The 113,722-nt window shown below is 35.4% G+C and overlaps 13 protein-coding genes and 5 pseudogenes across 28 annotated transcripts in view; 8 read left to right on the top strand and 10 right to left on the bottom strand.

The window, feature by feature from the left end:
* The first annotated feature begins 3,008 nt into the window (after positions 1-3,008).
* On the top strand, positions 3,009-4,821 carry LOC125218333 (protein transport protein Sec61 subunit beta pseudogene; annotated as a pseudogene). The gene is made up of 2 exons (XR_016136719.1): positions 3,009-3,162; positions 4,341-4,821. The product of XR_016136719.1 is annotated as a protein transport protein Sec61 subunit beta pseudogene (transcript).
* Positions 4,822-5,047: 226 nt separating this feature from the next.
* On the top strand, positions 5,048-6,601 carry LOC148933579 (uncharacterized). The gene is made up of 2 exons (XM_089060637.1): positions 5,048-6,068; positions 6,144-6,601. Exons 1-2 carry the CDS (start codon positions 5,287-5,289, stop codon positions 6,520-6,522), a joined length of 1,161 nt encoding a protein of 386 aa, XP_088916763.1. The 5' UTR covers positions 5,048-5,286; the 3' UTR covers positions 6,523-6,601.
* A 4,855-nt stretch (positions 6,602-11,456) lies between these two features.
* LOC125220018 (transcription factor UNE10-like) lies at positions 11,457-13,684 on the bottom strand. 2 transcript variants are annotated; one of them, XM_048122128.2, is made up of 6 exons: positions 13,447-13,684; positions 12,928-13,363; positions 12,589-12,690; positions 12,328-12,393; positions 11,770-12,081; positions 11,457-11,678 (listed from the first exon to the last, which is right to left on the bottom strand). In XM_048122128.2, the coding sequence occupies exons 1-6, from the start codon at positions 13,500-13,502 to the stop codon at positions 11,592-11,594; spliced, it is 1,059 nt and encodes a 352-aa protein (XP_047978085.1). In that variant the 5' UTR covers positions 13,503-13,684; the 3' UTR covers positions 11,457-11,591. The 2 variants fall into 2 exon arrangements, with proteins under 2 accessions (XP_047978085.1, XP_047978084.1); XM_048122127.2 differs by having other exon boundaries at positions 11,457-11,681; positions 13,447-13,682.
* A 4,258-nt stretch (positions 13,685-17,942) lies between these two features.
* LOC148933578 (uncharacterized) lies at positions 17,943-20,337 on the top strand (annotated as a pseudogene). Its single transcript, XR_016132920.1, has 2 exons — positions 17,943-19,511; positions 20,051-20,337. The product of XR_016132920.1 is annotated as an uncharacterized LOC148933578 (transcript).
* Positions 20,338-23,596: 3,259 nt separating this feature from the next.
* Positions 23,597-25,769, top strand: LOC125217918 (cytochrome P450 family protein). The gene is made up of 2 exons (XM_048119493.2): positions 23,597-23,751; positions 24,578-25,769. Exon 2 carries the CDS (start codon positions 24,634-24,636, stop codon positions 25,627-25,629), a length of 996 nt encoding a protein of 331 aa, XP_047975450.1. The 5' UTR covers positions 23,597-23,751; positions 24,578-24,633; the 3' UTR covers positions 25,630-25,769.
* A 3,510-nt stretch (positions 25,770-29,279) lies between these two features.
* Positions 29,280-31,839, top strand: LOC125222353 (vesicle-associated protein 1-1-like). Its single transcript, XM_048124895.2, has 8 exons — positions 29,280-29,513; positions 29,715-29,785; positions 29,946-30,027; positions 30,216-30,331; positions 30,447-30,614; positions 30,713-30,754; positions 31,025-31,102; positions 31,554-31,839. Exons 1-8 carry the CDS (start codon positions 29,462-29,464, stop codon positions 31,662-31,664), a joined length of 720 nt encoding a protein of 239 aa, XP_047980852.1. The 5' UTR covers positions 29,280-29,461; the 3' UTR covers positions 31,665-31,839.
* Positions 31,840-31,981: 142 nt separating this feature from the next.
* Positions 31,982-35,009, bottom strand: LOC125222352 (uncharacterized). Of its 4 annotated transcripts, none has more exons than XM_048124893.2 (7): positions 34,543-35,008; positions 33,237-33,323; positions 32,969-33,100; positions 32,810-32,873; positions 32,438-32,562; positions 32,236-32,308; positions 31,982-32,127 (listed from the first exon to the last, which is right to left on the bottom strand). In XM_048124893.2, the coding sequence occupies exons 1-7, from the start codon at positions 34,912-34,914 to the stop codon at positions 32,123-32,125; spliced, it is 858 nt and encodes a 285-aa protein (XP_047980850.1). In that variant the 5' UTR covers positions 34,915-35,008; the 3' UTR covers positions 31,982-32,122. The 4 variants fall into 4 exon arrangements, with proteins under 4 accessions (XP_047980850.1, XP_047980851.1, XP_088918807.1 ...); XM_048124894.2 differs by having other exon boundaries at positions 32,810-32,870; positions 34,543-35,006; XM_089062681.1 differs by lacking the exon at positions 31,982-32,127 and having other exon boundaries at positions 32,231-32,308; positions 34,543-35,009.
* Positions 35,010-39,715: 4,706 nt separating this feature from the next.
* Positions 39,716-43,507, bottom strand: LOC148933577 (PLATZ transcription factor family protein). The gene is made up of 5 exons (XM_089060627.1): positions 43,502-43,507; positions 43,164-43,241; positions 40,414-40,644; positions 40,205-40,345; positions 39,716-40,106 (listed from the first exon to the last, which is right to left on the bottom strand). Exons 1-5 carry the CDS (start codon positions 43,505-43,507, stop codon positions 39,870-39,872), a joined length of 693 nt encoding a protein of 230 aa, XP_088916753.1. The 3' UTR covers positions 39,716-39,869.
* Positions 42,630-49,184, bottom strand: LOC125218169 (Pentatricopeptide repeat (PPR-like) superfamily protein). Of its 5 annotated transcripts, none has more exons than XM_048119789.2 (6): positions 48,922-49,184; positions 45,852-47,692; positions 45,158-45,275; positions 43,502-43,679; positions 43,164-43,321; positions 42,630-42,935 (listed from the first exon to the last, which is right to left on the bottom strand). In XM_048119789.2, the coding sequence occupies exons 1-2, from the start codon at positions 49,148-49,150 to the stop codon at positions 45,921-45,923; spliced, it is 2,001 nt and encodes a 666-aa protein (XP_047975746.1). In that variant the 5' UTR covers positions 49,151-49,184; the 3' UTR covers positions 42,630-42,935; positions 43,164-43,321; positions 43,502-43,679; positions 45,158-45,275; positions 45,852-45,920. The 5 variants fall into 5 exon arrangements, with proteins under 5 accessions (XP_047975746.1, XP_047975745.1, XP_047975743.1 ...); XM_048119788.2 differs by having other exon boundaries at positions 45,158-45,234; XM_048119786.2 differs by having other exon boundaries at positions 45,158-45,216.
* Positions 49,185-54,251: 5,067 nt separating this feature from the next.
* Positions 54,252-56,121, bottom strand: LOC125218969 (axial regulator YABBY 1-like). Of its 2 annotated transcripts, none has more exons than XM_089063198.1 (7): positions 55,941-56,121; positions 55,718-55,867; positions 55,527-55,635; positions 55,122-55,170; positions 54,885-54,960; positions 54,699-54,773; positions 54,252-54,620 (listed from the first exon to the last, which is right to left on the bottom strand). In XM_089063198.1, the coding sequence occupies exons 1-7, from the start codon at positions 56,037-56,039 to the stop codon at positions 54,612-54,614; spliced, it is 567 nt and encodes a 188-aa protein (XP_088919324.1). In that variant the 5' UTR covers positions 56,040-56,121; the 3' UTR covers positions 54,252-54,611. The 2 variants fall into 2 exon arrangements, with proteins under 2 accessions (XP_088919324.1, XP_047976754.1); XM_048120797.2 differs by having other exon boundaries at positions 54,252-54,591; positions 55,941-56,120.
* An 8,639-nt stretch (positions 56,122-64,760) lies between these two features.
* Positions 64,761-68,718, bottom strand: LOC125219745 (Golgi SNAP receptor complex member 1-2). The gene is made up of 6 exons (XM_048121790.2): positions 68,399-68,718; positions 67,135-67,331; positions 65,947-66,036; positions 65,805-65,876; positions 65,146-65,275; positions 64,761-65,059 (listed from the first exon to the last, which is right to left on the bottom strand). Exons 1-6 carry the CDS (start codon positions 68,517-68,519, stop codon positions 64,962-64,964), a joined length of 708 nt encoding a protein of 235 aa, XP_047977747.1. The 5' UTR covers positions 68,520-68,718; the 3' UTR covers positions 64,761-64,961.
* Positions 68,719-76,306: 7,588 nt separating this feature from the next.
* On the top strand, positions 76,307-76,923 carry LOC125219811 (auxin-responsive protein SAUR36 pseudogene; annotated as a pseudogene).
* A 1,809-nt stretch (positions 76,924-78,732) lies between these two features.
* On the bottom strand, positions 78,733-89,632 carry TTN1 (ARM repeat superfamily protein). Of its 2 annotated transcripts, none has more exons than XM_048125398.2 (18): positions 89,364-89,632; positions 88,069-88,616; positions 87,769-87,871; positions 87,404-87,580; positions 86,549-86,740; positions 85,971-86,087; positions 85,414-85,518; positions 84,595-84,765; positions 84,292-84,507; positions 83,681-83,879; positions 82,270-82,475; positions 81,955-82,179; positions 81,278-81,829; positions 80,938-81,201; positions 80,056-80,100; positions 79,488-79,673; positions 79,103-79,408; positions 78,733-79,019 (listed from the first exon to the last, which is right to left on the bottom strand). In XM_048125398.2, exons 1-17 carry the CDS (start codon positions 89,553-89,555, stop codon positions 79,115-79,117), a joined length of 3,792 nt encoding a protein of 1,263 aa, XP_047981355.1. In that variant the 5' UTR covers positions 89,556-89,632; the 3' UTR covers positions 78,733-79,019; positions 79,103-79,114. The 2 variants fall into 2 exon arrangements, with proteins under 2 accessions (XP_047981355.1, XP_088918794.1); XM_089062668.1 differs by lacking the exon at positions 89,364-89,632 and adding an exon at positions 89,014-89,342.
* A 173-nt stretch (positions 89,633-89,805) lies between these two features.
* LOC125222668 (uncharacterized) lies at positions 89,806-93,589 on the top strand. Of its 4 annotated transcripts, none has more exons than XM_048125408.2 (9): positions 89,806-90,029; positions 90,713-90,796; positions 90,962-91,069; positions 91,609-91,756; positions 91,925-92,014; positions 92,598-92,652; positions 92,739-92,861; positions 93,107-93,163; positions 93,253-93,589. In XM_048125408.2, the coding sequence occupies exons 2-9, from the start codon at positions 90,732-90,734 to the stop codon at positions 93,375-93,377; spliced, it is 771 nt and encodes a 256-aa protein (XP_047981365.1). In that variant the 5' UTR covers positions 89,806-90,029; positions 90,713-90,731; the 3' UTR covers positions 93,378-93,589. The 4 variants fall into 4 exon arrangements, with proteins under 4 accessions (XP_047981365.1, XP_047981362.1, XP_047981360.1 ...); XM_048125405.2 differs by having other exon boundaries at positions 90,959-91,069; XM_048125403.2 differs by having other exon boundaries at positions 90,624-90,796.
* Positions 93,590-94,791: 1,202 nt separating this feature from the next.
* LOC125222666 (UDP-glucuronate 4-epimerase 3 pseudogene) lies at positions 94,792-96,873 on the bottom strand (annotated as a pseudogene).
* Positions 96,874-100,393: 3,520 nt separating this feature from the next.
* LOC125222444 (transketolase, chloroplastic-like) lies at positions 100,394-103,955 on the bottom strand. Its single transcript, XM_048125065.2, has 7 exons — positions 103,404-103,955; positions 102,910-103,000; positions 102,689-102,794; positions 102,316-102,598; positions 102,041-102,189; positions 101,782-101,935; positions 100,394-101,537 (listed from the first exon to the last, which is right to left on the bottom strand). Exons 1-7 carry the CDS (start codon positions 103,872-103,874, stop codon positions 100,578-100,580), a joined length of 2,214 nt encoding a protein of 737 aa, XP_047981022.1. The 5' UTR covers positions 103,875-103,955; the 3' UTR covers positions 100,394-100,577.
* A 944-nt stretch (positions 103,956-104,899) lies between these two features.
* Positions 104,900-105,625, bottom strand: LOC148933576 (secreted RxLR effector protein 161 pseudogene; annotated as a pseudogene).
* Positions 105,626-111,634: 6,009 nt separating this feature from the next.
* LOC125219284 (protein GRAVITROPIC IN THE LIGHT 1-like) overlaps positions 111,635-113,722 on the top strand; it is a 2,411-nt gene continuing 323 nt past the window's right edge. Inside the window, exons 1-2 of the mRNA XM_048121222.2 lie at positions 111,635-111,805; positions 112,542-113,722. The exon at positions 112,542-113,722 is cut by the window's right edge and continues 323 nt beyond it. Of these exons, the coding sequence (XP_047977179.1) occupies positions 112,553-113,722 (1,170 nt within the window). The 5' untranslated portion in view covers positions 111,635-111,805; positions 112,542-112,552. The remainder of the gene's footprint in view (positions 111,806-112,541) is intronic.

The following is a 113,722-nucleotide window of genomic DNA, read 5'->3' as shown; positions in this document are numbered from 1 at the left end:
TTCTATTGCATTGTGAGGAGTGGAGTAGGGGGAGTGGATAAGGAGATCCTTTGAATCTCTTTCGAGTCCCATTTTCCACCCGTATTGAAATTTCTATCTGAATTTCTATACTTACCACTTCGTGATTGTTTTTATCAAAACTTTGAAAGTTTGCTATTCGCCCCCAAATGCTTGTTTGTGGGCTTATAGCTTATTTCTTCCGACTCCAATAAGGTTACTAATATTGTGATTGGACTAGGGATGTCAATGTAGCCCGCAATCCATGGGCTGGCCCGAATAGTCCGCCAAATTTATAGGGTTAGGGCCGGAAATTTCTAGCCAGATAAAATTAAAACCCGATTAGCCCGCACCCGATTAACCCGCGACCCGTTAGGGCCAGACCCGAAAATCCGATGGGCTGGCCCGAAAACCCGATAAATTTTTTATTGTTTTATTTCTTACTCCTAATTCGACACTTCATTGATTTATTTTATAATATAGATTGCTAAAAAAATTAACTTTCAATTTTATATTAAATATAAATTTATATATTAATTTTTTATTAATATAATAATTGATAAATAAATTAAAAACTTCAAATTCACTTAAAAAATATTTAAATTTATAAAACATGCATTAAAATTTCACGAAATATCTCAAATATTAGTATTTGATCATGGTTATGATTGAGTTTAAGCATATATCTCAAATTTATTATAATTAAATATTTTAATTTTATGAATATAACTAATCTTCATAATTATTTATTAGATTGATTGCAATTTTATTTTATCGGTAGCAACCTGATGGGCTAGCCCGAAACCCGAGCTTTTAGGGTTAAAAAATTCACAACCCGACTAGCCCGCACCCGATTGACCCGCAACTCGAGTAGGGCTAGTCCGAAACCTGATGGGCCAGCCCGATTGACATCCCTAGATTGGACTTACGATTCATTCCCAAACTTTGTTTTGGGCTCTCCCATAAGTGCCACCACCATTTGAACAATCAGGAGACGTTTTGAACGAAATGTTGATCTCATTTTTATAAATTAGTTTTATAATAAAATATAAAAAAAATAGAGTAAACTATAAAAATAGTCTCTGGACTATGCGTTTATCTTGCAATTGAACCCTGAACTTTAAAAATATCCCCAGATAACCCCGGACTAAGCGTTTATTTCAAAATTGATCATTTTTCACTGTTTCGTGACGAAAATACCCTTTTAGAGAGTTTTGAGGGGTTTGGACAATTTGGTCTTTTTACACTTTAAATCTGATATTGTTTCAGTGATGTACTAAATCTGATATTATTTCAAGTTTCAACATTATCATTCTTCTTTCCTTTTGTCATCCTTCACTTTGTTTCTTTATTTCAATATAAGATTTAATTTTATAAAATTAAATTTTAAATCTCAAATTTTAAATATCAATAAATTTTTTTAATTAAAACTATTAATTCATGGACACTATAATTATTGAAATTATTAAATTTTGTTATTTAATATAATATTCACCTGAATTGAAGAAGTACAGATTAATCATGATGGAAAAATAAGAGCTATTCTATTTAGCCTTCGTTCGGTTGTTATAATTACTTGTGATTAAAAATTATGAAGTTGACTAAAAATTTGATACTACTAAAAATTTGATATAGGAGAATTTTTGTTGAAATTTTCTAGTTAAATTTAATTTTTTGTTCAAATTAATAAATGAAAATTATATTAGTCTTACATTAGATGCATATTTATCTTAGAATAAATCGTGTTATATGATCTATTTATGATTAAAACTATTAAATATTGATTAAAACTAAGCCGTCGTCGTACCTTATTGATTAAATATTAGACACTATCAAATATTGATTAAAACTATTAATTTGTTATTTAATAGTAATTTTAATAATTAATAAAAAATTATTGATATTTAAAAATTGAAATTGAAAATTTAATTTTATAAAATTAAATCTATTATTGAAATAAAGAAACAAAGTGAAGGATGGAAAAAGGGAAGGAGAATGATAATTTTAAAATAATATCAGATCAAGTACATCACTGAAATAATATCAGATTTAAAGTGTAAAAAGACCAAATTGCTCAAACCCCCCAAAACACCTTAAAAGGGTATTTTTGTCATGAAACAGTGAAAAATGACCAATTTTGAAATAAACGCCTAATCCAAAGTTGTCTGGGGATATTTTTAAAGTTCATGGTTCAATTGCGAGATAAATGCATAATCCAGAGTCTATTTTTGTAGTTCACTCAAAAAAAATATTAATTTTATAATAAAATATAAATAAAATGTCTTAATGATATTATAAAATTTACTAATATTTTGTAATTGTACTAAAAATGAAATGAGACGAACAATTAAAATGACAAAAATGAATCTTGTTTGATGGAGGCAGTACAATTTTTTGTGTACATTTTGTACCTATATTTATACGGCAAATGGCCAAAAATTCCTAAAGTTCAGTTAAGTTTTGGTCAAACTCCATACTGTAAAAATAGCGGATTATAATCATAATTTTTATCATATTACAAAAAAATTCATCATGCTAAGTATTAAAAATGAATACATAATTGACTAAAGTATTAAATGATATTGTTTAAATAGTCGCATGTTTTGTTTAGGGTTTAGTTCGCATGCAAGTTTCGTTGCCGAAAGTATACATAATTTATCCCAAACCATAGATTATGAGACAATTAATACAAATATCAAAGTAGTAATATTACAATAAATAACTATTTTTGAAAATTGCAGGATAGACGTGAATTAATCCAAACTTTATAATTTTTTTTTGCCATTTACCCATATTTATATTAGTCAATTTTGCGACTAAGTGTACTTTTGAATATATATTCGCGTAGTATTAATTTAGCAGTAAGAATATAGTATTTCAACATTCCAATTTTTAAGATCGTAAATTTATCTTATTTCCTTTTCTCTTCATTTGACTTTAAATAAGATTTAATTTTAAAATTCACTCTTATTTTATTGAAAATATATTATATAGTTACTACTTTCTTATAAAAATTCGGATTCGGATAATAATCAACATTAATTAAGGTCGTTTATATAAAGCAGTTGAATACAAAAATAACACAGGACAATTTCCGATCCGAAATTTGAGAACCCTAGAGAGAAGCCCCAATTCGACCATTACTTCGTCTTCAACTTGTGAAAGGTAGATCTTAAGAATTGCATGCGCAGATCTTGTTTTCTCTAAGAACATATTCGTTCAAATATTTCCGTGAGCTGAATTTAATTTTTTGACTGGATACAATTCAGCAATTCATCTATCTGTTTTCTTTCCGGATGATATATTTATGTTATACGGATTTTTAGTTTGAAGATTATTGCATTGTATCGATCTATATGATTTGTTTCGTATCTCAATTCTGAAGTCGGGGTTCTGGAAGCTTATGGTAAATTCGTGTCGGATCTGTTGCCTTTCCCTTTCTCCTTTATTTGATGATTTGATTCGTTATGCAGAGCTTTTGTTTTTCATGGCAAAGAGTTGAAAATTGGTTTTCCTGTTGTGTTGTTTTGAAGGGGGAACCAATCCTTTGAGTTCATCTCAGAATATGAATAAAACTTTTTAGGCCACCGTTCATCGAGATGAGACTTATCTCCACGCTTTGACTTAGGATAATTCATCTCAGTCTCAAACAAGATAACTTGATTGAATTTTTACTTTGCAGTATCATTGCCATTCTATAAATGTGTTGTTCAAATTAGTAATAGGATTGCTGAAAATTGAACCATGAATTATTTGAAAAAAATCTTTAATGGCAGAGTTGAAGCAGAGTTACTCTAGTACATACTGATAATCTCAGCTTGATCTGGGGAATTATCAGACATTGAGCTGTTTTTAATTTAGAGCTTTTTTTATTCATTGTGGTAAATTCTCACTTATGGGTTTAGTGAGAATTTATAAGCAGGCACAACAACTTAGCAACCTGAACAACAGACGGAATTTCCCATATTGCATTTGGTGTCATACTTAATTTAATTCTTGGGTTTTCAATAGGTTTTTGAAGATATGCAATTGCTTTTATGAGTTTATCTATAGTGATATAGTAACTTAATGGTTTTTGGTATGCACCATCTTATTGGGCTATATCCGAGGAAGTGCCCACGAATACCATCAAATGCATCTGCTTGGAGTCTGTCTATAGTCCAAAATATAGAAGTTGGATGCTAAAATATGCCTTGGGTGCATCCTTGCTTTTCATTTTATAATTTTTTATTTCTTTTCATTTATCTTATTAACTTGCTCTAATTTCTGTGCTTCATGGCATCTATTCTTGAATGGTCTTCTCTGTTTTAGTTTGAACTTTTGGCTGTGGTTTGGTTTTGAAGGTTGAGATTTGGGTGAAGAAATGGCAACCGGTGGAGCTGCACCAGAACGAGGAAGTGCAGCTGCAGCTGCAGCTAATCTTCGTAGGAGAAGAACAGGTGGAGGTGGAGGTGGTGCGGCTGGTGGAACTAGTGGAACCATGCTTCAGTTTTATACAGATGATGCCCCAGGGCTTAAAATTTCTCCAAACGTCGTTCTTGTGATGAGCATTGGTTTCATAGCTTTTGTTGCTGTACTTCATGTTGTGGGCAAGCTCTACTTAGTCCGCAAAGACTAGAATGTGCTGTTCGTCTACATACTGAATTCGGGACATGGAAAAACTACTTTATGTTTATTTTATTTTTATGTTGGGTGAACTTTGAGATCAGTCCGTAGGAAAAGCGAAGTTTTTGAGCTGTAGCTTTGTCGAAAAGCATGTCTGAATAATTTCAAATCTTCTTGGTTGATTCGTGATATTAAAGTAGCAAATGAGATTGATTGCCACTTGCCATGTGTTTGTCACAATTTCATAATTTCATGGCTGCTTGAATCGATCAATTATTTCCTTGTAGGGAATAACTGAATGAGTATGATTGTACTGAATGAATCATCCCAATTCGACTAAAGTCAAGCCTGACATATGTACGGATCACTTATCCTCTACAAAATATCCAAAGACATCATAGGAAAATTTACTTAGGCATTAGTCTCGCATCGGTCTTCATTGCGGAGGGAGGGCGATTCTCCCTCGCCTCCGCCTCCCCACCGATAAATCGCCCCAGCCAATAGCCATGGGCTCCGCATCGGCCCTGCGATGGGCCTCCATTGCAGAGGCAGGGCCGATGTCGGAGCCGATTTTGCATTTTTTATTTTATTTTATTACTTTCTAAATATACCACATTCCTCCATTTCACACATTCACTCTCATCATTTTAACCCATTTCATTTCACACATTCATCTCTAGCAAAATGAATCCCAGTGATGACAATAATTCCGGCGAAAACCAGTTTACTGGCCAAGGAGGTGGGTTTTTGAACCTACTAGCGGGAGAAAACCTGTTCAGGTTGGGAACCCAATCATCACAGTTTCTGATGGGTTCATTTCAGATCACGTCTCAAGAAGGTCTACCTCTTTTCCACGGCACCCAATACGCCGGCTTCTCCCAAGGCGGCTACGTCGGTGTTGGTAGACCGACGAACACATCGAGTTTCGGCAATGATGTCTACCGCCCAACGATGAGCCCAAGCGCGTTTGGTACTCCCGGGATTGACGAATCCACTGTTCCGTTAAGCAACTTTAACTTTAGCACCGACGAGTATGGGGTGTCCGATATGGAGTCATCTCCTCCTAGGACGAAGGCGGCGGCGAAGGCGAAGGGGAAGAGGAAGGAGAAAGTGGAAGCCAAGTCTTCTGAAGGTGGGCAGGGTGGGTGCACAAGGAGTACCTCGATTGCTCTTGCTCGTTGTTGGGCAGATATCTCTGAGGACCCAATTGTAGCCAACAATCAGGGTGAGGACGGTTTCTGGGGACGTATCACGCAACGATACGAACAAGTCAAGCCCGATGGAGCCCTGACACACAAGCCCGGCGATCTACGCAAGCATTGGAAATGCATGGTGTTCGAGTGCACTAAATTTCACGGTATCTACGATGGCCACTTGCGGAAAATGCGTAGCGGAGAGAGCGAACTCTCCGTCAGAGATTTGTCGCTGAAGGAATTTAGGGCCACTATCAACTCAAAAGGATTCAAGTACTGAGATACATATTAGCATCTGAAGGATTTTCCCAAATTCAAAACTGGTATGTCGGAGGCGTTGTAGACGAGATCGGTGCGGACACGCCTGACTCTATCCGGGAGCTATAACAGCTGCGGAGCGGAGCCAATAGACTTGTCAGAGGACCAATCGCCCATTGAGCCTCCTCCTCAGCGCCCTATAGGCGTGAAAGCAGCGAAGGCGCTAGCAAGGAAGGGGAAGGAGAAGGGGAAGACAGAGTCCAGTGGAACGGATGGTCAATCCGCACCAGTCCAGGCTGACAATGCATTGGGTCATGCCGCCTTCGCACAATCGATGGTGGGCCTCTACAACAACATGCACATGAAATCCAAGAGCCGATCTGTGAAGAAGTCCATCTGGAACACCATCCAAGGGTTGAAGAAGAAGATGGGTCTTGACGAGGATGACGAGCCGAAACCCGATGATTGATGTGTGTTTGTTGTTTTTATCTATCTATTTTTTTTACGTAGTATGCTTTTTTTTAATGAAGTATTTTTTTTAATGTAGTACTCCCTCTGTCCCATGTTACTCGCACTTTTCATTTTAGGCCGTAAATTTGGGATTGATTTTATAGTATAATTAAATTAGAATTTTAAGTGTAATGAGTCATCACTTAATAAAAGACCTCTTAACTTAATCTAAAATATTAATTAAATGCATTAATTCTAACTTAAACTATAAATAGTGTAAAGAGTTTGTGACGAGCCGAAAAACAATAGTGCAAGTAACATGAGACGGAGGCAGTATGTTTTTTTTAATGAAGTATGTTTTTTTTTAATGAAGTATTTTTAAAAAATAAAATGAAATGAGATAAGCTCTGAGATAGACTCTGTGATGGGCCTACTAATGTGGCAGGAAAAAATGAAGATAGGCTTTGAGATGGGCTCCGGAGAAGAGCTCTTATTGCTAATGCCCTTATGAATTAGAACGACAGGTGCAACAAAGGAAAGAGGTAAAAACTAAAAACCACATCTTTGTTGACTTAAGGCTATCAAAACCATTTACAAAATCTATTCTACTGGTACGTCGAAATTATAAAAATGTGTATTTTGAAACAATGATAAAATAAATAGATGTTACAAAATCAAAAAATTACAAAAACTATATCATTATATACTTTATTAATGATCAAAACATGAGTTAAATGCTCCCTCCATCCATTAAGTATATCATTTTATGCTCAACACAAATTTTAATAGTTAATATAAAAAATAAATCCAAAATTAAAATATATTGAAATTGAATAAAAAATGGCAAAAAACTGAAAAAAATTGATAGTATGGCAATAATAAAATTGCGATAGTTGAAGTGCTTATTGGAATTGGATGTCGCACTACTAATTCAATAACTATACAACTATTATAATACTACTAATATTTATTTTAAAATAAAAATTATTGTATAGAATCTTAATTAATATTTGAAAATCATATACCATAAACTTGGAAGTTTAGAATAATGGGTCATATTCTAATGCTTATAGCACCTTAATCAAAAATCAAGACCAAATCTCCATCCTTAGATTTTAAAATGAGTGGATGAGATTAAATTTTACGAATCTCAATAAATAGTAGACCAAATATCAACAAAAGGGTAATATCGTCATTATGTTATCATATGATAATTTTCGTGAATGTTTTTTTTATATCAACATAGTGTATTACAAATATCAACAATATGAAATAAGAATATCAACACTAGTACAAGAAAATATCAACACATATTTATTGAGACTTTTACGTGGTTTTATTGAGATTTTTACATGGTTTTATTGAGATTTTTTGATGTATTTGTTGATAAAAATCTGGTTATCAACATTTACGAAAACTAAAATAAAAAATATCAAATTTCATCATCCGAACATCGTCGGAACATATGCAATTGAAATCTCGTTGGAATCCTTATAAAATTATCTTTAATCTGTATATTTTTTGCGAAAAAATAATTTAAATCGAGAGAGTTACGTAAATTTAAAGTTTTATGATTTTAATGAGAGAAAATTGACATTAATACTCTCTAATTTTATTTATTAATTTTCTTAATTAAAAATATAATTCATGTGGTATTATTTCAACCATTAGATCTTCTATTGTAATAGTTAAGATTTAGTCTTAGTTTAGAATTGCTAATTAGTTAGCAATTGATCACTCCCCTAAAATAACGTACCCAAATAGTTATTCTTAACTAATGCAAAAAAAAGTATGGACAATTAAAATTGGGTGGATCATAGAAACCCACGACAAGACTCTCCGCGAATCATAGAAAAATAATTTGAGTTGAAAATGACAATAAATTTTGTGTTTGCCTTTAAACAAACATTCCATGTTAATTGGATATGTTGTAGTTGAGTCGTCAGATCGAATAGGCATACTCATCGTATAGTAGTTGATTAGTTTTGCACAATAATCATTGGCTCATTGATATGATGATAATCAGTGCAAATATTCTATATTTTAAATTAATAGTTGCATTTACTGTGACACTTCAAATTTATGTGTACGGTGAAAAAAAAAATCAAACATAGGTCTTACAACTAAATTCATCATCCTCCTTGTACAAAAATATGATCACCCAGTTATCTATACAATATATAAAAGGGAAGTTTTGAGAGGTTTTGAATAATCAATTTATGCTTGGGGACGTAAATGCAATTAATATAAAATTAAGAAATTAAATTCTACCCCCTCCGTCCCCGATTAAGAGTCACACTTTGACCGGGCACGAGTTTTAAAAAATATAAAGAAAAATTGGTTGAAAAAGTTAGTGGAATGTGAGACCCACTTTTTTTATATTGATTTTATAATAAAATGTGAGTGAAGTGAGTTAGTGGAATGTGAGATCTACTTACTATTTATTTATGGTAAAAATGAAGTGTGACTCTTAATTGGGGACGGACCGAAATGGAAAAGTGTGACTCTTAATCGGGAACGGAAGGAGTAATAAGTTGTTGGAGATTTAGGGATTACAATAGATAAACTAGCCGGGCGTAATACAACCCAAGAAGAAATACAAATGGAAACTGAAACGAAATTACAGTGGAAAACTCGAAACAAATAGATCGTAAAGGAATTAGCCGAGTCGAGGAGGCCTCTTTCCGCAAGACGAGATACGCCCCAGTAGTGCTCTTCGGATTGGCGTTTCGTCCCCAAAGATAAAACGGCTACGTCTCTAATGAAGCAGCACCGCAATCAACAGAGCTCCGGCGAACTGGATGGAGGAGAGTGCAGAGCTTCGACAGAAGAACTATGCAGAGGGAGGAGAGAGTGTATGGATGCAGAGTGTGGATTCTAGTTTCTGATGTGGAGAATGCTAGAATGGCTAGCCTATTTATAGGCTCAGTCCACTGTAGGGGTCAACGCAGCCTTGATGGCTGTCATCAATGCCAGACCGTAACGGTCGTCGGTTACGAGCTGTAACGTTCGGGCGTTACGAGCCGTTACACGCTCAGAGCTAGAGAGGCTGAGTCTAGAAGCTTCTAGATTCGTTCACGACGTGGACTATCACGTGTCAGCCACGTTGGCTTACCGCGTCATACTGACGAGGTGGCATCCCGCTTGGCTCGCTGACGTGGAAACGGTGGTGGTCTACAAAGAACTAGACCCACTAGACTTGGGCCAAGCCCGCAACTAGGCCCAAAGAACACATCGGTGTTGTCCAAGTCCAAGTCCAAGGGCACGGGCTCGCGGCGGGGCGGGCGGCGCGCGCGTGTGGGCTCTTACAGCCCATCTTAGTCCACTATAATTATTACATGTAATAATCCTTCTTATTAAATACTAGTTTAATAAGGTTGTAACTTACAATGTGGGATAATTAACTCTCTTAATTATTCCCTAAGCTTCTCTCATAGCTCATTAAGTTTGCAATTTTGTACAACTTTAATCTATTATTTCTCACTCACCAGGAATCGGATTTGAGAAAATAAATATACCACGGTCATCTACTCCGAACGTAGATCGACACTATATTATTTAAATTCACAAAATTAAATATCTCGTTGAAATTATAATTAGTCAAAGTTCATTGACCGGGCATAGATTCCAATATAAATATATAATATAATCCTAATATATAGGTTTCACACGTTTCTCTTAGTGGTGTAGATTAGTTTTCTATATTTCATATATACATGAGTGGGTGTAGATTAGTTTTCTATATTTCATGTATACATGAGTGAGTGGAAGGTTATCAAAAATATTTTGATTCAATTAGCGCTGATTCAACCGTCTGGTTTAGCCTAAGCTGGAATTACATATTAAAATGTGGCAATAATTCCCAAATGCCCATGACAGCAATATCTTCCATAGGAAACAAGGTATCCAAGCCTTGCTGCGACATCATCAACCTAAAGGTATTATAATAGATTATTTATTTGAGTGAAGCAAAACGAGTAATTTCATTTCTTATCCTCCAACACCCGTGAAACGAACAGAAAAAGGGGAAAGCTTTCTTAAAGAATTCATGAAACGAGACGCGAAAACAACTTTCATTGACATTATCGTGGCTATTCTTCTTCCTCTATTCTAATTAATATTTATCTTTCTAATTAATATTATTTTCTTTAATTTGATAGTATACGATTACTACTATATTTATATTTGATTTTGGTGAAATTAAAAGGTTGAGTTTTGGATTTGCTTGTTATTGACGCTTTGGTTACATTCATGGAATCATTTATGCTATATATATTAACACCCGATAGACATATTTACCTTCATCTCTCATTCTCAGGTAAATAAATATTTTTATTCTTTATTTGTCATTTTGATTGATGTTAATTTGTAGTCAATATATCTTTATCTTCTTGATTTGGATGGCTAGGGAAGCCTCCACAAAATTATGTGGTGTGAATTGTTCGATTGTGTACTTTCATGGGTCTCATGCATTGCTTTGCTCTATGGATAATCGTTTTAATACATATTAATTATTGATTTTGTGCATTGCAAATTGATTTTTGTTCCTTATTTCATTGTAGTTTTAGGTGAGGCAGACGACTTTACCTACGAATTCTGTTGAATAGTGATGAATTGTGAAAAATTGAAGGTTTTAGTTTATAATGATGAGATTTTATAGTTAATGTAGTGTGTAAAGAAGTTTTAAAAATGATGAGTAATTATTCATTGTGTTTAATTTTTTTATTGTGATAGATTTTTATCTTCCTACTCCATGATTTAATGTTTAAACTTATATTATGTGATTTGTTTCAAATTTACTTATATTATTTGTATATATTTTTTATTTCATATAACTAAAATTGTTACTTATATTGTTCATTGTTAATATTGATTCTAATTTATTTAATTAATTTAAAATTAAAATTAATATTTTTAAAATATATTAATCTGAGCATAGAATACTAGTATATATAAACAACAAGAAGTCAACAACCCTTATCAAATGGACGTAGAACAAACACGTTTTCAATAATATAAAACAAGCCAAAAAAAAAAAGAGTTACATTCATAATTATTACAACTCCACTATTTTACATATTTTTGAAATCATTTTTTTGAGGCAGTCATCGCAGACGTTTGTTGCAACTGCTGATACATAGCTGCCAATCTGGTGTAGCCATCGACCGTCATTGGCTGCTGCAATCACAATTATTTGTCTCTTTAATCTTAATCTTAATCTTTATCATATAAATATTTGATCTTCCACTGGAATAGTAGTACTTACTTGCGGTTGAGTGGCAAAGAAGTTGGATAAAAAGTCGGGCGTGGGCGGTGGAGGCTGGATGTCCCATGGCATGAATCCAGTGGACGAGGGCATCATGGGCAACATTCCAGTGGCGCGACCGATGTCCATGACTCCCATGGGCATAGGCATGGCCATGGTTGGAGTCATCATAGACATCTGAAGGTGTTGTTGCATGGACAATGGCATCATCATATTCATGGATGGCATACTCATCCTACTCATCATCTGCACTTGTGCTTGCAATTGTTTCATGTAATCTATTACTTCATCCAACATTGACGCCTTATCCGTCTGCAACCATTAAACCAAATTAAATTAACACACCTAAATTGAGGCTTAATTTGGTTGGTACTAACAAATAATTTAACTTAGATTTTCTCTCCTTCTGATGGGGAACGTTGTCGTTGCCAACTAAGTAAGAATTGTCGGTATGCAGTTGTCCATATACATGATAACATGAAGACTTTCACACATTTTTTTTTCCTAATTTATTTTGATAGTATATGTTTGAGTTTAAAAGTCCAACCACCTTCATACCTTGCTGGAATTGGGGACCAACTTCTGCAATGTCTTCATTCTTTCATTAATTTTGTCCCTTCTTCTCTGGACACATTAATGAATTCCATAAGTATGCATATACATCATTTATTTATAGTACTAGTACTATTTTAATTTTATTAGCATACAGCCTAATAAAGGAAAATGCATAGGAATTCAAATTTTAGAAATAAGCAACAAATATTAAACACATGGAACTTAGAATACGGAAATTAATAGAAAAGTGGAAGAAAAGCTTACTCTCTCAGACTGGTTATGGATGGCAGCTGCCCTAACTTTAGCTGAAATAATTGATGATTTTCCAATTCCCAATTTTCTGTTGCTTTTTTTCCCTGCCTGCCTCTGCAATAAAAAAAAACAACAATTTAAGATATAGTAATCATATTTATATTTTGTCGAAATAAAGAGAAAAATAAAAATATTGTTTCTTGATCTTCAACAGATTCACATGAATAATTTTTAAAATCATCGCACGTTTATACGATATATAAATAAAGTTTTGCAGAATTTTATTTGATTCGAATATTACAGGAAATTTAGAATGGATAAGATATGTAGAAAAAGAGAAGCGGAACATGCCTGTGATCCGCCGTAGCAAACGGTTTCGTGGTCCTCGGCAGAGGTCTTGGTGCAATCTTCGCCGGAGCTGGTGTTTTCCGGCGACCATAGGGAGGCTGCGAATTCTCTGTCGCAAGAATCAAGCAGGCTGTCTCTCCCGTCGCTCGTGTAACTCGCACGTGCCAAGCCGCTGCACGATCCCACCGTGTTCTCATGCTTTTCGTTGTTGCACGGCACCAGGGCGTCCATGCTCGCGGCGGCGGCGCCGGCGCCGTGGTCGAGCCAAGGAACCAAGGCGGCAGATTTGGCGTGGGGGAGGCTGAAGGTGGCTTGGTCTACTATGGACTCTAGCGTGTCGGCGCCGGCGCCCTTGTTGTTGAGAGCGCGCGGCGCGCCCAGGCCGTACATGGCCAGCTGCCCGTTCTCCCATGCTAGCTCCGCCACTTCGTACTCCAATCTGTGTTCATTAATTAAGCGTCACTAAATAATTTTTTATAAAAAAACACTATATAAATTATTGCGGCATGAAATGGGAATTACGAGGGGGCATCTGTGGCGAAGGAATTGGATGATTTAGAGCGGGAGGAGTGATTCATTTCGACAAAATTGGTTTTTTCTAGAATGGTTATGCAGTTTCATCATAGTATATCGTATATATATCAAGTTGTGATATTATTGAGTTATGTAATAATATATGTGGTGTGGATTGGAGGGCATATTTATGATTCATAAGATAAGAAACAGCATAATTTGAAAGAGATGCTCATTGGTCACCAATACAGAGTTTGTCACTGCAATTCTGCGTCTGTCTATATGTGCATCAGAGATAAATTATGTGTACATGGGTGGGGTACGTATTAAGCTGCATTAAATTTCTAATTATTGTTTATTAGGCTATTTCTATATTAATCTAGTCCCTAAAGTTTACACCTTTTTATTTTAGGAAACTTTATACCCCCTCCGTCCGATCCCAGATAGCATACGCATATGTATAGAATAGAGAGGAAGTATCATGGAGTGTAATCAAATACTTTGTCCTATTTTTCTATTTCTATCCGTTTCACAAAATATGTCTCTTTTTTTTTAGTGGATTCTATATTACACTAACTCATTCATACTCACATTTTGTTATAAAGCTAATATATAAAAGTAGGACTCACATTCCACTAATTTTTTCAATCATTTTTTATTATATTTCCTAAAACATGTGTCGGATCAAAATAAAAAAATATTTGGGGGATGTAAGGAGTAATAACATATCAATACAAATTTTTATTGATAAGCTCACAATAAATGTTTATATTTTTAATATAATATATTGATTTAGTCAGCAAGTATGAGCATTAAATTAAAATTAGATATTACACTAACACCAAGTACCCATGTATAGTGGCGGATCTAGGGGGTAGGAGGGGGCGATCGCCCCCTTCGTGCGACTATTTTTTTCTTTATCGGGAGGTAAAATTACCATATCCGCCCCCTTTGTTTGCCTTTAGCGTCGTTCTGAACAACGAAAAAAATAGTCATGTCCGCACTAAATGAAGCTACTACTATATATTCTGCCTCCTCCGTTTTCGGATCCTGAATCCGCCACTATCCATGTAGATGGAGTATACACAAGAATGCACGACCACGATATGTGAACTATGTTTGCTTACTTTTGACTTTTCCGAGTTTTAATTTCATTGTTACTATACGCAAAATCATCTATTCATCATAAATGTTGGTGGGGCTTTTTTTTTTATTGGAGTGTCCCATTGGCCGACTTCCGTTTTGGAAAACAATTAGACTTAAACGATTGCTTCCAGATTATATTCATCTTACGATCATGGTCTAATTTAATCTAGGATAAAATTTATTATCATACTCATCACTATGATTTATTATACCTAATTGGACAAAAACTCTATGTTGTGATTAGAAATTTTACATTGATTCTATTTTTCATATAAAAAATATAAAAAAATATAAAAATAAAAATAGTCCTATTAATTATCATATGATTATCTAAATTGTGAAATTTGATAGATGCATTTTAACGAGTGAGAATTGACCATCTTAGATCATGTAATAATTAAATAAAAGAAGATAAGATTCGTATGGCCAAACCCTAAATTCTTTGACAACATCACCACCATCACTATTAGTCGGTGACTGTGGATAAATTCTTTAGGGCATTTACGAAAATTCTCCGTTTTGAACGATGCTATGTTAGGAAATTGAAATTATATATTATAAAAATATAATAATCTCATACTAGTGTTTATGAAAAAACTGAAATCATTATATAAGTTTTATGAGTTTTTATCATTAATTGGGATTTTAGAATGACACCCATGCATTTCTATCATGGTATCAGAGTAGATAAATAATTGATATTTGGGCTTAAAACTAGGGCCAGCCAGTTATCCAAACTAATCAGGAAAAAATTAGGTAAGTGGTCCAACCGATCATAAAAGGTTTACCTTGAAACTAAATATTCTCTCTGTCACAAGGTAGTTGAGTCGTATTCCTTTTTGGATTGTCCCAAGATAGTTTAGTCATTTCCTTTTTCAACAAAAAATCTATCTTCTCTCATACTTTATTCTATCTTCATCTCTTTTACTTTACTCTCGTTGTAACCTTTACCAACTCAATTTCTTAAATCTCATGCCTAAAAGAAATGTCTCAACTACCTTGAGACGGAGAGAGTAAAAAAATACTCCATTCGTCCCACAAAAGATGCACATTTGTGGGACGACACGGAATTTTTGGAGATTTTGTTTTGTGTGTTAGGTGGAAAGAGAATATATAATATTTATATCATTATGATCGAGAACTTTTTCTAAAAATGAAAATGTGACATCTTTAGTGGAACAAACTAAAAAGGAAAGTGAGATATCTTTTATGAGAGGGAGTATAAAGTATTGCAAAAAGCCTTTACATCGATACGGGTATTATGACCTCAAACTAAGCAGATGTACGCTAGAAGATAATAAAGGTAATGAATAAGTGTTGTCTAGTGGATGACCTAAGTAGAAAGAGTGATTTAGTCTAAAAAATATGTCATTTATAACGAGGCGTATGAAGTAGTATTAAATTTTCATATCATTACATAATGTATACAAGTATACCATCTATTCTGTGAACAAAAACATTTTTAGATGGTCACAAAAATTCCCATATTTCACGTGAAGTTTGATCCCCACTATGTTGCTTTAAACTCCAACACACTTTTAGCGGGTCGGACGGCACGTGAAGTTGCAACCCTACTCACATCCTAATCCAAAAAGAAAAATGCGATTTCACATTAAATGGGGCTTCAAAGAAAAATTCAAAAAAAATAAAATATGGGATTTTAAATGATTGATGAATAATGGAAACGCTTGTACACTTAACAAGCCACACTTTCCCCCCAAAATATCGCTATATTTTTAGTCTTGGCTTTTCATTTTTTTTGTTCAAAATTGATTATGACTTATGAGACTTATTTAGTACTCCTACTATTTTAACTTTTCGGCCTGTTTAATTGTGTTAGCCTCTTTACCTGGTTTATGGAGTATTTATTAGTCTATATATAGACGTTGATTTTACATGAGACCTTCAAAATCTAATTCCCAATCTTCAAATTCTTTCACAAGATTGAAATACTTCATTCGAACTCAAAAGAGAGAAATAGAAAAAATCCACCACTTAATTAAAAACACAAATTATTTTCGCACCCCAAAATGATTTTCATCTAACATAACACAAACATGAAATTCATCGTTGCTATATGTTATAAACTCAATCATCTATACATAACAATAAGGTGGTGATCGGTTGCCAAGATAAAGTAATACCAAGATATAATCTAGGATTGAGTTGTGAGATTATTTCTTTTAGTCATAGGGGGTTAGCTAAGACTAATTATCCCATGGTTATCCATGAGTTGTGAGATTGTCTCATGAACCAAACACCCTACAAATTTAATCCCGGATACAATCTTGCATACCGAACACCCCCTAACATGTGTAAAGGTGAATTGCACCAATTATCTAACATCTCTTGGCAGCAAAGAGAGGCCTACAACTTGTTTTCCTTCCTTTCTCCCTTCCAGGATATGGCTTCTGCAACGCTGATTAAACTACGTGAAGCATTCGCGTGCATGAATCTTACAGCCTGCAGGCAGAAAGCCGTGTTGAAATTGTTCGTAAAATGTAGCTAGCTCAAGGCCAGGGCACTTGTTTGCAGTAGATGTTGGTCAAATGCAGGAGGCAACTCTTTTGATAGACCTCCAGCTGCTTATATAATCAGAGAGTGCATAGTAGATAAATGGCCATCAATTACAGATGAAGAAATGGACATTATGGCTTCTGCATCATTACCAAGTGAGTATCTCTACCTAATATTCTGAAACAAGTATACCAAGGTTGTACAGGAGAACCTAAAAACAGCACATTGACATGCACATGCTTAATTTTAATATACCTTGCTTCGCTCCACTCCATAGGTGTCAGCAAGTCCTTCTATATTTGCTTCTTACTAATTCTCAATTCTAACAGATTCAATAAGGCTCCCGGGCCATGGAATTTTTGTTCGGTATCACAAAAATAATTAGATTTGCAAATATATAGAGAAAAATCCGTAGCTCCACACAAATAGCAAGATGTGAGTAATCTTATGAAAAAATAAAGGGTGACCAGCTGCCCATACTTATCCCAATCAATATGCCTTGACCTGAGTGTTGTGAGACGAAAATTCCAAATTTGAGACTTTAGCACTTCATCTTTAATAAGATTGTCATAAATTTGAAGAACAGATCCTTTTTTTGTCAAAGACACTAAACTCCACTCCAGCTTGGAAAAGTTAAATTTATGAGGCTTCTCTGATCACGCCTTTCTACTCAGATGGTAATTTGCTATTCTCTAAAAACAAATATGAGCCCCCGGATGCTTTACAGCTCTTTCTAGTATGAAATATCACAATTTCATGATTAAGAATGTAAACCGTGGTAATGATGCCATTTGTTCTTGATATCAGTCATCAGACCACCGAGTAAAATCCACAACATTATCTTGTAAATACTCTGTTCCTGTGGTCGAAAATGAACATGTTTCTTCATCAAATTTTACATCTAGGGAAGAAACACCGTTTCCATTAATTAGTTGCAAATGTTGGAAAGAAATCACAGAATTAAGATGATTCATTCTAAATTGATTGTATACCATAACTAGAATAGGATCTCCTATGATTTAGTTTTCCATATGTAAAATATCTCATGGCTATAAAGGGTGTAACCCTAGCACATATTGTAATCAAGCAATAATAATACATCTTTTCCGATCCCTATTTATTTCTTCATGGCATCAAGAGCAGGAAGAATTCTAGCTCAGAGAATTCTCATCATAGCCGTGTAATACCCAATTCTCGGCCTTTACCTTAAACCAGAAACATAACCCAAACTTTCACCTACAAAATGTCAGACTCTGAAGAGGAGAAACCAGCAGTAGAATCCTCAAAATTGAGGACAAACAAGAACGTTACCGTAGCGTTCAAATTAAACGGGAGAACTACCCGTTATGGTCGCGCTTGATGAAAGTTGCGATAGGAAGCAGGAGGGGATATTCACATATCCAAGACGACCTGCCGGAACCAAGCAGCAAAGGATATCGGGATTGGGAAGAAACCGATCTGGTAGTCTTCTCTTGGATCGTCGATAACATCGAAAATGATATTATCGCCGATTTCGCTCACCACCAAACATCCAAAGCTTTGTGGGATAATCTTGCAATCACGTTCGAAAGCAAGGCGGATCCATATATGATTTACGACCTGGAAGATAAAATAATCTATTTGAGACAGGGAAGTCTTGATCTTGAGACGTATTACCGTCGAATCCACGGATTGTGGGTGAACATTGATCGAACTCAAAAGCAACCCGTAACGTGTTGTGATAAGGGGATCGGGCAGTATCGGCAGCACGAGTGAGAAGCGACTCATCAAGTTTCTCACTGGATTGAATCAAGAGTACGACCACATCCGTCGGGAGATCCTTAAGCAACAGCCATACCCCTCAGTCGAAGAAGCCTATGGGTGGGTGAAGAAGGAGGCGGCTCGACAGAAGATTATGCCACCGGCATCCGCTCCACCCACCGGAGACTCCACTGGTGTGGGAAGCGCTGATGCATCATCGGGGGAAATAGGCTATGGATACGGAGCACAGAGGGATCGACCGAACAACCGTGGAGGCCAGCAACGACCGCCACCTGCCGGAGCCACACACCAGACCACCGGATGAAGGCCGGACAAAAGTAAATTGTGGTGCTCCCACTGTGGGAAGAACAAGCATACTAGGGAGACCTGCTTTTTCCGGGTGGGATAGCCGGAGTGGTGGGATGAGAAACAGAAGGCGCGAGCCCAAGGCAAGCTCGCCGCCGTCGGAATCGTCGATGTCGGCCAGCGACGGGAAACCCCAAATCAAAACAGAGAAGGGGTGAATGGAGGAGGAAACCAGCCAAACAACCTTCTCCAGCCAGAAATCGGCGGTGATGGTGGCGGCGGAAGCGGAATCCGGGTCGAAAACTTTGTGGAACGGGCCGGTGCGATGGAAGATCAGAATTGGGGGAGCGGCGCGATGACATGCGGTAAAGGGTTTGATTTTCAATCAAACCCTAAAAACTCCTTTTTATTAAATTGCCAACCCCAGAACTATGCTAAATATCAAAATATACCCCATTGCCTTAAATCTGAATCCCATGATTTATCTTATTGTGATAATTTGCCCAGAAACTTCAAAAATTCCGAAGTGCACCCAAAAGTTGTCCAAATTTACACCCAGAACCGTTTTGCACCTTTGATGAATATTTCCGCTGCATTTAACGTGCAAAATAGTAATAGAATAGATACAAGGGGGTGGATTTTTTATTGTGGGGCTATAGATACTATGACTCCAGAAAGAAGGGATTTTAGTGACTTTAGTGAGGTTACTAAAACTTATATTCGAACTGCGAATGGGAAACTAATTAAAGTAGCAGGGGCTGGAACTATAGAAATTTCTCCAAGTCTTCGTTTATCAAATTGTTTATTTGTGCCAAGCTTATCTCAAAGATTAATGTCAGTAAGCCATGTCACAAGAGAGCTTAATTGCACACTTCTGATGCACCCGAATTGTTGTATTTTACAGGATATTCGGACGAGGAAGATCGTTGGGCGTGGCACTGAGAGACAAGGACTCTACTACGTGGACGGGGTAGCTCAACATGGCAGTGCAATGCTGGCTCACGGATCCACGAGAGAAGAGGTTTGGCTGTGGCACAGAAGACTAGGACACCCTTCCCATGGTTATTTTCAGCTTTTGTTTCCAAATTTTATAATTCCTAAAGACTTTTCCTGTGAGACATGTGTTTTGGCCAAGAGCCACAGACAATCTTTCAAACCTTTGAATACTCGTATGAAATTTATGTTTGAGCTTGTGCATGCTGATGTTTGGGGCCCTGCACCTGTTATTGGGGGAAAGGGTTTTAGATATTTTGTTACATTTATTGATGATTGCACTAGGATGACTTAGATTTATTTCTTGAAACACAAATCTGAAGTGGTCAAAAAATTTATCCTTTTCTTTCATATGGTCCAAACCCAGTTCCAAACCACCATAAGAATCCTACGTTCTGATAATGGGAGGGAATTCGTTAATAGTGACATGTCTGAATTTTTTAAAACAAAGGGCCTTGTTCATCAATGATGAAGTGCCTATACACCTGAGCAAAATGGGGTAGCTGAAAGAAAAAATAGAACGATTCTAGAAGTCACTCGTGCTCTATTGCTTGAATCTTAAGTCCCAACCTTTCTTTGGCCCGAAGCCGTGGCAACCTCAATTTACCTCATAAACCGACTCCCCACCAAAATCCTCAACAAAAAAACCCCTCTTGATATCCTCTCTCAACAAGCCAAAATACCTGAAGCCCTTAGTATGCCACCTAAAGTCTTTGGTTGCACTGTCTATGCCCATAGTCTCAAACATGAAAGAACCAAATTTTCACCTTGTGCTACCAAATGTGTTTTTGTGGGATACGGGGTAAACCAAAAAGGTTACCGATGCTTTGACCCGAATACTAAAAAAATCATCACCACTATAAACTGCAATTTCCTGGAAACCGAGTTCTTTTACCCACACCACCTTAGCAGTCAGGGGGAGCAAAATCCTGAAACTAATCATGGGGACTGTCTAAGTTGGTTTGTGTCACCTCCAAGCCCTTTAATTGAGGAACCAATAGAGACCATTGCGGTCATTGTCGCCGAGCACGCCTCTCCACCAGAGTCTACTCAACCACCTCCCGATCAACCTCAACCGGTATCCCAGGTATGCCCCGTACCGATTTCTGAAGAACATGTTGTAGTTGATACTAACACTGCAGAAGAAGAAGACAACACTGTCGATAGTGACACTGGGAAGTATGCTCTCCCATATCGGAGTACTAGGGGTATTCCTCCAAAACGGTATTCTCCTGAGAAAATTGGAGCAAAGAGCAGATATGGAGTTGCAAATTTTGTACAAGGGAATTTGAGTAAAATGGCACGTGCATTTGAAGCGGCACTCTATGAGGAAGAAGAGATTCCACAGACTGCTGAGGAAGCAATGAAGCACAAACACTGGAGAGAGGCAATGTTTACAGAGATGAAAGCATTGATGAAGAACAATACTTGGGTGAAGGGGAAGCTGCCAGGAGGGGTCAAAGCCGTAGGATGTAGATGGATGTTCACTATCAAACGGAGACCAGATGGCTCTGTTGAGAGATATAAGGCACGACTTGTCGCAAAGGGATACACTCAGACTTACGGGGTTGACTATGCAGAGACCTTTTCCCCAGTAGCAAAAATCAACACGGTGAGAGTCTTGTTCTCAGTCGCCGCAAACAAGGATTGGCCACTCCACCAGTTCGACGTGACCAATGCCTTTTTACATGGAGAACTACCTAAGCCCATTTATATGGCTCCCCCACCTGGTTTTTTAGATGAGTTTCAACCCGGAGAGGTGTGCAAACTCCAGAAGACGTTGTATGGACTAAAGCAGTCCCAGGGCTTGGTTCAGCCGATTCACTGAAGTGATGAAGAAGTATGACTACAGACAGAGCAACTCAGATCACACATTGTTCCTCAAGAAAAAGAATGGGAAAATCACATGCCTGATTTTCTATGTCGACGATATGATCATCACAGGGGATGATGAAGAAGAAATTGGCGAATTGAGAAAGAACTTGTTCAAAGAATTTGAAATGAAGGACCTAGGTCTTCTCAAATATTTTTTGGGAATTGAGGCTTTTAGATCAGATAGAGGGATCTTCATCAATCAGAGGAAGTATATCCTGGATCTTCTAGCAGAAGTGGGCATGATAGACTGCAAGCCAGCAGATACTCCAATGATACAAAATCATGGGCTACAGATAGTCGAAGGGGCGAAGCTCACAGACAGGGGGAGATATCAAAGACTGGTGGGCAAGCTCATCTATCTTTCTCATACTAGACCCGACATTGCATATGCTGTGGGAATAGTGAGTCAGTTTATGCACTCACCACAGGAGGATCATTGGGAAGCCGTATTACATATTGTATGGTATTTGAGGGGCACTGCGGAGCATGGGGTATTGTTTGAGAAACATGAGCACTTGGAGATTAATGGTTTTACCGATGCAGACTGGGCAGGAAACCCAAATGACCGAAAATCCACGGCAGGGTACTTCACAATGGTAGGGGGAAATCTTGTTACTTGGAGGAGCAAGAAGCAGAAGGTGGTGGCACTTTCAAGTGCTGAAGCAGAGTTCCGTGGAATCAAAAGTGGCCTCACTGAAATATTGTGGTTGAAGAGGCTTATGACAGAACTTGATCTTTATGTATCGAAACCGTGCATACTGTTCTGTGATAACAAAGCTGCGATCAGTATCTCTGAAAACCCGATCTAGCACGATAGAACTAAACATGTGGAAGTCAACAGACACTTTATCAAGGAGAAACTTGAAGCCAAGATTGTTCAATTCCCATATATGAAGTCGGAGGATCAACTGGCAGATATTCTAACCAAAGCCGTGAATGCGAAGTCTTATAGAGAAGTACTAAGCAAGTTAAGTATCGGGAATCCGTTACTTAACTTGAGGGGGAGTGTTGGAAAAAAAATCACATAATTAAGATGATTGATTCTAAATTGATTGTATACCATAACTAGAATAAGATCTCCTATGATTTAGTTTTCCATATGTAAAATATCTCATGGCTATAAAGGGTGTAACCCTAGCGCATATTGTAATCAAGCAATAATGGAGTACATCTTTTCTGATCTCTAATTATATCTGCAGCAAACACCACTTTTGGAGACGCAAGTTAAGCCATGATATGAGCTTTCAGACTCAATCACTCACTAAACACCACTGCCTGTCTGGCTCCATATGCAAACTTTGTTTTCTTTGTTAAATAAAGATCCAACCATATTAATAATTAAAGTAAAAGAAAAAATTATAGTAAAATAATCTAATAAAATAAAATAAAATGACTAATATAAGAATATAATGAGATAGTAAAAATTTGTACACGGATGGATGTAATGATAAAAGAAATACTCATATTAGTATTTTAACATAAATCACGTTAAGCATATATGAATATATAGATGGTAGTAGTTGGTTTTATTTTTCTGATTTCAGGTATCAAATGTAAAATACCATCCACTAATAATAATATTAACTACCGAAAAGGTGGAGGGTTAATCCATTTAAAAATCTGTCCAGAAAAAATAATTTCCTACCACTCCTCAAAATTTACGAAATCCCACTGATTTAGGTAGCGGCTGATTCTACACATTTTATCTCAAATCCCATTGCACTTTGCCGTTCCAAGGTACTCCTACTACTCTCAGTTCAATTGTTTTTGTGTTTAACCCTAAATTAAAGAAGACTAATCAGGGTTTACACATTCCGGTGCTTGTTATCCTATCTGAACCGATCATCGGCCCCTCCTTCGTGTTTATCGAATTGAATAAGAAATTATTCTTCTCTGAGTTTTTTGCGTCTTCGGAATTTTATGTTCTATGATGTTACTGCTTTCTTCATGCTTAATTTAATCTCTGGTTTAAGAAGAGAAATATGTCAGTCTCTTGTTGCTTTGAAAATAGTACGGTACTCCATGATTTGTATGTGTGTCAGTGTGTAAAGTGTAAACAAACTGTCTTTCTGGTGATTTTGGTGTGTCACAGCAGTAGATTCTGATTAGTGAAAGGTTAATCGAGTTTAGTCTTGTATTAATAAGGTTTTATTAGCATGAGGTTTGATCGCTCTTATTCATTGAAACTCCTGTATCAAGATCAGGGAAGGGGCTTGTTGTGGAGAATAGTGTCTTCTTAGCTGTAAATAAGCTACCACTAGATTTTGGCATATGCATATGACATGGTTATGGATGTTGAGGGGTTGCTTCACCTGTGCTGTTGTAAATAAGAATAGCTTTAGTTTAGTTGAGTTCGTACGAAGCGTCATGTCGTTTAGAATGTGTAGGTATAGTTCTTGGACACAATTGGCGCACGACACTAAGCATGTGAGCTTGAACAAACTTACAGATTTTGAATATTCACATTTATGATTCTTGTATCATGCTGTCGGTTGTCCATGGGTGTTCGTTTGTTTTGAAGATCTCGCTTATTCTCTAAAATGCTTCTTTTTCTTCTACTTAGGTAACTGGAAGCCGAATTCCAAGCTTTGTCTGTAAGATTCATTTGTGAACCTCATCATGTCATTGTTTACCCAGTCTCCATCCAGTAATCCAGTACATTCTGTTTCCCAATTGCATCATAGAACCCCTAAATTATATAAATCTCAGAGTCTGTTTGGCAGATGTAACTTGCCATATGTTAGCAGCGGTCTTCGGATCATTTGTTGTGCTAACACATCTCGATGGGAACCACCTCCAGTAACATATGTTCCGGAGAAAGAAGGTCCACTGCTCAAAGAGACTAGCAATATCTTTGAAACCATCACTTCTTCTAGTGAGGCAGCTGAAGCTTCAATAACTAAGACGGAGCATCAACATGTGGATGCAAATAAGCAGCCTGTTATGCAGTTCCACTACCTTAGGCAGCCTCTATGGCTTCTTGGCCCCTTGCTTCTCTTGGTGACCGGCGTTGTGCCCACCTTGTGGCTGCCAATATCATCTATTTTCCTTGGCCCCAACATAGCCAGCCTTCTATCCCTTACCGGACTGGACTGCATTTTCAATCTTGGCGCGACCCTGTTTCTCCTTATGGCAGACTCCACCGCTCGTCCAAACAAGGAGAGTGAAGGTTGCAGCAGCAAGCCTCCTTCAAGTTACAGTTTCTGGAACATCATTGCAAATGTAGCTGGATTCATCATTCCCTCGGTGATGTTCATTGCTTCCCAGAAAGGATTGCTTCAGCCTCAGCTGCCTTTGATCTCATGGGGAGTGCTCTTAGGCCCTTACTTCCTGCTTCTGTTGGTGCAACTGCTGACGGAGATGCTGACTTGGCACTGGCAGTCACCGGTGTGGTTGGTGACACCGGTTGTTTATGAGTCGTATCGACTGTTGCAGCTGATGAGAGGGCTGAAGCTGGGGGCAGAGGTCGGGGCACCATCGTGGACGGTGCACACGCTTAGGGGATTGGTGTGCTGTTGGGTGCTGGTTCTTGGGGTGCAACTCATGAGGGTTGCTTGGTATGCTGGTTTTACTGCTCGTGCTTATCAACAACAGTCTGCTGAGGTTGGATCATGAACTGGTATTTATGTGGCAGAAACCACATTGTATAATAGTCCCTTAGTTGTTTCATCAATTATGTATTAGGTTCAATATTGCAAACCAAACTCATATCATGACTAATAAATTAATAATAGGCTGTCATCTTAGAAATCCAAGGGAGCCCCCATGTATCATGTATATTGTATATTCATGTTCATATTAACTAGCCACTAATTGCCACCTCTAAAGTGAAGTCAAAAAAGCGGCCCATAAATCTTGTCTCGACTATCAAGAGTTATCATTATCATAAAGAGAAATAGGGAAAAGTTTTGATGATAGCATACCCATCTGTCACGTTATTAGTCCAAATACGTAACCACTATAATTCCCTTGGCAAGTGCTAGAAGAAGTCGCCCACCCAAATTAAAAAATAAAAATAAACATTGTACTATCTATTTTCTGATATGCACCATTACACCTTATAGACTATAGTTATAGTAATCATATGCAAAATGTTTCTTACAAGAATAATAATTATTAATTGATTAATACTTTTAATGTTTCTTAGTAAATAAGTTTAACTAATGTGGAGTATATCACAATTAAGAATAAATTTTAGGGTATATGTCAAATTGTTAAACTAATATATCTATATTTTTTGAATAGTTCACGAACTTAATTTAATTGTGATTGAACTTTGCCATTTGAGTTAGAATGAACTTTTCTCAAATATATTGAGTTTAAATAAGTCGCAAATAAATACTACTCCATATTCTACTCCAGGCAGGTCATTTATTCAGTCTGTGGGGTCAACTGGAACCAAAATAAATTTAAAAAAAGCACAAAATGGGTTGGTTTTGGCTGGACTCATCAACACCCTTAAATTAATGCTCTATTATTATAAATTTATAATTATCATCCTAAGGTCCGCAACAACTTACATTTAAAAGAAATTGAATCAAATCATAGTCAATTTGTGTAAATAAGTCTCCATTTAAAAAAAAAATCCAAATATTCTTCACATAGGCATCAAGTAGAAAGGTCAAGTCAATTCGTGTAAATGAGTTTCTTTTTTTCCAAATTATTTCATTAAAAAAATATTCTTCGCCGGGTGCCTTTAATTATTCCTACTGACCCATTCCTTTTTTGTTTTTCAAAAAGGGGTTCATCATATAACATCTAAATGTAAAATTTTAAATATCTATCAGTATGTCTATAAGGCCATAATTACAGTACTTTGATCGCACGTAAAATTAGAAGAAAAAAAAATAAATTAGAAACTGAAATACTAGTAACAATGGTATAATTAGAGCATCCTCGTATGTGCTCTTAACTAAGAGCATGGAGGTGGGCCCGGACCCACTTTTATTCCTTGTCCTTAGCTAAAAGCACAATACCCACATCCGTGCTCTTAGCTAAGGACAAGCTCAAGGATCTCACTATTCTATTATTCAATTTAAATCTTTCAATTATTAAAAACATTTCTACATTATAAAAAATACATTAAAAAATAAAAATTACATAATTAAAATCCTAAAAAATAAAAATTACATAATTAAAATCCTAAAAAATAAAAATTATATAATTAAAATCCTAAAAAATAAAAATACATAATTAAAATCCTAGAAAATAAAAAAATACATAATTAAAATCCTACAAATTAAAAATTCCTATAATTAAAGCGTTATGGGGATTTTTTTGTGTTGAAGTGGGAGTATTTATAGATGAAAATGTGAATTTTGGGGGAAAAAATTGAAAAATAAATTAAAAGTGGGTAGAAAACGAATATAATTTTTTGGAAAGTGGGAAAATATTTTTTTTATTTAAAAATTTTTTTTTAAATAAATTTCGAATTAAAAAGTAAATAAAAATAAAAATCAAATTTGCCAACGGCTATGCCGTTGGCCAATAAGAATACGCCACGTAGGGCTGCTCAGCGGCACGGACATGCTCTTAGCTAAGAGCAGCGCCGTGCCGCTGGCATGGACGGACGAGCTGCCGCGGCGAACGGACGACGCCTGCTCAACGGCACAGACAGACGGACGGCGGTAAGAGCACCGCTGCGGAATTTTACGTGAAGGAATCAGCCAATCGTGTAGAAGTACATTTCACGGTTCATGATAATTACTTGATTATGCCCTATAATTATGTATGAAATTGTATATATTTGTCTCTCTGTAAACAATACTATAATATTTTATTTAATTTTCTTGCTTTTATCTTTTGTAACTTAATTATATGTGTTTAATTCCTTTCTTGTCTACTTTTAGAAAAGCTGTTATAGAGTATTTTAAAATATAAAAGGAGATACTGCTGGAATATACATGAAAAAGATTAATTTACAACCTTGTGATAATACTAGCTATACCAACCAATGCAATAAAGAGAATAAAAAACACAGAACAAAGAAAAGCATAAAAGGGAAAGAATATCCGCAATAAAATAACATTAATATATATTTATTTCACTGTCTTGTTGATTAGTGATTGCAACGTAACTTTAAATTAGGTTCATATGTTTTTTTTTTATGTTGCTATTGTTCTATTCTTTGTTTCATCAACTTAAATAAAAACTTATACAATATCCACTGAAAATAGGGTGCTATATATGTAAGCATCAATCAGATATTTTTTCTTTTCCGATTTCTGGCTGGGGAGGTAATTAGGAATCAAAACTCCAACAAGAATCAAGAAATTTAGTTATTCTACTAATATCAAATTGGAATATGAAATTTAAGAGATAGCTGGATCAATTTTGATTGTTATGGTAAACCGTAAACCGAATAAACATTACTAATAAATAAATACTCCACAAAATAAAAGTGAAGACTCACAATTAATTTACACAAGATTTTAACTTAAAAGGTATCCTTTATTGCTACATTACTACCTAACACTAATATGTCGTAATTAAATTATTAGTACTAAAAAGAAAGGGGGTTGGTTAAGAGAATCTGATAAATCTCACATTGCTCCTTCAACTACTCGATTTCCAGTATTCACCCCTTATGTTTATAGAAGTGTACCATTCCCCCCCCCCCCCCCACCACACACCAACCAACTATGAATAATACGAGGGGAAAAAGTTGAATAAAAATTTTAGTAATATAAAATAAAATTTTCTTTTGAGCTCATTATGAAATACAAAAGTTACATGTTTATTTATAGTCGTAACAAATCAGACAATTACTACGACAAATGAAACTTCGTACAGTAGGATATTAAATTTTTATTGAATTTGGAAAAATTGAAGAATAAATTGTTCTCGTTCATCACTCACTTTTGTAAGCTAACTTTGAAGAAAATTATTCTCTTAAAATTTTGCTTAAGCATATAATCTGATTTTTAGACAATATAAAACCTGAATTAAAAAATAAATCAACATAACTGTTTCTCTCTTTATCTGCTATTAAAAGACTTATTTTTTTACCAATCAAGTTTTAAGATACACAAATGTATATGGTAAAAAGAATTGATGAAAATGTGAGTAATACGAGCTAGTGAAATGTACTCCTATTATTTTTGTATAATAACGTGTATATTAATGAATGAAAAGCATAATGGTAGTATGTTTTTTTGCATAACTCTATAGTGATGCAATATATATAAACTTATGGGGGGAAAGTGGAATTAAGAGACAGCTGCACTTTCAACGTTACGTAATTTATTTCTCTTTTTGAAACAAAAGAGAAGAAAGGCAGCACAAAAAATTCCTAAAATTCGAAAACCCCAGCCAGATCTCTCTCCTCCCATACCTCTCTTAATTAATATCGCCTTTCGCCGGTGATCGATTCAATCTCCGCCGCCGCCTTCAGCCGGAATCTATAACACAATCATTTCTCCGGCGGAAACCAGCGATCGGCAAAGAGATGAGTAACACCGAGCTCCTTCAAATTGAGCCTCTCGAACTTCAATTCCCATGTAAGTCAGATGCCTCTTGTGTTTCCGTTTCGAATTCAGGTCTGCCTTAGTGTGCTGGAAGGTTTTTGGTTCAATTTAGTTCAAGAAGAATCCGTGGTTTAGGGGAACTGTGACGAGGCTGATTTAATTTTATTCTTTTAGATCCGCACTTCGGATTTTTATGTTCTTGGGTTAATATCTTTTGCATTTTTGTTGTGATAGTTGAATTGAAGAAGCAGATCTCATGTTCGATGCAGCTGACGAACAAGTCTGAGAATCATGTTGCATTCAAGGTAGCTGTTTTGTGTCATTAATAGACTTTATTTGGATTAGTATTAGGATTTCGTGATGTTTTCATTTTGTGAACTTGAAGAGAACACTAGTAAGAAATGTTAATATGGATCCCAATGTATCTGAATTATCTACCTTTTGGTTTTCTGCTTCTGTATTCAGGTGAAAACGACGAATCCGAAGAAGTACTGTGTGAGGCCAAACACTGGAGTTGTGATGCCACACTCTAGTTGTGATGTTACAGGTCTACCCTTCCATCCACCTCTCTTTCTCTAAATGTTTGTGCATGCGCTCATTCATCATTAGATTTACATTTCAACCAAGGGTTATGCAAATTAAGTTAATTTTAGATGGAAGAAATTTTCAAGAGGATATTTTGTTATTGCGTCCTTACATAACAGTGTCTCTGGAATCCTTTGGTCATTCATTCAGTTACCATGCAAGCTCAAAAAGAGGCTCCACCGGATATGCAATGCAGGGATAAGTTTCTCCTCCAGAGTGTAGTGGTGAACCCTGGGTTATCTTCAAAGGATATTACTCCAGAAATGGTAATTTTATGATTCTTGATGCAGCATATAGTATATGTTACTATTAAACAAAGATTGTTAGAGCTGTGAATGTTTTGTCAAAGATGCTAAACAAATGCACCTGATCTGTATTTAGTTCAACAAAGACTCGGGGAACCAAGTAGATGAATGCAAATTGAGAGTAGCCTATGTTCCACCCCCTCGACCACCTTCACCTGTTCGAGAGGGGTCAGAGGAAGGCTCCCCACCTAGAGCATCAGTGTCAGAGGACGGGACTGTAAATCAAGCTTCTGATTCGAACATGGTAAGCATTGTATGCTGTAGCATATGTTTTTCTAGCAAGAAGATATTTCAGATTAAACAAAGAAGCAATAATCTTTCATTCTCTCTATGACTTTGCAGATGTCAAAAGGATTCCCTGAAACAAATGAAATCACATCAGAGGTTATATTATTCATTTTCTGTTTCTCCTAATGTCTTGTCACTAGTTATCAAATAGTAGTAGTAGTTATTTAAAAGCTAGATTCCTGGTTGTTGTCTAGCTAGATATAGACCCCTTTTATGACATTATAATTTACCTGTCATCTACCTGTTTTAGAAATTCATGAGTTTGCTGGATTTCATTTAGATGATATCTTCGCCCTGACACTAGCAAAGCCGTAAAGGTCATTTAGATATTCTGTTTGCTGATCGTTGACTTTGGCATGTTTGTAGGTGAAGGCTCTCATCTCAAAGCTGACTGAAGAGAAACAATCTATCATTCAGCAAAATAGCAGGCTTCAGCAAGAACTGGTAACCTTTTCATGTCTGATTTCCGAGACTTTTTTTAAGGTCAATGACGAAATATTAAGAAACATGTTTAAATTGATCAACAATGGTAATTTGGTTGTGTGCTAGGTTACCGTGCTCCAATTGGTTTCTGCCATGAATCTTAAAGTTTTAAATGAAAGTGACCTTCATTTTGCAATCCAATGAGTTTGATTTGGAAAACCTGAATTTAGAACCAGCAATCTACTGATGCAGAATGAATGCTAAGCACTATTTACTGACCAATATCATCAAGAAGTCTACCATTAAACTAATCAAATTAACAGATATCTATCTGATCCTGAAATTCACTGAATGCATGCAAACTCGACTCTGACTTCTTAAATAAGACATTGACTTTTTCTCTTGACTTCACATGGGCTACTGAAATTCTACCTAGAATAATTTTAGTTATTCATTTTGTTATGGCATGCAGGAACTCCTAAGGCGTCAAGGTCACAGAAGCACCAGTGGTGTCCCCGTCATGTATGCCATCATCTTTGGCTTGATTGGGATCCTGTTGGGGTATCTTTTCAAGAGAACGTAGTCACCCAATGTGTTTGTGTTGCCACATTCAGATATCCGAATCAGTTGCACGCATGTTCATTTTAGGACATTGAAGGAGAATGAATGTCACTTAAGAGCTTAATATTTTTTGGATAGTGGTTTGCTTGACTGTAGAAACATGGGTTTGGCTGGTTTCTATAACTGTTCAAAGTGCATTTGCTGTGTTTAGCCTTTTTTTTCAAGGATACATATATACTTTTACATAATGACGACTCGTCTCAAGCTAGCAGATCTGGCAATCCACTCTCTAGAACCTGATTACTTGTACAACACTTTGCTTTTGGACAAATATAAATATTATGACAAATTGAACACCACTTGTAAATATAGAAGGGCCTTGAGGATAGAGAATCAATTACATAGTATATGATTGATTAGCCTGAACATGGATTTCCATAGGAATAGTAGGTCCTGTATTCAACCTAAAAACTTTGCCATTCAACCTAAAAACACGAGATGGAAATAAAGTCACGTATCAAAACACTGAATTTACAAAAAAAGAAAAAAGCTCTGCAAAGATGATGGATGATAGGAGAGTGGGATTAGCTAACCAGTTACATCCTTTTCAGAAGCTTTCAACATGTTGCATCTAACCACAATCTTTCGGAAATCGTCAAAACTAATCTGAAACGGCCCGCAGGATGAAAGTAATTACTTAATCTCATCTGTAGGCTGTAGCTTTAGTGTACATAGCTAATACCATTACCAACTAGATTACACACAATCCTTGAGAAAGCAGAAAGATGTACTGACCTTTCCATCTCCATCACTATCAAAGCAATATATCATATCAGCTATCTCCCTTTCAGACCATGTAAAATCATGGGTGGCTGCTAGTCGCTGTACGTCTCTGAGGAAGAAGCTCCCTCTCCCAGATTCTGCTAACATTTCGTGTAATCATTTGTAAGCAATTGTGAAGGAACCGAGAAGATGGTAAAAATGCCCACATTGATTATTTTTCAAAATGCAAATCACTAGTTGATTTGTAAAGGATGATGTCTCTGCGTATCAATTGTAAGATTCTATAAATTTATAGCTCCTACCATAGAGATGCTTTGATTGAGTTTTAATATAATCTGTACTATAGAAATAATCTGAATAATCAAAGAACAAAGTTTTCATTACCATCGAACTGAAAGAAGTGTATAAGCATTTCATCTTCATTCATATTGACTCGGCTAGTTATCTGCTGACCGAAGATGACATGTATAAGAAAATGAGAATCGATGAAATATAATGAGAACTGATATTCTTATTAAAATCACCAGAATGAATAATACTAACCGGTTTTCTTCCCTTCTTTCGTGAACGGTCCTGAATAGACGGATTTTCTTTTCTTTTGTCATTTTCGGAAGGTACAGAGTTCAGAACATGAGCTCCAGAAGTTTCAGTATCTTGTAAAGATAGAGCAATTGCCTGTAACACAGCATATATGTTGAGAATGCCCACTACGGTTAAAAATCAGAAACCTTGAACATCTTATAAGCTTAGCACCTTATAACCAACAGAAATTGAAGAATGCGGGCTATATATATAAGGGAGAGAATCTTACTTGCATCAAGGCATCATCATCATCCACAAAATCTGTGTCAAGATTATTGGGGCCTCGCTTCTTAGGTGTAGTACTATTTTTCTTCATCTGTATCAAGTTCAAGATAAGCCGCAAGGAAATGTACAAATCACACTCAACAGGCATTCTCAGTCATGATGCCAGAACACTATTAGAAGAACAGTACATACGTAAAAAGGTGGACAAATACATAATGCGTATTGCAATGGCATACACAACTTATTAGCTATTCAATACTACGATCTAATATAAATTAGATGTCCTATCACAAATTACAATCCACAATGCATCACATATGATTATGAAGTACATCATCTTTAATATTTGGCATTTACATACCAATTAACAAAATCTGTACTTATTGGTCTTCTAAACACAATAAATCTGGACAAGGTACAACAATTTTACTTTAGTTCTTGTTCAGTGATGTAGCGCCTAGCGGGTACACCAACTTTTCTAGACAAACATGACAAGTCGAATCTCACTGCTAACCATAGAGATTAAACCCCCAGAGACAACGAGAGCAAGATCTTGGATTCTGGTTTTAAGGCGGGCAAACATACAAATTCACTATTACTGTAGATTTTGAATTTTTATTCAGCATGAATCTAAGCTTAAACGTTCTAAATAGTTTTTATATCAATGCGCACACACAATGCATAAATGTAAGAAATACTTACATCTATATTTACTGATGCAGTGTATGATTGTTTTATAGAAGTTCATATACATGCCCTCCTTGGTTCTGACAATGTCTCCAACTGCTAAGTAATCAAAAGGTAACCTAATCCTAACCAGCCCTGATCTGCTCTCTCCATTCGCACCCAACCAAATCAATCCACCCCGACGACTTCAAAAAAGGATATCCTTCTACATGTAAAACGTAAATGATAAAGCACATGAAGAATCACTGCGATACAATAAAAATGACCAAAAGGTTCCCTCACCCTAACGGCCTAAACTAGCTATGAATAAGACAACTAGGGTACATTTTTTCAAGTTCCTCTTGCCTCATTCATGCCTAATTTCAAGCAGAGCATATCAAGAAGTCTCACAATAAACTCGTTAGATAAGGAAGAACTCAGCTTTATGACTGCATTTCAGCACTACACAGCACATTATCCCTCTTAACCAGCATGATACATTATGTTATCATAAAAAAGTGCTACTAACTAACAATAAATCAACACTATATGGGAATAGAAAAGCCACAGAGATTAAAAAAAAACAAAATAACGAAGCATAAGTCAATATGAGATCAATCTACTAAAATACTTATTATAATTACCTTTGTCTTGTTCGAGGGTGAAAACTCGTTATCATCATCATCATCTTCTGAACAGCTGATTTCCTCATCTTCTTGCGTTGGATTATACTCCTCGTCTTCATCCACAATTTTGTTATTGGCCTTTTTATCGTTACTCTTCTTCTGGGTTTTTGGAGCAGATCCCATGAGATTAATTGCCATTTTGCGCAGTCCCAGAGCCTCCATTCTTCTATTATTGGCTTCGATTCTCTGCAATCTCTGCTTCTCATACTCAGATACTTTCTCCTGATCTAAAGGTGTGTCTTTCTCGTTTGCAGTTCCATTATCGGTTTCCTCCTCCGACGACAAAGCTTTATCTTCGGATTCCGATTCTGATAATTCCAATTTAGGCATTTTCCCTGTATTAGGGTTCTTTGTTGGATTTAGACTTTAGGGTTTCATTTCAGGAACGCGGGAGTTTTGTAGGAGTACAATTTATTTTAAGGCAAACAAAGTTGAGATAATAATAAAGACTAGTTAAATAATATAATATAAATAAAGTCATTACCCTTGGACACTTTGAAATTGCAGGTAAATGAAAATGTTGGAATCATCGGTCACTGAAAATGTTGGCGGTGGTGACCTTGAGGTCATAGATTTAAATCCTACTATCGGGAAGACTTTCGGCTTTAAATTGCAAACTTGGTCAAGTAGAATTAAACAAATTCCGCTAAAGGCGTGTTTGATACACCTGTGGTCAAAAAAAAAAAAAAATGCTTTAAAGTTGCGTCGTTTCTCTGAGAAACAAAAATTAGAATTTAACATTCCAGTCACGTTAAACCAAGAATATAGATGGTTGAAATAATAAAAAATTAATTGAAAATTTAAACATACATTTGAAAGTCTCAATTTGGGCACTAATTGGCTGAGGCATCACTTTCCCTTTCCCCTGCTAGCCGGACATAAGTCATTAATTAATTCTCGCTAGATTGTAGTAGTAGCATTCTTATATCTGTCTTGTTTATGGAACTAAAGATATGGCTGCTCAGCCCTTGGGGTTGACAATGAAGGATAGCATTCGAAGTTGGGAAGTTGGATCGAGATGATACATTGGGGAGACGAGATGGTGTGATTGTGTTGCAGTTTTAGCAGTTGGAAGAGTTAGAAGACAAGACCTTCATTAGTATTCACTCTAATAGATCTATGATATTTTTAGTTGGATCTGCTGTTTGGATCCATTGTAGACTTATGGTTAATTTGGGAGTAATGTGGTGATAATTAAGAGTCGTTGGAAATGTAAATCAAAATTTTAGGATAAAAATATTTCATAGATAAGCCATGTGACACAGTATCATTGGTCGACGGGTGAGAGCGGTGTTCATGCTAATGCCCATGTACCGATATACTTTGCCTATGCAACACAGTTGCCGATGCTTTTAAGCTTCTCCCCCTTCCACGTGTGGAATGTGCCCTTCATATTATTTAATCAAACAAAGAAAAATACTACCATTTTGATTTTGATTGTGGGTTGCTATTGTCAATTTTGTCGTTATACATAGATGATCATCGATATATCAACGACTTCAGTTCTATTCATATTACAATTTTTTTACTTTATAAACCCTCATTTCATATAAGTCCAACATTACTAATACTTGCAATTATTCTTCAATTGACTAACAAAATAATGGATACTCCTCTACATGATGGTACTATTAGTTAAAAACATGTGAAAATGAAGAAACATTATGCAGAAGCAGGGGAAAGAAATGTTCCTGGACCACCATAACAAACTACCAATATCAGACGCAGCCTTACTGTTAATATATCCACGTGTCCACTTCATTTTAGTCTTTTAGTAGTAGATGAGTTTAATGTAAATAGTAATTTTAGCGCACACTTTTTATATGATGCGAGTTCTGATATTATGTTTGTGATACTTGTATTAATCTGATGATTGGTTTTTCACAATGTGAATTTTAATTTGCTCAACAACTCATCTAAAAACACTAGAGGATTTTCATTCAATCGATACATATAGCTAATAAGCTAACAAATTAATATTTGCACTTGGTCATTAATCTCATTTGTTTCAAGTATAATGAATGAATTTCGTACGGTTATAACGAATAATTAACATTAAATATAAGGCAATAGAAATAACAAATAAAACACACACAAAATAAATGTACTTTGGTCTTTGGGAGTGTGCTTCCTAGCTAGATTAGCTTTATTAACTCTTCAAATACACTGAAATCAGTTTACCCTTACACAACTTGAAAGGATGTATACATCAAAAGCATACATACACAACACATTTGACTTGTTTATTTAATTCATCATACATTCCTTGTCTTGTACATGCATACAATCATTTACACTACATTAACATACCAATAAAAATGTACAATTTTTTTTTGTGTTTCGTAGTATAATTATCTAATGTACTAAACACAATCAAGTACTTTAAATTTAACACAAAATCTCACACGTAACAATAAGCTAAATAGTAGATCATGATATATATATATATATATATTCTCACGTTTTATATAAATTGAAAAAAAATGAGAAATTTGTAACATGCATGCAACATGGTGGGGAAGCAAGAACTAGAAATCAGGAAGCACAACACACAAAGACAAGCGAAATAAGGGTGAATTAATTATTCCTCGATGGTAACAAACTCGACAGCCTCTTATTTTCATATTGTTCATGTTTTTTACTTTATGCTTTTGTTTAATATTTAATTTCATTTCGAGGGGACAAAATGGAAAAATCTCTATTTTGGAGTCTTCAGCTGTTCATCATATATAAGCACAAGTATTGTACTCGTTTCTTTGTGATCCCAAAATTAAAAATTTCCATCTTTTTTTAACAGATTAATTGGACCAAATCTCCAACTTTATAGTGTTCCATTTCCCCCATAATTTCCGGCTACCGGAATTGCTGTTTTATAGCGATACAGTACATATATAAATCTGAATCTGATTTGTGTATTGCATCAAAATGTGGATCACTAATATTACTCTACTTGTTCTACTAATCTCACTTCATTCATGCAATGCTAGAGCTATCTCTGTGGCTAACAATCATCCTCTTGCTAAGGAGTTTCTTATAAAGGTAATTCAGTGATGACAATTCTCATACTTCATGATCATTCTCAATTTCTCATATATATGTTGGTGTTAATTTGTGTGTGCAGGGAAATGATGAGAAGCCGATCAATCGTGATTTGGGAGAAAAATCAGTGGGAGTGGGAGAGAGTGTGGAAGATTTTAGGGTTCCTCAAAAGAAAAGAAGAGAAGATGGAGAAGATGTTGCAGGTTTCAACCTTGATTATTTGCCACCCAAGACTCATCCCCCCTCCCATAATTAATTTCTTCTTTTTTTTTTGTATATTGGAGAATGCTATTTTTTACGAAATCAATCCTGATCGATTTTCTTTAGAAATAACAGTTTTTTATGACTTAGTCAATGTTATTAAAATATACTACTCCTATATCATAATCTTTCTTGTATCGATTTTATGTGAAACTTATCAATTATCATTGCTCAAAGAAAGAATATAAATAAATTGTGGTGTGGGCCTCACTTTACCATTCTAATTTGAAAGAAATGATTGTTTTAATGACGAATTTTTATATACGGAGTATATAGTATTTGGGAGTTTTAAATATTTCTTGGTGTTAGTAAATGCTACATATCAATGTAAATATAGTTAGAGTATTAATTTACTTTAGAAGTTTATCCATTCATGACTCGCGATGTGCAAGACCTGGCGAAATCTATTTTAGAATTTTGACATGACTTTTTCAACATTAAATGAATTAATTGCAGTGGAATGAATTGCACTTTCAATAAATTTCATGGAATAACTAAATCATTTCACGATGTCTTCATTTCTCATATTTCTCTAATATACACACTTTCACAGAATTTACTAAGAAGTACAAACAAAATCAGGCATTCATTGTCAATTCAGACGAGATCCTGCGAAATTAACTAGCGTCGCAGCGATCGATATAGTTCATTATATTACATTGGACACGTATATAAAGTTCATGATGTAATTAGGCCACACATAAAATAAACAAATTTGTATACCTATTACATAATTTATTAATTAGGATAATTTTGAGATATAAATCTCTTATAAATAAAACTTTTTTAACTCAAAATTTTCAAAAATAGTATTCCTTCTGTCCTAAGTACTTGAGGTGTTTTCTTTTGAGAATGAGAATTAAGAACAAGTATTTAATTATTATGTGTATCATTATGTCAAGTAAAAAGAAAATAAAGTAAATATTGGATGATAATCTGTTACTAATATAAAGTAAAATAAATAACTCAAGTTAATTAACGGAGATGGAGGAATTGAGGAGTATATAAATTTTGTAAGTATCTAAAATTCAATGTATTATTTGACCGATAATCATTTCGTCAACGATCAATTTGACTAATTAAGTTAGTACTCCCTCCGTTTCGCCATAGTTGAGGCGAAACTTTTCGGCACGGAGTTTTAGAAATGAATATTGCGTGTGTTAAATAAATAAATAAAAAAGTAAGAGAGAAGAAAATGTAGAGAGAATAAAGTATAAAGTGAATAAAGTAGAGAGAGTAAAGTAAGAAAGAGAAAAAAAGTTATCATATATAGAAATTACTCAACTATAAAGAAACTTTCTGAAATGGAAAAATGACTCAATTATGACGAAACGAAGGGAGTACTACTCTACTTAGTTAAAAGAGAAACTTATTTGGACGTTCCAACTTTTCATCCTCCTCCTCGCCAACAGGCCATCAAGCTACTAGTATTTCATATCTTTATGTTATTCACATTTTTCTATTACGACTTGTCACAAACCACTTATGCTATTTTTATTTTAAGTAGAATTAGAATATTTAACTAATATGGAGTATTAGAATTAATCAAGTATTTTATTATTCTTCCATTATACTTAAAATACTAATGTAATTACACAAAAAAATGGATACCAAATTTACAACCTAGAATAAAAAGTGTGAGTAATATGAGACAGGAAGGAAGTACAATAAGTCGAAAACTATACCTCACACATAGGTTACTATGAATATAAAAAGAAAGACATGCAATATCCGATTTCTTCTGCAACATTTAAACAATAATTAAATTTGTATAGCATTTGAGAAATCTAGTTTTTTTTCAAAAAAAAGGAAATAGCTATGAATACACGACGAGACATGTTTACTAGACAAAACATTCCAAATTTAGGTAAGAATCTGTCATGATGATACCAAATCAGCCAAGGTAAATTTAAGATATTAGTACTACTAGAACCGCAGGCAAAGAAAATTAAGATTTGAGGGCAACTCGGGAAGTGACATAAGGCTCAATAGAGTGGAGCACGGTGAGGCGTGCTCTTCCTCCGGTTCATCACGTAAACCGGCGTGCACATAGACCGGATATGATGATTGCTCCTTTTCTTCCTCGTTATTTCGGTAATTAGAAGGCCACGCTGCTGCTGCTGTGAGTCGGGCGTCAATAGCCCATCTTCACAAAACGCACCAAAATTGCCCTTGCGAAGACACATTGAAACCCTCCTCCCATTTCTCTCTAGATGTCGAATCTGTGCATAACATATCAGCCATTAAGCATATACTATATAAAAAACAAACACTCTCTCAGTCTCTCAGTGTGTATTATGTTAATGTGTAGTGTAGGTGCCTTGCAATAGAGACAGCAGAAGAGATAGGAGTGTTGCAAATTTTTGTGGCAATTGATGCAAAAGCTGGTGCAAGCCTTGCTTGGCCTTGTTGGCGGCCTCCGATTCAAGAACACTACTTTTGCACTGTTAGTGTGATAATACTGCACACACAAAAAAGAAAAGTTAGGATAATTGTTTGTTATGGATGAATTTGAATAGACAGTGTTACTTGAACTTGAGCGCAGTCCATGAGTTTCTCAGCTTCTCTAATCCTGATCACATCATGGTACATGTATCGCCTAATCTGCAAGACGCGGTGGGAGCGGTGATGAGACAAGCAGTAGGGGCAAAGCCCGGCGCAGCAATCAAAGCAAAAAACATTCTTTTCGTTTCTCTTGTGGTGTTGGTGAATTATGCAGGGGCTGAAGAATTTCTGAGTCAGAAGCGCTGGGATCTCCCACTGCAATTCATCACTTTAATATTACTATATCATATATTCAAACCATAATTACTATGTCTATAGTAGTAGTAGTAGTACCATGGCTAGCTTGAACTGAAAATGGAGAGTGATGAGAGAGAGAGACACGGATATATTATAGATGCCAGGGCGGACTGCAAATGCTACAGCTCATTTAATGTTATTAAGGCTGCTCTTCTTCTTCCCTCCCACTTTTCTTGTACTGCTTCCGTCCAACCTTGTTATTTCACATGGACTATGTTTTCAATCATTCAATCCACTTTTTATTTTTTCTTTTTTTCTACACTATTCTATATTTATTTGTAAAATCAACATAAAATATTAGAAATCACAAAATTACATAATAGGAGTATATGTTAAATTAGTCATGTGTGTATTTGTATTACTCATTACTATTACATTGATAAGTTTGTTTCACTGGAGAAATGCGCAAAACAAAATTATCTTTATATATCACTGGAGCAGCACACATTTTTCATACAGTTATAAAACAGTGATTATCATAAAACAAACAAATCATATGTACAGGATTTAAATATTCATGTTGATGTACGCATCATCAGACACTGCTGCTTTCCTGTTATTGCTTATTCTTTTATCATTGGTCAATTTTTTTTTATATAAAATGTAGCTATGAAATTAAAAAATTTATCGCATAAAAATAGAAGAAAAACATACTAGCACAACGGCTCTGTAAAAGAGAATAATCAAATCAATCTGTAATAAAATATACCACTACCAATTTTATAAAAATAAATTAGTACGATCGCTGCGACACCCACATCTTACACCACATTTACACAAAAACACAAAAGAAACTAAAACTAAAAAAAAGTTCAAAACAAAAATACACACAATAATTAAAATTGGCTGCAGTCAAAATTAAATTAAAATGGCAAGGTAGAAATCTGTTTAAGGAAAAAGAAAAGCATAAATAAAAAAATCAAAGAAAAAAGTGAATGTTGATCCACTGTGGCCATTCCAAAATTGGTCACAATCAACTACCCTAAATTCCACCCAATTTGATGCAAGCCTGCTCCTCTCGCACGAGGCAAAGAAATTTTACAATAAAATTCAACATTATCCGTCAGATAATAGGGGTCGCATTTTTCTAATTCGTTCAATCAAATAATAGAAGTCTTATTTTTGCTTTTATCATGAATAGGTATGTAGTATGACCTTTCACTTATATTTTCATTATAAAATTAATAGCAGTATATGAAAATAAGACTAATACTATATACTACTAGTATTCTCTCCATTGAACTCATATTTCTTTACTCTGTAATCGAAAGAATTGAGACTCTTAACCGTAGAAAATTTATGAATAAAGTAATGCTTAAATATTCAATTACTAAGTTAAATTAGTTTTTAATCCACATGCTAAATAGTTTTAATCCACGTTTTTATTTATAAAAACTAAGAAGAAAAACATAAGAAACTAGCTATTGCTGAAATTTGTTGAGCTTTCACTCTACTAATAAATCACCATTCTTCAAAAAACCACAAGTTTTAATAAAAATGCAAAAAGAATATCCAATTAATCTCAAAATACTCAACAAAACAAAATTATTGGGGCCCATCATGAGACTGCTCCTACCTGCCTCGGCCAACAAAAACAGACACCAATACACCAATAGTGGATTGTGTTCTGTATTGTCTATTTTGAGATAGGTTGACAACTTCTTGGACCATCCCATCACTTGAAATTAATTTGTCTTTCAAATTTTACGGGAACATACGAAATTTAAGTTGTTTCACGGAAATATGCAACAAAACCAATTGAAAGAAGAAGAGGATTTTACTCCAAACGGAAAGTGTGTATTTGTAGACCTAAATGTGCAGTGCTTATGAGATAGCATGGTTTTGGTCTTTTTTGAAATCGACAAACTGCAGGTTTAGAATATGGCCAAATGCACATTAACTCACACTTGCCACTGCCTGATCTACAATAAAGTCCTCTCCACTTTTGAAATACACATATATAGCATTGATTTTAGTATTTTTTAAAGTTCAAATATATACCATCGCACCTAAAACTATCCTGATAACTACTTCAGGATTAGGAAATATAGTAATTATAACGCTAAAACAACGTGCTTTTAGCGCGATCAGATCCACAGGCATATGAGTACATGTGCGAGTGGATAGCATACCCTACTTGCAAGACTGCAAAACTCTGTTTTAGCAAACATCGGTGTGCTTGCAGAAAAATGTCATCAAGCCTTGGCGTCATATCCATATACACCAGAAGCAATTGCCTCCTTGACAATCTGTAGTATTCATGCAGCCATGAATAAAACCAGAAAATTATGACATGCAAGTATTGGAAACATACAATTAATTGCAAACCTGATTTACTTGAATAATTACTAAGCCAGAACATCCTCGAACCAAATTACTTAACATAACAAAGCGTTGCTGGATATCTTAAATTATTAATGAATCCATATCTGGCACATTCTAATAATAATTTAAGGAAAAGAATGAACAGAAATCACCTTCTCAAGTACACCTTTGCGGATATCTGCATGAGTTGCTTCGACTGTTTGCTTTGGAATGCAGAATATAATCTGTATCTGCTCCAAAGTTTTTACATCGTCATCAATGATTTCACGTTTAACAGCTACCAGTTACTGAAGTTTTCTCTGGAAAATTTCTATGGGTAAAGAAGATAAAAGACAAGTTGTTAATAAAACATGTATAGCAAATACATAAACAGTATTAATACTTTCACGAGTTAAGTATATCATGAAATTTAATCAACTGAAAATAGTGGAGTATGAGAAACTAAACTATAATGCCTTTTATAATTAAAGCTCAATATAATTAAATTAACCTTCATGAATTTCTATGGCCTTCTGTGGGTCAAAGTGCAGCTCTTCACAAAGATTCTTGAAGATAGGCAGCTTTACTATCCGCTTCCATCAGATGACCAGTAGATATGGCCGGCTGAAAACGTCCACGTTAAACTTGGACTGTAGTTTGAAGAGCAATTTTCTCTGCTTCTCGCCTTCCTAAACCAAATATATTTTTCAACCGATTCAGTGCAGCAAGTTATAAAAAGAACAAAAACAATGAGGTCGATAGAGAGGTAAAACAACAAATTTGCAAATGATTATAGCATGTACAATGTTTATACCAATAACATATGATAGTCTAAAATGAACGTATATTAATAACAGCAGCCAGCTGCTTAGACAGCAACAATTATGGCTGTAAATACAGAACAGTGAACGATAGCAAGTTTCTCTTCCAAGTTCAGGTTTTATTGAAGTTAATAAATGCACCACCATATCCTTCACCATGCATAAACATTTTTTTACAATTTTATGAAATAATATGAGACAGTAGATAACATAAAGTATTGCAGTTCAAATATGAAATATAAGAACACAAGCCAAGTGACCTAGGTTTGACCCTAGATCTTTCATGAGTTGAGTAGCCAGTATACTGAATCGGCCAATGGTTTGTTACAGCATCTAATCTTCTTTCCAGCAGAATAAGAGAAGGAAAATATGAGAAGTAATCCAAGGTAAAGCCCGAAATTCCAGCACTCCAATATACAATCCCACATGAAGCCAAGTATTACAAGAATCCAACCTTTTTCTCCCTCCAGCTATTATTATTATTTAGTTTACTTTTATCTCATATGCACCCTGATTCTTTATCTATCCATTCCATGTCATTCCAATTTGGTAGCTTGATGTGTTGGGCAGACTAGTTGATAAGGCTAGATGTGTTTCCATATAAGGGGTTTCACTGAGGGTAGAGACTAGAGAAGGAGTGGAAGCCTCTGCTCAAGTTGCTGATTATACTTTAATTTTTATTAATTACAGTGTGACTAATTTAAAATGGCCGATTAAAGATGAGACTTGTTTTGTGATAGATCAGGGCTTCAAACAAACATATGGATGGAAATGTACTTTCGAGCCATAAGCACACATACAAATTTCTCAACAGAAATCCAAGATTTCATCACAGAAACCATATATTTCAAGGCTTCAGGGTGGCACACTGAAGCAGCATAAATTTTCGTCCCTCTAGAATTTCAATGCCATTACCCACCCTGCGCCCCTTTAGCCAATCTTGCAGTCTGTACCAAAGTTCTATGCATGTATGTTATGTTTATCCAATCAAACATATATCATCTCAACATAATGTGAAAATGACCATTAGTTTTACCACCTACAGGATAGGTTACAGCTTTCAAGTTTGTCATGGAATCCCTGAGAATCAGTCAGATATTAGGAGACAGGGAAATCTTGCAAGAGAACAAATTGTTGTCACAAGTCACCAATACCAGATACGGAGTACAATATTGAGTAGTTTTTGAACTCAACCTCAAAATTTTTAGCAAATAAGCAACCAGCCCATTATACAGAATCAAAATAATCAGTAAACTGAATACATGCACGACATGCAAACTTTTCTAAATTACACAGTAAACCTACATCAGACATTCCAATTCTTATATCAGAATTATCTAGCTCACCTCATAATTTAAATCTCTGCAGCTTGGCTACTTCAGATGTATCCCAAAAGGTCATGACGCTGTTTCAGAAGAGATAACTTTTAAGGCGTTATAAAAACATTCTTCATCAATATTAAGGCTGAAGAAAAAATGACAAGAGCATCAGTACGGAATACAAATTCTTCAACTTTCTCAACTATTATGAAGTTCGCACAAAATGCAGAATCACAATGATTTTTAGATATGGAATCTAATCGGTTCATCATCCTTAAAACTATAAGATTCGAACAGACAGTCCACAAAAAGAAAAAATTTCAGAGGAATCACATTAAGTTGTTTAAAGTAGAAAAGACCAAAGACGTGCATTCACATAGTAGAGGAACAACTTTCTTCAGTGTGAAGAGATTGGAATACAGCTAAGTATACAATTGAAAAGCAAAAAAGGAGAGTCTAGGAAAATATCATTTGTTTTTCATAGCCCACAAACAGTAGTTAGTTTATCATATCTATTAAATGGGACTATCATTGATAAACCAGGATGAATCAAGAAAAAATAATGAAAAATATGAACTTAATATTCTGCAATTTAGCTGAATATACAATAATAGAAGATGAGAAATAGAAATCTATGATACTGTTTGGACAACATAACATCATCAATCAATAATGAGAATGTGTTACAGGCCAAACTGCACTATCTAATATTATTAGATACCTGGCTCCCAACTTCCAACTGCCTGCACTCAAGTACTGATTTACAATCTGCCCGTTATTTGAACCAGATTTAGTAAAGGCCACCAATTTCAAGTGCACTGCACCCGGGAAACTTCTTGGACCCCATGGTATCCATTTTCCTTCTGACTTTCTTTACATCTTCCCACCTATTGGCAGCTGCATATATATTGGCTAAAAGTGTATGACCACTAGAATCACTGGACTCAACCTCCAGAAGCTTCTTGGCAATACGTTCACCAATTTCAACATTTTCATAGTTCCTGCATGCACTAAGCAGAGCACCATAAAGTGGGATGACAAACTTGTTATCTTGATTAGGTATCTCTCTTATAATCTGTTCAGCTTCTTCCATGAGTCCAGCACGACCTAGAAGGTCTATCAGGCAACCATAGTGTTCTAACTTTGGTTCAAGTTGATAAACCTTAGTCATGGAATCAAAATGCTTACGGCCTTCCTCTACTAGCCCTCCATGACTGCAGGCACTTAAAACACCAACGAAGGTGATATCATCAGGTCTAATCCCGACTTGTGTCATTTCTGTGAATAATTGTACAGCCTTTTCTGCATCTCCATTCATGGCAAGTGCACATATCATAGACGTCCATGATGCTGCATCTTTCTGGTTCAGTTGATAGAAAATCTGCAAAGACTTCTCTAAGCAACCACATTTTGCATACATCTCTATAAGAGCAGTACCAACCACTGCATCAATAATAATTCCAATTTCTTTCAAGTAAGCATGAATCCATTCACCTTGTTCCAGCGCTCTTAATTGAGCACATCCTGTGAGTAAAGTAACAAGGGTATATTTGTCAGGTTTAATGCCATTCATTTGCATGCACCTAAACAAGTTCATGGCTTCATCAACCATGTTGAACTGTACATACCCATTGATCATGGTTGTCCATAAAACAAGATCTTTGACAGAGCTCCTCTCAAATAAAGCCCTAGCTTCATCCAAACAACCCAAATTTGTGTAAGCTGAAACCATACTAGTCCAACAAATAACATTTTTTTCTGGCATGGCATCAAATATTCCTCGGGCAATCTCTATGCATCCACACTTAGCATACATATCCATCAATGCATTTCCAATAATCATAGTAAACCCCAATTTTTTACTCGCATACTCATGAATTTCACGACCAAGATCCAAGTTCTTTAGTGCCGTACATGCAGATAAAGTGCTTACAATTGTGGCCTCGTCAGGTTGAAAACTTGTCTCTAGTCTGATCCTCCTATAAACATTTACAGCATCCTCAAACCTACTGCTCTTTACTAACCCAGAAATCAAGACATTCCATGAGATTAAGTCTCTTGTAGGAATTTCATCAAACACTTTCGCTAAATTCTGGACACATCCTAATTCCCTATACAAATCTAGAACCGAATTACAAACATAGCAATCATGAAGATCCCCACTTTTCAATGCAAACCCATGAAGCTTTTCCCCTTCAGGAACCATCCTAAGCCTTCCTACAGCCTTAAAGACAAAAGGATATGTATAATTATCGGGCACCAATCCCTTGAGACGTAACTCATCAAACAACGAAAGGGCTTTTCTGCAACTACTAGATTTCACATGTGCCTTGATCATCACATTATAGATAAATAAAGTTGGGAGCTCAATTTGAGCAAATATCATGTCAGCATAGTTTAAGTCAGCATCTGTGGCAAATGCCATGAGCTTGTGCAAGACATCAATGTTGCTGTGCAGACCATGAGTGAAGACCTGGGCTTGGATCTGCTTGAAACAAGTCATGGATTTGCATTTCTTTATGAGGTCTATGCATGCTTTCTTTGTCAGCAGGGATGATACTTCTGCAAAGGTTGAGAATTGAAATTTCAGAATGAGATAGCCTGGAAACAATAGCAACGTCCACTAATTATTTGCTCACTTTATAAAGTGAAGAGACTTCTACAATGACACGACCTTACCCAGTTATGCCAGCATACACACTTCATCTTACAGTTAAAAGCATTACTCCCGGACCCCAGTTAGATTATATTTTAGTACTAATGTGCACATTCAGTGAATACTTCGAGCCTATACACCTCCCACATTTACGGAGCAAGACAAAATATAGTTCTCTTCTCCCTTTATATTTGCAAGGGAATTATTTTGCTTGGCAAAAACTTACACAAGAAACTGAACCTTCTAAATGCAGGGAATCCTGAGTATATTCAATATAAGAAAAATGTTTTTTTTTAGCTAAAGTACCTTGGATGATTCCTATTGTAGACTGGGAGGCAGAGTCAGCAAGCAGGCATGGGTAATGCGTGAATGCAGTGCAGTGGTATGGTGGGGTCAAGCAGTCAGCGTTGGTGCCATGGTGGTGGGGATGTGGCGGTGCTAAAAATTCCCCGTAATCTCCTCTGTTGTACGTAAATTAGGGATTGTGATCATTTACGAGTGGGGATTAGGAAATTGGGAATTCTCGCAGGAATTTAACTAAGAGCATCCACATTCGCGTGCTTAGTAGATGCAGTAAGCACCCGCCCGCATGCTTAGGCAATAAGTACGTTGTTGTAGTGCGTAAGCGTGCACCATCCACACCACAATCAAGTGCACACGTGGTTCTGATGTTCAATAGGTGGCCGACATGTGGCCACAGATTTTAGTATTAATTTTTTCAAAATCAGATTTTCATATACAAAATGAAAATAGCCAACGACTATGTATTTTATTTCTTTGTTATTTATACACACTTCACGCTCCCCTACACAGGCAGTTTGTGGACAAGTTACACATGACATATTGAACTGATCATGAAGAAAATGTTACGGCCACACTTTCCTAGTCAATGAGATTCAAATCAACAATCATTCACTCGCATATCACCACATAACTGAGTTTAGGTAAACCAAACTAAACAGCTTAATCAAAAATTTATCATCAAACGAAAGCTACATCAGTGCCGAATGTACAAATCGCTGATCCACATTTTAGGTCTGCTCAAACGCGATGAAAATAGAAAATAACAAAATGAAAGCAGTTAAGAGCAGCAATCTCAAACCTATATTGAGTTATCTATACAACAATGTATTACCGGAAGGGAAGAGAGGGCGGCAGCGGAGCTCCACATCTTGTCTAGAGATAGATTCAAGGATTGTCGCCAGCACTTGTTCAGGCTTCTTATCCTTTAGATCTTTCTTATCAAATTTTGGCTGGGGTTTCTCTGCTTTAGAGGTTTCCAAAGCCATGCTCCGGCAATAGGTCAGCTGCCACTGAGATTGCCGGAATCGTGAGGCGTGGCCGGCGATTACTCGGAGCAACATATTGATTTTCCGATTTTTCGATTTTTTAATAGTAAGCTGTAGTTGGGGTTTTAGCGTCTCCATTCTCAAGGTTTGGGCTTTGGGGAGGCAATTGGGCTGTGAGGTGCTAATCAAATACTTTAACCATATGCTTGATGGCTTTGGGCCTCCTGCATAATTAACCAATGACATTCTTAGTCTAATAAAAAAAAAGCTTTCAACATTATATTTGTGCCATTATAAAAATTCAATCCCTTGAATATGCATGCATATCCACACTCTAAGTGTTTTCAAACCACATAGTATTACTTCTATTTTTCTACACTAGTATTATAGCGATAGATAATTCATCTATTTTTAAGTTATAGTAGGATCTAAAATATATATTTTTATTCATTTATCTTCCCTATTAAACTGATTCTTAGTGAAAAACCAATTTTGTGCGTATTTTTTTTGGAAGAATTAGGGTAAGAAATTCAGTGGGGATCACCTACTACTTTTCCTACACCATTTCCTACTACATTCTTTACAAACATAAAATATGATGGTAGGCCCATTATTTATATTTGTGAGGGGTGGAGTAGGGGATGGTGTAGAAAAAATAGTAGGCGATCCCCACCGGAAAAAAATAGGTTTAGGAGTTCGGTGTATCCTTGCCCCTTTTAATTTCCGAGTGGGACATTTTGTTAGGCTGCTTATTTTATTTATTTAGTTGGACCTAGCCTAGATCAACTGTTGGGCTGAATCTTAGTAGTTGTTGTGGGCTGTAGTTAATTTTGAAAATGGGTTTGATTCTAATTAATAATTGGACTGAGATTAAATAGTCGGAGTAGGTTGGCTTAATTTAATTTAATTTAATTTAACTGTTTGGGATTGTATAATAATTCCTTCATAATTAAATCTACCGAGAGAATTAAGGAATTAATCCAATGATTAATATTTTTTGTGATTAAATCTCTAAATTAATTAATGATTAATCTCTTGATTAACTAATCTCTTAGTAATAATCATATTTATTTATTTATTTTTATTCATCTGCCAAAATTATTGTTTATCTAAGTATGAAAATTTTCTCACATTTTATTAGTACTACAATTTATGTATATGGAATGAAACAAATCAAAACTCACTCTTATATCAAAACTAAGGCCAAATTATAGTCACTAATTAGGATGATCAACCGCTTAGCTTTTGGCATGCGTCAGATATATGGAGTATCTAAATGCATGAAGAGCATTGAAAAAGAAGGGAAGAAAAGAGTTGAATAGAACTAATTCTATCGACTTGAAAATGTCCGATCCGGGGCAAATTAAATACTGCAGGAAATTAGAAGTAAACATGGACATGCCGTAGCACACACCATTATCTAAAAGACGAATAGATGAGTTAGGGGGAAAAAAATTGAAGATATATTCTCCATCCGTTCACAATAAATAGTCCTGGTATAGATGACGCAGATTTTAATACGTAACTAGTAATTAAGGAAAAAATGAGAATTTAATTGGAGTGGTGAGCCATATAGTTACAATGATAATATTGAAATGAATCCTAATTTTATATCAAAACTAAGGTTAAATATGAACCATTAAATATAAAAAAACAGATGGTGGAGATATATGGTTTTCGCCCATTATTAGTTTAATGGCGGTGATACACATAAAAATTACTCCCTCCGTTACCTCATAGTTGAGGCGAAACTTTTCGCCACAAAGTTTAAGAAATAGATGTTAAGTGTGTTAAATAAATAGACAAAAAAGTAAGAGAGATAATAAAGTAAGATATAGAAAAAAGTTACTATATATGGAAACGACTCAACTATGAGGGAACTTCCCAAAATAAAAAAAAAATGACTCAACTATAAGGGAACTTCTCAAAATGGAAAAATGACTCAACTATGAGGGAACGGAGACATTATATATAGTGAAAGTACATTTACATTGACTTAAGGCATCATAGGAATGCAACTATGAACATTATACTGTATGTCGTTATTGTTATACTATAAATTATATTCGTGCAAATTTATTCGTCCATATGTATGCAATTGAGATTTTGTTATAATATTTGTAAAATTATCTTTAATTGAATGTATGTTACGTGAAAATAATTTTAATCAAGAGGGAATTAAATAAAATTTAAATTTTTTAAGATTTTCAAGGATTGTCAATTGTCACTAAAGTAACACGTAACATTAAAAAATCACAAAATCGACAATATTATAGTAACTCATCGAGTGCATTATCTATGCTACACTAGGACATTATTCAAACTAGTGTTAATCCACGCGCTATGCGCGAGTTAGAATGTTTTTTTACTATCAATTTGATATTGTGAATAAATAAAATAAGTGAGACTAAAAAAATTTAGGAGTATATACCAAGAGTATATAAATCTAATGAAATATTTTATATACAAATAAAATATTAGGGGACAATAATATCTTCCAACTTTCACATAATACATGTTAACCTAGCAAAGATAGCTATCATTCTCATCTTCTTCGTCAAATATTCATGTATCATCTTCTTTTCGGACGACAAACATCTTCCTACAGAAGCTTTGTTCATTGGTCATTTCAAACAGTGACATCTCTCCCTTTTTTTATTCAACAAACAAAGAAGTAATAGTGTAAATGAAATTTGAAAAAAAATATATATTTGGGATGTTATAGTTCAACACAACAGATCGTAGATATTGTACAAAATAGCATAAAAAAAGAAAAGAAAACATGATACCCTTTGTAGAATGATTGAGGAGCTATTCAGTCCTAAAATGAGTTGAAGCATTGTTGAAGTTGCCCTAAGAATGAATTTTCTTCAATTCTTAAAGCTTTTCAGCTTGGTGGAACTCAATATCTTTGTGTTTCTATTTTCGCAAAGTATCCTTGTACAAGCCAAATTTATAGAAAATGGGTACCTTTTCATATTCTTGGTGACTTTAAGCCAATATTATTTGTGATAAACTAAATTAATAACAAATGAAGACCTTTCAAATTGTAATCCATTAATAAAAATTATTTGGATTAACAAATTTTTTATCAGTCATCGATTATAACTGCCAGTGCTACATTATAAATTAATTATAGACCATTAATTCATAGATATGATTCAAACAAATTAATTGGGTGGTGGTGGTAAATTGCACTCATTCTTTAATCCCAATATTGAATAATTGTAATGGTAATGGTAATAAATATGATAATGATAATTAGTGTTGTAATGGTAATAAATGGTAGTAATTAGAACATATATGCTAGTTACAATTCCATGGTTGAATATAAGAAAAACTCCCACCGTAACTTATGGAGTATAGGCTCGATATGTAGTATTCAAATTGATCCCATAATTTGTAAATATTTTAAAATTAGGACAAAATTTATAAATATTTTAAAAGAACGCCAAAACTCGGCTTTTATATTTGTATAGATGAATCTACGACAGAATATCATCGATTATTCTATAACTACAAAATGAATCATTCTCTAATTTACCCTTACTACATAAAATAAATCATACTCCTATTATTTCTCAACCACAAATGATCTAGAAATAAATGCAGTGCTTTTAATTTTGTCACTGCGGCCTTTTTATATCATTCCATTCATTTCAAATTTTGTATACCTCATAGCATCGAACTGAAAACGCTATCCGTTGTTAAACCAAATAAGATTAGAAAAATGTTTTAGAGACATAATGTCTCCAAGCCATAATGTCGTAATGAGGTTAAAATTGTAATCTTATATTATATTATATTTTTCATTAAATCTACACTTTTTTACATCTACCTTTTTGCCCTTACATCTTAAATAAGGATGTGGTAGCTTAATTATGGAATATATATAAATGTGGAAGATATGATTTAAAATCAAAATATATACCTAAAGAAGTAGAATATTAGAGAAATGAGAGATTTATTCATAAGTGTTTTATTCAACGTAATATTCCAAAACTAAGGGAATAAATTATGAGATTTGAACTTAATGAATAAATTATGAATCCATTTTATAAAAATACTAATCCTATATTATTTTCTTCTTTTTCTTATATAAAATATTAGAATTTTAAGCTCCATTCAGTATCTCATTAAATAAATTAATAATAATAATAATAATAATAATAATAATAATAATAATAATAATAATAATTAACTTTATAGTTTTTATTTTAAGAATTTTGTAATTTTTATTATACTACTTCTTTCCTTTCCAAAATTTTAATTTATTTAAATTTTTTATTCTTAGAACATTGCAATCGAACTTCGATCAAATAATAAATAATTACAAGGCATTTTCTCTTTTGCTTTATAAATAATTGAGTTATTAACTCAATTCACTATATCATGAAATAAAATTAAGAAAATATGTATAATATATTAATACTAATTGGGTGTAGGTTTTTTTATATCATACTTACTATTCTAAATTATTCAATTTTGAAAATTTAATTATTCAAATTTTTAATTTTTGGAAAATTATTGTCGAACCTTAGTCAAAATAAATATAATACTAATTGAATTTATTATTTTAATTTTATGTATTTTATAATATTAGTACTCTAGTTTGATTTTTGTGTATTTATTTTTATGTTATTCCTATGTAAAATATATAATATACTTTATTGAATTTCACCGTTATCTTTACTAGTCTTTATTATAGAAATTAGATCATCCCCTAATGATCATGCTAATTGATTTTATCCAAAAATAGCGTTTGGTTATATTTGTCCACATATAAAATATAATTATGGCATAGAGACATAAGGGTATTATGGCATGGAGACATTATGTCTCTAAATCACTACCCGCTTAAGATTATATGCTCCAACATTATGGAAAATCTTGCTTGAGTTTGACAGATCAAATTCCATCATACCAGGGGTAAACACCTACATTGCTAGCGAATTGTATTACTCCACAAATTCACATCTACTAAATATGCACTCGAATCATAATATTAGACCAGATGAAACTTGACCCTTAATTAATTCGCACCCCAAATTTGTGCAATATCATTCATTAATTTAATTTGGGTCCATACTCTATACAAATTGAATGATCTCCTCATAGCATCACGCAGAAATTAGGGTCTAGCTAATATCATAATTTAACACATACATAGGGCTAATTAAAGGAAACACAGATACATTAGATTTATTAAAGCAAGCTTCATTTTCAGATGGGTTTAGGAGATCTGTAGTTAGAGCTAACTACAGTTAAGCACCCCGGCCCACATCAAAATCCTCTCCCAACATAACACACCATTTCGAAGCTCATAAACCTATCCGAAAATGTCCAAACAGTCTTAACACAGCATAATAACACATCAGAAAACCCTAATCATAGAAGCAAAATAGATATACTAAGAAGGCACACCACCATAGACTGCAATTGACTAGCTAGTACGGCGACACACCGATGTTGGCAGAAGCAAGAAACCCATCTTTCATCATCACTTCATCTCCTTCCTATCAATCAACAATAATATTCAAGAAAACTAATAAAAAAGATTTATTATTATTAGTTTTTTGATGAATTGTGTGAAATCTAGGGTTTTGTTTAGAGATAGGGTTACCTGTTGGCACAGATTTGGTTTCTTCACGGGTTGATCAGGCATAAGGCCGAAGTGGATGTGTGGGAAGTGGGCCCACTGGATGCAAGAAAACAAAAAAGAAGAAAACACCAAAACAATTTTATGAAAAATAAAAAAACCCTAGTTGAAAATTGAAAGAAGAGGAAGTGACTTTTATCATAATCTTACATTTTTTGCAGCAGCGCTGAAGGCCTCCCTGTGACTGATATCAGGGTTTCCAGCTTTGATACGCTGGATCTCATCTCTGCAAATATTAATTAGTACAATATTTGTCATAAATTTTGATAGATTACAGAATAATCTCTCAGCCGAGGAACAGATTCCTCATGCAAAACTACTTAGCTAAGGGATGAAGTACTTTTTGTATACATTAACAAAAAATGAAATACAATTGATTCAACTTACTTGATGAAGCGGTTGTAAGCAGAGGGCACTCTCTGTCTTTTCTCCGGGGCTGTGAGCAAGGAAGCAAATAAAAACAAACAATAAAACAAGAAACAGACATTAAAATCACTGTGCTGACAATTTACTTTACTGATTTCTGTCATCAATATCACTTTTTTTCTCATCACTGCTTCATCATTATCTAATGATTTTCGTCTCACTAAAATTTCTTGTGACGGTTTCCAAGACGCGATGAATCCCGAGGGACCACCTTAAAAATTTCACTCAAAACAATCTTGAAAGAGCTAAATCAAAACAAAAAAAATGAGTGTTTGAATGGAATTAAACGTAGTAAAAATGGAAAGACAATTTAGGGTTTTGAGAAATAAAAAATGAAGACAAGAAAAGTGGAAATTTGTGGCGTACGTCGTTTAACAGCAGGAGGCTTGGGAAGGTCATCGATCTCACGAGGGAAGAGGGAAGGGTCGATTGGATTGATGGGGAAGTTTGGCGGGGCGTTGGTGCGGATGTCCTCCTGCAGGGATGTGAAGATGAAAGAAAGGGTAATGAAAAATGAAATGGAGAAGAAGTAGAAGGGATTTATAAATTAAATATACCAGGAGATTGTGGGGAGAGAAGAGGGAGTGGGAGTGGGTGAGGTTGGGAGAGGGGAGGAGAGATCCACGCATGTTGACAGAGAGGAGGTTGGAGCAATGCCCGCATCTCACCGTCACTGTCTTGAACAAACTCGTGCAAGGAACACCCACCTATATATATTAATACATATATATCAGAATTAAGAGATTGAGAGACACTGAAAGAGAGAGAGAAGATGCAGACGGCGAGGACAGTGTCGCAAAATTTGCAATGGACGTAACAGAGCTGCCCGGAAGGAGAGAGGAGGTGGTGGTCCGGAGCAAAACCAGTTGAAGATGACATTTTCCTCTCTTTTTTAAATTTCTTTTTTTTTTTCAGAATGGAATTCCGTGAGATTGATTTGATATGACTGATTGATTGATTGATTGACTAGTCGAGGTATGTATAGAGCCGGCTCTATGTGTTTTGCTTTTTTTAACCGCCTTCCCCATGCTTTCTTTTTTTGGGTTTTACCTTTAACTTTTAATTACTGTCTCTCTCTCTCTCTCACTCCATTAAACATGCTCCCATTATTTTCTCACTAAATCTTTGATTGAATACATGAATCATGAGATGTGTGCTTCATTTGATCTCATAATTTGTCTATATGTTATGTCTAATTATTGAATCCAAACTATTACTTGCATGTGGGATTAAGTGGATCATGAAGTTAAGGTACATCTGAGACTATTGTTCAAATTATTTCATACACTATTCATCAAAGACAAATTGACTAAGGGAATGGGAATGTGCTGTCTAGATTCTGTTGGAATTTTGTGATTTCAACCAAATCATCTTGCGTTTGGACACAATTCATCAATATTTTACCCTAAGAATTTAAAGAAAAGATTTACTCCTACAAAACAAAGATACAGAAATTCCAAATTAAATTGCTAGCTATTGAAATTTTATGATTCTGATTTTGTTTTTATTTTTTGTTAGACCAAAGTATCCATCGTCGGACCAAGTACTCGTGCTGATTTATAGGCACCTCGAAGGATGAGACAATTGACTCAAGGATTTAGCCTAGTGATCTATCACTTGACCATTAGATTAAGGATAGATGAGTCAAAATGTCACTCTACTACATCTACACCCCTTGGGTTTTTGTTTAACAATATCTTTAAAGTATAATGAATCTCATGTTTAATAGTAGTAGTAGTAGTACTATTTTTGTAAGTACTTTCACAATATAATGATATGCATATTTTGTTTAATACTACCTCCGTCTCTGAAAATTTGTCTCATTCTTCCATTTCCGTCCTTCCCATAAAATTTGTCTCATTTCACTTTTACCATTTTTGGTAGTGGACCCCATATTCCACTAACTCATTCTTACTCACATTTTATTATAAAACTAATATATAAAAGTAGGACTCACAATCCACTAATTTTTTCAACTCACTTTCCATTACATTTCTTAAAACCCGTGTCGGATCAAAGTGGGACAAATTTTGGGGGACGGAGGTAGTATTAGAGATTTTGGTGTTTCATTGTTAGCATAAAATTAATATATCACCAAAATATGCAACGCACGCGTCCACCTGAAATGACGTTCACCTGGCGTAACAATTATATTATCAGTATATGATTAAGGACGTCGGTATAGCCTGAAATTTATAGACTAGCCCAAATAGTTCGTCAAATTTTATATACTGAAGTTCCGCAGGCATAACTTATCTGAACATCGAAACATCTTGATATGTACAAATTTAATGTGATCAAGAGCTTATTTTTTCAGCTCATCTTATTATTAGATTCTAGAACCATTCTTGTATATACCTTGTTACATGGAGGTGTCTATAAAGCACGTGTTACACTCGTGCACGTGGAAAAGAGAAAAGAAATACTAGTAGGTATTAAGAGCTAGTTATTCTAAATATGAAAAGCTAAAATTATGCATCTCCCAAAAATCATTAATTACTTTCATCGGAAAACCCATGTGTAATGACCGGTGTTCCAATTGTTTTCAGACATTACTTGTGTTTCCCTAAATCTTAATGTCTTATCTTATCCAAAGTAAATTGTACTATGTCCAATAATATATTAATAAGATGCGTATCCAATATTTGCAATTGAACAAGAATAGAAGTCAAAATTTGCTGTAAAAAAAAAATGTTTCTACCTTCGCCATCTTCGGGTTTTGAGTTGGATTGGAATATTCAGATTGTTACTCTCTAAACATTCACTCTAATAAAAATAGGTCAAAATTAAAGGATACCACTAATTTAGAATATTTAAATTAAATTGTTTTAATTATTTACACAGACTTAAATAGTATATGTGTGAGGGAGGAATGAACGGACTTTTAACAAGGGATGAACAAATAAACATATTAAATCAATGAACCATATATGAATAAATAAAATTTGAATTCGAATTAGAATTTTTGCTCATTCTGAAATTTGAATTTTGGTATTGCATTAATCCATCAATATGTTTCAATTATTTATACTAATTATTAGTAGTATTATTTGAGGGTGTGTGAATGTGAGTGAATGAGCGAAGCACAAACATATAACAAGAGATGAACAAACATGCATATATGTGTTGAAGAGATGAATGGATAAATGAAAAGTAAATACGGATAGGCACACAAAATCAATGATTAAGATAAAAATATTTTTTTATTACTTCTTATGGGATTCAAACTCTGGTATTGCATCAATCCATTAAGAGATGCATCTATTGTAGATTTTTATGATCATAGAGCTAAAAATGATTCTGTAGATTTGTAATTTCCACCCGATCCTCTTCCTATATGGTTCATTGATTTAATAAAAGATGGCGTTATATAGTATTTCCAATTTATATGTACAAGTTGTCGATTGTACATATATATAGATGTAATTAAATACATGGTCGGCATTGCCATTGTGTGTGTGTGTGTGTGAGAAAGAGAGAGAGAGGATGCAATTGCAGATGATGCGGCAGATGTGGGGGAGAGGGAGTGAGAAAAGGACGTGTGCATGGGCCTCATTATTCACCAGTTATTTTCGCAGTTAAGAGCATCGCCTTTTCCACATACATCATACACCCCTCTTTTCTCGTTTCCCAATTTACTATTCTTATATGCATATACTTCTACTCTTAATTAAATCTTCTACTATGTGTTTGTAGGGTTATATTTGTCCATATGTATAGTGTAGGCATCCTATTAAAGGAAACAAACAATTTGTAACGTTGATCCTATTTGATCTTAATTTGAGTGATGGATGATACGAAATTAATCACATTATTTGTGGTAGAGATCATCTTAAGACCATTAGCAATGGATATGCCCATCTCAAGGGCCTATCTTTTTTTCCTATTTCCACGTCACCATTTCACCCTATCTCGCTATAATGAAAGGGTCTATTTCAGGGTCTATCCAACTTTCCATTTCATTTCCACATCAGTATTATTTCTATATTTTATTTTTAACTATTGGTATCAAATAAAATGAGATAAAATAACAAATAAAAATAAATTCAAGACAAATAAATTATAAACATACATACTTAAGTTTAAAACAAAAGAAACATCATACATTTAATAAAAAAGATAATAAAAGAAAGAAGTATAGAGTGAGAATGAAGGGGTGAATGTAAATAATGGGGTATGGGGTATATACAGATCGTTTCAAATAACTTTTTAAAAAATAAAAAAAAAATTACACGATAGGGCCCATGTGTCATCGGCCATGGCCGATTGATAGGCCTTTTTGGGAGAGAGAGATAGGTTGATCAATTGATTATTTTGGTGCGATCTCTACCACGTATTTAACTAAGTATAATTTATTAATTTGTAAATGATACACTTTGTCATGATGTTATATGTATATTCTTTAGCAAGAACAAGATGATAGATCGTGAAGTTACGTTACCAAGCGTTCATCGAAAACAAGATATTTTGTTGTTTGCGTATTCGAAGCTAAATGCTCGTTCGTTCATTCGTTATGCATGCCTGATCAGTTTGGTAAATGTTTGGATAGATAACAATAATCAACCATTAGAGGTATGTAGAGTATCATACTATGCACTAAGACTACAATAAAATCTCTAAGTACTCCAATAAGACCTCAAACACTATTCAAGCTACAAAATTTTTGGGTTGGTTTTAGATAAACTAGAGCAGCAAATACTTGAAAAAAATTATATTGACATCATTTTAAATAGAGAGAATTCTAGGAGCATTGATTTCCTGGACTCTTGATATTATTCATATTATAAATCAAATCTAGGTCATTCTACATGTCCACAACAATCGAAGTCAACAGGTGGAAGAGCCCTCATTGGACTATCAACAACATCCCAGTAGATGGCTGAGTTGGCATGCTTTGTTAACTTAGTAGGTCGTTAGCTGGTGTAATAAGGGAAGGTATACCTTTGAAGCTAATGTTCATGACTTGCTTCTTCTTCTCTAGTCGATTTCTTCATATTATAGACCTTCAGACTTTTAACTTATTCCAGGCTTAACACTCGAATATTGTGTTGACAATATTGCTATCAAGTGTTACTAAACAAGATAAAAGACATGGAGAAAAAGGTGTGGGAAATATTTGCAAAGATGAACACAAAAATGCCAGTACTATAATTTTTTTTTTTATTTGGGATGTTCAATCAAGTATCCCTTAGATACCCGAACCCAATTCGATATCCATCCTGAATCACTATTCGAGTATCTAGTCTAACTTCCGATCCGCATACCTGACCTCGATCCTAAAAACCCAATTTCACTATGTGTGTGGACCAAATATTCTTCAAGCAATCCTTATGAGTTATAAGTTCAAATTTCAAGCAATCCATGAAATTTCCTGAGAATGGAGATAAAAGTATTTATTTAATAATGATGGATCAATTTTTTCGAGGGCCATCTTTCATACCAAAAGCAAAGGTTAGTTTCTATATTTCTGAAAAGTTAAATAACGTAAAATGAAATGAAATGCATATCAATAGGCATTTGAAACGGTGTTCCATGCAGCATATGAGTAGTACTTTTTATTTATTTATTTAATTTTTGTGATTTGACTGATCGATCAGACACACAGATACGAAATTGTCAGTGAAAGCTGAAAACATGGATATCTTTTCATTACTGTACAGCAATTTGTCTTTACATTATTTTCTGCTACCGCTGCTCATTTTAGTTGTTTAATTACAACCAAAAATAGTGGAAAATAGCAATGCATGCATGCAGTGCTTCCCGACTATGATAAATATATTTAGCATTAATCCTATTTTGTGTCCTTAACTCTAAAAAATATTCTTAACTTATGACTTTCTAAAAAACCCTAACTTTGTGAAAATTTTGATTTATGTCAAGTTTTAGATATTTCAGTGAAGAAATAATGAGTTAAGTAATTTAATTACAGGAGCCCGAGATGAGAGCACCTTAATATAAAATCAGCTGCAAGTAGTATCTAATTAGATACTAATGACATACTAATATTAATATATTGTTAGATTAATATTTTGTTCATGTAAAAATATTGTTGTATTATCATAGAATTAGTAATCATAAATAAAATATGCTATATTTAAAAATTACCAAATGACTTACTCCCTTCTTCCTCTAAAATTAGGAACTTTAGAAACAACACGGGTTTTAGTGCAAAATTGGTAAAGTAAGAGAGAAATAGAAAGAAAAGTGTGTTAGTGGAAAATTGGTCACATCTTATTAAGGTGGGAAATACATTTCCTTAAATACAAAGTTTCTATTTTTATGGGACAGACCAAAAAGGAAAGAGTCTTTATCTTCACAAGTCATGAGTTTGAGTTATCATGACCTCAAAGATAAATGAAGAATTGTTATTGATGATTTGTAACTAACTAAAAAAACATAGGCAAACAAAAAAGAAAAAAAGCTTGATTGATTTGGATTTAAAACAAATAAATGATGTAAGAAAAAAAAAAGGATCATAGGAAAAATCTGATTTGAAAAAAATAATAATAATTATGTTAAACAAACCCTGAGTGTTGATGAATAAGTGCACTTGTAAAAATTCCATATATCGTAAAGAATGTGAAATTTATGTAATTTTAAGTGAATCAACCTATGACTTTGGATTTTGGCAAAATTTGCATGAAAGTCAGTTACTACTTAACAAATTAAGTACTTCCTCTTCCTCTTAGTATTTTGGTATGTCCATTAAAATTGGTCTCATTTTCTTTCTTTATCTTATTTTATTTATTTATTTCAATTTTTCTTTCTCTTAATTTACCTATTATATGCTGAAACTCGTAGCATCCATGAATAAAATTATTTTTTAAAAACGGAATGAGTAGTTTTAGCTAATTGAATAACGTATCAAGTTCAACCAACTAGTTGATTTGGCAATAGTGGAAATCAATTAGTCTGTCAACCGGCAGATCAACTACTGGACGACTACATGATATGTTGAGGAATTAGTATCAAGATTCAAGAGTGTCCTTGAATTCTATGCAAAGTGTGTCCAATCCAATCTCTTCACTTTCAATTTAGTTTGAACACTTTTTTTTTATAAAAACTAGACATTTACTATAAGTTATGAGAGTGGATTTTAAATTTACACCTAAATCTGATTCTAAAAGGAAAAAAAGGTAATACTAGTACTTAAAACTATAGATTAGGAATCAGTCCTCACTTCAAAGTTCAAACATATAGTGTGTGCGTATCTCCGATGTACTGATTACAGTCATACCCAAAAATACTATCTGAGGAGGGAAAATTGCTTCCCATAAAATAAATAAAAAAATCATACTTACGTATGTCTCCTAAAAATCTTTTTTTTTTTTAATTAATCTTTGTCTGTCCACCAAAATTAGTCAACTTCTATTTTTTTTATGTTACAATACATTATATCATTTCATTACTAGAAATTACTCTCTCCGTTCCTTTTAGTTGATGCATTTCTTTTCGGCATGAGAATAGTGTGTTAAATGGATGGTGAATAAAGTAAGAGAGATAAAGAAAGAGTAAAGTAAAAAAGAAAGTTACTTTTTGCCAGAAATAGAAGGCAAAAAATAAAAATGACTCAATTATCTTGAAACTTCCCAAAATAGAAAAAAAACTCAATTAACATGGAACGGAAGGAGTATAAAACATAAAAAATGAAACATGAACAAGTAAAGTATATCGAGGATCACATGCATTCCCAGCAACCCCTCTCTCTTCTAACATTTTGTGATCCATTTTCTCCTCATACCAAAAACATTCTCTCTAGAAATCATCATCCAAACATGCATGCCATGAAAATTTAACAATAAATCAAATTTAGGTTAACCACCTCTTATTCGTTTTCGTATAGTATTATTTATATAAAGATTTTTAAATCGTCTTCACGCGTAATTTTTGCCAGTGCATCTAAATAAGTTCATACCTTCTCCATAGAGTATTTAATAATTTAATTTCTGCAAACATCGACAGCAATTAATGAATGAAACATGTTTTTAGCATCTCAACCTCATCAGTAGGCTTATCTTTCCTGTGTACATTTACATGCCATTATATATATATAGCTCGACAAGTACCTTTCACTTTAAAATCTATACATACAGATTCCCCATATATTCATGTATCTATGTGTGTGAGAGAGGCATGATTTTGGGATCTGAAACCTCTATTATGAGGATCCACAGAGGAGTCGGAGCATGGTGTCAGCACCACATACATGTTTTCATGCATCAGACATAGCAAATTTCTTATTTTCCAGTGCATACACCATATCTACACTAAATTACATTTAAATCAAGAGTGGACTCCAATCTGTTTGTTTTCCCAGTCAACACTAGCTAAATATAACAAAACCCTACTAATTTCCACATTCAGGTACTGTATAATAATATTGTATTCCACACTTTAATTTAATTCATGAAGAGAGAGGGATAAGAGAGGGTAAAAAATAAATGTAGGTAGCAAAGAGTTTGGGCCAAGGACATGCATGGTACCACCAATTGATTAAAGTGAGGGCATAATAAATAGATCATTAATTAAAAGTATATCCGTGCACCTTTTTAAATTCCCATCCCTTATCAAATGACAACAAAAGAAAAAAACAATAAAGTGTTTAGTGATGCATTAGCCACGTGACAGTAATGGGCATAAAGTCATACATTCAATTACAACATGTTTTCATTTCTTCAACATTTCATATTTTTAATATCCATCAATCTGAAGAACTTGTAATCAAATATCAATCATACATGACATGATGAGTTGGATTTGATAGTTTGTTTACCCAACTTTAACTGTTGTATACATCAAATGTCACATTGCGATTGACTATTCCAGTTACATGTGGCGATCATGGTCATTTTAGCATCTATATAAACAAAAAATTGTATGTATATATTATTGTACAGGAAATTGGGTATTTCTCTAAAGAGTGAAATTTGATTAATTAGGTCTCCAGCCCACATGCATTTAAAACATTTGTCGTTGTACTTGCTTACAAATAGGAGTAACTATCATTTACTGATCCTTATCAGTATCACCTAAAGCTAAAGGTCTTTCCTGCCCATACCAACACAGTAAATCCCTATCGCAATAGTATGCTGTTTTGCTTCAAATTTCCTTCCATTCACACATGCTAGTGCCCCACATGTACAAATATATGACATGCAATGCATTAAAATGACTAGTTTGATTGATTGTGTTATAAATGGAATAAGGGTCTTACATTTATGGAAGTGATTACGAATCTAAGCTCCAGTTATAGTGTTAGTTGAGACACTTCTTTTGGACACAGAGATTAATGAATGAGTGTTTAGTGAGTTATGTGAGGATATAGAATAAAACACGAAGAAGGTTAGAGTAGGAGAGATAGTAGAATAGGTAATTATGTCTTTTGTCCAAATATGGAGCTTCATACCCTAACCAGTAGCCACATTCAAATCAGTGAAACCAAATTATGCCCTTTGATCTAAATCTCTCATCCAAACACTACATATGTGAAGGCTAAAATCTCAAAGAATGCTCTTGATTTGACATGTAATAACAAGGCAAAGAAGAAACTTTTAATGAACTCAATATGTTAGGTTGAGGCAGAGGAGCTTATACCTGAAGTGAAAGTAACATGTGGGCATTGTCTTATTAATAACACTGCGTCATCTGCAGTTTAAGTGATCGAAATGCATTTCCACTATTAATGAGAGCATTTGAATCATTGATAAAAAAAACCACCATAGACTTCACTAAATATACATGTAAACGGAAAATCCATATGGAAGTCCTCTTCTCTCTCACTCAATTTTGACATAAATCTGTTCACTTTGAGAGCCAATAGATGATAAGAAAAAGCGTACAAGCAGAAATGACAGCAGATAGGATGAGCGTGTCTCTTGATCGTTTTTTTCTGATTGAACCTGTGAGGATGGATCAGGTAACAATACAATCAAGAATGGGTTTTCACGATAAAAGATAAGCAGACAAATATCTATCGAGAAATTACCTATTAGACCACGAATTACTGGAAATTTGTCTCCCAGTACCTTGACCTTTCCTTGAACGTCTCCAAACAGGGCCCTTTGCGAGCCCAAGACTGCTCTGGTTGATTGAGCTTGACTAATAACATCATCAATCTGCAGATCAAAGATTAAATGTCTTATACAGGCTGTATAGAATTTGTGCACGTCATGGCCAAACTATGACAAGAACATCGGCAAAATCAACAAGAAATTTTTGTCTATTTCAATTAGGAGAATGATCTAAGAGTGACCAAGTCAACCAAGAAAGTTAGCTGAAGACGTACTTCATCACTGGGGAAATTTTTCTGAAACTTCCTTGCAACAAAGAAAGCAGAACTAACAGGGTGTTTGAAATTTCTGATTGCTTGATGTCAAGGAGTTCTATTCCAGTATCATGAATTAGACAAATGAAGAATGGACTAGTCATTATCACTACCCCAAGAATACCCACACTTGGAGCTCGTGGAAAATACTGCAATGACACTTCATAAAGGACATCTAATAGTTTCCATAGGGAAATCTCTATAAACACTACAGAATTTCCAACCTCATCCAATGGTCCCACCAGCTCACTATAGCACAAAGAAACATTTCTCTGCAATATGTACCAAGCAAACAAAATAATCAGCAGTTTAAGTCTTACATGTGACATGCTCCCATGTATAGCAGCTCTCTCCCTTAGTAATTGCATTCTTGGAGAGACGCTCCCAGAGGCCTGCATAAATTCAATTTTAGTTCAAAGAAGCACCAACAAGTTGTTAATATTCAAAATCAGGTGCTCTCACCTTATATTCACTGATATCATCCCGCACAGAACTAAGAAGTTCGGCATGTTCCCTCTGGGAGTTAATATTTCCCTTGATTCGCCTAAACTCCTACAGAAATATCCGAAGATAACTTATTCGGTACAGGTGTACAGTGAAGCAAAATTGCAGCTACAGAAGATACAACTTTTAATTACATGTGTCCAACTGCACTACCATGGACACGTTTTTTATTTAATTTTTCTTTAGCCAGATTGTATCCTAACAATGCCGTGGGCTGTATTTATCACCTAGGGCTCCCTGGCAGCAAAAATATCCAGCCAAGATGTTGTCATATGTGATGCAAGCATGCCTTTCAAGGGAACTTTTTCCACTTCAGTGTGTCATATGAAGGGGAAATCATCACATTTGGTAACAACTTGAGAATATTCCACCACTAGGGAGCTCTACTGCTTAGAAACCATTAAGGATGCAGTTCACAGACAAAAGAGTTTGTGTAGCATTTCCAAGTACGTCATAGAGTTAGGTGGACAGCAGCACAATTGTAATAGCAAAAATATAATAGAAGCAGAGGCACATAGGTAGACAAAGCCTTGTTAAGATATATATACTGCAAAAGTCTTAGAAAAATTTGGTTTCATACTACAAGCGATAGATTCTAACCTTTGATATCCCATATAATTTGTGAATATAAGTACAGGAAAATAACTAAGCACCGAGAATTTTATTGCATGTGTAAGAAAAACAGAGAGCTTAATTTGGATGAAATCGACAACAAACAATTCAAAGAAATGAAGCAACATAACTGGCAGCTTAGCTGATATTTAACCCATTTACATAATAAACCATCATCTAAGTATAAAGATAATAATAATAATAATAATAATAATAATAATAATAATAATAATAATAATAATAATAATAATAATAATAATAATAATAATAATAATAATAATAATAATAATGACATGAATGGCCTATAGTAGTACAGTATAAAGCTTCATGAAGCAAAAATTATTTAAGAATTCTGGATACCAATGCTGCTGAGAGTGATTGTAGCACCAAATTGACAAAGGGTTAAATTTCAAGTGAACGAGCCCTATCTACAAAGTATTCTGACTGGACAACTATTACCATTTTTCTAGTTACTGGATGCAAATTTTATATCAGAAGTATCAAAGAAAGAAAAAAAAAAAGATTGCATACTACCTGCGTAAATTCATGCAGTATGTCTCTGTGCCTAGCAAGCTTTTGTGTAACTGAAGTAGTAGGTGCAGCAGATGTAGCACATCGACTCATTGAATCATTTATATCAAGCAGCTTCTCTAGCAAGGACTGAATCTCCATTTCCATAGACTTCCATGACCTGCTGGATCCAAGAGTTGGTGAACCAGCATCTACATTACCTGGAAGCCCATTAACCATAAGAACTGCAAGCCTTGCGGGAATTTATACTACCTATAGGGAAAAAAAACTATGGTTCCCAAATAAATGGGTTATTCAAAGGGAAAAGATCTTCAAAACCAAACATGGCTCCACTAGACCACTACTTTCCTAAACATGCTCAAGAACGCTGCGTCTTTCTATCAGAAGGAGCTGCACCAAATGCACAATAGAGTAACATGGGCAAGCAAACTACATTGCAGGCCCAGAGGCTATATGAATATAAAGATAGTTAACTTGGTATCACCTTCATTAAGGCTAAGATAAGGAAACAGTGGGAGGGTAACAAAGGTTTACCACATACTACTATATATTAGGCTGACAAACAAAGAGAATAGGTTTCACAGGAATAATTTCCTAAGCTCCAGTTACAGGGGGGGGGGGGGGGGGTGACCTGCCCAGCAAACATGAAGAAACCGCATCACAGCAATATGCATCAGAAACTTATATGCTCATATACAGCCCATTAAGCTCATGTATAAACATTGCACAGGTATAGCTTCCGGCATTAGAATTTTCAGTTAAGTGGAAGTTCTAAATATCTCTCATCTAGCCAAACAGAACAGGGTCGATATATTCTTCCATCCTACATTACACTGTTAGATTACTTAATTTCTCTGTCAGTAATTTAGCTAAAATCCTATGGCTCAAATTCCCAAATTGCACATAAAATTGACGAAACCTCATCTACGAGTGCTAATAAACAGATCCCCTATCAACAAGCATCCACAAGTCCACCAACAGGCACATGCAGTGCTTGCGAAAACAAACTAAAATTGTTACGGACAAATCAAAATCAACGGTGATCTGAACCACAGATCGCAGATTTTCTTCTTGTTGTCAATTTATTCCACCATAACATAGGCAGAGTTGTAAAATCCATCCATTCATAGACTTAATTTCCCAAATGCAAATACACTAAACAAGCGTATCCTCGCATTACTATCAGCAATCGCGAAAACCACATCTTAAAATCATTTCTAAAAATCAAAATGGCAGCATGTCAGCCAAGGATGAAGAGAGAGTGTACCTCCGTGAGTGAAGCGAGCTCCGAGCTTAGCATAAGAGGAGAGCTTGACATCGAGATCACCTTCGATCTTCCGAGCTTCTTTCCGGAGCTCCTCCCAACCCGATTCCTGCAAAGCGTCCATATTCGGATCGAAATGGATCCGAGAGAGCGCTCGGCCTCGGTCAGTACAGCTTGTGCACGGATCAATAATCCGAATCGGATAATCAGGAAACGGATTATCGGATCCGAGTGTGCGACAGTTGAGTGTCTACCACTGCAGCAGCAGTTGATTCAGAAATGGAAGACGACGTTGGGTTTTAGCGATTTTTTTATTCTCCTGTTTTTCATTAAACGGTAAAAGTGATCTTAAATTATCACCCCTTGCATCTTTTCAATGAGTTTTGCTTATTTACCTATTTTACTTGCTACGACTACTAATTAAATTCAATTAATATATTTAATTTGTTTTAATTGTGTTAACAAGGGCAAATTTATTTTCAAAATATTTGGTCAAGATCAAGATCAAGGAGCTCTCAGCAGAGCCGCTCACAATTCACTCCTTGTTGCATCTATATCATCGACACATAACGAGCTATTTGATGAGTTTTCTATTTTTTATTTATGTCATTATTATAGTGTCTTATAAACTGCCATAAAAATCTGCTCACCCTCATTTTCTATCTGTTACGTCAGCATTTTATCTTCTAAAATTTTTGTGTTATCAAATATAAATAGCAAATATAAAATTTTTGTGTTATCTTCTAAACCTCCCACCCTTATTTCACCACCATTTTTCATTTTTTATAAAATTTTTGTGTTATCAAATATAAATAGAAAATAACATAGATTTAAAAACATGATAATAACATCTTCATGACATTAAAATGCCGAAAAAAGTACAACAAGAAGCAAACTAAAAAAAGGTTCAAACAAGCTTCAACGGTCCTACATGGGCAGCCTAAGGCAGTCGTAAGATTAACATCGTCGGGATTCATTTAGAGTAGAGTGTGGAAAAAATAGGAAGAGATATGTATGTGATTGGAGTGCATGGATGAATGAAATGAATGGAGAAATGAGATATTAATAGTGTAAAACAGAGAGTACATTTTCAAAAAAAATGAAAGGACGGAATAGCGCCAATTGACACACCCTATCTCAAAGGGCGGCCGGCTCGGCGGTTTTATCCTCCAACTCCATGCAATAGCACCGATAAATCCGCCGATCGCGTAGTGCAGGTAAATCGGCGCTATCACGAGTGCCTTACAAAAATTTAAATTTGAAACAATAAAATCATAAAGAAAAAATAGAATATAAAAAATCAACAATGGTAAGGGCAATAGAAGAAAGTGGAGGAGAGGGGGATGAGGCCGCCAATAGTAATGGACTAATGTAGGCAGTGGCGGACACAGTAAGAGGGGGTGAGGGGCTTAAGCCCTCCCCAAGAAGTTTTTTTTTGTTTTATTTTACTTCTAAAATTTTCAAAATTTTCGAAAGCTAATCATAAGCCCCTGCCAAATCAATGTTGCTGAGGTCTAAATCTATAAAAATTAAATGGTAGGATGGGCTGAACTGAATCTGAAATAAAAAGTTGCAGAGAAAATAAGTAATGGCGGTTGTGCAGCGTGAAGAAGAAGACTCAATTTTAATAAATTTAATATATTATTATTGTATTGAAACAAGTGATGAGCTGTCATCTCTTTTAAGTGATGCGGAGTCTCACTTATTTTATTGCCTTAAAATATGTGTATTTTGTGTGAAAGTTTCTTTTTAAACATAATTCATTTTCTTGATTACTTAGTTTTAAAAAAAGGTTAGTTAATTTTAAATTAAATAATATTTCCTTCTTGACTAAAAATTTCTTTTTAATCATAATTCATTTTCTTCCCATATCATCGATGCAAATTTAATAACTGTTTACTGAGTTTAATCTATAATTCAATTGTTCTCTTTTATTCTTCTTTTTCCAATTTTATGCAAAATTAATTTTTTTTTAATTTGTCATATTTAATTAATACGTGACTATTATGTTGGAAATATGACAAAAGACATGCTATGCAATACATTTGTAATTTAATTTGATTCAAGAACTCTATATTATTTTATAGATAATATACGGTACCATTTTGATTATGCATTAGACTAGTTTTATTTATAAATATTAATGCATATCTTATACTAGTATTTGTTACGGATGTTATTTTTCAGATAACACGGAGGTTCAAAATTTCTACAGTTTTACATTCATATGAGGGGTAATACACAATCATCTATCATTATAAACTAAAACGATCGAAAAATGACCTATGTATTTGGTGTCCGATTATGTATTAATTTTTTTTATCTTAATTCTCTATCTCTACACACACAATTCAGCCCCTACTAACAAAATTTTCTGCGTCCGCCACTGAATGTAGGAAGGGAGAAGGGAGAAGGGAGCAAACGTACCAAAGTTTTTGCCATTTCAAAATTGTGACACCTCCACGGCTCCACATACAAAAGTACGGCATGCAGAGGAAATGAAAATGAGTAAAGAAAACATATGATTCTGATTTGGATATGAGTAGTAATTTATTTTTGGTTGGTCTAATTAGTGGAGCGTGGCATGCAGTTGTTATTCTGGGTAAATAGTAATTATAGTTTTCTAATTCCAAGAACATTTTCACTTCGAAAAATCACAAAGGGCGCCTTCAACTCACGAATACTAGTAATAATATGCTATACTAAATAGTTCGAATAATAATTTAATACTACTCTTTTTTAGTAGTATATAAATACAATTTGTACTTAATATCGTAAAACTAGTTTATACTCTATCCGTCCACGGAAATTAGTTTCAATCTTTTTTTTCATCTTGATCCGCTTTACTATTTGTTCTCTTTTTTATTATACTTAATCCATATTTTTCTTTTTTATTCTCTTACTTCACTAGTTGTGAATTAAAATTCTATCGTTCATATAAATGAGATTAATTTTTTTTACACATAATGAATAATACATTTTTTAAAATCTTTTAAGATAGTAACCACTCCTTTATAAAAGTACTAATGGCATCACAATAGAAGCTAAATAAGGAGTATCTCATTTTAGCTACAACTTGCAATTCTATTTTTCAACTATTAAGTCAACAAATCTCATTATATTTTAGCCACAACATTTGTTATAAAACAAATCTCATTTTAGTTTCATTTTCAACAAAAAATTTCAATTTTAATTTTAATGTTATACTCAAGTAAAATACCATAAATCACTACATTATTAAAATACTAAAAAATGCCTAACACTTCCTCTGTTACACTCCTAAATTTCTTCCATCGGTGTCTTGTTGGAGTCGGTATATATAGGCGAATTTTATTAAAAAATAAAATAAATAATTTTCTATCAATAAATAAATGCATTATAATCGAATAAAAATCATAAATAACAAATTTTTTTTTAAAAAAAGAAAATTGCTATGCGGTCGCCGCATCACCCAAAATAGGGCCGCAAAAATGGTCACATCGTTTGGCTTAGAGCCGTGGTTGTGACTGTTTTAGCGGTCACCCCTTGATTTTTCGTCTGCAATAGAGTCGCATATGCGGCCCCTATATTTGATGGCCTAAGGATATCAAATTCCAAGTTACTTATATAGTTATATTCCGTATAATAAGGATCATAATGAAGTGTTGGCTATCTAGAACTTCTTATTTTTTTAAATATAAACCATAAATAGGAATTGATTTATTAAACGGAGAAATAAACTTAGGAAACGCTGAAACGCAACAGCTTGTATAGTGAATGATAAGGCAAACAGCTTAATTTTCAGCAAACAAATATAAGTACAAGATAATAACATTTCTCTTATTTTATGAAAAATCCATCGCAGTACTTTGAAGTCAACGTTGTACACTATGGCCCGGAAACACCAAATATAGCACAGACAAGTTCAATATATATAATACTACTACAATTTATTAAATTCCACCATCAAAAGTTGGTATCGATTATAATCAAAATTAAATTATTGAATACGGCAACTACTTTTATTGTTTTACGAAGACTTCTGACAGTGAAATATTTATAACAAAATAAAGCCAATGAACATTTAAACGGGTTTAATTTAATTACCTTAAAAGATGCATTTAATCAGCAATTACAACGAATTTATAATTGTTTTAGTTACAGTATCATCTTTAACAGTTTTGTGATTACAAAACTAGTACCAAAAATTAGTGCGACGTGTCATTAATTATATTGACTATTTCAGTAATTCTGTGCATTCGAAATGTTCAACCAAGACAAATTGACCATGTTGATGATGAAGTGGAAAACCGAGATGGAAAAGGAAATTTGAGAGCTTTCGTCAAAATTTTGGAAGTTTCATAATAAGTAACATTGTCCAGTTCATAAACAGCAGCATTGCCTTGAGAGTTGAGTGTGTACACGTAAAAATTGGTCAGAAATGTTTTGAGATAATTTCAACATTAAAATCTTAATGGTGTTGATGTTTTAATAAAACGATGAAAGAAAATGTTTAAATTGAAAATGTATCAATATGTCATGATTCCTAAGACAAATAATCCAATTTAAATTAATACTTGATCATCTGTATCAAGTTAGATGCATCATATTTTGTTTTAGACTATTCCAACTCCCAAGCTATTTGTATACATCAATTTTTGGCAAAAACTTTAATACTCTCACAATTTATTTTCTTTTATACTTTATTGTTAATGATCACATTTCTTCTTCTGATAATCAGTTAGTACTTATGAGGAAGGGAAAAAACAGCAAATTAGCTAAAACCCAGCTCTTAAAATGACCAAAAGGTTCAAACTCCCCAAAATTGACTAGTATTTAGTTTGAAGTTTCTAAATCGAACAAAAGTAGTAGGGCATACTTAATTTCTTCCAAATTGTTTGTATAAGATTAAATATGAGAGTTGCGAGTTGAGAGGGATAGGTTGGAGTGTTGGGAATATTAAAAGGAAAAATTGAGGGCAATAAGCGAAATTCCAGCCACAAGCTTTGAACTAAATGGATTTCATATGTGGAAGCATTATCAAGTCGGCTATTGGGGTCCTACCAACCTTTGAAATCGTCGAATTATAAACTTTAAAACATAAGAAGAGTACAACTCATGTACGGATTTTTATATTTAAAAGTAACGACCATGTACTTCGGAAGTCTCCAAGAGTTACACCTCCACACCAAATATTTTTATACTACTATTGTTTTAGTGGAAAGAAAATTTATTAAAGATTATACTCATAAAGGTAGACTTAAATCAAAGATAGAATTAAGCGTATATTACACTTAATTATATGCTCCATCCGTCCACGAATAAGAGTCTCATTTTTCCATTTTGGTCCGTCCACGAATAAGAGTCCCGGTTCATAATTACCATAAATGGTAAAGAGACCCCACATTCCACTAACTCATTCCACTCACATATCATTTAAAACTAATATATACAAGTGGGACCCATATTCCACTAACTTTCTTTCACCTATTTTTCTTAACATTTCTTAAATTCCGTGCCATTTAGAATTGAGACTCTTAATTATGGACGGAGGGAGTACTTATTTTTTATAGGTAATTTATTGTGTTCTTAAAGCGGCTTTAAAATTGATAGGTAATTTATATTACTACTAGTCCTATTACAGCAATGCCATAATATCAATAAATCATTTTCCTAATATGAAATGTCTAGTTTAATACTCCTACATTTGCTTAACTGGCGCAGTGGTGCATTAAATAATTTACGAAATAGATATTACAGATAATTAGGAGTAGCATTTTTAAGATACCGAAGGACTTTAAAAAATTATAAAAGTTAGTAACTAACACCCACATGTGACTTTTCAGATTAGGAGTGATATAATTAAATCATACACTACATTGAATTTGTTTAAATTCTTTTGAAAAAATCAGAATAACATGGAAAGTAAAATATTTTTATTGACGACTCTGTTTAGATACACGATACAAATCATGTGACGAATAAAGTGTATATGGAGTAGTAGTATTATAAAAGGAGAACTTAATATCACAGCTTTTTTGCTATTTGTGCGATATTTCAAAATCTACTAAGATAAAAAAAAATATTTATACGTGTATAATGCATGTCAAGTAGGGGTGACAAAATGGGTAGCGGATAATGGGTAATTTCCATCTCGACCCGCTACCCAACGATAACTGGAAACGGAGCGGGATCGGGTAGTGTGTTTTAGAGTTTTGCAGGTAGCAGGTATACCCACTACCCGTACGGGTATACCTGTTAGTTCCGATAATACCCGTTATTATTAGTATTAGCTATATTTCATCTTTTAATACTCCATCCGTTCCATATTAATAGAGGTATTTCAAATAGTTAAAGTTGAGAAAAAAAAAGTAAATAGTTAAATAATAATAGCCATATACGCACGCACTCATTTTGAAAAATTAACAATAAATAGTTAGAACGGAGAAAAAATAAAGTAAATGAGATAATAATGTAGAGAAGAGTATTTATATTATTATATATCCAAAATGAGTGAACAAAATGAAATGTCTCTATTAAGGCGGAATAGTGGAAGTACTTTATATAATCTAAGAGTTCTTTTAAAACATTTTACATTCCAACGAACATATAATTGAAAACTCATCGGAACTAGCTATAGAGTGTCCCCTCACTTTTATTCTCAATCAATTCAATGTTTACCATCGATATTAATAAAGTAAATTAGGGAACATTGACGGTTATTATGATTTTCAAATTTTTTATTAGGATTCCAGGTCGGGTACGGGTACTCGCAATGTCGGATATGGGATACCCGACACGGGTATCGGGTAATCCCGGTTTGTCGTGGGGCGAATATTGGGACAACAAATTTGGCTAAAATCGGGTACCGGTATCCGATAAAATTCCATAATTAGTATTTCCAGATAGGAAAATAATAGTTCTAAAATTCGTTTAAGATTACAATTTAATACTACTAGTGTAATTACTTTTTCTTTTTAGAGTGAACTATAAATATGGTCCCTAGATTATAGGTTTATCTCGCTCATAGTCTCTGAGCTTTAAATATATCATCAAACATTCCTGGACTAAGGGTTATCTCGAAAATGATCATTTTTCACTGTTTTCGGTCGAAAATGCCCTTTTTGGGGATTTGGGCAATTTGATCTTTTTAAACTTTTAACATTTTAAATAATATATTATTTCAATGATGTACTAAATCTGATATTATTTCCAAATTATCATTCTTCTTCCTATTTGTCATCCTTCATTTTGTTTCTTTATTTCAATATTAGATTTATTTTTATAAAATTAAATTTTAAATTTTAATTTTTAAATATCAATAAATTTTTTTAATTAAATATTTATAGTGTCCATGAATTAATAGTTTTAAATATTATAAATATTTATAGTGTCCATGAATTAATAGTTTTAAATAAAAAATTTTAGTGATATTTAAAAATTGAAATTTAAAATTTAATTTTGTAAAATTAAATCTAATATTGAAATAAAGAAACAAAGTGAAGGATAAGAGAAGAAGAATGAAAATTTTGAAATAATATCAGATTTAGTATATAACTGAAATAATATCAGATGTAAAATATTAAAAGTGCAAAAAGATCAAATTGCCCAAACACCCTAAAAGGGTATTTTTAACCGAAAAAAGACAATTTTCGAGATAAACCCTTACTCCAGGGATATCTGATGATATTTTTAAAATTCAGGGACTATGAGTGAGATAAATCCATTGTGCATATATCATTTACGTAGTTCATTCTTCTTTTTATCTTTTAATTTATTTAATAATTTCGTATTTTTATCTTTTAATTTATTTAATAATTTCGTATTAAAACGTGACGCTTGCTGTCTAGATATTATGCGGTAAAGGAGCTGAAAACGTTGAAAGACACAGCAATAAGCGTGTGGGGAAGCTTCCTACCTATTTGCACACGACTTGTTATATAAATTGCTGCTCCAGTCCTCACCTCTGTACGGATTTCTCCTCCAAAATCCACCATGATTTCAATTCTTCCCAAATGTTTCTGAACTTTCGTCTATAAATCACAGAATTAAAAGCATGGGCAGAAGACGAGGCATCTCGCTGAAACACCGCGTCGCCGCAATTTTCCCCTCTCCAGCGCAACGCCGCAAATTGTGCGGGGTGATCGGGTGGGCTCACAAGGTCGGGTTGAAAGTGAAATCGACGCTAGCGCAGGCGGCGGGAGGGAAATACAAGCGGGATCCGGTTTTGGGGAAGCCCGTACCCGTTCCTAAGGGGCAGATGGCGGTGTACGTGGGGCAGAGCGACGGGGCATTCGAGCGGATTCTGGTGCCGGTGGTGTATTTCAACCATCCGTTGTTTGGGGATTTGTTGAAGGAGTCGGAAAATGAGTTCGGGTTCAATCAGCCGGGCGGGATAACTATACCTTGTCGTGTCGCCGAGTTTGAGCGAGTTCAGACCCGGATTAAGACGGGTCGGAAGACTTTAAGTTTACCTTTGTAATTACCCTAGCTAGCTCTTCCCCCAATTTTCACATAAAAATATACACACCTTTTGATTTTGTGATCAATTTATTTAAATACTACTGGTAGGAGTAAATAGTAATATGAAGGGCTGGGCAAATTTTACAAACCAGATGCTCCTTATCAAAACTTATGTGTTTCCATTTTCAACTATCTACCAAATTAGACTCTAATACTTTTTTTTTAAGTCTTCTCTCTCTGATAATTTAGTCTTATTTTCACTATTAATATTTTAATTAATCTATACTACTAGTAATTTAGTACAGCACTACTCCCCCCATCCCAGAGAAGTTGGTACACTTTCATTTTTAGTTTGTCCCACAAAAGATGTCACATTTCCCTTTTTGGAAAAAATTCTCTCTCACATGAATATAAAAATTATATTTTCTCTCTCTATTTAACACACAAAACAAAACCTCCTAAAATCCCGTGCTATTTTCAAAGTATGTCAACTTCTCTGGGACGGAGGGAGTACTTTTTTTCTTTTCTACCTCTTTCTTAATTTACTAATAATTCCATAACTTGTATATCACCAGCAAATAAAATTCTCAGATCCTATTTATATTTTATGGAGTACTTGTATCCTATTTATATCCTATTTATATTTTATGGAGTCCTGGTATGAAAAATATTTATTGTATAAAATAACTAACAATAGTTTGTTTTCAATTCATCCTCTCTTTTTTTAAGTTATTAGACCAAAGGTATCCACTAGCGAGCCTATTAACTATTCTCCGTGCTGATTTATAGTAATATCGAAGGATGGGAGAATTGGTCAAATAATTTAAAACGGTTTCATATTCAAAAATAGGGTTCTCTCTAATCATTTTGGTTAAAAATGGACGAATCTCATGCCAATCGATAATCTTACAATCTTTCTCTTCAACTTATGAATTACTACAATATTCCCATACATGTAAAGTAAAGCTTATACTCAACAATAAATTTAGCCAAGAACCTTCAAAGATTTGTTCAATGTTTGACTTTGTACTCAAAAAATATTGGAAGGCAAGTGGAATGACCGCGCAGTAATGGCCTTTCGAAGATTTCGAGTTCAGTTCATACTCTGTCTTAATTATTAAAGCCCCACTAAATTGAATGAATAGAAAATTCAACTAAAGTTCAAAATTCAAAATAATGAGCACACGCCTGCCTCCAACTCCAAATATGTAGAAAATTAGAGAAATTTCAACGAATTAATCATACATATGTATATTAACAAAGATATGACGAAGACCAATTAAGCGCACCACTCTTATTGAAAAAAATTAAATAAGCGCACCACTTCCACTTGTGATTAGCAATACTCTAATTGAGGTCGGTTATGATTTAGAATTTCAATCAGCATTTAAAAAAATATAGCAACTATTTTGTTATCGGCGACTATATAATTTTATTAAAAAATTAAGCCACTTGTCAAAATATAAAAAAACTTATCTTAATTTATGAGAGTCCATACATAAACAAAAATATCTGATAACTTAATTTGTACTGAGATTATATTTTTCCCTAGTAAATAGGAGTATAATTGATGTGAGACCTTAAATAGAAAACATGAGGAATCTTCATTCGTGATGGCCAAATAAACACGTATGCGTTTCTAGAAACTAAATTATTCATAAGCAAGCAACCCTAAACCCTACACTATAATATACTCTATAAATTAGCATGTTTGATCGTATTTTAATTACACTACTAAATTAGCATTCCACCTATTCTATAACTTCAACTTGGACACTTGTTAGTAAAACATGTTTCAGGTTAGCTTCTCTCCAGAATATATATTTCATTAGAAAATAAACAAATAAGTTCTAGATAAGACAACTTTATAATAATTTCTAATCAAGTATCATAAGTTGTGAAGGAAAGAAAAATAAGTTATCATATAATGATTGAGATTCCTTCAAGCCCTCTAATTTGTAAGTAATACATTGGTAAAAAAACAATACTTGGAATAGTCATTTTCAGAATCAATAAAAAGGCAAACAAAATTTGTAAATACATAGCTCATATGTTGGCATGGATTTGTTGATACAGCACAAGATGATGAAAGAAGGGGTTTACCTGAATTAACCTTGAACAAACTTGCATTTTTGCAGTTAGCTTGCTTCAGACAACCAGTTGATCAAATATGTGAAACAACCTTCACAGTGTAATTGCATTAGGAAGAGCGTCAACTTTTTTTATTATAAGAGATGACAGAGACGGGCGCAGACACAGACATACCTATTTCTGGTCCTAATATCCAGCTGATCCCACCAATGAAGAGTAGGACGCATCCTCATCAGCAGAAGCCTGATTTTGATCGACAGCCTTTCCAGATTCTTTCTTAGTAGTAGCATTTACTGTTGCTGCAGTTTCAACATTGGCTATCTCGTACAGCAGCAGCCTTCTCTTCTTTGCTTCTTCTACATCACCTTCCCAGCAAGTTTCAGTAATGATTTCAGTCGCTTCGTTTAGTTTGTCTGCTGAAATTAGATTCTCATTTTCCAGAAGAACGAGGTATACTTGTTCAGCAGCATATTTTCGGATCTGGAAGGAGAAGCAAAATGCCATTAGCCATTAAGATTGAATCATTTATTAGCAGTGTTGACATTTTAGTAATACATACCTTTGGATAACGGTGGGCAAGGAAAGTCAGTAGATGAGAGAATGCCTTAATGCTGATAGGATCTGAAATTGAAGCAATATATCCTAGTATTGCAATTCCTGCATTTAACTTAGAGAAGTCCTTTGTTCCTCTCAACTCTACAGTGAGAGAATCCAGAACGCCCGCACAAAATACTGGAGTCTCATCCTGAGAAATCATAAGTAGCATTAGTAAGGAAAGACAAAACTTGTGTGCGACTTACAGAATGGGCACAACAGATTAACTTGTTGACAGGATAGAATGTGGAATCTCAGCTTAAAATCTTAATTCAAAAATATGGGGTTGATAGCACCAACAGGAGTAAGAACTATATGCTGTCTGGTTAGACAATGTCAGAAAATACTTGCTTTAACAAGCATAATTCAGTGCTGATGCATAAATGAAGAGAAAACAAAACACAAACCATCACCAAATATCGATATGAAAGTATTAGATAAACAATGCAGTATCATATAGACGTGTTAACTGACTACAAACCAATATATGAAGCAACACTGAATAGAAATGCTAGAGAGCAAAACATACTGACCTCCATGTTCAACAACAACTTCCGACTGAAGAGAATCTCAATAGTCTGAGATAAAGGGAAGGAAATGGTAAGGCTTTCAAGGAATATAACACAGAGATATACACAGTCTAAATCAAGATGAAAAATGGTAGTATCCGGTTTCAGCATGAATGACATTAATAAGATGCTTATTTAGTAGGATTTTCTTTGTCTTGATTTGTTTCGTCTCTCTCGTTCTCTCTTTGGCTTCCTCTACTGCCTTCCTAGGAATCTGCTTATGCATTACAAATTGTCATGTTGTCTGCAGTTATTGATCCTTATTCCTTCTTTGCATTGAGTACAGAGAGCTTAAGTGGTGTAGATTATTAGTCTGGATCATCCAATCTCATTGTATAATTTTATATTCAATCTTTTTCTAATAAGTGGCACACCAAATCTGGCGAGCCACAAGAATGACAGATTAGGCCAAAGATATGAATAAGACAATTATTTCAGTACTTTAACAAACATCATGTTTGATTGAGTTCAAATATCTAGAAAAAGAGGGCAGGTCTGTTATAGCTAGTTCAGGTTTGTCTTAACGAATTATGACAACAGTGCAATGAATGTAAAGATCATAATCCACATTGATCATGGTTCAGTTTGTAATGGGTATTTCAGAATTAGAATTGAACTGTTTTGTGATCCAGCATAAACAAAATCTACCAGAAACAATAATTATTTCAAATTCTATTTGAATCTTGTCCCCATAAACATTTTGTGGAATCTTGAAACAGTGGATCTTGGGGTAAGTATGTATTTAAACCTCAATACAGAATAATTCGCAAAGGCTGTGTGTACATAAAATGCACCCAAGTTAGACATATCATTCATGCTGACAATAAAGCCAAATGGTAAACTTACCTTCAAAGTGGGTACAATGACTCTATCACACCTTCGATATCTCTGAAGGATCCATAGAATGTCCAATGACAAACTGGGTTCTTTAGATTTATTGTGGCCTTCAGTTATTTTATTCTGAAGATAATCTAGCAACGCACTGAGCGATGCCTTTCTCAAAGACTCTTGTAGACCACCAATGGAGATAACCAACCCAGACACTACATATATGCTATAGCAACTAACTTTAAGGAGTTGAACAAAACGAGGATATGAAAATGTTGGAACCTGCATTTAAATCAAATTATATTCTCAAATAAACTAAACATTCAACATTATCAGAAAAAATTGCTAGTTAACTTACCCCCCACAGGAGCTCAGCCTCATTTGGAACTATATGCTCAAGAATTTCCCTGTGTGGTATATGTGGCACAAAAATGGTTTTATTATGGAGGAGTCTTTGGAGAATCCTTGCTGCTAACTCCCGCAGTTTATCCATCTTCTCCACAGCTTGTTTTACAATGCCTCCAACTAAATTTTTGGCCAAACTAGCCTCAAAATATGAGCTGAAGTGATCATCACCCGAGTTATCACCTTTTTCAAGTTGTAAAGAAGATGATATCTCTTTATTTAGAGAATCTCTCTTGCACAGAATATATGTACATCTCTCAAGGCCATCCATTGCTGCCTCACGAACCCAAGAACCTATATCGCCCCTGTTGTCAGTGGAATAATCTTCAAGAGCTATAAAAAGACTGCTCATCACTTCATTCTTAATAAGGGGAAACAAGGCGATCCCATCTTCTCCAGAAAGAAAATCAGATGCTTCTCCAGCCTCAGATAAAGTTTCGCAAACAGATACAAGTCCTCTGACAGCATTGACCCGTGCTTCAGCATCCCTATCATCCGGATTATCCTGCATACACAAGAAATTCAGTCAAATAAGTGCCCTCATCTTTCTTAATTCAACAGTAGCTGACGATGTAGTTTCAGATGATATAGATCTTGCTCTTCCATTAACAAAAGAAACCATATTTATACCTCAATTTTACATGAACGGCAGAGCTTTGTTATTGCAGATTTCCACCCTCTAGACAGAAGCTCAAGAGGTAGAACACCAAGTGCCAGAGCTGATCCTCGTCTTGCAGCCACATTAGGGTCACTTAACTGTTCAAGATATCTTGACATGATATCATTGACTCCCTTGTTCTCCATCATTACAAAGTAAGTGGGAATGTAGTGCTTGAGGGCTTCAACAGCAACATTCTAAAAGCAAGAACAAAAATTTATAATTCAAGAGGCAGGCATATGAAATTTGGCTGGAAGCCTGGAAGTATAATTGGGTGAAGGGAAAACCTGTATGTTAGAACTTGGATGCTTCAAATTCTCATTTAGGGTATCAAGCAAACTTCGTTTAATCTTTTCAGTTAGAGATATTTTAGCTATGGAGATGCACTGAATGAAACGAGAAACAGCAGAACGCATGATTTCTCCTCCTTTACCACGATAAAGTCGTGCTTTCTCAATTGCAGGAACAATACCAGCTACTGTTTTCTGCTTATCTGCAAGAATAAACCAAAAAGTGAATTAGTCATAATGTAGGTAAATCGCATTGACTCCAATGAAGTCAGTTTAAATTAATTATGCAGAGCTCCCTCATTATAACTACACAACTTCCCTTGCACAGAATTCAAGAGCACTAACCAAATCTTAGTGTTTGCCCTCACTTCAAACCAGAAATGTGATTGGCCCAATTTTTTGCAACAAAATAAAAAAATCTGAGCCAGCATCACTAACTGTCATTGCCTGCCACGTTGGTTGGGGCACTGATACGTAGCTGGTTTGTTTTCAGCCTGAACCCTCTTTTAAATTTTGACTCAGCTAAACACTCAAAACAATCTAATTTTCTTCAATAAAATACTTAATTTCAGTTCCATCTGTTTGTAACGTTTTTTTTTGAAAAAAAAAAACTTGAATCATCATTACAATCACAACTTAAATACACATTTTTTCACCCAACCCACAATTTCAACGTATATCCCAACATCCCACTATAAAATACAAAAAAAGTGTCAATTAGTCATCCAAACATATTTCTAATTTCCACAAAAACCAATGCATTCTTATGGAAACCTTGTAGAGTGCATTGGAAATAGTGAAAACCGTAAATAAAACAAAACCATTCTAAAGGGTTTCCAAAGGGTTCAGCGCAGTGACTTGATAAAGTATATGTATTCCTACGCAATCACTTGAGCACATAATATTCAAAGAACATGGAGAGATGAAATGAGTTAATTGGAGAGAATAAAGTAGAGACAATAAGAGAATAAAGTAAGAGAGATGAAATGTGTTGTTTTCTGCCAAAAGAAGGAAATGACTCAGCCATAGTGGGACGGCCCCAAAAGGAATACAACTCAACTACAGTTGGACGGATGGAGTATTTCTTTTCATGATTAAATGAAGAAAACACTGATAGATTTTAAACCACAAGGGTAGTCATAAAATTAGTGTTGAACAATTGCACATTTATATCAAGGTAAAACAAAGTCATTTTTTTTTATCTTGCATCGTTGACAATCATGAATAAAATGCCAACTAATGGTTATATTATGCAAGTATATATATTAAACAGAGTATCTGCAGAAGCTGAAAGAAAGAAAAAAAAAATTAACATACCGAATATACTGCAAGAGGGTACAAAAAGGCTGGACCAGGCGAAAAACATTTCCAAAATATTGAATAAGGCAAGCAGGGCACTAATACATACCTGTGGGAAGGGCATAACTTTGCTTATGAAGAGCCAACACTACCTCCCCAGTGGCCAAGGTTGCACCGTGCCGCATGCACAAGTCAGATGATAAAGTGCAAGGAACTAATTTATCCAAAATTACATTTGCAAAATATTCAGGCTCAAACTTTACAAGCAACGAAAGGGCAGTGGAAGCAAGTTCTCTCAAACCCTTTTCCTGCACATCCAACATAATTTGAATGAGCATACGATTAATATCATAGAATAATAGGCGGAAACAGAAGCAATGAAAAGAGAATCACATCAACATTATCTTTTAAAACAAAGAAATCATTGTAAAAGCAATTGCTAACAAAAAATTTAGATTAACATTTTGTTACAACATTAAATCTGTCATAACATTTTCTCAAAAATTTAATGGAGGTTCCTGCACCAGATTGCACATACTAGATGACAGATTTTATCATGCAATGGTTCATCAATGCAAAAAAGCAACACTAAAATACGAGTTTGAGACGGCAGCAAAATAGGCAGTTGTATTTGTTTGGTGCTAAAGAGTAACATATCAATGAGAAAGACACAACAAATAAGCAAAACTGAAAAAAATAAGGAAACCAGCTAGCACATACCCAATGACATATCTTATTGTGCAACAGTTCATCCACAAACGGACGAAGGTAGCCATCATATTGAGCAATGAAAACAGCAACAGATAGATATGAGTTCGCTCGAGATGACAGTGCAAAATAATCGGCAGTATTCACTATATCAATGCCATGGGAGAAATTCCCTTGTCGCCCCACATTTTCCTGGAAAGCAGCAGCTGCTGCTCTTCTGCAATTAACCTAACCATTAAGCTCATAGATTCGTCATCACATTGGTAATAGAAAATAAAATCAGCATTATACACATTGTTGCAAAAGGTTATGCACCTCACGGTCATAGCACGCCACTGTTAGAAGATGCGGGGCAACCTGTTCCAGCACATTCTTCATGTCTCGGTGGTTATATGCACGGCCGAAAGCCCAACAAACATAGGCAGCAGCATCACGTACATGGGATCCGACACTATGAGGTCCTCTTCGAATATCATAATGTAAAGCCTATCAAGGAAAGATGATATTTCATATCTGCTAGCAGCAAATGAACAATTGTGATTTCTTTTGCCTCAGAGAAGCTCAAAGTTAAGAGTAGCATACAGTGGGAGTATACATAATTCTGGAGATCATTTGAAGTTAAAAAAAGATGATAAACTCATAATACTATAAAGAGGGTGGGCGGAGAACCCAGCCAAAAATATTTGGCTGAAAATTGCATCCAAACCGGGAAAAAAAAAAACAAAAAAAAACTATGGAGATCAAACTACCTCGAAGAGTAAATAATCTCAACCTTGTCTGATAAAAAACAAAAGACTTAACAGAATATTGCTTTTGGGTAGAAATATGAATCAGCTATAAAGGATCGGATCAAGTATTTTCAAGAAAAGCTACAACAGGATACGGGAGGTGGTATTCTGAACTTCACAACAGAAAAGAGTTGAGCTAAAATGCATAAAGCAAACTATGAATGGAATCAATAGAACAGAGAGTGATGATAATTAAACAGACATACTTATGGCAAATAAAAGGGTGCATGTCATTCTCCAAAATCTTAGATAAAGCTGAATGGCTTGATAAATACTCAAACTACTATTGAAAAGATTTGATATTGTAACTTTTGTCCTGTACCAAAGAGAAAAGAAAAAAGCATACCTTTATGATCACTGGAACAACTTTGGGAAAGCTGATTGGTAAGAGTAGTCCTCTGCGTGCAAGTTCTCCTAGGGCCAAGCACCCACCGTGCCATGAACCATCTCCCTGCAATAAATTATACACTACAAATTCAGAATCAGATATAAACCGTATTTCCATCACAGCTTTTATTGCCTGGTACTTGCTACAACACTGAGGGGAGTATCATTCTAGCTAGATGTGGTAAACATCCTGGTGGTGCTTTCTCTATCTTATATGTGCAGGTGCGATGACAAAGTGAATTGTTTTAGCTATCCACAAGAGTTAGGGATCTCTCCATTCAGAGGTCATAGTGATTATTTCATGTGAGTTCTTCCAGTGGTTGAACAGTCTTAATCAAGTTACCATGTCTTGTGTTGAAATATTAAGTGCAACAAATAGAAGAATTTGATACTATAACTTAACACTTTGAAACTGTACCTCTTTGGATGATTATATAAAGCTTTACAGAGTTGTAGAAGAAAGCAGAAAAGTTAAATAATGGGGAACAAGAAGAATGCAAGATTATGTTGCCATACCTCACTAGGAGAAAAGAGTTCCAGTACGGATGAGAGGATCTCGTCTGCAAGAGAGTAAGTTAAACGTGAAGCAACACGGCCAATACCTTTTGCAGCAGACCATCGCACAACAGTGTCCTGCACGAGTAAAAATGGGGTATAAATCAAATGTAGCTAAGAACCTTACTGATCCAATAAAAATACTCCATCCGTCCCACTTTAGAAGTCCCGATTACCCATTTTAGTCCATCCCACTTTAGGAGTCCCGGTTAGAATCTTCCATAAATGGTAATAGGCCCTACATTCCACTAACCCCATTTCACTCACATTTTATCATAAAACTATTATATAAAAATGGGACCCACATTCCACTATTTTTTTTCATCAACTTTCCTTTACATTTCTTAAAACTCGTGCCAAACTCAATTGGGACTCTTAAAACGGGACGAAGGGAGTAGCTTATTTCCTTCAAACATTAAAATCAACAGAAACAGGGAAGACCACTACAAATGAGATTGTAACTTCAGCAGACAAGGCTCACAAGCTACTTAGAATGTAAATTGAAGCATTAAATGAACTGAAAACAAGCCTCTGCATACCGTATCTCTCAATCCTGACAGCAAAAGTTCAATAATATCTTCTAAGACATCTGGAACATCCAAATCTTCTTCTTCAAGGCAGCTCATTTCTTGTGATGTATCACAGGAGTTTGTGTCCACGGGATTATTTAGTTGCTCAAAATTTCTTGTCTCATTTAAGGATATGTTTTCTCCAAGAACCTTGTTTCTACCCTGTAATATTGAACGGAGTACAGAGTAACCATAAACGACAGTACAAGTTTGAACCAGAAGCTACGTCAACGAAAATTTCCACAATCTTTCAAATTATCTCTTTATATCAAATCATTTAATTTTAATAATTGTTCTTTTAACTCTATCTATGAACTCCAGTTATATCATATCACATATGTACTCAATATAAAGAAAATTGTGGATTCTCTGCTTAGCATCAAGACACATCTGCCAGTATTTATGTCAACCAGTTCTAAAAAGTTTGGAAAAAAAAATCTCAACAGAGCACCAATTAATCTTGCTCGGATTCCTTCCCTTTCCACCCCAATGTACATGCAATCTCTTGTTCTTTTTCTTTATAAAGTGAACTGTGAACCCACAAAAGTTCATTAGCAAAATATATTTTTTGCATCCTAGAATCTGTACTAGCTATTATGGATCCTGATATCAGCACAAAAATATGGAAAGATGGCTACAACTTAAAAGCCACTTGCATGTTCTCTCCCAAGAAGCTTTCCAAGGGAAATTAAATTTACTTTACGAAGAATATCTGAATGGAACTTGTTCTCAGCAAACATACCGAACTGTTTGTCATTTGTCTATTAAGCAAATAGACTCATTCATCAAGTAAATACATAAGTGACAATCAAGAAAGAAACTGACCACATAATGCCAAGTTGCTGAGCGAGGTGGCAAGACTGTTAACCCAATCCGCTGGGCTAGCTTTATAATATACTTACGGAGTAAAGAACTCCGAATAGCAGTACGAGCCTTGATCAAAGTAGATGCATCATTCCATAAAAGTGGCACTACATTCAGCAATACTGATGTGCTACCGATCTGTGTTTTCATAAAAAAGTTAATAATTGCTGAATCTAATGATCAGCAGATTCACAAGAAAATGGTACAAGATGAAAAACGTAAGAGATTGGAAATGAAGTTGATATATGATTGGTAGTGGTGGAGACAGTCAGCTTAATATTTTTAGCAAGCATGTCTTAGAAGATTATTTGACAATAAAAGCATACCTTAAAGATGGCAGCCAAAGCTTCAACTACACCTAACAATCGAAAGTGGTCTATAACACTGTCCTCCACAGATGAAAGAGTTTCATGCGCCCAATCAATAAAGCTGAAGGAATGCAAACAAATAAGCAAGTGGAAAAAACAAGTGCAAAATGAAATTGCCATCAGTAAAAGGACATGGTGACTGGTGAGGGAACAAAAACTATTGATAATGTTTCCTAAAGAATGTTGAACACAAACATATCCTTCAGCGTTTATGGCATTACATCTATTCCTTCTGAATACGACAATGAAAAGATGCACCTGGTGAATGCCTTTGACATATCTGGCCGTGTTAAGAGCCTTGACAGCAGCAATCCAGCTATGCTACGCATAGGACCTGCATTTGCTAGATAGTTCTTACAGATCTCTAAAATCCGCAATACCAATGGAGGAGGCTCATCTTTCCCAGTATAGTCACTACTAGCCATGCTAGTATCCACAGAGGATAGGTCAAAAGGAATCAACACAAGAATAGAAAGCCAAAGAAGTACGACACATTTTGTTTCCATTGCTCCAGTACTTTCTTGCCTTAGTGAGGTATCAGAATTTGTGGCATGACATTTCTCCAAAAGGGATACCGCAAGTTCAAGATCTGAGACCTGATGAGGAAAGAACCTAATAATAGACTTGTACCCACAAACTGTAACCAAAGAATATATTATTATGCATATAGGCTGGATCACTTCAGTGATCTCGTTGGAGGCTGTCCCTAATTCTACCGCTCTTGATCGGACAATATCCATCAGAGGTGAAATCATAATCTCAAGATATGGCTCTAAGAGCTGGCCTTGCTCCTGATATTTATCCAACTGCACATAGGCAAAATAGAAGTCAATGCAAAGTTCAAAATAGATGCCATGTATTATTAAAATAAATCTATTGTGGGGAGAAAAACATTAGCAGACTGATAAAAAACATAGAGCCAGTTGTATTTGTGGCTTCCAAAATCAACAAATATAATACCACTTCAGAGATTATTTTCCCGTAGAGGCATGTTTTGAAGAAGCATAAAAACATACAAAAGATTCAAAAGAAAAGAATGATTAATGAACCAAAATAAACAATGTGTTAACGTTGAGCCACCATTACAGAAATCATCAATGAAAACAAGATTCAACAGATCAAGAATGGCATTGCATTCTACATATGCCATATGTAAAATGAAATGAGCAATCATAAATTCAAAACGAATCAGCACTGACCCACCATTAACACAATCTTCAGGAAACAGAGATTCAGCAAAACGATGAAAATAAATGTTTTCTAGAAATGCCATAATACAGCAGCCAAGAATCATAATTCTCCAGATTTTTATTTCAGGGCTCCCTATCCAGTAACTAAAGCCAGCAACTTTGTGATTCACAGGCATAATGACTCAATAAAGCAATCACGCACAAGCTTTCAGCCGATTACAATCTCCAAAACTGCATCGCCACTAGTTTAGCATAATTGACAATCCAGCATCGAATCAAACACAATTGCTGCTAAAGTAAAACCAAAAATAAACCCCCCAAGTTCCAGCAATGTAAAACATAAACTTCACAGTCTGAAATTACAATGGATCGAATTTTTTGGACGGCAGAGAGATCGGAGACACGGCGAGCGGAAACAATGTTGTCGAGCAGGGATTTGACGAGCTTCCATTCTTGAAGAAAGTATCGCTGCAATACACTCTCCTTGGAATCGTACTCGTCTTCTACTTCTCCCTGTAGGGATGGTGAAGCTGAAGCTTCTTCCTCCATTAACATAACTTCTCAAACTGTAAACTTTGCTTTCTGCTACTTCGTCACTACTGATTTTACTCTTGCATTTTCGCATATGTAGGTTTTTATTTCAAACATATAAATACTAAATGGAGTAATAAATAAATAATTTTAATAATAACAATAATAAAAGTATTACTCAGGTTCACAACTTGCCGAAAATACAAAGTGAAATAAAATAAAAACACAAGAGTATTTAAATTAAATAAGGAAGAAAAAATCCCATTCAATACCTTTCTTCTTCCTTTTTAAAATTTCAATCTCATTTTATTGATTCCACCTTCTCCTCAATCGTAAACTCAATTTCCCCTGATTCACATATACTCTCCCAAATTCTCAATTGCAATCCCAAACCCTACCCTCCTCTCCTCTCCTCTCACACACACCACAGCCTTCCTTGCCTTCTCGCCGTTGCTGCCTTGCCTCACCGAATTCATTATTGAGTCTTTCTCACCTCTGGTAAATGACTCCTTCTACTTAGAATCAGCTTTCAAGTCATCTCCACATCTCTGTCTTCGTTAACCATTGGACTTCCCATCTTTGATTCTACCACAAACCTTAATTTCATTACGTGCTTGTTTCATTGAAAATTGAAATAGAAAAGGGATTCATCATATCCTGCAATATTATATTTACCTGCTTGTTTTCTTCTCGTTACCACAGCTTGTCTTGATGGAAAAAACACCGGAAATTTGATCATCACACTACCATGTTTGCTCTCTTTTTTATGCAGTTAGTGTTTTAGAGTATGTGTTTTTAGAATATCAAAACTTGTCAGCTCCACTTGTACACCAATCCATGTTTCCCAAACTTGAATTAATACCTAAAAAAATATGCTTTGTGGTTGAATGTTGGTACCTGCTACAAATAGTAAATTCTTTGTGGTTAATAGTAGTACTCTCTTGCTTGCAACGTAGCGTGTGGAAATTTGAAATGAAAGTATGTTATAATTGTTCAAGTAGATCCTGATCACTTGGAAACAAAACATTCTTTCATTTCACATTCTTGCCAATTTTTCAGTCATACCAACTAACGTTTGTCATACATCTGTAGATGTCCGTAGCTTTCCGCGTTCTAGGTTACCGCTCTCTTTTGCTGACACCTTCCATAGTTGATTCTCGTTCCTTGTTGCAACATTCCAGATTCCAACACTCAAGATTGATGGAAAGTCATCGCGTTGCAGCTGGAAACCCCAGTTATGTTACCTCAGCTCATTATAACAAAGGGTTGGTTACTTGTTTTTTTTTCTTCTTTTAAATTTCTAATCTCTATCATAGTATCATGGAATTTTCTATTTTAAAGAAAGAAATATTGGCTGAATGATCTTCTGTATATTGTTTTTCTTGCTTCTCTGTGTCTGATTTTTGGCGCAATGACTTATGTGGCAGTAGTGGGGGCAGAGGTAGAGGAATCGAGACGAAAGATAACCGCCAAAGATCAAGAGGGAATGGCAGATCCTCTTCGGGAAATGATAAGATTAATGCACTTGGCAGACTGCTGTATGTGGTTATGTTGGTCTTTCTGTTGGAATTTTATTCCTTTACTTTCTTGGAATGGTTTTTTCATATTGGTGTAGGATCATACGATCAGTTATAGACAAGCATCCTATATATTTGTATGGAAAAGAATGAAGAGCAGATGCTAGGAAGAGTAGCCAATTTAAACATGCGAGATAATTTAGGGAACTCTTTCTTTATTGATAGTATCCATAGATGATTGGGTGTTGTATTCAAATAAACTCGTTGAAAACTTCGAATGTGTTTGAAAGGACCTTGATGCCACTTTTATACTAAGAAATATTTCTAGAAAAGTAAGTTTTGTGATGAAAATTAATCACCCCATAGTATTATTATATCATCTTTCGTGGTAGAAGTGAATAAACTTGGAAAGATGGGCTACGTGTTATGATTTTAGAAGTTGGACTAGTTTGATAGATTTTTTAATTTTATACTATTTGCTCAACTCTAATTCCTAATAGTTTAACGTGTTGAATAGATCTCTCATTCTCATATAAGCTAGTTTGTTGTATAAACTCCAGAACGCGCATATTGAGACACCAGGCCTCTGACTTGAATCTGGATATGAGGAATGATGGTTATGTCAAGGTCCAAGATCTGCTTAAGTTAAATTTGAAAACTATGGCAAATATTCCATTGCGATCACACACAGTTGAAGAAATTAGAGAGGTTTGACTCTTAATCTTCAAGTTTAATATATCTTCAATTTTATTTGCCATCGGTATCATGTGTGGTTTTGTTTTCTTTTGATGCATGCTTTTTTTTAACCAAATCTTTTGTTTCTTTTTCACTTTAGTTTATGTGTAAATACTTTTGATACTTTTAATATGTCCACAGGCTGTCAGACAAGATAACAAACACCGGTTTAGCCTATTGGAAGAAAATGGAGAGCTTTTGCTACGTGCAAACCAAGGTCACAGTATAGTGGTAATATGCCTTACGAAATACTATTGCAAAAGAGGCTGTGTTTTGGTTGGACTTTTGTAAAGGGAAATACTAACTGAAAGTTATCATTGTCTTCTAAACTTCTGTGTCAAGTTAAAGAAGTAGATTTTACAGAAAGGTGTTTATAATTCATTAGAATTTGTCAAAATGGAACTTCCTTGATGGCTCGCAACCTAGAGAGGAGCTCAAGCACCTTAGTAGTATTTTATTTTTATTTTTTTTAGGTGCATGTACCTCTCTAGTTAAGTTCATTGACAATATGTGATGTGAGGCATGATTACTAATGTCTGATTCTAAAATTCAATTGATTATCTAATAATAATATACCTAACATCGTACTGTGTGCATTTTGATTAATACTGTTATGGTGTAACCTTTTGTCTGCCTTTGTATTGGTATCTAAAATTGTGGAATTTGTGCTCAGTTTGGGATCTTCAGTTCTTGTCATATACATCGTTCTTGAAAATTGTTTTTCTGATTCTAACTCTTAAATGGTGTACTAGCTGTGCCAAATATGTTCTCAATATCCTTAAAAATTCTCCTTCATTGTCATTTTGTTTGACAGACAGTGGAAACAGAGAGCCTGTTGAAACCTATACTTTCACCTGAAGAAGTTCCAGGTTAGATTTTACATTGATTGCCCTCTTTTTCATCGTCAGATATGATAAACTGTATCGCATCTTTCATGCATGCTTGGTTTTGTAAGTTTGTGTGCATGGAACCTACAAGAAGAACTTGGAATCAATCCTAAGGGAAGGTCTCAAGCGCATGCAGAGGTTACACGTGCATTTCTGTAGTGGCTTGCCAAGGGATGCAGAAGTTGTTAGTGGTATGATCTTGCCTTTGTGAAATCACTCTTATAACTAACATAAGTTCAAAGAATTTCGCTAATTTCTCCATATGTAAAATTATGCTTTAAACCTTGGTTGCATAGTTTCATAATTGCTACTAATATAATAGCCTGGAATAACTATAGATTGGAGGAGCTCAGACGACTGGCGATAAATTAACATGTGCATTAGAAATCATCATATTTCTGAATGATGTCTTGATATGTATGATCTAATTTTTCAGGTATGAGGCGAGATGTTGACACGTTAATCTTTCTCGATGTGAGAAAAGCTATGGAAGGTACTCCACTAAACATGGTAGTTCACAACAGACATGATATGGTATTATTATATTATATTGCATCTGCTGATATTCTTCTCTGTACTCAGAGGGAATGAAACTTTTTGTATCCGACAACAAGGTGATTTTAACCGAGGGTTTTGATGGAGTGGTGCCTGTGAAGTACTTCCAGAAGATAGAATCTTGGCCTCAAAGACGGCCCATACCTTTTTAGATGGCAATGGATATTCCAATTGAATTTCTCTTTCAAGGTAAAACACGATGATGCTTATCTATGCACACGCGGACGATCTCCATTTCCTTGTACGAAACATTACAGAGAAGTGTGTTTATCTGCTCCAATGACTGAGAACCATGTTTCAGCATAATCTTTATCCTAAATGTGTAAATACTCGAGTATTATATTGCCATTGCTTTTTTTGCTTCTTTGGAGGATCTATTGATTTTGAACGATGAGATTTTCTACAAGATACAAGAAACCTTGTTGATGGAGTGGCAGAGTGCGATCATATTAGCATGTTATTTGATGTTTATTAAAATCTCCTTAACCTGATAAAGTGTCTTATACAAAATGCCCAAGTGCTTTGTCTAGTGTAGTAATATTACATTGGTTGCAACGAAAAATCTTAATGGTTGAAAATGACATCTTGTTCCAAGAAACTGCAATATTACTGTATCCCTAATCTGACATCATTGGTGCACAAAACAGTAAACCAGACGGCTGAAACAAGCAGAGATAATCACACATAAAAGTGACAGAAAACCAAAACAATAAGATATTCCTACAAACACTAAAATGTACCACTACCAAGAAAACTGGGCAAATACCCAAACCAGGCAGATATTGTATCGCATTACATTCAGGAACAAGGATGGAACACAGCCGTGGAATAAACTGAACTAGCTATGAAGAATTGGGAAGCACTAAGCACTATACGAAAATAGCACGAGACGGTTACAGTTCTTGGTTGATGATTTTATACTTTCTTCTACAGGTACGAAACATATAAAAAAAAACATTAAGATGACCACAAACCTAATATGCATACATAATTGATTTGGACCCTTTCTTTGATTATGCCACAATTAAGTTGTGTTTCCCTTTCTCAACCTACAACTGTAAGCTTTTCAACTAACTCTAAAGAGTATGATAGTTGAAGTAAGCTGTGACTAAGACCTAAGGCAGTTATAGTAATAAAACTCTACACGTATCTTTCTCATAACACAAAAGACTTCATATAAGTCCACAAGTTGGGTCTGTCAAAGTTCAAAAAAAAGGACCGTCTACTACTCCCATGAATGCACGTGAAATCAAACAAACAAGAGACAAAATCACATAGGTTCGTGAACGACTTCCCTGCCAAATCATGACCCATCAATCTCATGTAGCATCTCAGGGAAAGAATGAAGATCAGTTCTCAGAGTTGGCCAGTCCAGTTTCCAAGTTGTAGCTGCAAGAGTATATAAAACACAGAGAACCAAAAATATAATTGATTAACAGATGTGTATCATACATGCCTAACAAGAGCAAAGCTGTGAGGGCAATGAACTTGGTGAAACTGAATATTAATGTGGACATCACAGCAAGAATAAAATGCAGCTGATGAAGTCCCAGTTTATATAAGAAATTTATGTGGAAAGTTTAGCAGACATACTATTCTCTGCTATTTATTAGAATTGGATCCAAATCGTACACGTCCATCAATGAGTAAATTGCTCTCAGTAAGGAATTTTACAGTGGTAAAGTTACAACAATCACAATCTACTGGATACCAGATTTGATTTGTGCTTCGATGCAGGTCAGAACACCAAGGATCAAAGCCCAACAACCAAAAGAGCTTCTTCATCGTCGGATCATGGATATTATCTTTATATGGCATTATCAAGATATGTGATAACAAGATAATCAGAGGAGGCGAACAAAATAGTTCAGAAAACAATCATATCAATCCAAATGAACAAGAATAGAACAATCCTACCGCACAATTTGTGAAAAAAAATGTATCACTGAGTGCTCTTCTTGCCATCAACATAGTAACTAAGATACCATTGAACAAATTTCTTCAACCCAGCATGCAGATCTGTTGTGGGCTTATAGCCAAGCTCCCTCTCAGCCAAGCTTATGTTAGCATGTGTAAACGGCACATCCCCATTCCTCGGCATCTTCATGACCAACCTCTTTGCCTTCACCTTAAGCAACTTCTCCAAAATGCTCACTAGATCCCCCACAGGCACAGGAGACGTGTTTCCCAAATTATAAACACGCAACTGAGCCGGCCCCTTCTTCTTACCACCGCTGCCAGTACTCTTCTCTGCAGTATCCAGTGCAGCTAAACAGCCCTTCACTATATCCTCAATGAAGGTAAAATCCCTCGCCACGGTGCCGTGATTAACTGCTTCAAAGATTGGAATAGACTTCCCTTTCAAGATATCCCTAGTAAAGAAGAAGTAAGCCATATCAGGCCTGCCCCAAGGTCCATAAACCGTGAAAAACCTCAACCCTGTCAGCGAAAGCCCATATATGTGGTTATACGTGTGTGCAATCTCCTCACCAGCCTTCTTAGTAGCTGCATACAAACTAGCAGGCTGATCAGTCCTATCCCTCTCGGAAAAGGGCACCTTTGTGTTCAGTCCATACACTGAGCTACTTGATGCCCAAACTATAGCAGGCTGAGGATTCACATTCTTGCAAAACTCGAGCACACTAACAAGGCCAGCAATGTTGCTGTGAACATACGAGCTAGGATTCTCCATGGCAAAACGCACACCAGCCTGCGCTGCCAGATGCATAACATGAGTGAAAGGCACGATATCAAACAGCTTAGCCAACAATTCACCATCATTGATATCACCCTCCACAATGTACACCCCACTACGCTCTAGCAGTGTCTGCCTCGCCCTCTTAAGCGAGGGATCATAGTAACTGTTGAAATTATCGAGCCCCAAAACGCCATCCCCTCGCCTCTTAAGCGAGGCGGAGACATGAGTTCCTACAAAACCAGCAGCCCCTGTGACCAACACAGACATGCCATGCCTTGACCTAGGCTTAGCAGATTGCCTAACCTTTTTTTCGAAATTAGGGCCTGAATACGAGCTAGTTCTAAGAGACCTTCTAGAAAGATCTGAGGAGGCCGGGTTCAAAGAAGACGGTGATCTATAGAAGAATACGAATATCATTCCAACAAATACAAAAGACCAAAAGGTGAGCTTAGCTATTGAAGATTGCAGCCGCAGCCGATTGTACGGAGCTTTCTCCATCTTGAATTTCCCAGGGGTTGATGGGCTGTCAATGTGCTTCATCTGTGACACAATCCACTGAAAAATTCTTAAAAGATTTGAGAAATCCCCCCACTTCGGAATTCAGCCCCTTTTTGCCACTCCAATCTGCAGATTTTTCTCCGGCGGCGATCGAATTTCGATCTTTTGCTTCGTTCCGGTGAATGCGGTATCAAAGATTTGGGGGAAAACTAAAATAATCGAACAGGGTTTCTTCAGAATACGAGCAATACAGTTTTATTGATGTAGAAACAGGTTTCTTGAGGAGATGGGTTGTCTTCGAAGATCATTTCCACTTTTGTGAAATGCAGAAGAAAAAGAGATTTCGATTTTGGCAGAGAGAGAGAGAATTGAGTGAGTGTAAAGATAAGAATGAGGGATTTGGAGGAGGGAGAAGATGGGGTTTCAGTTTGAGTTTGAAAAAGTTTAAAATAAATGAACTAAATTTTAGGAGTTTAGAGAGTGGACTAATGATTTGATTATTTAGGAGACTCCAAATGCAGCTCTAATTAATGCTTTTTCTTAGTCTTAATTAAATATGATTAGTACAATAAATGCGTTTTGGACTAATCCTTTCTCCTACAATGACTCCGTCCTATATCATTGATATTTCCTTCAAACTGAGAGGGTTTTGTTGTTTTACATGTATAACTCTAATAATTATGATTTGTTAGATTTCTTTTGATTTGATTAGCTCTTCTTATGTGCATGGATAATGGTATTTATCTAATTATCAATATATAATGATGTTATACTTGGGTTGGGTGCTTGATATTGGGATTATAGGAGTTCATGTTAGGGTTTGTTGACTTTAGGGCTTGTGGGTTGGAAATGAGTGGATGGGAGATTTTACTACACTTTTCTAGTCAAATGAAGGTGAGAAATCAGTGGGGATTGGGATTTTTGATAGCCTCTCATTATCATTAAAACTTCCCCATTCTACTATGTTTTACTCAATATAAACAATGTTTTAGATAAATATAAACCCTGTTTTCGAAACATTAAAGAATAAAAATTCTAAACATTTTGCCAAAATTACTATGAATATAAAAACAAAATAATATGAATATTTCTAATTTGACAAAATCGAACTTATTCTATTTGGTTTAAATTTTACTCCATTTTACTTATCATCATTGTGTTGAACTCAAATTCATGTGGAGTACAAAAATGAGAAAGTGATGTTTGTGAACTAAACTCAAATTATTTCTTGGCACTTTCTTAAAGAAGTGCTATTAATTAATTGGATTTTTAATTATTTGACTAACTGCTTGTCAAAGTAAAAAGAATGTTGGATTAATTTGTGGTGGAATCATAATTGCTGTATAACGATATGAGAAAAGGTGATCGATGCCTTTCTCTACCTACAAATTTATGCGTAACTGCGAAGTGATACACTCGAATTAACTAAACCATGAGTTGTAATTTAACGTGTCAATTTCCTAATTGCATTCGTTTCCTAAATGTAAATATACGTATCAGTTTAATTTGATTAAATTAGCTAGAATCTCATACGGGATTTGGAAAGAATATAAGTTCATTGTTTACATTTTAAAAAATCCTAGTAAATTTTATGAAATATGATTAAAAACCGTACAACTTTAATAACCCACTTAATGATTTAGTTGGGCCCTTTTGTAATTTCAATGTGTGAGTCATTAGAGTACGTTTGTAACTAACTTATTTGCAATTTTTCATTAAGACACCAAATAAGAAAATAATTAACTATGACAAATAAAAAGTATTTGCGGACAATAGAAATGTATGAATCGTAAAATATCAGCCACTAATTCCAAATAGATGTACGCTCTTGAAAGTGATGTTTCCATTTAAACGTTGAGATTTTTCAACGGTTTTTTCAATGTTCATGTTGATTAATAATTTAATGTGAAGCATACTACTTATGATACAATGATTAGGAGGATTTTCATTTTACAAAATAAATTACTCATATAGGCCATAATAGAACCACCCAAAACAGTTTTATGCACAGCGAATTCAGATGGGCTATAAATAAGGCCCATTATTTGAGCTAACAATAATGTAGCCCAGCCCCAACAAAATCATAGATCTGGCCAGATCGTATGATGTAGCCCAGAGAATTCAGATGGGCTATAAACAAGACCCAGTTTTGACGACTGGAAATTTAGAGAGAGACAGAGAGAAAAAGTAATTAAAGTATTGCTAGTGAGAAATGACTAAAAAGTTTTCAAAATTGAAAAATGCATATTCTTGTGGAACGGACTAAAAAGGAAAGAGTGTAAAATTCTTGTGGGATGGAAGGAGTATATACTGATTCGAAATAGAATGTCATGTATTTCCACATAAAATGGCACTATTCAGTTTCAGGAAGGATGTTATATCTCCACGTCATATACGTATCAATGCGAGGGTTTCACATCATAATTCAAGCTCGAAAGGGGAAGTGCAAACCATTTTTGCAACGTGCTCGTTCAGACTTTTTTTAAAGATCGGACTTGAAATAGGATCTTACATTCCGTAGCCAGATTTTTGCTTTTCAGACCATTATTCTAACTTTCTTCAAAGTTTGAAATATAAAAAGAAATAATCAAAATTTAAGAAATTCCCAAGAAAAAAAGCGAATATTACTCGAAGATAACTTTGAATAGAATATTCGAATCATAAGCCGAATGTATATAGTAACAATATATCGAATTCAAATGATCAATAGTTTTTTAATGTTGAAAGGTGGACTAATCTTTAATTTATATGGGTAGGGATTAGGGAACACATGGTTGTTGTTGGTAAACTTTGAGTAGTTATGATTATCATCTTTCAAAGAGTGATATCTTACCAACTACTTGTGTTCTGTTGTATACCAAATCTTTTAGGTTTTTGGAATTGCAAGAAAGAGACACCATGCTATTCATTAGTTTTTTCATTTGAAATTGTTTTATTGCATAGCAAAAATATTTTTTTTGATGTCAAACCAGGATTAAGATTAAACATAAATACATAATATATCAAAGAAGGTTTATTATGTAGTGTCATCAACTTGACTTTTAATATCTACTTTCGAGAAAAATTTAAATCCTCTGATTCAAATATACTGGACTCCCAAGTCCCACCTACTCGTTCTTAGAGGTTTTGAAGTTCCAATAAGATAGAAATCATAGAATTAACGTGACAAAGATCGTAAGTTACTTTAGTAGTAGGAGTGTGCATACATGTGAAATTTAAAAAATGTGGCTATTATTGGTCACGGGAGAAATTCCGTTCAACAAGAGCATTTGGAAATTTTGAAATTGGTCTACTGAATATGTGCGTAATGATCTTAGATACTATAGTAAAATATTAGGGTTGTTCTTGTTAGGTGAGATTTTGAAGTTAGGTGATATGAATTTTTTAGCAAAAAAAAAAAAAAAATTAAACGAATTTTGTGTCATAGTACAACTATACTTACAAAGTATAGTAGAAATTGTTTTCTTTTTAACCTATTTCCTAGGAATAGAAACTCTTCAATTTGGGAAATTGACTCAAAAACTTTTCATTTTCCTTTATCTGACTTATTCTCTCTTTCTTTATCAATTTTACATTACTTGTCGTTGTTAAAGTTCATAAGTTTAGGAAAGGGATGAAGTATGTATCTGTTAATCTTATTACTATCCTCTGTCATATAAATATGCAATACTACATCGAATTATAAACTTATCATCTTAAATGAAAAATTCTAGGTGTACTTCCCACTAATATATAAATAGTGTCTGTATGCATATCATTGGGAAAGTCTAAAAAATAGGTGGGATATTTTCAACTAACTAAAATCTAAATAAAATACGTCAAAACAACCGCATACAACAAACCATTTCAATCACCACAACAGAAGTTAGTTGATACTCCTTGATAGATAGATCTATTGATGACCCCACCTCTTCTTCTACATCACTAAGTTAAACATGTGTGACACTGACACACCTTCAAAACTCATCAGGATTTGCGCAAATGTTGCAAAATTAATCGGAAATGTATCAAGTTACAAACTGAAATTGACTTTGTAAAATATCCAGTAGCATCCATACTGCCTAATCTCTCTCCTCTTATCACAATTTCAAAAAACAAAACAGAACCGTAAAACAAAATCTGTCTCTTTTATTAGGAACACTCCCTCCCTTGGAGCTTAGCAGAGTTGTTTAGCTGCAGCTACAACAGCTTCAACTGTGAGCCCAAATTCTTTGTATATTTTGGGTGCAGGTGCACTAGCTCCAAATCTATCAATTCCGATCGCCTTCCCTTCCGATCCAACGATCTTGTCCCACCCGAATGTTGTTCCGGCTTCAATGCTAACCCTGGCCTTTACAGCAGCTGGCAGCACACTTTCCTTGTACTCGTCGGATTGATCATCAAACAGCTCCCAGGAAACGAAGGAGACGACCCTCACAGCCTTCCCTTCCTTCCTCAGCTCATCACCGGCCTTTGCTGCAATTTCCAACTCCGAACCAGTTCCAATCAGTATCACGTCAGGCTTGTTACCTGTTGAGTTGTCTGATATGGTATAGCCTCCCTTCTCCACTCCTTCGATCGAGGTACCTGGCAGCTGTGGAAGCTTTTGTCGAGATAGGGCAAGGACAGACGGTCTCTTTTTGTTAAGAACAGCAACCCTGTACGCACCAGCTGTCTCATTGCCATCAGCTGGACGGAGCATCAGTATGTTGGGCATTGCTCGGAAACTAGCCAAATGCTCGATAGGCTGATGAGTTGGCCCGTCCTCTCCAAGACCAATAGAGTCATGGGTCATCACGTAGATAACTCTAGCTTCAGACAAGGCAGAGATTCTCATGGCTGCTCTCATGTAGTCCGTGAATACAAAGAAGGTTGCACAGTAAGGAATGAGGCCAGGGCTGTGAAGGGCAATTCCATTACATATCGCTCCCATGCTATGCTCACGAACACCAAATCTTACATTACGCTCTTCAGGTATATTCTTTTGGAAGTCACCAAACTTTTTGAGAAGCGTCATGTTGGATGAGGCGAGGTCAGCGCTGCCTCCAAGCAGACCTGGGAGCACATTTGCTAAAGCATTGAGGTTTTGCTGAGAGAGGTTTCTTGTGGCATCAGCTGGACTCTCAGGGGTGTATGTCTGAGGACAGATTATGGAAGTAAAAAACATTACTACATTTGAACAATAATTACTCCAATAAATAAAATTTCATGTGCTATTTGACAGAGAGAGAAATTGGAGTTAAGTTTATACTTTCGATTCATATCCACTGTTCCTTGTTAATGGAAGTTTTTTTTCTCATATTATGTTCATTGCCAACGGTTTATAATCATGTGTAATTCGTTAATCAAAATGGAGAATAACCAAAATAGTAACCACTCACAGGAAGAGCCTTCTCCCAACCAGCCGGGAGTTGACCAGTGATAATGGCATTCAGTTCAGCCGCTTCCTCTGGGTACTTCTTCTCATATTCAGCAAATTTGGCATTCCATTCCGCTTCAAGAGCAGCACCATCAGCCACATGTCTGCTCCAGTGTCTGCCATAAGAACATACAAAATTGACTTAGCACTCAACAATCAACACAAAGTTTAATAGAAAATGTCTTTATTCCAAACGGGTAAGGTAGCCCAGATATCCCTACTTCTTCACATCCTCAGGCACATGGAAAGGTTCATGAGGCCATCCGAGGTTCTTTCTGGTGGCTTCTACTTCCTTGGCACCCAATGCACTTCCATGCACACTGTATGAGTTGGCCTTGTTGGGGGAACCAAAACCAATGGTTGTTGTAACCTGCTCGCATATATTTCCACTAAAGATCAGTAATCTGTCTTGCAACTATGATAATTAAGATTTAGAAAAAAAATTGACTCAATCATCCTCATTCATGTGACTTGTCATGATTCTATAGAATCTGACCTTGATCAAAGTGGGCTTGTCTTTTACAGACTTTGCTTCCTCGATAGCAGCACGGATTTCATCATAGCCATTGTTACCATTCTTCACCCAGATAACATGCCAACCAAGAGCCTCGAAACGGGCTTCAACAGACTCAGTAAATGCAATTTCTGTATTACCATCTATAGAGATGTGGTTATCATCATAAAAGGCAATCAACTTCCCAAGCCCCCAGTGTCCAGCAAGGGAACAGGCTTCGTTTGCAATACCCTCCATTTGACACCCATCACCAAGGATACAATACCTGTGACATGGACATTGCCATCAACTCAAGTAATATAACAATAATCATGGACCACAGACTAAAAAACAAATGAGTAAAGCAATCCTATACGTGTAGTGGTCGATAATCTTGCTATCTGACTTGTTGTAACGCGCAGCCAAGTGCTTCTCCGCAACCGCCAAGCCAACAGCGTTGGCAACACCTTGGCCTAAAGGACCTACACAAAAAAAAAAAGAAAAAAAAAAAAAAAAAGAAACAGCGGATATCACAATCACAACACATTTCTTAGAACCAAATGAGTAGCAGATACTTTTTGGACAATTTTTACTTACCAGTAGTGACTTCAACACCAGGCGTCTCGAAATTCTCGGGGTGACCGGGTGTCTTGCTTCCCCATTGACGGAAATTTCTCAAATCCTCTTCCTGTTAGCCAGGTACTTACAGTTGAGTTAAGATATACTATATGAAATCTCCATATCCTCACAAGATTGACTTGATATACCAACTTAAATAAAGAGATAGCATCCAATGAAATGTAAGCAAGCAACAAAACAAAATCCCCCAAATCTGCAGCCCTAAGTTTCTCAATCGACTACTCCTAATTTAAGCATAAACAGTATCATAATCAAGCTCGAAACTATGTCCCAAAAAGAAATAAAGTAAAAAATAAAGGAAAGAAAAGAAAGAAAGCAGTAAATCAGATCCAAGGAACAAGCCAATCAATCACCACACAATAGAAAACAGATTGCATGGGATAAAAGTATGCCGAAATATGAGGTGAGAAGAGTTGCAAGTTAGCAAAGCCTAAAAAGTAAGAAAATCGTACCTTGACGGCGTCGTATCCAGCGAGGTGAAGAAGCGCGTACTGAAGCATGCACCCATGGCCGGCGGAGAGCACAAATCGATCGCGATTGAACCAGTAAGGGTTCTTCGGATTGTACCTCATCACCTCATCGTACAGCACGTGGCCCATCGGAGCGCAGCCCATGGGCAGGCCGGGGTGGCCGGAATTCGCCTTCTCGACTGCATCGATCGACAGGAAACGGATCGTGTTGACGGATTTCTCCACCAGCTCGTTGTCGGTCGTCTTACCTAGGGTTTCGACAGCTGCCGATGCGCGGATCGGGATTGGGGCGTGGCGGCGGGAGGAGGAGGTGGCGGCGATCGAGGTGGCAGGCTTGAGGCCGAAGGAGGGGACGGAGAGGGAGGATGATGGCGAGAAAGAGGCATGGATGGGGAAGGCGGAGCGAGAGGGGACGACTTTAGATGCAGTGAGAGAGGAGGAAGAAGAAGCCATGCCGATCTCTTCTGTGCTTGTTTAGTGTGTGTGTGTGTGTTGAAAATATGAAGAAGGAAAACAGTATTTATGATTTAGGTAGGTGTGACAATATTTTATTCCATTTCCTTATTACTTATACTTTTGGGTTATAAAAATTATGAATTCATTTGTTTCACAATAGATTACGTTGTATTTTTCGAATGAAATCAAGTGTTTTTGTTTGGTGGCAATTACAATGTTGTTTATTATTTACACTAATATATTCATATGTATAGTGTGGGTGGGGTGGGGTGGGTGGGTGGGAAAGTTAGGTAAGCTCTTGCCTCTTGGTAAGTGAACTGAGGCATGTAAATAACTTGACATTTTAAAATTTATAATATAAATTAATTAGGGAGTAATGTATGAATATTTTAGGGGGAAAGAAACAATTTTGTTAAGTACATATGAGATCACAGCATCCGCCACCAACTTGATAACAATTTTTATTACATATAGATAATGGTATTTTATGTGTTAGTATAGGAAGAAATAATGATGCAATTAGATTGATTCATATATTAAAACTTGTCCATGACAAAATCTAATTTACTAGTAGTACTAATATTTTATCAAGCAAATCAAATTTGACCAATTTTCAGCATTTTCGTCCGGCACCTTGCTCGAGGCCACCACGTACAGAGCTCCAGAGTCCAGTCAATGCATTTTATTTATAAGAGTATTTGCTAAAATGAATCAATAACTCTAAATAAACTGGTAGTATTACTTACTCCCTCTGTCCCAGATAATTCGAGTCACTTGGACTGGGCACGGGTTTTAAAAATTGTGTTAAATATCAGTGGGAGAAATCGTTCTTGTATTTCAATGAATAATATGATTCAGAGACTACATATTTATAGGCTAGAGAATATCTACACAAGGTAAACCTAATTTTACAATTAAAGATACTCTATCTTTGGCATAATATATTCCCAAATATACTCCCATATCAATCACACGTTATTTCCTGATTTTGTGAGATCTTCATTCTAACACTCCCCCTCAAGCTAAGTTATGGGATTCCCGATGCTTAGCTTGCACAGTACTTCTTGAAATGACTTTGAGTTTACTGCTTTCATCAAGATGTCCGCCAGTTTATCTTCAGACTTGACATAAGGCATTTCCACCACTTTTGCCTCAAGATTTTCCTTTATGAAATGCCGATCTACTTCCACATGTTTTGTTCTATCGTGTTGCACCGGATTTTCAGAAATACTAATAGCTGCCTTGTTATCACAAAACAATCTACACGGAAGGGCCGATCGAAGGTCCAACTCGGTCATAAGTCTTCGTAGCCACAAGATTTCTGTTAGTCCACTTTTGTGTCCTCTGAATTCAACTTCTGCACTAGAGAGCGATACTATCTTCTGTTTCTTACTTCTCCATGTCACAAGATTACCTCCTACAAAAGTAAAGTACCCGGCAGTGGATTTCCTGTCATTCGGATTTCTCGCCCAATCTGCATCAGTAAAACCATGTATCTCCATGTGCCCATGTTTTCCAAACGTGAGCCCATGTTCGGCTGTTCCTTTCAAATATCTGACGATCCTCAAAACTGCTTCCCAATGCTCCTCTTGTGGTGCATGCATAAATTGACTCACCACTCCAAGTGCATATGCAATATCCGGTTTTGTGTGAGATAGGTAGATCAATTTTCCCACTAGTCTCTGATATCTCCCCGTGTCTGTCAGTCTTGCCTTTTCCTTCATCTGTAATCCATGATTTTGCACCATCGGAGTGTCCGTCGATTTGCAATCGAGCATCCCTATCTCTGTTAGCAGATCAAGTATATACTTCCTCTGGTTTATGAAGATTCCACTTTTAGATCTTAGTACCTCTATCCCCAAGAATTACTTAAGAAGGCCTAGATCTTTCATCTCGAACTCGTGAAATAGATTCTTCCTCAGCTCTGCCATCTCCTCTTCATCATTCCCAGTAATGATCATGTCGTCCACATATATAATCAGACACGTAATTTTTCCTCCTTTTTTCTTGATAAACAAAGTATGATCAGAATTACTCTGTTTGTACTCGTACTTCTTCATCACTTGAATCTCCCAAACCATGCTCGCGGGGACCGTTTCAAGCCGTATAGTGTCTTCTTGAGTTGGCAAACTTCTCCATCACGGAACTCCCCCGTGAACCCTGACGGTGGTTCCATGAATACTGGTTTTGGCAATTCCCCGTGTAGGAAAGCATTAGTCACATCAAACTGATGAAGTGGCCAATCCTTATTAGCAGCAATTGAGAACAACACTCTCACGGTATTAATCTTAGCAACAGGTGAGAACGTTTCAGCATAATCCACGCCATATGTCTGGGTATATCCTTTCGCCACAAACCGTGCCTTATACCTCTCTACTGTTCCATCTGGTCTTCTTTTTATTGTGAACACCCACCTACACCCGACTGTCTTGACTCCCCCTGGTAGCTTGCTCTTAACCCACGTGTTGTTTTTCATGAGTGCTCTCATCTCAGTGAGCATGGCTTCCCTCCAATTCTTATGTTTCATTGCCTCCTCGGCTGATTGTGGGATTTCTTCTTCTTCGTATAGTGCAACCTCAAAGGCTCGCGCCATTTTGGTGAGATTCCCTTGCACAAAGTTTGCCACTCCATAGCGGCTTTTCTTCCCTATCTTCTCAGGGGAGTACCTTTTTGGTGGAATTCCTCTTGTTCTTCTGTAAGGAAGCACGTATTTTCCGGTGTCTCCATCCAAGGCGTTGTTTTCCTCTCGGGGTTCTGTATCAACTGGGTCAGGGATAACTGAACTTTCAACAGTGTTTGGTTCAGAAATTACCTCGGATATCGTCGGAGGCTGATTACTTAGGGGCGGATGAGGCGGCGGCTCAATCGTCGGCGAGACCTGCTCGGTAGCAGTGACTACCACTGGATCTGTTGGATCCTCAATCGAGGAGCTTGGCAATGGCACAACCCAACTTAGATAGTCCGGAATTAGAATTATCTGGACCTCTCTCCCCTTGACTACTAAGGTGGGTGTTGTAGAAAAATTCGGTTTTCAAGAAATTGCAGTTCATAGTGGTGGTGATTTTTCGGGTGGAAGGATCAAAGCATCTGTAACCTTTCTGGTTTACCCCATACCCCACAAAGACACATTTGGTTGCATACGGGGACAATTTGGTTCGTTCAAGTTTTGGAATATGGGTGTAGACGGTACATCCAAAGACTTTGGGCTATAGGTTTAGATGGTCGGGTATTTTGGCTTGTTTGGATAGGACATCAAGGGGGGTTCTCATGTTTAGGATTTTGGTTGGGAGACGGTTAATGAGGTATATAGATGTAGCGATTGCTTATGGCCAAAAATATTTGGGGACTTTGGATTCGATCATTATGGCTCGGGTCATTTCTAGGATTGTTCGATTTTTTCGTTCAGCTACCCCATTCTGTTCGGGAGTGTAGGTACAAGAGGTTTGGTGGATTACGCCCTTTTCTTTGCAAAAATTGAGTCATAACACTGTTAACAAATTATCTCCCGTTATCTGACCTAAGGGTTTTGATAGTGGTATGATATTGCGTTTGGATTAATTTAAAAAATGAGATGAATCTATCAAACACATCAGATTTATTTTTCAGAAAGTAAATCCATGTCATTCGCGTGCAATCATCAATAAAAATCACAAAATAGCGAAAACCATTCCCACCAATAACGGGTGCAGGACCCCAAACATCAGAGTGTACCAAAGAAAACATGGATTTCATACGAGTATTTGTAGGTTTAAATGATTGTCTGTGGCTCTTGGCCAAAACAAAAGTTTCACAAGAAAAATCAGAAGAAATTGAAAGGTTTGGATAAAACAATTTAAAATAACCAGGAGAAGGGTGTCCTAGTCTTCGGTGCCAGAGCCAAGTTTCCTGTTTCGTGGATCCGTGAGCCAGCATTGCACTGCCGTGTTGAGCTATCTCGTCCACGTAGTAGAGTCCTTGTTTCTCAGTGCCACGTCCAAGAATCCTCCTCGTCTGAATATCCTGTAAAATGCAAAAATCGGGATGTATTAGAAGAGTGCAATTTAGCTCCTTAGTCACATGACTAATAGGCATCAGTCTCTGAGACAGAGTTGGGACATATAAACAATTCGTGAGTCGGAGTGTAGGTGAAATTTCAATAGTGTCAGATCCCTCAACAGTAATCAATTCCCCATTTGCAGTCTTAATATATAATTTCGTGACATCATTAAACATAATAAAGTCATTTCTATCTGGAGTCATGGTATCGGTTGCCCCATAGTCAAATATTCAACCCCTCGAACATTTATCAGTATTACTATGAACATGGAATGCAGCGGAATTTTCTAGTATGGGTGAAAACTGATTTGTAGACATATAATTGGGGCAATTTCGAGATTTTTGCACAGTCTGGGGTTCAATTTCTAATTTCGAATAGTCAAGGGGGGTTCAATTTCTAATTTTGAATAGTCGGGGGGCCAAGATTTAAAAGTATGGGGTCTCTTTTGATATTTACTAAAACATGGGGTAAAAAATAGGATTTATTAAAAAACAAGTTAGGGTTCGGTTTAAAACCGAACCCAATACCTCCATACGCCGTCACGCCGCCTGAACCTCCTGCCCTCTCGGCGAAATTGCCGGCACCCCTGATATTACCGCCGGTGGATTGATTCTCCTGACGCGTTCCCGTCACTGGTCCGTTTAATTCCCCCTGAACTCCGGTGTCAGCCCGCCGCGGGGTTCCATCTTCATTCACCCCTACAGCCAGTTTCGCCTGTGCCGACCTCGCTCTCTGCCGTTCTTCCCACCACTCTGGATATCCCAAACGTTTAAAGCATGTTTCATATGTTTCTGCTTCCCGCAGTGGGAACACCACAATTTCGATGTTTATCGGGGCGTTGATTTCCCGTCCGGCTGGTTGCGGTGGGGCGCGGTGGTGCGCCGCGGTGTGGTGGACGCTGATTCTGGGCGGCGAGACCTTGCCCGATGGTTGCGAGTCCGTGACCGATTTCCCCCCCAAATGACGAATCGGCGTTACCGCCGTTGGCTTCTCCGGTGGGTGAGGGCGACGTCGGTGGCATGATGCTTCGTCGAGCCGCCTCCGTCTTCACCCTCCCATATGCCGTTTCCACTGATGGGGGTGGGTCCTCCTTCAAAATGTCCCGCCGGATCGAGTCATATTCTTGATTCAATCCAGTTAGGAACTTAATCAAACGCTTGTCGTTCGAAATTGATCGATGCCCTTATCACAGCAGTTGATATGTTGTTTCTGACAACGATCTATGTTGATCCACAATCCGTGAATCCTCCGGTAATATGTCTCTAGATTGAGACTGCCCTGTTTGATGTTGATTGCTTTTTCTTCCAGGTCGTAGATGAGGTAACGATCCGCCTTGTTCTCAAACGTGACCGCAAGATTGTCCCATAAAGCCTTTGATGTCAGATGATGCGCGAAATCGGCGACTATTTCATTTTCAATGTTGTCGACGATCCACGAGAACACAACGAGATCGTTCTCCTCCCACTCGTCGAACCCCTTGCTCCCTGCTTCTGGGGGATCGTTTCGGATGTATGGGTACGCCCCTCTGCCCCCTATCTTGACCTTCATCAGTCGAGACCATAGGAGGGGTAATTCCTTCCATTCAACTTGAATGCTACGGTGATGCCTTTGCTATTCCTCAAACTCTTTGTCTGATCTGGATTCGTTTTGATATCCTCCTCTGTATCTGACATTTTTGGTGTAGGATTCGGTTTTTCTGGGTTGGAAAAAAAAAGGTCGAGAATTGGTATTTGGCTATGATGAAAGTTTTCTGAGCCAGAATCATATCTGCTCTGATACCATGTTAAATAACAGTGGGAGAAATTGTTCTTGTATTTCAATGAATAATATGATACAGAGACTACATATTTATAGGCTATGAAATATCTATACAAGGTAAACCTAATTTTACAATTAAAGATACTCTATCTTTGGCATAATATATTCCCAAATATACTCCCAAATCAATCACACGTTATTTCATGATTTTGTGAGATCTTCATTCTAACAAATTATAATGAAAAGTGGGTTGAAAAAGTTAGTGGAATGCGATAACTATCTTTATATATTAGTTTTATAATAAAATGTGAGTAGAAATGAGTTAGTGGAATATGAGGTCCACTATCAAAAATCATAAAAGTGAAATGAGACAAATTATGTGGGACGGATCGAAATGGAAAATTATCTGAGACGGAGGAGTAGATATTAATGGACATTCAAGTAATTACAAACCATTTCGGTGTACGTTTATTTACAGTGCATTTTGCAAAAAGCACCCAAAATTTAGATAATACCTACTTTTTAATTTTTAATACATAGAAACCATCATTTGGATCTCCAATAAACAATATTAGTATCAAACTTTTACTTTCTACAAATTTAATGTAATACATTTTTCGTCCTTAATAGACATAAACTTATGTGCATATTTTTCTTAATTATTTATTACAATAAAATATAATTTCTTAATGCATTTAACATGCTTGACTGATCTTATGCAACTCATTATATTGTTTTTGTAATATACTTTATGAGAATGTACTTATAGCATCTGAAATGGATGATGGAAGCGTGTCGTGCCGTCCATTGTGGCTTGGCGGGCGGTGGCGTCCTTTGCGTGGGAGGGGAAGCGTGGTGGGCACGGGCAGTGATGGATGTCGGGGTGGAGGCATGGTCTGGTGGGTGGAGCGAGCACTGCTCGCGCTACCAAGATGGGTAGAGTGTGAGGGGTTAATGAAGAAGTATAGAAGAATATGAGAGGCTTCTTTCATTTTTCATTTAATGAGAGTAATGGAGTTAAGTAATTCTCAATTAATGAGATAGATGGAATTAATGTATTATCGAGACGTATTTGGTATTGTGAAAAGATGACTTTTCGACTTAGCTAAAATTACGATTTTGTAGTTTCTACTTTAAGTGGGTCAATCTGTATTGTATTCAGTGTATTTCAAGTGGACCTTTTTCTTCAATTTCTTTTGAGTTCCAACTTCCATTTGCTGTAACCAGAAATAAACAGTAGTACTATAATGCAACAGCTAATTAGTGAAGTTTTGTATTGATCCTCTGAAGCAAAACTGATCTAATGATTTAAATCAAACATTCCAGACAAACTAAATCTGTAAATTGATCTCATGGCATAATTAATAAACATGATTTAAATCAAATTTTGCAGACAAACTAAATCTAGAAATGAATTGCACGACATAATTAAACTTAGGCCAAAAGGATCAGCAAACTGTAAGTTTGACTTGTAATCTAAGCAAACTTGTCATGCCAAATTTCATCATCATGACAAGAAGTTTAAATTGTGAATTATATTCAATACATAATGCAATTTTTTAATGTATACCATTATAAGTAGAAGTAAATTAATGAGTTGTGTATAAATAAACCAGTACAGTACTTTTTTGTAGTAGATACATAAATCAAATATTTTGTGTCCCCTATAAAGATAGTCCTTTTTTAAAAAACTTCCACAAGAAATATGTGTATTCTAAAACACTAGCTTCACAATAAACTCATATACGAAATCATTCACATGACCTGCAATATCTACAGTTAATCATTATTAATACTATCATTAATGATAATAATTAAAACTATGTCAGCAGCTGGTAGAATTATTTTAGAATTAATCATTGTACTACAAAATATAGTGTACAGTAAAACAGTAGTATTTGGCAATGAAATAAGAGTGGCCGACAAACTATGCTATTAAACCATTTTATGGCCAGCCATAACGTGGCCGCATAGCATTACCCATGAAATAAATAGCAAAAGAATTGAAATATCTTCACACTTTTCACATTTTGCACGAAGTAGCAATGGATTGCCTTTTGTCGAAAAAACATTTCCATGCCAACAGCCTAAGCTCATTCTATCTCTATTCTCAACTCCCAGGCTCAATTCTCCGGTGAGATCTCTGCTTCCTTTTCCACGATTATGTTAATTAACTGCTATTTGTAGTCATAAGCTGATTGTGTTGAATTTGAGTGGTAATGAAGCAAATTCCAGTCTCTGTGAAGATTGAAATTTAGAGATAAATATGTAGATTAGAGGGATGGGTGTAAATGTGAAGAAGAGATTAGGATGCATTAACTTTTTCTGGGACTGGAAATATTCATTTGTTAAGAAAGATGTTGAATTATTCCACAGCTGTTTTTGCAAAGTGCTGAATTTATGGAGTATACAGGATAAATCCCTTTGAATTATGTTGGTTTAATTAAGGATGTTGAATTTGCTACCAGATACTTATTTCTTTCACCAACTACAATATGATAGGTTTATAAGCTTTATGTTTGGTGTCTGGTAGAATGGAGTATTGGAATCATTATAATCCTTTTGTTTTTGTTTGGTGGTGAAAGGGAAGGGGAAGTGGATTATAGGGCAAATCCGTTGCACATCACAGCTTTCTCGCTAAATACATTGGCTTTCTAAATGTTATCTTCATAATTTTGTACTAGTTTTTTGTTTTATGAGCTGAAAACAGTTCAATTCTAGTTCAAAAATGGGTAAAAGACTGTTGTTGAAAATCCCTTACACTATACAAACTGATCTTACTTGTGCAAGAATGAAGGCTGTTATTACAACCTTCTTCTGCTTGCAGTTGTTGTTGCTTCAATAAGTAATTTGGTGAGTTTTGTTATCAGTAAAAGTAGATATGCAACACAGTGGTGCAAAGGATACCCAACTTCGTGAAAGCAGCAACCAAAAAGTTCACCCCCAACCAATGGAAGATGCAACAAATCACAGCCCTCAAGCTATGGAAGCATTAGTATCTAAAATATTTTCAAACATTTCCTCCCTGAAGTCGGCTTACATCCAGCTACAATCGGCTCATACTCCTTATGACCCCGATAAAATTCAAGCTGCTGACAAGCTTGTAATATCAGAGCTAAAGACTCTCTCTGACCTCAAGCAGTTCTACAGAGAGCACAACCCCAAACCGGTTTGTGTGTCTCCACAAGACTCTCGGTTAGCTGCTGAGGTTCAAGAGCAGCAGAGCCTGTTGAAGACATATGAGGTAATGGTGAAAAAGTTCCAGTCCGAAATTCATAATAAAGATTCTGATATTGTTCAGTTAGAGAAGCAAATCCAGGATTCTAGTATGAAACGAGTAAAACTCGAGAAGAGCCTGAAGCTTAGGGGCTTGTCAATGAAAGAATCAGAAGAGAGCGGTGGCGAAACGGGACAGTTTTCATTGGATTTATTATCCCCTGACCTTTTCAGGTCAGCGGTACAAGCCGCCTCCAGGGCCATTCATGACTTCTCTAAGCCATTAATCAACATGATGAAAGCAGCCGGGTGGGATCTTGATGCTGCAGCAAGGTCCATTGAGCCGAACATCGTCTATGCAAAAAGGGCTCACAAGAAATATGCCTTTGAGTCTCATATCTGCCAGAGAATGTTTATCGGGTTTCAGGACGAGAGTTTCTGCATGGAACATGAAAATCAGGCCGAGGCGAAAGAGAATTTATATCAAGAGTATCTTAGTTTGAGGGAAATCGATCCACTTGAAGCTGTGGGACAGAATCCAGATTCTTTGTTTGGAAAGTTTTGCCAGAGGAAATACCTTGCTGTTGTCCATCAAAAGATGGAAGCATCATTTTTCGGAAACTTGGATCAACAGCATTACATAATGAGTGGAGGGCATCCGAGGACGGCCTTTTACCAGGCTTTTCTGAAATTGGCTAAGGCGATCTGGCTCTTGCACCGGCTGGTGCATTCGTTCGAGCCTCCTGTTAAGATTTTTCAGGTGAAACGGGACGGTGAGTTTTCAGAGGTTTATATGGAAAGTGTTGTGAAGGATTTTGTCGTAGAAGCAGGCAAT

This window comes from Salvia hispanica, chromosome 1 (genome assembly GCF_029641045.1).
Source record: "Salvia hispanica isolate PSC_SH4W2 chromosome 1, Shi_PSC_v1, whole genome shotgun sequence".
NCBI lineage: Eukaryota > Viridiplantae > Streptophyta > Magnoliopsida > Lamiales > Lamiaceae > Salvia > Salvia hispanica.
This window is presented reverse-complemented; position numbering and strand designations above follow the sequence as displayed.

Excerpts from the sequence above, each read along its gene's own strand:
- LOC125219745 (XM_048121790.2), bottom strand. The coding sequence starts at position 68,519 with ATGGACGCTTTGCAGGAATCGGGTTGGGAGGAGCTCCGGAAAGAAGCT. Across the intron at positions 65,276-65,804 it reads TACATGGGAGCATGTCACAT|ATTGATGATGTTATTAGTCA; the intron begins GTAAGACTTAAA and ends TTTGATCTGCAG. Across the intron at positions 65,060-65,145 it reads AGTAATTCGTGGTCTAATAG|GTTCAATCAGAAAAAAACGA; the intron begins GTAATTTCTCGA and ends CCATCCTCACAG.
- LOC125222353 (XM_048124895.2), top strand. The coding sequence starts at position 29,462 with ATGAGTAACACCGAGCTCCTTCAAATTGAGCCTCTCGAACTTCAATTC. Across the intron at positions 29,514-29,714 it reads TCTCGAACTTCAATTCCCAT|TTGAATTGAAGAAGCAGATC; the intron begins GTAAGTCAGATG and ends TTGTTGTGATAG. Across the intron at positions 31,103-31,553 it reads GCAGGCTTCAGCAAGAACTG|GAACTCCTAAGGCGTCAAGG; the intron begins GTAACCTTTTCA and ends TATGGCATGCAG.
- LOC125218169 (XM_048119789.2), bottom strand. The coding sequence starts at position 49,150 with ATGTTGCTCCGAGTAATCGCCGGCCACGCCTCACGATTCCGGCAATCT. Across the intron at positions 47,693-48,921 it reads CCGCCCTCTCTTCCCTTCCG|AAGTATCATCCCTGCTGACA; the intron begins GTAATACATTGT and ends CAACCTTTGCAG.
- LOC125222668 (XM_048125402.2), top strand. The coding sequence starts at position 90,624 with ATGTCCGTAGCTTTCCGCGTTCTAGGTTACCGCTCTCTTTTGCTGACA. Across the intron at positions 90,797-90,958 it reads TCAGCTCATTATAACAAAGG|TAGTGGGGGCAGAGGTAGAG; the intron begins GTTGGTTACTTG and ends CTTATGTGGCAG. Across the intron at positions 91,757-91,924 it reads CAGTTGAAGAAATTAGAGAG|GCTGTCAGACAAGATAACAA; the intron begins GTTTGACTCTTA and ends ATATGTCCACAG.
- LOC148933577 (XM_089060627.1), bottom strand. Across the intron at positions 40,645-43,163 it reads GCAAAGGTGTACTTGAGAAG|TGGGAGATCCCAGCGCTTCT; the intron begins GTGATTTCTGTT and ends GATGAATTGCAG. Across the intron at positions 40,107-40,204 it reads TCTGCTGTCTCTATTGCAAG|ATTCGACATCTAGAGAGAAA; the intron begins GCACCTACACTA and ends TGTTATGCACAG.
- LOC125220018 (XM_048122127.2), bottom strand. The coding sequence starts at position 13,502 with ATGAATCACTCCTCCCGCTCTAAATCATCCAATTCCTTCGCCACAGAT. Across the intron at positions 12,691-12,927 it reads TTTGCTACGGCGGATCACAG|AGGCAGGCAGGGAAAAAAAG; the intron begins GCATGTTCCGCT and ends TTTTTATTGCAG. Across the intron at positions 12,394-12,588 it reads TCCATAACCAGTCTGAGAGA|AGAAGAAGGGACAAAATTAA; the intron begins GTAAGCTTTTCT and ends TAATGTGTCCAG.
- LOC125217918 (XM_048119493.2), top strand. The coding sequence starts at position 24,634 with ATGTCATTGTTTACCCAGTCTCCATCCAGTAATCCAGTACATTCTGTT.
- LOC125222444 (XM_048125065.2), bottom strand. The coding sequence starts at position 103,874 with ATGGCTTCTTCTTCCTCCTCTCTCACTGCATCTAAAGTCGTCCCCTCT. Across the intron at positions 102,795-102,909 it reads TGGTGTTGAAGTCACTACTG|GTCCTTTAGGCCAAGGTGTT; the intron begins GTAAGTAAAAAT and ends TTTTTTGTGTAG. Across the intron at positions 102,599-102,688 it reads AAGATTATCGACCACTACAC|GTATTGTATCCTTGGTGATG; the intron begins GTATAGGATTGC and ends TCCATGTCACAG.
- LOC125218969 (XM_048120797.2), bottom strand. The coding sequence starts at position 56,039 with ATGTCATCTTCAACTGGTTTTGCTCCGGACCACCACCTCCTCTCTCCT. Across the intron at positions 55,636-55,717 it reads TCTCTCCCCACAATCTCCTG|GAGGACATCCGCACCAACGC; the intron begins GTATATTTAATT and ends ACATCCCTGCAG. Across the intron at positions 55,171-55,526 it reads GCCTCCTGCTGTTAAACGAC|CCCCGGAGAAAAGACAGAGA; the intron begins GTACGCCACAAA and ends CCTTGCTCACAG.
- LOC125222352 (XM_089062681.1), bottom strand. The coding sequence starts at position 34,914 with ATGCCTAAATTGGAATTATCAGAATCGGAATCCGAAGATAAAGCTTTG. Across the intron at positions 33,101-33,236 it reads ATGATGATGCCTTGATGCAA|GCAATTGCTCTATCTTTACA; the intron begins GTAAGATTCTCT and ends GCTGTGTTACAG. Across the intron at positions 32,874-32,968 it reads GAAAGAAGGGAAGAAAACCG|CAGATAACTAGCCGAGTCAA; the intron begins GTTAGTATTATT and ends ATCTTCGGTCAG.
- LOC148933579 (XM_089060637.1), top strand. The coding sequence starts at position 5,287 with ATGAATCCCAGTGATGACAATAATTCCGGCGAAAACCAGTTTACTGGC. Across the intron at positions 6,069-6,143 it reads ATCAACTCAAAAGGATTCAA|ATCGGTGCGGACACGCCTGA; the intron begins GTACTGAGATAC and ends GTTGTAGACGAG.
- TTN1 (XM_048125398.2), bottom strand. The coding sequence starts at position 89,555 with ATGTTAATGGAGGAAGAAGCTTCAGCTTCACCATCCCTACAGGGAGAA. Across the intron at positions 85,519-85,970 it reads AACTCTTTTCTCCTAGTGAG|GGAGATGGTTCATGGCACGG; the intron begins GTATGGCAACAT and ends AATTTATTGCAG. Across the intron at positions 81,202-81,277 it reads AGGCTGAGCTCCTGTGGGGG|GTTCCAACATTTTCATATCC; the intron begins GTAAGTTAACTA and ends ATTTAAATGCAG.